A 144,179-nucleotide genomic window follows, 5' to 3' on the forward strand; every position below is an offset into this window, starting at 1 on the left:
ATTTAAACATAGGATGAATTCAATGTATTTATTCTTTGGAGTAGCGCTTGTATCAAGGGAATGCATGTTAGTTGCTCTTCTAGTTCAGGATTTTTGGTTGTAGGCCTATTCCCTGGTATAACAGCACTCAGACATTTTTACAACTAGTAAGTGGTGCAGCCTTGCTTACACTAACACCCGCTTATACCATTGTATGACATGCATGTATGACGCTCAGTGGAAACTGAGCGTGTGCCTCGGGTGTATGTTCTCTGAGACTGAGTGGGTTGTCTGCCTCAAAGTAATAATTGTGATCCCGATATGACCTTTAACTGAATAATGTCAATCAAGTACCCAAGACTCCTCCCTGTTTCTATGCAAACGTACTTCTGTATTTTGGTGACAAGCTTGAAAAGAGCCTCGGACGGCCAGAGGAGCAGTGTGAGGAGACAGCGAGGAAAACCATTGCCTTTCAAGCGAATCACAACATCAGCAGCAACAAACAGGATGCGCGGCACAGCTCCGGCCAAGCAGCTATGGACCGCTGTACCAAGAAGGTCGGCAACCGCTCTGTGTCGTGGTGCCGCCCCTCAGAAGGGCCAGGAGGTTGCCACCCTGGGCATCCATGTGACCTGCCTTCTATGCAATGAAATTCAGGGCGGTGTCCACTCCACTGTTCAATGGAACAACTCTCTAATGTGTGGGGGGCAGGGGAGCATCCACACTGCCATTCAAAATGGGCACTAAGAGTGACTCAGCTTTTTTAATTTTATTTATTTATGTGTTTGTTTGCTTATATGGCGCCAGGGCATCAGGCATCAGGGCGCACAAGAACACGATGGAACGAAAACTGAAGATAGGAGAAGAGAGAGAGAGAGGGGGAGAGAGAGATGGGGACAGGGGGAGGGAGGGAGAGAGAGAGGGAGAGAGAGAGAGAAACCAGTGGGCATCTTGTTCAGCCGCTTTAGCTAAAGAGAAGGTCTTTAGTGATATATGAAAGAATGCCAAGTTTACTTCCTTCGTAGTTGCACAGGTACAAAGTTCCAGGAACGAGCCACCATGATAGGAAAGGACCCGCCTAAGGCGTTTGTCCGTTCAATCTGGGGCAACAATCAAGGACAAAACTACCCTAGTGTAAGGTTCTTTTGGACTCATATATGACCAGTCGGGTTTTCAAGTAAGTTGGAGCTTTCCCGTCAAGGCATCTGTGAAGTATAGCAGTATTAAATTGGATGCGTGCTGCAACAGGGAGTCAGTGCATAGCTTGTCTCGTGGAGGAGATGCCTTTTATGATGCATATTGCATCGTTTTGCAGAACCCAAAGTTTATGGAGGCATCCTTTGTTTGCACCAATCAAGAGGGCATTAGAGTACTCTAATCTAGACAATATGATTGCATGCGCAATAGTTATGCAGTCTGCCTCGGAGATTAATGGTTTTATGTTTTTTTGTAATCTGAGGTAGTATTGGCAATTTGTGGCAATCATGTTCATGTGTGCTCCAGCACTGAGAGAGGATTCTAGGTAGGTACCTAAGGTATTAACAGTACAGGGATGTTTATTGTCCTTGGTGTTAAAACTAGAGTAACTGCCATCCAATTTAGCCCGGGCCTGTTTAGATCTAAAGATCAACAGTTCTGCCTTCCTGCCGTTAAGACACATCCAATTGGTAGTCATCCAGTGTTCGATCATGTTGCATACATGTAACAGGTTGGCTGTGTCAGTGTCATACTCTCCATTGATCTCAACGATTGGCTGAGTATTGTCATGTGAAGTAAACCCCATTTTCAGCCAGGAGATCGCAGAGTGGTCTGATATAAACGTTACAAAGGGACGAGATAGACAGGCTCCCTGGGGCACACCACAGGGGATGGGAGCAGTCTCTGAGGTGACGTTGCCCCAACACACAGTGGACTTACGGTGGGATAAGAATGACTGAACCCAATTGGCTGTTGTGAGCAGATTCGTAGATCGGCAAGAGTGTCAATTAGGCATTTGTAATCTAAAAGATCGAACCATGCAGGTGTTTTTCCCTTATAGAGGACCTCGAGCATGTGGGTCTGCAGGTCAAGTAGTGCCGTCTCTGTATTATGCTCCGACATGAAACCTGACTGCCTGGTATGTACTTTGAAAGTGGAGTCTAAGTAAGCTTGGAGTTATTAGGTGGCCGTTTTATCTATAATCTTCAGCAAGAAGTTGGAATTGGTGATGGGCCTTAGAATCTTAGCATCCTTGGGGTGCAGACCTGCTTTCTTAACTACAGGGGTGACAGTGGGGTTCCTTACAAGATTGGAGGTAGCCATGGCGCTATTAGTGCCGTGGCTACCCCCTTACCGCATACCGGGTCTGGGTTCCCTGAATGGGGAATTACCTGGCCATTCCAACCTTGGAGGACATGTTATTTCCCCATTCATAGAACCCATCCCCATTCCCATTCGAGCCCCCATAGGGCTCAATGGGAATGGGGACCATGCTAACAACGGGCCTGTTAATAACGGGCCCGTTGTTAGCATGCTGGTCCTTTAGCGGTTACCACTAAGGGAGCCTGGTAAAACCATCCGCCCTTAGCGGGACCCGCTAAAGGACCTCGTAATGCGGTGGTAAGGGGTTAACGGCACCGGCACCTTTACCAACGCCGTTAACCCCTTACCGTCAACCTCGTAATGACCCCCAGTGACTTCCTTAATGGTATCTGGCACATGATTGTGATAGAAAGACACGTTCACGAATCTGGCGACAAAAGGTGAGAACATTCCTTTATTGCCCAGGATAAACTTTGCAGGCATAATGTCTCCCAAACAGGAGGTGGGGTGCATCATGTGCAGAGTTTTGTACATGACCAGTATTGTGATGGGTTTAAAATTGAACCTTAAGTGGTTTTGTTTAGGTGGCAGCTCATTAGTAATGTTTGGTAAATTAGGCGCAGAAGTATTTGGTCCATATAGTTTATTGGCAACCGAGGCTTTTTTGATCTTGTCGGGGGCCATGGTAATTTTTTCAGCTTAGGCACAGTCCTGGTTAGTCAGGGAGATGGATAGTGCTTGCGCTTTAAGTTTTTCTAATAATTTTAAAAAGTTAAAGAGCTTTTTAGAATTGTTGTTTTCCCCATTAATTTTCTCATTGAAATAATTATTGTCTCGAGTATGGCTAGTCTATGAGTGTTCAAGTTTCTTCCAGGTTTCTTCATTGGTATCAGAGGGGTATTTCAGCCATTTTCACTCAGCAAGCCTCTATTCTTTTTTCTGAGTTGTGAGCTCAGATGTATGCCACTTGTCGGGCCTAGTGTTTTCTCTGACTGTTTTCTTTTTTAACGCTCCTACCTGGTCCAGCATGTATGTCATGGTGGAGTTGATCTGGTGGGTCGAGGCTGGAAGTGGAGGTCATGATCTCATTGATTCACTCCTGTAGGTTGAAGGTTTGTACCTTTTTATAGTTACAACTAGTGATTCTTTTTAGAGCATTTGTTTGTTTCCGCGGGATGTCTTGAAGCCGAATATTGAAGTCAATTATAAAAGGGTCAGGCCAAATACATGGCTCTTCATTCCAACCTTGCCAGTATCCTGGTGGTAAACCCGCCAGGATACCGGCAAAGGCTGTTACAGTTTCTGGCATCAGTCCGGCAGCACTGCCGCCGGATAACGAGTGCCGGAGGGACAGAGTTAATCCCCATTCGTGGAGTCCCATAGAACTCCATGAGGGGATTTGCCGTCATTACTGGCACTGGCATTGCCAGTGCCGGTATTGGCATTGGCATTGCCAGTGCCACTAATGAGGGCTTTCTTTGCAGGTAGGGTGCCTGGCTTACCTCCAGCTGGAGGTAACCCAGGTGCCCCACCGGCAAACCCATAGTCGGGCGGTCCGGTAAAGTGCCGGTATTCACAAATGCCAGCACTTTGTTACTGGACCGCCCGACTTGGATTGAGGCCCATGGATTCGTATTTTTGGCGTATACGTCCTGATTTCTGGAGGCTACCCAGTCTAGAATATTCCCTTTGTTAGAGGTAGGGTCGTTGCTGTGGGCATAATAATCAATGTTGTTAAGGCACCCTTCTAGTGAGATTGCATTGGTGATATCGTTGCGCTAGCGGTTTAGGTCTCCCAGGAACAGGGTGGCATAATTTGGTCCATTCAGTGATCTCAATAATTGTATAATTTCCTCGTTGAAATTTGGCATATCTTCAGGAAGTCGATATAGCAGGACAATGTTAATGCAACTGCAATGTGTGGAATTAGATTTCAAGTGAAGAATTTCACAATGGTTGCAATGGCAAGGGGATTCGAAGAACAGGAATTTTTTCTTAGCAAGAATGGCTACTCCTCCCCCATGGCCCAGGTGCTGGTTTTTACAGGAGATGGTGTATCCTTCAGGGGTGGCTAGATTAATCATAAGGCCGCTAGAGTCGGTAAACCAGTTTTCTGTTAGGCACAGAATAACAAGATCATTGTCGATGAAATAATCGTGTATATCAATTGCATGTTTGATAAGTGATCTGGTGTTTAGCAGTGCGACTTTAATATTTTTGCAATCTGTCATATTAGATAAGGGGGATTTAGTATCATGTGTATTCTTAAAGTAGAGAGGTGAGTCATTGTTTCTGTCTAATGTACTATGATGTTGAGTTATGGTCTGGGGTTTGGAATTTGACTGTCAATGTTGTCAGACTGTCTGATATCAATATTGTTGTCTCTGAATGGGGTAGTAATCAAGGTTATGTTTTTACTGGCTGATAGTCTTGTGATATATGAGTTCACATTCAGCCACTTCCTGTCATCCTGACTGTAGCTGTCAACAGATGGTCAAGTCTGTTAAGTTGGTGTCCAGGCACGAGGAGTCGAGTATTCTTAGTTGCCAGGGTAGGTATATGGCCATCATTAGAGGTGGTAGTTTCCAGTGCAGCTACATCAAAATTAGTATCAGGTATTATTGGTAAATTACCGGGTGGAACAAGTACAGGTTGGTCAACTCGGTCTAAAGGACCTTGTTGCATATGAGCATGCGTGTGTACAATGAGATGGGGTGGGGATGGGGAAGCGCAAACCAAATTCATCAGGAGGTATTTATTGGCAATAGCCATTCGAGTGTCTTCCTGGGCTGCCAACAGAAGGCTAAGTTCATTTGCGTAACCCATGAGTAAGGACTGGGAGGTTGCAGTAGCAAAGGATGTAAGAATACTCTAGGAGCCTGTGAAGCTTCAAAATGAACCCCTGTAGTCTATTTACTGAGCTTTCTGAAAGGCAGAACAACAACAGTCAAGGTAGAGGGAAAAAGTGTCGAGTAAGATCAGGTGGGACAGGAAATAGAACACATGGATATATAAAAACTCAGGTAGTATTCGCGCAATGGGTGGTACAAAGATGAGTGAGGGCAAACCGCTAGTAGAGAGCTTGAAGGGTCACTAGAGATGAATAAATAAGGCGTGCACCACTACGAAGATGTAGCGATAGCACACTTACGAGAGCTAGGAAGAGAGGATAGTGGCACGCCTGTGCGACGTGTCCGGCGTGGATCGGCGAAGACCGGCTTGTCTCAGAAGCACCAGCACTTTAGCACCTGATGTTTCTAGATATACCAGTGGAGTGCTGCGAAATGTAGTTTCTGGTTTAACCAGAAAACTACAGAATCAGCGAAAATGTAATACGCGGATTCCTGGGAGTGCTTTTCTCTCTGCTTATGTCAACAATTCTGGCTGCAGTTTGTACACAAATATATCCCTTAAACACAATTGTTAACACAATTTCACTATTCTTATTCCTTTTTCAAATTTCGCTGTCCTGAATAACGCAAAGCGGGGAATAGATCAAAAATGAAAGAGATTGCAAGTACTTGGCCGTATCAGACCAAGTGAAGGTGGAATCAACTTGAAAGGAGAGGTCAGCTGTTTTAAGACCGGTGAAGACCGGCTTGTCTCAGAAGCGAAGGCGCTGAAGTGCCTAGATATAGCCCTGGAGTGCTGGGAAATGTAGTTTCTGGTATGACCAGGAAACTGCAGAATTGGCAAAAATGTAACATGTGGATTCCTGAGAGGTCTTCTCTCTCTGCTTATGTCAACAATCTGGGCACAGTTGGCACACAAATATATCACTTAAACACAATTGTTAACACGATTTCACTATTCGGATTCCTTTTTCAAATTATTCTGTCCTGAATAACGCAAGGTGGGCAATAGATCAAAAATGAAAGAGTGCAAGTATGTGTAGGGACCGTTCAGAGAGAAGGAAACAAAAATGAAAGTATTGAGAAAGCCTTGTATTTAGGTCCTTCCTGAAGCATTGCAGTGTTAGATATTATCTTAGAATGGTTGGTTGACTCAGGTCCTGGTGGTTGTGGTAGGAAAGTCACTTTTGTCGGTTTTCACAGCAAAGGGTCTTTATACTATGATCAGGATCATGACTGGGGGAGTAGGTGATCTTATTGGCAGGGTAGGATGGTGTATTGTATGGGGGACGTTGAGGTTACTTAAGGCTTAATGGAAACTCCTCTGTGTATAATGCTTCTTTGGTCCATTGTCCACTTTCAGGTGGTCAGAAAAAGACCGGCTCTGAGAAGAATCGCGTCTTCCTGGGATTCAAGCAGGCCTTGCATGTTCTGCATAAAACCTGTAAACTATAATGTTAACTACCAAAAATTGTGGCTTATTGAAAGAATACACATATTTAAACTATGGCGGCTATATGAGAAACCAGCTGGAAACTATGCTGAGCAGTTGCACACACATCATTGTTAAATACCATTTTCCAGGCCCAGATAAAGCACACGAGTGCAATAAAGCACGGGCCTGGATGATGCACAGGTGTGCGAAACACGTGCTGACCTCACAATGGAACAAAGGGATGTCAACTTGTGATTCTGAGACTGCCCAACTTATTCCAATTAAAGTGATGCCGCCAATGCAGAGTGTTTTCCTTCTTCAACAAATTGGAAATATTGTGAATAATGAAGAAGGTTTCTGGTAGAAAAATGCCAATTTTTGGGCAGTTTCAGGGGCTGGCTGCTCTTTGTCAGCCTCACCATTTCCTGGGTGAAGTTGTTGGATATTATCTGGCACTGTACTGTTAACACAAATGTGAAAGTGGTAAATGTGCACTACCGAATTTTGGATGTAGTGCTAAAGTGTATTATGCATTTCATTATATGTATAAGGGAGCATGAAGGTGTAGGAGAATGGAGCAAGAGGATGGCAGGATGGAGAGCGAACGGACATCGATGGTCGCGCCATTAAAAGAAAAAAATGAACTAAAAGCGACAAACAAATTTAAGTCGTCCAAATTTACCACGTTCACATTTTAGTTGAATAAACTCTGGCACAGCATTTCAGTGAAGACTGGGCTCTTGCTGGTATAGATGAATGGTGGAAATCTTGAAAAGAACCTGTCTGGCATTTGGCAATTCCCTCATGTCAATCGGAAACCGCCCAAACCACCGGACAGAGGAAATCCACCTAGAATGGATTGAAAGACATGCAGAAGCCAGGTTTACAAAATGGCAGTGAGACAGAGGCAAAAGGGGCTTGAATAACTGAAGGCCCCGCCCCTGGGAATTTTAATGAACTATTTCTATATGTATGCTGTACCTCTGCCATGGTGCTTTGTGTGTAAATAGAAGTCATCAGCTAGTAGCTAACCCTTCTCTCGATGTGGAATGTGGATCTCCTCCACACTCCACTTGTAGCATCTACAGGGGAGTCCAGTGTTGTGGTTGTTTGTCGTATGCATGAGAACGTTGAGTTGAAGTGTATTTCATTGTGTTTGTGTGTGGTTTGATTGGTGTTTTATGGATTGTGTGCAGTGCTATGTTCCATCCGAGGGTAGGTCCAGAGTCTGTGAAGTGCTGAGTGCAAATGTTAATTAATGCTTGGTGTGGGTATGTGTATTATGGTTAGCCCATAGTCATGAATAGTAGTTGTGGAATTGTGTTGCGGGAGCATGAGTACGGTGGATTAGTTTATACCTTGGTTACACTCGACTGTACCTCCAAGTATGTCCTCAGTGCTCATCCTGTTGCCGCTCAGTGGTACCCTCCTAAACCTCTGGCTGAGGTCCGCTGGCCTTGATAAAATTCCTCAAAAGATGAATTTGACCAAAACTTTTCCCAATACTTTTAGGGCCTGATTTGCAAACATGTTTTCAATGGGACTTTCCCATGTTAAAACATGTTTGTAAATCAGGCCCATAGTGGTGAAATCACCCAATAGCTGGCCAGGTGGGGGCAGGGATATTTCCTCCTGGATTGGGATAACCTATCATATTTTCCTTAAAGAAGGGATCATTCCCAGTTGAATTATCCCATAAAAATAGTTTGTTAGAGATGGCCACCATACAGGGCTCGTACCTGGTAAAGTCTTCCCTTTATTACACTTGCGCTTATATTGCATACTTGAAAAAAATGAGTCACTCAAACGGCCGCAATAACTTTAGATCACCGGCCACAGATTCCTAACCACACCCATTACGTCCACGCCACTCTTTTACGTCATCTGCCTTCAGACTTACACCTTTACCGAAAATCTATTTTTTTTCCTTATAGCCCCTTAATGCCCATCTCCCTCCCATGTGGGTTATAAGGTAATTAAAGACCTTCTCTGTTCATAAATGGCTGAGAACTAACTCTGCCCTGCCACGTATGGAGCCCTAATTTGATTTTAGCCATGGCCTCTGCTCATGCCGCATGACTTCCTCTATATGTCTCGCATGGGTTAAGCTGGTTTCAACCTCACTCCATCACAGTGGGGGATTGAAGGGGCGGCTATCCACACAAAGACGATGATTACCATTCTGGGGTTAGTCCATGCTAATGTCACCCCTAGGATACGGTGGTCCCTGAACAGTTTTCCAGCCAATCATGTCGCGCATTGAGTTCCCTTTGCACCACTGTTAAGACATTTTAAAATCTTATATTCCCTAAGAGCCTTTCCTGGGCAGGTTTCAATGTAGCACGCTCAGCCTTAACCGGGGGTGTTTCTTTTTGTGATAGTTTCCGCCTTTCAATACACATTTTGATGTGGTCCCCTTCACCCCCTTCTTCCCTTATCCAGCCTTTCTAAAGTTTGCCCAATTTTGGTGTTAAGTTTCTTTATCAGGAAATCTTTGTTGTTGGTGGCAATATTCTCAGCAAGAAGAATAAAGGACCTTCAGGCCTTCTTGGCGGGGAGCCTTATGCCTTCATGCATAAAGACAACGCGGGTCTTCAAACCCACCCTTCTTTTATGCCGAAAATGGTCCCAGAGTTTCATATGAACAAAGCCATACCTTTGCCAGCTTTTTTCCTAACCACATCTTCTGAGGAGGCACAGACTCTACATGATTCTGTTGCCAGAAGCGCTCTCAAATTCCATAGGGATTTTAATGAGCCACCCAGATTCTCTGAAATAGCTGCTTGTGACTTATGGCAGACTTTATCAAGGGAGTCAGGCTTCCAGGGCTTCTTCTGCAAGCTGGACAGTAATATGGTAGCATGCCAGATTCAGAACTCCCCCTTTCTAGGGGATATTCATCCACGTGCAAGGCTCCAAATCTGCACTTGGAAGCACAATCCAATTATCACAACACTTTAGGGCCTGGCCTTCTATCACAAATCATGCCCCCTCCCTCATAGCATGCCTCCCTTCCTTCGTTCTGAGGCATCTAGTTCTCACTTTCCCGCCTGCTTATCTACCCTGTGCTCATTTTGTTTCCGCCAGCAGAGTAAGGGCTGGATACCGGGCTCTGGAGGTTATTTGGCCCAGTATAAAAGCCTTCAAACGTAACATAGCATACTGTAAGGGCATAGACAGCCGTACCGGGAATGGCGTGGCCATCTGTAAATGTTTTATTGTAAGTAATTTCTGATCGAAATTGACATCCCTGTTCTTCAAATAAATACAAATACCAACAATACAGTGTCTCCAGATGGGGTCTGCAGAGCCGCAGCCTGTGCTAGGTCATAAAAAGCAAACGTATTTCATTGACTGCAGCCCTAGGTCTAATCGTCTTTTTTTGCCTAGTATTGCTGTAGAATATTTTATGTTAAGCAGTTGTTTTGCCAGGGGTGGGTTGTCCCCCTGGGAAGTTTTCCCCAGGGGCACAGCAGCAGTGCTGGAGCCCAAGAGGAGAAAGTATGATGTGGACATGCCTTTGGGATCAGTGATATGGAGGCTTTCTTTAGCTGGTCCTTGTGAAGAAGCAAGGCACACTGAGGCCATCTAGTGGAAACCTGGAGGTGTTCAGAGTTTTCTGAACATACCACTTTCTGCTTTGTTCGTAAAGGTGCCTGCGAGAAACAGTAGTAGGGAAAAACGTTCCCAGGTCTGTACTATTTTGTCGGATGTTGATTTGTGAACACTTTGCTCAATTTGTGTTCATTTTCAAACATTATTGATTTATAAACCATTTTTACTGCTCATTTCTCATAATTTGCCTTCTGGCGTTAGTACCACCCCAGGGTACGATTATAATTGTTTATTTCTGAACGCGCTTAATACCGAAGAGGTTTCTAGGCGTGAACGGGGTTTCGAATCTGTGTTGCTCTGCGTCGTCTTGCTTCCAAAACGAGCGCGTTGCCACTGAGCTATATTACCAGTGTCAGGTTGTTTATGCAGGCTCTTTCTTCCTACCCACACATCACTGACGCAGATCAGTAATTGCCCCAAGCATGTAATAACCCTGCAAAACTCGTCTATATGGCTGTTTAAGGTTTACCACAGGCCTTTGGACCATACCCCCTTCCTCTCTACGGTGCAGAGAGGCTGCATAGCAGAGGAAAAACAAAAAGGCAAATGCAGGCCTCTGCTCAAACGTCAAAAGGGAGGCTAAACACGGGCTCAAACATTGTTCAATGCATCTGACATCTGTGAGCATGACTGTGTCGGTTCTAGCTGGGGCAGTGCTGCAGCAGTCTCCAAAAATTGCTCCTAGGCCGAGGCACCCCTCATTCCCTTATAACCTGTCGCACCCGACACGATTTCTCTTTTGCAGTCATCGCTCCAGCGATGGCTATGGCAGGCACTCTTGTCTATGGAACATGGTGCTCTGGGAGGGAAGGAAGGAAGCCACTTCTGGCTGTTTTTTTTTATTTATTTTTTTTATTTTCATTTAGTTTGAACAAACTTTTGAAAAAAGAACTTTTTGCTTAAAAAGATAGAAGAAACAAAAAACAAAGAGAGAAATACACATACTAAAAAAGAGAGACACAAAACGTATTGCCTTAACTTGCAATGTCTCTTTAACCTTATTTTGGTGTTAGACCTTGTTCATTGTCACTGGGTTGCAACTATTTTTCTTGGTTCCTCTGTATGTTGTTGCTTATGATTTCGTTGTGCAAATTTTTCTCCCTTGGTTTGTTGCTGAATCGAGCTTGCCTTTGGAAATGATAGGTCTCATTTCTAATTGATTCTGTAATATGTCTAGGAATCGCGTAAGCGTAATCAGCACTGAGTTACTTTTGGTCAGGTGTAATAGCCTCCACCACTCCTCAGTGGTCAGCGTCTGATAGTTTTCCATCACTTTACCTAAACAGTTTTCACGTTGCATATTCAGTTCGGAACATTTTAGGATAAGATGTTTTAAGTTTTCGTCTTCTTTCGCACAAAATCTACATAGTACATTTCCCTTTGGGATTAAGCGCCTGGTCCTCAGAATTTCTTTTGTTTCTATGATGTTCAGGCGAAACTTCAAATAGAGTCTTCGGACACGTTTGCATGGTGATAAAACCAGATATTTCTGGAGTGTGTTCCGTTTTTTTGCTTCTTTAGGCTGATTTCGAATGGATTTTTGTGATTCTCTTTTCTCACCAATTTTGATCCAGTCGAGATCTAGCAGTTTTTTTTTTACAGAATCCGGATTAGACCAGAGTGTGGTCTCATCCGTGCCCAATTGGTTAAGGATCTCTCTGCACTGTTGTTTCCAATCTCTTGGGGCTGATTTTTTTCCTATTTCATTTCCCATCAGGATTTTGAACGTTGGCAAGTTTGCTTCGTCATGAGTTTTCCTGAAGAGCAGTAGTTTGCTCTGTGTTGTTTACACCAGTTGTTATATTGGTTCTTCGCTCTTTTTATTGAGCCTTGAGTCATTTCTCCTTTTGTCGCAAGAATTTCTCTTAAGGTTTTCCTTAGTTCTCTCTTCTTTCTTGCTACTTCTGGGTCGTACGTGTGCCTTCTATAGTTTTGAGTCTTTTTACAAAACCTATTTTCAGTTTTGTAGATTTCTAGCAATTGCTGATATTCGATTCCAACAGTTGAACCTTTTACTTGGCATCTTTGCATTTGGTCAGATATCTCCTTAATGTCCATTTTTTTTAGCCTTAATCTGTTTCGCCCTGGTCCCACTGAGATGTCACAACACCACTGTTCCCTTTTCTTAAGTTTGATCCATTTCCATTCTGTCGATATGATGTTATGGTCACTTTTGTCTTTGGTGACTTTGAAAGAGATTATTTTGTGTAATATGTTTTCAGAGACAAAGATATAATCTAATATAGATATCTGGTTTCCTCTTTCCCATGTCGGCTTTGCCGGAATGTCTCCTCTTGTTGCTCCATTGAGCATTGAGAGATTTCGGAGTGACATTTCTTCTAGCCAACAATCATTTTTGTATCTTTCACTGTCAGTCTTTGTTGTTCTCTGTTGATCTACTTCAATTAACTTCATATTGAAGTCTCCACACAACAAAATTAGTGCTTTTGAATCAGTTGTCAGAATGGAATCGATGGCTTCAATGATGTCATCCTCAAGCTTTTGATTTGAATTTGGTGTTGAGTTCCAATAAATATTTATGTGCACTAGGCGGGAGTGCTTCTCTTTCAGCTCCACTTGCTCTAAACAGACTTCCTGCAGGAAAGGTGACCAGATGCGGGCCGATTTGATTTTTAGACCGCTTGTTCTCTTAATTAGTCAGTTGACCTGACATTGGCCGCCCTTTTTTTTGTTTTACAGCTGGATTTATTGCTACTTCAAATCCATCCACACATGGCATGGTGGTGATCCATGTCTCTTGTAAGCATATCAAGTCTGCCTTTTCTAAGATTACAGGAGGGGAACTTAGGAGATGTGAAAATCCTCTAGTATTCCACGAAGCTATCACTAGCTTCGTTATCTCCTCGTGGCATTAGCTCTTCTTTACATTGTTTAACGATTTTGCTAGCCAGGACCAATTTTTCGATTCTCCTTCCCCATCGTTTAGTTCTGAATCGCTGCTTCTTTCCTCGTTTGATTTGCCCTGATTTTCTATTGTTATTTTGATTTTCTTCTTTCTTATCTCGTCAGGTAAGCATGATTTTTCTGCATCGCTATCTTCATAGGTTAGCTTGGCGTTATAATCGCACTCCTGAGTTGCTCTATTTTCTATTGTTTTATTTGACTGCAACTCTTTTTCTTTTATTTTCAGTGCTTTTACATCTTTTGTTTTTTCATAACCTTTGTCCCCTAGTGTGTTGTCAACTTTATACACTTGATATCCCGTGTCTTTCGCTCATCATGAGTAGTTCTGTGTCTTTTTTGTCGTTGATGTGCAACAGCACAAATTTCTGGTTCATATCAGGGATAATTTCTACACGATTAATCCGTGGACTCTTTATTGCTCTTAGCAATGGTATTTTTTGGAATATCTGTAGAATGGTGTATCGGTTCAGAGGAATATCACTTTTTTTACATACTATCTTTTCGACTAATATTCTGTATTGATGGTTCGTTGCATTCTCCTCGACGTTTGTGATGTTTTTCCATGGCTTAGCTAGCTCTTCACCGATTTCCTTGTGCGCCAGTTCAGCTCTTGCTGGTTTCTTCATTTTCTCTATGGGATTCTAGTTCCATTTTGTTGTTCTCTCGCTCGTTTGTTGATGAATCTTGTGTTTCTTCCTTATTCATCAAGATGATTTTTGGGTTCAGCATACTCTTTCGTCCTTTTCTCTTCCAAAGTGAGGAAGATTAGAGGATCTTCAGCTTTTTTGTCAGCTTTCTTTGTTGTAGCTAAGGCTTTTTTGGGAGTTTCTGGCCACCAAATCACTCTTTTGCTTGTCATTTCTGTTTCTCTCTCGTTCTCGCACTCTTGGGCATGCGGTTTCGGTGTCGTTACCATAGATTCGGGGACGCCTTGCCCATTGGCTTTGTTAGTTACTTTGGCGTTCCCTTCTGTGGTCTCTTCTTTATTTTCGTCTCCATCGGATATGCTGTAAATTGAAATATTCAGCAATTCTTCATCATCACTGTCAGAGGCTAGCTCGGCTATGCTTTCCATCAGGGAGTTGACTTCCTCGTTCCGAATTTCTGATTGTGCCTTTCCATCCACGGGTACAATATCATCAGTCTTTTTTTCCCTTTCAGTGGCGGTTTCTCAGAGTTATTCACTGTTATATTTAGTGCTTTAATATTCCTAAAGAAATTTGCTGAGCTACGAGTATTCTTACTCTTTTGGGCTTGTTGATTCTTTGTTTTTCTTTTGCAATCTATTTGTTTTGTATTGTCTCTATTTGTCTTCATCCCATTGCTCACTCCCAATGGAGCTTTCGATTGCTCAAATATGTCGAACCACTCTCCATCCGTCTTTTTTGCTGTAATAGAGGTTGCATTGCTTGTTGCTGCCTTTCCATTTACATCATTGTAATTTTGGTTACTTCGTGGCTCTGGATCGGAGGAGACTAGTTCTTTGACGGCTTCTAGTTTCTTTTGGGAATTAGTCCTAGCCACCTCTTTTTCAGGCGCTGCCATTGCTGTAGTCGATTTAGATAACCTTTCTTTCGAGCTTATCTCCTTCTCTCGGGTTTCTTTCCTTCCGTGGTCACAATCTTCGGCACTTATTAATAGCACCTTATCGTAAATGCAATTTTGCATAGAACCCTTTTTCTCAGCCTCTCTCGTTTTCTCCAGAGGTTGTTTGTTTGTTTTAGGAATCTCACTTGTTTCCAATGTTTCCTGGATTTGTGCTCGTTTGATCTTTCTTAGGAGCTCGCTTTTCATTTTGATCACTCCTTCCTTCTCGTTCATTTTGGAGAAGCGTGAGGGCTTGTCTCGTCACTTCAGCCAAGAGTTTCTTGTCCTCAGAGTTGTTTCTTAACGATTCTTTCAACGCTGTTATCGAAATATCGTTCCCTCTTTTAGATGATAAAATCTCAGATGACATCTCCTTTAAGTCAGTCTCTAGTTTTATCATTTTAGAGTTCAATAGGGCAATCAGAGTCGTTTGGTCTCTACAGTTCTCATTCAGGTTCTCAAACAACCTCAGCAATGGGGCTACAGCTATCGTTGTAGCTGACATCAAAATGGGACTCAACTTTGAAATTGTTGCCTCAATGTAGGGCAGGATATCTTCTGGGTCATTTCTTTCCTTCGGAAGTAACTCATTAGATTTCCGTCGCATTAGATCTTTGCGGGTTATTGCCTCATCCTCACCCTCTAACTCTGAAATTAAGGAAGTGCACCATTTTGTCTTTTTCGGGGATGGCATCGCTTCTGGGTTTTTTTGTACACCTATGGTTCTTCCTTGGGTTCTGCATCGTTTATCCACATTTCCCTCATCACTCTCAGAGCTTTCTCTTCTTCGACTCCTCTTCTGAGATACCGTGATTTCTTCATTTCTGGATTCGAATTCTGGGGAGTTTGCTTCAAGGTTCATTACTTCGTGAATGCTCTTATGTTTAGGACATCGGATCTCCACGAGTCGTGGGCTACCCCCATTAGAGCTTAATTGTGAAGGTCTCCGTGACTGTATTAGGCTGGCATTCATCCTTGCCAAGTCTTTTAGTACTTGGTCTGCAATCCCTAGTGAATTTCTTCTTTCTCCTGGATTTGTATTAATTTTCGATCCTGTGTTTTGTGGTGCAGTTTTTTTCCTCCATTCATCTTGGGTTGACCATGTCTCAACAATTTCGTCCATTCTGTTAGAGGCATCAGGACCTTCATTTGCTTTTGATTTAACTAGAGGTGGTTTGTGCATCTCTGCCACCTTTAACCATGCCAATAGTTTTAGTGATGAACTCGAAATTCGTTGCTCATCCGAGTTCGAGGGTCTTTGATAATTCGTAATGTTTTTAATCGTGAGCTGTCGCATGGGGCCAGTATCTTGGGTCTGTTCGCCGTCCCTCGGCTTACAGGGAGTGGTACAGGGAGTGGTAGACTTGTCAGACTGCATATTCTCAACCTGATGAATCATTGCCGCGCATGTTTCAGTGTTCATATCACCGGTCTGCTTATCCTCCGACTTTCCATTCACATCCAGCGCGCTTTCTGCCTGGGCCCCCTCGCCTTTTCCTAGCGTCACGCAAGGTTTACTGTTCTGTATCGCTGGGGATCTTGGTTGCTGATCTCCATTATCTTGCCTCTCTCCGACAGTAGACCCTTCATTTTCTTTCTCTTCATCTTCATCTAGCTCACTTTCACTTTCGCTGTCACTTCTTACGTCTATGGTTTCATTCGCAATGTTAGGGCCTCTCTCTCATAACAGCTGAACCGCCACCACGTTCCCGCGGGACGACTCAGACTCGGGCAACTCGTCACCGAGTCGAGTCCGCTGAGATGAAGCAGCGCACATCATCCCAGATCCTCCCTCTCGGGGAGACACACCCTCCTCATCCGTGGCAGCAACATCAGGGGTGTGCATTGTAAATCTTATTTTTCCGGTGAAAATTTCGCTTGCACTTGACATACACACTGCGTTCAGCCCTCCCTTGGCTTGCGCTCGTGTGTTTGCTTTATTTGTGATGCCCCTCGTGGTCATTGACATTATTGGTGTTTAACGGTATTGAGTATGTCTGTGCTGGGCTCGGCACCGCGCTATGGAGGGCAGTCTACGCCTGATCGCGCGCTTACTCGCTTACCCTAGCTCTTACCGTGTTCTTGGGTAGCTGCAGAGGACGGGCGATCACAGTTCGATTCGCAAGCAGCTGCCTTTTCCTCGCGTACCTCTCGAGTCCCTCGAGGCTCCAGGGAGTGCCCAGGGAACACAGGCAACACACTCTCGCACACTCCGCTACGCTCCGCTCCGTAGCAGTGGGGGTTTTTAAAGTCTTGCTCCGCCTCCAGCTTCCAGCAGTTGTAATGGTAAACAGACTTGCCAGTCACAGGCAACACACTCTCGCGCACTCCGCTACGCTGGCTGTTTTTATGGGAAGGTGGTCCTGCAGTTCTGCTTGGAGAGCCTGTTGTTCAGGGACGAATGCTCAGAGATGAAGGCTGGGCCGCTTTTGTTCCGAAGCCTTTTGTTCAGAGATAGGAAGGACTCACAGCAGCTCTGCTTTTGGAGTCCCTTGCCCAAGGAGGCCAAGCTCGGTAGCCATGCACCTGGAGCTGTGCGGACACTTCCCAGGCCCTGGCCCGGGAGGGTTTAGGCCGTCCCAAATTCAGGCGGTTGCGGCAGAAGGCAGCACTCTGAGCACACTACCCGACACCTTGTCCAGGGGCGCGGTTAGGAAAAGGGTGCTACAGCAAGGGCAGGTCACATTTCTCACCTGGGAGGGAAAGGTATTTACGTTTCAAGAACCATGAACATGGCAGCAGCAGCAAACGTACAGTGGCAGAGGACCAAAGCCTGCACATGATATCAAAATAAGCACTTCGATGAAGTCAAAAACATAACTGATGGGTTTCAATTTTTAGATGGCTGAGGCCTCCAATAAATAGCATTTCTTAGTGACACTTAGGGGGTAATTCATAGAATTCAGTGCACAAGCAGCGCACGTGGGCAGCGCAGAGAGGGAGCATGCACCAGCCTGCGCCAGCTGTGTGCGCTAAACAGCATTCTGGCGCACTGCGTATTTATGGATTTCCCAAGCCAATTTGAGCCGTGGCGCAGCGAACATCCCGCAGCGCCAGTTACGCCCCCAAGAACGCCCCTTGCGCAAGGAAAAGCCATCGAAATCCCCAATATGGTGCAAAGGCCGCGCTAACCCTGGACCAGTTTACAGGCCCGCTACACTGTAATCACGAAAAAAACTACACATACCCTGCTCACAGCAGCCAAAACGCGTGAAAATGTACTTGCGCACCCCCTTGAATACGAGTACCCCGCTCACGGCAGTCAGAACGCATGAAAATCTCCCCGCGCACCTCCTTGGATACGCGTACCCGCTTGTTGCAGCAAAACATGTGGAAATCAACTCACGCACCCCCTTGAATACGCGTACTTTGCCTGCGCCAAGCAAATTGAGTGGAAAATGTCGCCACTGTGGTGTGTGCTGCCTGCAGGTCATGGTCAGGGATGATGGGCTGCCTGCAGGTCATGGTCTGGGGTGGATGGGCTGCCTGCGGGGCATGGCCAGGGGTGTAGGGTGGTCCCCCGTGGTGTGGGCTGCCTGCGGGTCTTGGTCAGGGGTGATGGGCTGCCTGCGGGTCATGGTCAGGGTGGATGGGCTGCCTGTGGGGCATGCCCAGGTGTGTAGGGTGGTCCCCCGTGGTGTGGGCTGCCTGTAGGTCATGGTCAGGGGTGATGGGCTGCCTGCGGGGCATGGTGGAGGGTGGATGAGCTGCCTGCGTGTATTCCGGGGGTGTGTGCGGATTACTACACACGATTGGCCTGGTGTGAGTGGGGTACGCGTATTCCGGGGGTGCGTGGGGAGTACTACACAAGATTGGCCTGGCGCGAGAGGTATACACGTATTCCGGGGGAGCGCAGGGAGTACTACACGCGACTGGCCTGGCACGGGCGGGGTACGTGTATTCCGGGGGTGCGCAGGGAGTACTACACGTGATTGGCCTGGCGCGATCGGGGTATGTGTATTCCGGGGGTGCACGGGGAGTACTACACGTGATTGGCCTGGCGCGAGTGGGGTACGCATATTCCAGGGGTGCACAGGGAGTTCTACACACGATTGATCTGGCACGAGAGGGCTACGCATATTCTGGGGGTGCGCGGGGAGTACTACACACGATTGGCCTGGCGCGAGCGGGGTATGCATATTCCGGGGGAGCCCGGGGAGTACTACACACGATTGGCCTGGCGCGAGCGGGGTACGTGTATTCTGGGGTGCATGGGGAGTTCTACACATGTTTGGCCTGGCGTGAGCGGGGTACGCGTATTCCGGGGGTGTGCAGGTGTTTCACACGTGATTGGCCTGGCGCGAGCGGGGTACGTGTATTCCGGGGGTGCTCAGGGAGTTTCACATGTGATTTGGCAGTGTGGGCCCTCCCGGGTGTGGCCCTCCCCCCCTCCCCATGCCCCGCAGGCTGTCCATCACCCCAGACCATGCCCCGCAGGCAGCACATCACCACAGACCATGCCCCTCAGGCAGCCCATCACACCCAGACCATGCCCCGCAGGCAGCCCATCACCCCAGACCATGACCCGCAAGCAGGCCACATGGCATCATGCACTTGGGAGCCCTGACACATGTCCCCACACCCCACCCACATTGACGGGCACCGGCCAAAGAGGTATTCGAAATGACGTGCATTGTCCAGACGATAACCTTGCACATCTTCCCGAATACCACGTTGGCGCAACGCCACCCCAGCTAGGACAGGCTCAATCCGGTCACGGATTGCAACGTCCACAGGGAAAGGAAGGCCAGTTGTTGTTTGCACATCCCCTCCCTGAAAATGGGTTTGGACGGACGTGTCCCTGCTGGTGCTGGATGATGCAGTCACAGGATCGGGGACAGGATTACACACAGGCACCACCGCGGTGGCCTGTGCTGCCTCCTGTCCCTGCCCCTGGGCTGCACCAGTAGCACCAGTGGAATCCCCCCTTCCAGGCCCCGTGCGTGGGGCTTCCATAGCCTCCTCCTCAAGCAAACCCCCCACCAACCTGGATGACTCTGTGCTTCTTCCTCCGCAGGCCCCTGTGGGGGCTCAGCTGCCCCTACTGCTGCCGAGGAGTCCACCTCAAAACTCTGCCTCTTGGACCTTCCCTCGGCAGCTGCGGCCATGGACACGGCACCAGACTCCTCACTCCCGGAAGATATCACTACCTGGGAGGGGACTCGGTCCTGTATCTCCGGCTGGCGGTGGGATCCCTGCAGCTGTGCTCCACAGCACCGTCTCCACCCTCTTCATCAGTCGATGCTGCAGATAGGGAGAGACAGAACACAGGCATCAGGGCACTGTACAATGGTCTGATACACACATGACAGTTGCACATGAGTGACAGTGTAAAACTTCACAGATGGCATCACACTCCCCAACACTCATCATTTGAACCCACACACATGCACAAATTAAAAGGAATCGTGCAGCAGGCAGCAGCATCCATACACGCACAACAGCATGAACATTCGAAGGTTGGCATGATGTCACAAACAACATGGGGAGTGCCAAACACATGCACACACGCCACCAGAAAGACATGCATCTGTACATCTCCACCACCTGTCACAGTGCAATCACTGGCAACTATGTCACATCTGCCATTCGGGTTCCTACATGTCTGTGTCACATGCATCCATGGTGTATCACAGTCGCACACATGTCAAACACACACACGCACATGTACACCATGCACGTACATGAAGGTGCAACCAGCATCCATGTGTCACACCCCAAACATGGCATAGTACATACACAGAAATGCTAACATGTGTGCGTCTCCACATACGTTGTGCATCATGCTTTGGAACACATACACCATTGATGTGCTTCAAACATGACTGGACTCACATGCAGCACGGTCATGTCCCTGCACATACACATCCATACATGGGCCTTTCCAGACATATGTCCAAGCTGGACACTCCTGGCACACCTCAACATGCACTGCGTCCAATGAGTACGCATGGACACTTACTGCTCGACTCCGGACGGGTCTGCCTCTCGAGGACCAGGAGGTGAAGCGCTGGGCGAATGCATTCCAGGACCCTCATCTGGTCGTTGGTAAGGAAGACCCGGCACCCCACTGCATCCGCTACGTTCAAGAGGCGCCGGGCCTTCCTGAGGGACCTGGACCTGAAGTCCTCCAAGCGCTTATGGACGTGTGGTAGGTCGAGGGTTGCGTAAGCCACTTAGGGTCCGCACCACCTCTCAAGAGGAAGAAGCGTGCTCTTGCAGAACAGGCTGGGACCCCAGACACAGCTCGCCACTCCGGCACGTCAAGGAAGCAGAGTTTCAATGATGTGGATCTAGACGCTCTTGTGGGCTACGTCTCGGCAAATGGCCTCGACATGCTGGATACTGCAGGGTGCAAAACTACAACTGCTCAGCATAGGGCCCACTGGCAGTGCATCGCGGACCAGATTAGTTCCCTTGGATTTGTGAAGCGCACAGCTGATGATTGCTCAAAGCGTTGGAATACCCTCAAAAGCAGAGCAAAAAACAAGGTGGCTTCCAATTATGCCTCTACTCTGGTGACTGGCAGTGGGTCTCCACCAGAGGAGGATGAACTCACAGAACATGAGGCAGTTGCTGGAGGGTTAATCACAGAGGAACAGATCCAAGGCGTGGGAGACCTACCAGATCTTGAGACAATGTCCAGTGAGTGCCCATGTGTGTGTGTCCAGACCAAGTGTATGTTGCTTGGGTGATGTGTTCTGATTGAGTGCCAGGTCAGGCTATGTAGTCATGACTGCTATATGTGACCCATGTGGTACCTCCAAGCCATCACCCGCCCTTGGGTTTGGGTATCACAGTATCCCTACTGACCACCGAAAACACTTTGCCCATTATGACTGTGCTTGCCCTTCAACTGGCATCATGCCACAACATTTTTAATACAGTTTTTCTCTTCATTCTGCCTGATTGATGAAATCATTTGCATGTTAATGCACATTTGTGTGCCGTTCGGCCCCAAAATCACCATACTTCAGACAGGGATTTCCCCCCACAAAGCCCCACATTTCTTTACTTTTTATGCAAATGATTTCATCAATAAGGCTGATTGACGGCTGTGCACCTACACATGTACGGCACCTGATTACTTCTGAGCCCTGTTTGCATGTTCAACATGCCAATTGACTTGTGTCATGTCCAAGTGACCTACCATTGTTATATCCATGTGCCTCCCATGACTGTATTTGAACACACTGGCATTGTTGCAGCGTGTGGCACATGTTTGTTTTGTCACACTCTTTTGCATGTTGTATTTGATGTGTGTCTCACATGGATGGGGGACAGTACTGATTTACCACCATCTGGGTGTCCCTGTCAGTTCTGCCATGGCTATGCTACGTGCCATCTGTGTGCTGGCATGTGTCATGTTTGTGGATTGTCCATGCCACTCACAGGCTAATGTGGGATGTGGTTGCTATGCACCATGCAGCACATGTGTTGCTTTTCGATTTTGGAGTCCTCAGTGTCTGCTTTCAGGGTCCCCTTCCACTTCATTGCTACTGCATGCATGCCAGAGTTTGTGTCATGTGTGACATGTCTCATTAATGTATTGGATGTGTAGATTGCGATGCCTACGTGTGTCAGCTATGCTGTTCATGCGTGTCTTCATTACTTTTTGTTTCTTTTTGTGCAGGTGATGAGGCACTAGATGCTGTGGAGGAGGAGGAGATGGTGCAGGGGCAGGAGTACTCAGAGCCCCAACCAGGCACCAGTGGAGGACGTGGGGTGGTTGTTAAGCGGCTTCACTTCAACACTACAGCTAAGTCAATGCCTAGTCTGGGATGCTGAGGGAAACCCTTATTGATATATTTTTAGGTCCAGTTCATGTACTCTGGATGACAACCCTTATATAACACCCCTCTCTTAGAATCCCCCTGACGCCACTGAGCCAAGAGGTAGGTCTGTTTTGCAAATTTAAACGGTTTATTTGAGAAATATAACAATATACATCTATCACACTTTCATAATAAATTAATATTGGATATCACACTTAAAATATGACAGTGATCAACAATGGATAATGTTCTACTGGTAAACTGATTTCGTTACTTAGAAGTAGTATAGAGGATGAGGTAGCTGAAATGCTTTATGGGTCAACGAAATGCAAGGTGGAATAAATGCAGTACAGAAAATAAACTGATATGGTTTCACAAGAGATAATATGTTCACTTTTCCCCTGGTAGCAATTCACGCCCCCCCCCCCATATGCAATGCAAGGAGATGGAAGTAACACACACAGTCTTCAGGAATACAATCAAATTCAATACGGAATTCAGTTCCCCCCCAGCAAGCTTAGACAACAGGTATGCTTTTTAAAACACAGGCAAGATTGCTTTGTAATGTGGTGGGAAGGAAGTGAAAAATGCTAAAATTGCTTTTAATTCCCTATAGGAGGTTCAGGGTGAGTGGTAGACACTTTAAATCAGTTCAGGTCAGCCCTAACAATGGTTCAGGGATGGTTATTAGGTTGCAAACGAATTTTAGCAGTTCAGGTAAAAGCGGCTATCTTTTTACAGATGACGAAATCAGGCCAAATCGCAAATGGCGGTACATTTTGCGAGTGCGTATATCGCGATTGCGGTAAAAGGACAAACGGTTCAAGAGATACAGATGATTTAATAAAGGTAGATTTTCGGATTTAAAGTAAACCTCAAATGACAGGTGACAGCTTGCAGCTTTAGAATGACAGATGACAGTTCTCAGTTTTAAAGATGACAGAATGACACGATTCTAGGAGGCAGTTCTAATAGGCTAAAATAGTTTGAATTAGATTATTTTAAACTAAGAGATTGGTTTTGGCACAGTGAGTACTCACACTATATTTCTGAAATAAGCCGTCAAGGTCTGGTCAGGTTGGACGGGACTTCTGGTGGTTCTGCTCACTGCGGTCTGGTCTCTGGTTCTGCTCTCAGAACTGCACAGTTCTGGTCTCTCTGGATCTCTGGTCTCTCTGGATCTCTGGTCTCTCTGGATCTCTGGTCTCTGGAGGTTGATGGATTTGAAGTCTGGAGTCTCCCAGCAAAGCGTCCCGCAAGAAAGTGGAAAGTGAATCCCCTACCTGGGTTTCAGTGGCCCTTTTTATGTGTTTTGAAAATGGGTGTGTGCCTGGGCCTAGCTAAGCCTGCCCCTCTCACTTATCATTGGCCAAGCTTTCCTCCCTCCCTTGATTGGGGGGAAGAAATGGATTGTCATCATGATGAGGTCTGTTTATGGGTCAGAGGATCCTCCCCTGGTCAATTTGCCCACAAATCTATATTTGATTCAAATACATATTTCCCCGATACACAATTTGTTGAAATTACATGTACACATTATATATTCCTTATGGTCCATGCTTGTCCGCCTCTGATCTTCCTGGGGGCTTGCATTCAAAAATGACAACATTTTGCGCTCTTTGGTCGGTTTACCAAAAATTACACAAATGTGCGCAAGGAGTATGGACATTAATTGATGAAGTGTCAGATTTGTAACATGCAGACATTTGGAGTAAGACCCTATTTTCCGCTAGCAACCCCCCAGAATACACCACAGGGTCCTAACACCTCTTAAAACGTGCACAGAAAAATCACAAGCATAATGATATTACTTATATAATTCTGACAAGTCCATACTATGAATTATCCATCTTTTTTTAAAATTATGCTCTGGCCCAGATGGGTGTGGTTTAGGTTCCAAAGCACATGGGGGAAGCTTCTGTCTGTCCCCGCCTCCAGCTCAGGTGGCTCCCAGAGGCACTTCTCCTCCCACTTCTCCCAAGAAGAAGCTATTTTATGACCCCCCCAATATAACATTTGCCTGAGCCCAGGACAGTGCATTGTTCTGTGTCTCTGCCCAAAGTTCTGTAGGTGCCCCTCCCCTAATCTAATCAGAGAGGTGTCATCTCCTTTTGGTGGGGAAGCAGGATGCAGCTAGGCCTGGGAAGAGTGGCTGAGCAGGTTTCTCCTGTCGGGGGTAGTTGTCAGGCAGAATTCAGCTAAATGTCACTTTAGTTCCCAGTTTAAATCAAACTTACAATTTGAGTACCAGTATTGCATCCATTTTTGGGATCTGTCTTTAATTACTGCATTTCAATAGAGTGGTTTTTTGCTTGATAGTATAGGACCCTTGCTTAACATTGTTTTGATGGCATCCTTACAGTAGAGTGGTGATGTGGAACCCCCCACAAGAAGGTTGTATCTTTGGAGTGGTCTTGTGCCAACTGCGCAGTTCTCCTGGATTCTGGAGTGAATGTGGGTGGTGATAGCTCATCCCCACATCCACCCAGTCTATTGATTTAGTTTGTTCTGGGATAGAATAATGGGCGGCGACAGCTCATCCCCACATCTACCCAGTCTATTGATTCAACATGGGTCAAAACCCTTGACAAAACCCCCAACTGACTGCGCTTTGATTCGAGTCGAGGGGAAGTCGGGTGCAAAGGAGGTTTTGAGCCCTTGCGCTGGTATGTCCGCATTATCTTCTTCCAATTCTGTAGATGGCACAGTTCAGCATATTTTCCTCCACCCAGTTGGATCGATCGGTTCTCCTCGCCAGTCCTGATGGGAATATTGGGCGGTACCCCGGGCCCCTCGGGTCTCTGCTCCCGGTCCACGGTCGTCCTCCTTGGTCAGTCTCCATGGCTTCCTCTCTCCTAGGTTGAGAAAGCAAAAGCGGCAATACCTATTCATAGACATTTTTCCACCACTATTAATGGTGTAGCGAACACATACATTTTATACATCCGGTTACATTTTTCAGTCTTGTTTTAAAAATCAAGATAGAACAGGAAGCATTTTTACAAGAATCATAATATTTCAGAGACTGCATGGGATAATTTAGGTTGGAACTGGATTAATCTGGAGCGGTCCCCTCTGGGATTCCAGAGGATTCCTCCAGTTGCTGCAGAGTGTGCCTGGGATGGCAACACTTTAGCTGATTTATATGTACCCACTTGTCGTCCTCTTTCACCAGACTACCTTTGGGGATGCAGATCTTGTACGCTGCAGGGGAGATCTTGTCTATAATTTCAAATGGTCCCTTCTATGTAGGCAAACATTTTCGCTGTTTGGCCTGGTTCCTTTGGAAATTGTATAGATAGACCCGGTCCCCCACAGTATATTCCTTCCTGGTGGTCTTCAGGTCATAGTGGGTTTTCATGCTATCAGCTGATCTTTCTAGATTCCGCTGAGCATAGGCAAAAGCATGCTGAAGGTGTTTCCTTAAATTCTCCACATACTCATGAGTTGTGGAGGCATTTATCAGTGTCTGTTCTTGGGTCCTGTAGTGCAGATGCTGGGGAAGCACCATCTTGCGTCCAGTCATCACCTCAAATGGTGACATTTTAGTCGTAGATGAAGGGGTAGATCTGATGGCCATTAGGACCAGAGGTAGTCGGATATCCCAACTTGGCCCAGAATCTGCCACAAACTTTTTTAATATGCTCACAATGGTTCTGTTGTATCTCTCCACTGCTCCAGAAGAAGCTGGTCTGTAAGCAATATGTAGCTTCCTTTTGACCCCCAGTATCTCCCACATCTTTGTCATTACTTCACTGGTAAAGTGGCTACCCCTGTCTGACTCAATCCTTTGAGGTAGACCAAAACGGGAAAAGATGTGGTTAATCATCAGGGCAGCTGCTGTTTCTGCCTAGCAATTTGGGGCTGGGAGACATTCCACCCACTTGGTAAACAAGCATGTAACGGTCAACATGTACTTGTTTCCTCTAGACGAGCGGATTACAGGGCCTACAAAGTCGATTTGCAAATCTGACCATGGCAGTGTCATCCCCCTCTTTTGGAGAGGCGCACGGTGTGTGAGGGATGATGGCTGAAACTGTGCACACACAAGACACCCCTTCAAGTATTGGTCGAGGTCCTGCCCAATGTGTGGCCAGTATGCAATCTCTCTTAAGATCTCAAGTGTTGTGTGAAACCCCCTATGACCGGCGGTGGCCGCATCATGGGCGTGACTTAACATCAGGCTTCGTAATGAGGTAGGGACCACCCACTGATCATGGCCAGCTTGGGATTTCCTTACCAACAAACCGTCTTGGATTCGGAACATTTTTGGACATTTCATCAACACTCTTAGGTCTTCCTTCCCAATGTAATCGGTATCCGTCAGGGGAAAGTTCTCAGGGTCCTCAATGTGTTGGTAAAACTTACCAATTATTGGATCCCCCTTCTGAGCTGTAATCAAATCAGCATCAGGGGTCTCCTTACTCCATTGTGCAGTTGAAAGATCATTGTGAGCATTTGTCTGGGACCTAGTGATAGCAGTGACCTGGAGTTCCCCCAACAGGGACTCTGTTTCTATTAGATCCCCTTGGATGGCCCCGGTTTTGGCCAGCTGATCAGCTAAGTCATTTCCAGTTTTGTCTGGTCCCTCTACTTTGGAATGACCCTTGATCTTTTTCCAATAGATGGTCATCCCATTCGAGGTGACCAGATCATCAATATTTTGGATTAACTTCCCATGTTTCAGGGGTTTGTTATTAGCACATAACATGCCTCTGGTTTTCCAATTAACCAGGTACTCCACGAACCCGTTCCGTACATAATCCGAATCTGTGATTATGACTAGTTCATGGAGTTGATGTTGGATGGCAGTGAGGATGGCCTGATGCACAGCCATCAACTCTGACACCTGACTACTTTGGGGACCAATTTTGTATCCAGCAGAGGGTTCTGGGGACTCATTCACCCATGCGTTCCCTACGCCGGCCACCAGTTCTTTCTCCCCGTTGTTGTCAACATGGTAAGAGCATCCATCCACATAGACAGTGGGCATTCCCTCACACTTGTTTCTTCAAAGACTTTGTGTGGGGAATTAAGGTATGCCTCCATGTTGTCCTTGATTTTTAGACTTTTCGTCCTTGAGACAGTTTTCTCTGGCAGAATCATGCAAGTCAGCCAGACCTTGCGCGAGGGGACTCTTCTTGTTTTGGCCATATCTGACCTCCACAGGAAAGCCTTGCATTGACAGAATCCAGGATGTAATTCGGGAATTACTCACATTTCTGGCCTGGATTCTGTCACTTTGGAGATATTGCAGAGGCTGGTGTAGAGTCTCCACTATGATGTGTTCCCCCTGGATAAACGGGCAGTAATTCTTCAATGCCCACACCGTTGCCAGGAGTGCCTTCTCATAATCGTTGAATTTTTCCTCCACAGAGGATAAAGTTTTGCTCGCATAGGAGATTACTTTATTGACCTTGTCATGCTTTTGGTATGATACTGCCGTCAAGCACGTATTAAAGAACCCTGTCTCCAGGAAGAACTCCTTGTTACTGACAGGGTAAGCTAGGCAAGGCGCTTGTGAGAGGCTTCTCTTGAGTTGTCTTACTGCCTCGGATTGTTCTGGACCCCATTCCCACTTCACCCCCCTCTTCAAGAGATGAATCAGGGGTCTAGTGATCTCTGCGTAGGCTTCAATGAACTTTCTGCTGTAATTAGTCAGTCCAAGGAGGCTCCTTAGTTCCCGCAGAGTTGTGGGGTCTTTCAGTTTCTGAAGTGCTTCCACTTTCTTTTCCTGGGGACAGAGACCCTGAGGAGTAATCTCATGCCCCAAGAAATTAACACGGGTTCTACACCACTGTGCTTTCTAAAAGGAAAGTTTTGCTCCGGCGGCCCTCAACTGCGTCAGAACATAACGGATCTCCGCTATGTGTTCCTCCAAAGATGAACTTTTGATGAGGACATCATCTACATAAGCCAGGTTACCCCTCGCACCCAGGTCGGGCATGGCCTTATGTAAGAAAATGTTGAATTCATTGCCGGAGTTGAGGTATCTGAAGGGAGTCCGGGTCCAGGTGTACTGCTGGCCCCCAAAGGTAAAAGCCAGTTTGTATTGGTCCTCCCTACTGACAGGCATGGTCCAGTATCCATTGGTCAGGTCTATTGCAGTGAATACTTGTGACCCCCTGAATCTGGGCCAGCCCTTGGTCAATGTAGGGCAGAGGCCATCGGGAAGTATGGACCCGTTTGTTGAGCTCCCTAAGGTCGGCGCAGAGTCTCCACTGGCCGTTTGGCTTCAATATTCCCAGCACCGGATTATTGAAGGTGCTGTGTACTGGACGGATTATTCCCCGGGACTCAAGGTTCTTAATTATTTCAGTAAGGCACTCCATGGATGCGAGAGGCAAGCGATATTGCTTCACAAACACTGGAGTCATTCCAGGGTCCGTGGGAATTGTTGTGGTGTGGATGTCGGTGCGACCACAGTCATATGAGTCTACCGCAAAGAGATCTTGGAAATCCAAGAAAACTTGTTTCAACTTTTGCTTCTGTTCCAGAGTCACGCAGGCATCAGCTAGGTTGACTCTCTCTTCCACCATCTGCCTGAAGCCTGGAAAGACTTCTGGTTTTGCTATCTCTGCGGCCTCCTCCAGCTGGGTGGAGAATTCCCTGGTCAGAGTGCTGATTTGGACCGGAGGCTTCAGGTGGGAAAGGCAGACCTCATGGACCTGGAAAATCACCTCATCCCTCCTGAAGTCACAAGTCACATCTTCCTTACCATAAGGGCAAGAAGTGTACACCAGGAAGTTCCCCCCATGCCGGGTGAAAATCCTGTCTGGTGTTGTATTGTCATCACTGTCACTGTCAAAACAGTCCTTGGGGATTGGTCCTAACAGTTCATTTCCTAAATCAATGGAGAAATGTCGGTCATCAACCGCCATTCCAATAATGGTGCCTGCGGCTAGAGTAATACTCTTTAAGTCGCTGTTATCCACCTCTATTGGAATGGTGTCATGTTCTATGTTGACTAATAGCGTTGGGTTTACCCCTAACCCTTGCTGTTGGAGAGAAGCATTTAGATGAATATAAGCATCAGGGTTTTTCAATTTTTGTCCTCTTTTAACTTTCACTTCCAGGGAGAATTGTCGGGTCCTTTCTGGGATGGTGACTTCCTCTTTAATCTGAATTTCAACGGCATAAGGTAGCAATTGAGCTGACCTAAATGCTTTTTCGGAATCATCAAAGCCCATGGGATTATCCGCTAATCGGGACCAAGCTTTGAAGTTTATTAGGTCCAAACTAATGGCAAAGCGATTGAGAATGTCACTGCCTAAGTAAAAGGCGGCAGTGACATCTCGCACGACCCAACAATTATGCACTATGCTCTTGTTGCCAATGGAGATTTTGAGCATACACCTGCTTGGCAGGAGATGTTTGGAATTAGGGGCTTCCAGGTCCATTTCCCATTTGTCTATCAGTTTGAATGTGGGAAAGGCTGGATCTTTTGGGAGTTGGCAGAACATGGCTTCGCTGATGAAGCTCTTACCATTGTTCCCACGCACTCGAGCGAGAACAGAGTCCTTCCCATCATTTAACTGAACAGGGATGAACAACTGCTCTCCAATTTGCTGAATATCAGCCAGGCTCTGAGCTGATTTTACATCTTTCTGGACTATAGGAGTAGGAATGTCTGATTGTGAATTAGTATAACATTTCAGAGTGTTTCCTTCCAGTGTGGAGTACCACTTTAAACTGGAAGGAAGGTTGATTTTCAGAAATAGAGAGGACCCCCCATCACCAGTCTGTTGTCCTACTGCTATTACTGTCACGTCTGGAATTTGGTTGTTCTGGAAGTGAAATTCTACTTGGTCAGATTTTTGTTTAACCATGTGGCAGGTGCTGTTTAAACTAACATGGTTGACACTCTGTTTTAATTTTATTGGTCGGCTAGTCTGGGTCCAGAGGACCTTGTTTACACAATCTATTAGGGGTGACAACCTTCTCACAAGGGGTGCCCTCTGGAGTCACTACTATGACCGGGTGTTTCACCTTGTGTCGCCCAATCTGCAGTCCCTTCGACAGGAATTTCCTTCCCGTCAAAGTTCTGCAGTTGTCCATGAAGAGAGGTGAGAGGAATACGATAATTCTCTCCCCTTCCTAAATTCAGTTAATCAAAGGCCCTTCTGGACAGAAGGGTAGCTTGAGATCCAGTGTCCACCAGCGCTGAAATTGTACCCTGCCCCTGTACTTGTACCGGGGCACAATATCTTCCCTCCTTCTCCTCAAGGGGGCACAGATAATGCACATTTCTGGACAACTGGTGGGCTAATTTTCTGGTTTTGGACATGGCGAGAGAAGAGATTTGGGCAGAATTCTGTGGAGAGTCTTGGGAATCTGAAAGAAAAAGTTGGCAACTGGAGATCAGAGCCATTGTTGGTTCCCCTGGTCCCGGTTCTGGGCTGCCCCCCCCCTTTTTGGAGGCAGTCACCAGGATGGGTTTGAACCAGGGGATTTCGGTATTGTGGGTTCTGGGATGAGATGATGGGCGGCGGTAGCTCAGTCTCCATATCTCCCCAGTCTGGATTGGAATCCCTTGGGACCCATTTTTCTTTGGGAGGAGTTCCCCCATCTCTAAAGGAGAAGATCCTTTTCCCAGGATCCTCTGAGGATTCCTCTCCCTCAAATTGGAAGATCTGTACCTACTCCCCAAAGTGGGTCTGTCTGGGTCCTTTGTTTCTCTTACCCCCCCTCTGCTCCTTGGGAGGCAGGCTTTCAGGGGCAGGAGATTTTGTTTCCGGTTCCTGGCTTTCCAGGGGCTGTTTACAAGTTGGGAAGGAAGCTTCCTCCAAGGCTTTACAGCCCCCTTCCCCTTGTGCCTCCTCCCTGGGAACCGGTGGGTTATCGGGGTGCTGCTCCCATCATTGATCTGGAGAACCAGGTCCAGAGTTTGGGGCATTCTGCGGTGGCATGCTCATCTGAGGGTTCTGTTGAGCCCTCAGTATGTGACCCAGATCTCGTGCCATATTTTGGACCTGGCGCTCAAGTTGTGAAACCCGCTCAGGCTGATACGGGGCTCTATTTTCTCCCCTGGGCTGATCCCGGGAAGGGTAGCTATCCCTTCTCTGATAATACCCCGGATTGGGAAGATTTGGGTACCCCTCCACCCTTGGCCTCCCCTCTCCCGGATTAGGTCGTCTGGGCTCAGGGAATTGGGGAAAGAAGGATGGATGATTTGGGGGCTGGAAATTGGGTGGATACCTTGGGAAAAAGTTCCGCCCAGGATTTGGTGAATTTCTGCCCTCCTGAGGGAAGTTGGGAGGGAAGTTCCCTGGGTCAGGTGCTCGGCTGGATCCCCCCCCCCTTGGGCTGGAGGAGTCCACACATCACCCAGGATTGGTCGGTTTCCCTTGTAGCGGGGACTTACATAGTCAGGGGAGCGGGGGACCCCATTTGTGGGACTACCTCCTCGACTCCCTGTCTGTGACTGGCCCAAGGGCCTTCTGGGCTGTGAATTATTTGGTGCAGGCAGGTTTTTAGGCCCTCCCATCTCCAAATCTAAAACGGGGGCAACCTTTACCTCCGCCACCTTGGCAGCAGCAGGGGTGCTGTTGGTTTTGGGGTTTTTCTGCGCATTACCTTTATTTTCTATGGGCTTCTGCACCTCATAGATCCGGGTAGCCTGTTCAATTACCCAGTCTAGTGACCTCTTCTCGTGAAAATCTCTCACTAGCTGGGTCATGATGTATTTGGGCAAGGCATGGAAAAAAGTATTGACAAATTCTCTGCTGTGCGTGCGCACCCTTCTGGTGGTCTGCGCAAAAGCACGCTTTAATTCTTGCACAAACTCTTATGGGGCCTGATCCTCCCCACATTGCAAAATGTAGGCTGCCTTGCGAACCTCTTGAGGATTTCTGTGCACAGAAAATGTTTCAAGATGGCCGCCCTATATGCGGACCATCTTGAATGGTTTTGGTCCTCCAGCCCTGCAAAGAAACTGGAGTATTCTGGGGAGAATGTCCATTTGACGTACTGGATGCAGCTACTGCTGTCCTTCAAATGGAAAGTCTTCATCATTTGCTCATAGAGCTCCAAGTGTTCCCAAACAGAATACTTGGCGTTCTTATGATAAGGAGTGATGACACTCCTTATTGCCTTTATTTGTTTCAATGGGTCCTTAAGCAAGGCCCTTTCTGCCTTATTGGTTCGGGTCAACCTGGTCCATTCATCCTCTGACTCCGAAGCACTGCTCCCAGAGGTGCCCATCTGATCTTCCAGGTTTTCCCGGATTCTGCGAGCCTGGGAATGGCTGACAGAATGTGGGGACCTGGTCTCCTGTGTCCTGTAATGCTCAGAGGAGTCTTCAGATCCCTCCTTGCTGCCAGGATTTGAGGGGTACCCCCACTGACCTAACTGGGCAGAGGTTTACAGGATGCCCTTAATGGGCCTACTCTCCTGGGGTTCCCCACTAAATTGCACATACTCAGAGGCCCGCCCATCCATTCCTGGGAGGTACTGGCCTATGAGCCCCATACTTCTCGCTGGATAGTAATCTGCCATCCCCGTAGCCCTGGGCTCATGGGCACGAGGGGACATGGGGGTGGCAGAGTCCAGGGACTAGGAGAGATGAAGGCCTCTGGTACTAGGGCTCCTGAGGTTATGCTCAGGAGTTTCTCTTTCCCAGCGAACCTCATCTCTATCCGCCCCTGCTCCCTGTTGCAATGCAAGAGCCTGCGCTTTCAGTTCCTCAGTTCAGTTCCTCAGTTAAGGCCTTACTAGACTCTATCAGTCTCTCCTGCATCGCTACCTGTTGCTGGAGCCTATCATTGTGCTGGCAGAGAACCTCATTCTCTCTCTGTGCCTCCTGATTGGTCCTGGAGTACTGGGCCAGTCTCTGCTGCAGGGGGGTTACCTCCTGAGTCACATCCTTACTGGCCTGCTCCTTTCTTGCCAGAGCCTCCTTCACCCTCCTGGTGTGCTCTAACAAGTTCTGGTGTTCTTTTTGGAGGTCACCCAGTCCCTGGAGGGCCAGGTGATTTTCTTCCATTTTCCTTTTTAAGTGGCAGACTTCCTGGCCTAAGGTATCCCTTCCCTGACTAAGAGCCTGCATCTGTGCCGCCAGGTCGTCCCTTTGCCTTTGGAAGGCACCAGCTTTCTGGCGCTCCTGGTCAAACTCTGCCTGGGTATCCAGGTCTTTCAAAATCAGTTTATTGCTTTCCTCTTTTTCCCTATCTAGGTGGCTTTGCAGGGTGACTACCTGCTCAGCACATGCCCTATTGAAATCTAATTGTTGCTCCAGCTTTTTCTGGCTCTGCAGTAGGGAGTCCAAACCTTCTTGGTACTCCCTCTGTAAGGCCAGAAATCTGGTATCCTGGTCAGCCTTTTCCTGTTGCAGCACATCCATATCCTCCTTTATTTTAGTGATGTACTGTCTGCTGTCATTTTCTGACTCCTGGCTCCTGAGCAGCCTCTACTCAGAAGAGTCCAGATCAGATTGGGCCTTCTCTAACGCCATCTGTTGCCTATTTGCCATATCTTGGCCTTCAGCACATTTATTCTGTATGGCTCCCATATATAGGTACAAATATGCCGCTATCCTGGCAATCTTATTATGTTCATCTTTGGCTTTAGGGGCCATATATAGTTCACTCAGGGCCACATGTAGGGGACCCTGATCTCTCCATGTATCTGAGCCTGTTTCAGTGACCTGTTGCGCGATTGCCTGCAGCCAGACCGTTTGGTCCTGATGAGTCCACTCACCTCTCACAACTAGCTTATGCAAGAAGTGCTCTTTGGCTATTTTGATGTCTACCAGATTCGTCATTCTGGAATTTGAGTTCCTTCCTGACTTACAGAAGTTTGTATTTTATTTTTGCAAAACAGACCGTTTCCTTAGAGCGTTCCTTTGAGGAGTGCTTTACAGCGTAACACAGCGTGGTGATCCGACCGGATGTATGTCTCCTGTCAGTTAGCACACTGTATTAATCTGCACAAGTGATAACTGTAACCCAGAATCTCCGTCTACGAGCCCCCACTTTGTTAAGCAGCTTCACTTCAACACTACAGCTAAATCAATGCCTAGTCTGGGATGCTGAGGGAAACCCTTATTGATATATTTTTAGGTCCAGTTCATGTACTCTGGATGACAACCCTTATATAACACCCCTCTCTTAGAATCCCCCTGACCCTACTGAGCCAAGAAGTAGGTCTGTTTTGCAAATTTAAAAGGTTTATTTGAGAAATATAACAATATATATCTATCACACTTTTATAATAAATTAATATTGGATATCACACTTAAAATATGACAGTGATCAACAATGGATAATGTTCTACTGGTAAACTGATTTGGTTACTTAGAAGTAGTATAGAGGATGAGGTAGCTGAAATGCTTTATGGTTTCAAGGAAATGCAAGGTGGAATAAATGCAGTACAGAAAATAAACTGATATGGTTTCACAAGAGATAATATGTTCACTTTTCCCCTGGTGGCAATTCACCCCCCTCCCCCCTATATGCAATGCAAGGAGATGGAAGTAACACACACAGTCTTCAGGAATACAATCAAATACAATACGGAATTCAGTTTCTCCCCCCCCCAGCAAGCTTAGACAACATGTATGCTTTTTAAAACACAGGCAAGAGTGCTTTGTAATGTGGTGGCAAGGAAGTGAAAAATGCTAAAATTGCTTTTAATTCCCTATAGGAGGTTCAGGGTGAGTGGTAGACACTTTAAATCAGTTCAGGTCAGCCCTAACAATGGTTCAGGGATGGTTATTAGGTTGCAAATGAATTTTAGCAGTTCAGGCCAAAGCGGCTATCTTTTTACAGATGACGAAATCAGGCCAAATCGCAAATCGCGGTAAATTTTGCGAGTGCGTAAAAGTATAAGGAGTAGGAAGTCGGTTCTAGGCTTGTTGGAAAGCTTAGATTCTGAGCTAAATCTCGTTCCTAGGACAAACGGTTCAAGAAATACGGATGATATAATAAAGGTAGATTTTCGGATTTAAAGTAAAACTCAAATGACAGGTGACAGCTTGCAGCTTTAGAATGACAGATGACAGTTCTCAGTTTTAAAGATGACAGAATGACACAATTCTAGGAGGCAGTTCTAAGAGGCTAAAATAGTTTGAATTAGATTATTTTAAACTAAGAGATTGGTTTTGGCACAGTGAGTACTCACACTATATTTTTGAAATAAGCTGTCAAGGTCTGGTCAGGTTGGACGGGACTTCTGGCGGTTCTGCTCACAGTGGTCTGGTCTCTGGTTCTGCTCTCAGCACTGCACAGTTCTGGTCTCTCTGGATCTCTGGTCTCTCTGGATCCCTGGTCTCTCTGGATCTCTGGTCTCTGGAGGTTGATGGATTTGAAGTCTGGAGTCTCCCGGCAAAGCGTCCCACAAGAAAGTGGAAAGTGAATCCCCTACCTGGGTTTCAGTGGCCCTTTTTATGTGTTTTGAAAATGGGTGTGTGCCTGGGCCTAGCTAAGCCTGCCCCTCTCACTTATCATTGGCCAAGCGTTCCTCTCTCCCTTGATTGGGGGGGAGAAATGGATTGTCATCATGATGAGGTCTGTTTATGGGTCAGAGGATCCTCCCCTGGTCAATTTGCCCACAAATCTATATTTGATTCAAATACATATTTCCCCGAGACACAATTTGTTGAAATTACATGTACACATTATATGTTCCTTATGGTCCATGCTTGTCCGCCTCTGATCTTCCTGGGGGCTTGCATTCAAAAATGACAACATTTTGCACTTTTTGGTCGGTTTACCAATATCGGACATTTACCAAAAATTACACAAATGTGCACAAGGAGTATGGACATTAATTGATGAAGTGTCAGATTTTTAACAAGCAGACATTTGGAGTAAGACCCTATTTTCCGCTAACAACCCCCCAGAATACACCACAGGGTCCTAACACCTCTTAAAAAATGCACAGAAAAATCACAAGAATAATGATATTACTTATATAATTCTGACAAGTCCGTACTATGAATTATCCATCTTTTTTTAAAATTATGTACTTGCCCAGATGGGTGTGGTTTAGGTTCCAAAGCACATGGGGGAAGCTTCTGTCTGTCCCCGCCTCCAGCTCAGGTGTCTCCCAGAGGCACTTCTCCTCCCACTTCTCCCAAGAGGAAGCTATTTTACGACCCCCCCCCCCAATAAAACATTTGCCTGAGCCCAGGACAGTGCATTGTTCTGTGTCCCTGCCCAAAGTTCTGTAGGTGCCCCTCACCTAATCTAATCAGAGAGGTGTCATCTCCTTTTGGTGGGGAAGCAGGATGCAGCTAGGCCTGGGAAGAGTGGCTGAGCAGGTTTCTCCTGTCGGGGGTAGTTGTCAGGCAGAATTCAGCTAAATGTCACTTTAGTTCCCAGTTTAAATCAAACTTACAATTTTTACATATACATTAAATAATTACTTCCTTGAAGTCATTTCAGAATATAGTTTTACATTGTATCCACCTCTTAGCAAGTCTTTCCTAGGCCTGGTTTGGGATCCTCTGTTCAGTTTTACACAAAAGTCTGGTGGTTTTAAAACGCCGGCTTTCTGATAGTGGTGAGTACCGGTATTGCATCCATTTTTGGGATCTGTCTTGAATTACTGCATTTCAATAGAGTGGTCTTTTGCTTGATAGTATAGGACCCTTGCTTAACATTGTTTTGATGGCATCCTTACAGTAGAGTGGTGATGTGGAACCCCCCACAAGAAGGTTGTATCTTTGGAGTGGTCTTGTGCCAACTGCGCAGTTCTCCTGGATTCTGGCATGAATGTTGGCGGAGATAGCTCATCCCCACATCCACCCAGTCTATTGATTTAGTTTGTTCTGGCATAGAATAATGGGCGGCGACAGCTCATCCCCACATCTACCCAGTCTATTGATTCAACATGGGTCAAAACCCTTGACATGGTGGTGCACAAAAATCCATTAGTCCTACAGACCATCCTGTCCAAGGGTGTCTCTGGGTACACCTCTGAAGACCTCTATGGCTCAGGTGCTGAATCTGACATTGAGATAAATGTCCCGTCGCAGGCGAGTGTTTCTGGCAGGGATGCTGTTCTGTCCAATGCACCTGCACTGGAGGTAGACCCCTCAATGACCCATTCAGTGTTGGAATGTCCGCCTATGGCGGTTACGGATGCAGGGTCACACTCCCCAATATTTGCTCCTGTTTCTGGGGCAGCAGATCAAAGGAGGAATGCAGTCCTGCAGCCTCAGGCAGTGCCAGCACAGCAAGGTGCACATCACCTTGAGGCAAACAGGTGTCGTGCCCGGCAACGCGGTGGCTGTGCGCCACCGGGCAATACTGTGTGGGAGAACTCCATTTATGCTACTGCAGCACAACAGGGAGCTTCGTGTGAGATGATGGCTCAGGCCGTGGATAGGGTGGCCACTTCCATTCTCCACCCAGAAAGGCAGGTGGAGCCCCAGCAGCAGGCAACAGAGTCCACGTGCCGCTCACACAGGGAGAACATGTTGGCTGCCAACAGAGACCGACGGGCTGAACTGGAGGCTCTGCACGCAGCCATATCTGCAGAGGGACAGGTCCACAGGGATGCCCTGAGGGTAGAAAACACCTCCCTCAGAGCTACTCTAAGTGCACTTGAGGTGTCCCAGAGTACAAGGTCAGAACAGCAGCTGGAACAGCTAAACCGCACAATCTCAGCTGAGCTCCAGGCAACCCGTGAGGAGATCCAGGCATCACGTGAGGCCTTGCAGGCAGAAGTCCGTGCTACCCATGAGGTGCTGCATGGGGATCTAGGGAACATCATCCTGCAGAACCAAACCTTTCAGACGTGCATGCTTGCTGCCATGGAGGAGCATGCCAGTGCTTTGCGTGGTCTGCCTCCCATACCACGCCCACCTTCTAATGTACCACCAGAGGGTGACGACAGCGACGGCAGTTCTCCCACTATCGGGTAGCCGTGCAGGCCATGAGTCCAAAAATGTTTTTTTTCTCAACATCCATGCATGTGGGTGTTGGGGTACACCCTGTACCTCCTCCCTCCTACGTGGTCCCCCCCAGTCGACCCATGGCCATTTTTGATTTTTCTTTTTCATTTTTCTTTTACATTTTTTTGATTTTTGATTTTTCTTGTTTTTTATTTTTATTTTTTCATTTGAATTTTTAAGTTTAATTTTTCATTTTCATTTTCTTTTCATATTTCATTTGAATTTTTCATATGAATTTTTCATTTTCATTTTTCCATTAGATTTTTTAAGTTTAATTTTTCTTTTTCATTTTATTTTCATTTTAATTTCTTTTTTTTCTCCCTTTTTTGTTGATAAATGTTTTTTTGGTATTGTACATTCATGGTACAGTGTGTTGCTTTGTGTGGCACCCGTGGCATCCCCTGTGTGTTCCAGCTGGGCCCATGCAGGCTTGTCCTGTGTTTGTGTTTGAAGGTTGGGGTCCGGACACATATGCCACTCCTGCTTCCCCTTTCCATTGGCTCGCAAAGGTGTCACCGTGTGACAGTAACTTACACAGAGGCATTGGGTTTCCATCAGTTGTGTGGCCAGTCTGTAGTCCAAACTGTGTATACGCCCCTAGTGGGGATTGCTGATGATTTCTCCATTGGATGTTTAATTTTTATATTGTATTCCATACTGGCCATCATGCATATTTGCATGTAGCTTCTTCATGTCTTAACTTGACTGTCTCCATTGCAGATGCAGTTCATGTGTATGCAATACCCTGCCACATTTACCTACCAGCAACACACTGGAGATGGAAGGGGTCGAGGTGCTGCCTTTGTCAGGTTGTGACACTTGCACTGTTGTGATTGGGCACTGTCATATGTTGGCACTGTTGGGTCCTGTATTAATGTATTGTCTTCCTGGTAAGTTTTTGTTCATGTGTGCTGTTTCTTTTTCATAGGTAAGAGGGAATTGTCTGTGGCCTGTTTCCATTTGTGACGGTGCACTTTGTGACACTTGTGTGATGTGTTGTGCATTCATTTGGTTGCTTTGACATTGCATGCCATGCCATGGTGTCTTGGGCAGCTGAGATGGGGTTTGGAAGGGTTTGGGTGACATACCACTATTTGGATGTGCTGTTTTGCAAGGGGGTAGTCCTTCATACAGCATGAATGTGTGACTTTTACTGACACAGCATTGGGTTTATTTAAGTAGCTAGGGATGCACACAATGTAGCACTTCCAGTAAAACAATCTCAGGGTGGTATGGTTGTGACAGTTGACTGTCCCTTTTGTCATCATCAATACTCAGCTGGTATGTGACAGGCCTGTGTGCACTCCACAGGGGTGGGATTTTAGGTGTAAAAAGTTGCCACAAGCTGGGTACGGGCTGCCTCACCATGTGCCCTTTCCCCTCCCATGCGCAGGAGCCGTGCATGTGGTTGGGGATGTGGGGGCACCACCATGTCCACCAGCACGCCCTACCGGGTTTCAACGTTGTGCAGGACACATGCTGCCACTATGATCCTGCACACTACTGGGGGCGCATATAGCAGCTGGCCACCAGAGCGGTCAAGGGAGCGGAAACGTGACTTCAGCACTCTGAATGTGCGCCCCACTTTGCCCCGGGTTGCAATATGGGCTGCGTGTATCTTACCTGGGGTGGTGTGGTGGGGTTCCGTATTGGCATCATCATGTAGGTGCTCAGAGGGTAGGCACTGTCCCCTGGGGAGGTGATAATGGTTGTCATTAGTTGGGTTTTGCCATTTGTCAGTGTCTGACATGCATGCATGTGCAGAGGCATTTGTACTCACCAATGAGCCATCTGTCGCCATGCCTCCCAGCTTCCAGGTCCCAGTTTAGGGGTGACATTCTGAATATAAAACTATCATGACTGGACCCCGGACAGTTGGCATATACAGAGGTGATGATTCCCTTGGCATCACATACAACCTGCACGTTGATGGAATTCCAGTGCTTGCGCTTTGGATAGATGTGTTCAGTGGCCCTTGGAGGACGTAGAGCCACATGGGTGCAATCAATGGCACCTGGCACTTTGGGGAAGTGTGCCACCCCATAAGAGTCCTGGACCACGGCCTACCTTTCTTCAGGTGTTCTGGGCATGTATATGTGCCTGCGGACTGAGGGGAGTGCAGTCATGATTGCAGTGCAGTCATGATTTTCAACACCTGGTGTAGGCAGCATGACTGCATGGCCTGTGAGACACCCCCAACTATGGCACTTGTCTGCTAAAATGACCCAGTAGCCAAGAAATGCAGTACATTCAAAACCTTTTCCAAGGAGGTCAGTGCTTGGGAGCACAGGGTGGGTGATGTGAGGTCATCCTCCCACTCAGCAACCAGTTCTAGGATGATAAAGGGTGGAAACCTGTACCTGCCATACACCTCGTCATCAGGCATCCCAAAAAGGCTGGTCCTGGGTAAGAAAATGCGGGGCCTGGCTATCCTCCTCCTCCTGCAGTGTCCCGCAACCACTGCTGCGAGGAACGGTCTATTCATCGTAGCATATGAGCTTGTTTGTTGTTTGCACGCACTTTTATGCTGCGCAGGGCCGCTTACGCCTGCTTCCGTCTAGCGTACGTGTTTCCGGATTAGCACCTCTTTTGTGGCGCGCGGGTTTCCCCTGTTGAATTCCATGAATACATGTTGTTAGCGCGCGTGTGGGTGTTGTGAGGATTTAGCAGCGGTACTTCCCCCATAACGCCCACATTTTCACGTGTTGTTCCCCATTCCGCGTGTTCCGCCCTCTTTTTAGGTGTGTGCACTGCCCTGTGTGCGCCTTCACTGGCCGTCTCGCACACAGCCTTCGGAATGTCGCAATGACGTGTGCGCCACACGCGGATTCAGCGCACATCTCAGGTAAGCCACGCACAGCGCATTCCATGAATCGACAAACAGCTGCGTGTGCTCCCCTTTTCAGCGCACATTAATTCCATGAATTACCGTATAAATATCCTCTGAATTGGGATAAAAGATCAATCTAATGGGTCGAGGGAAGGTGTAATGCTTTTCAGACTCATGGTCTCAGAGGAAGGGTGGGGTGGGGGGCAAGAGTTCAAAGGATTAATCCCCCCCATTCAAGGACAGATTTTGAAACTGTCAGCCAGGCCCTACAAGATGTTGAAGCTGGCTCCGCCCCTGCCACCCTGACAGATCCGGAAAACCTTAATGTAAAGATAGCATCCCATCAGATGCATTTAATGGTCCGCGTCTGGTACTCAACGAGAGCACAGATAACATGGCCAAAGCCCGGCTCATACTTGTCAGGAGGGCAGAGGTCTGCTGCCCATCATGATCCCGGTCAGCAAAGCCCAAAATGCTGTCTTCTGCTCCTGGTCTTCCTTAAACAGCCACTGGATAAAAAAAGGGACAAACGCCGAATTAGTGCGTTGAGAGAATAAACACAGATGACCTGCAGCTTGCATATAACACATCAGGCCTCATTCCAAGGTTGGTGCTAGTCATTAGCGCTATTAGCGCCATGACTACCACCAATATGACTAGCACCAATACCGGTACCGTGTCCGCCCTCGTTCATTGGGGACTTACCGGTCTAGTCCGACCTTTGTGGGACCGGTAAGTCCCCATTGAAAATGTCAATCCCCATTCCCATTTGAGCCCCCATAGGGCTCAATGGGAATGGGGAGGGTGGTAATAACAGTGCCGCAATTTGCGGTACCGTTATTAGCTCTGAAGTCCCTTTGCGGGTCCCGTCCATAACGCCTGGTCAGACCAGGCATTAAGGACGGGGCCGCAAAGGGACCTCGGAATAGGGCGCAAAGAGATTCCCGGCACCGGGGTCCTTACCTGTGCCGGTAATCCCTTTGCGCCCACCTCGGAATGAGGCCCATCCTCCTTATTTTCTCTCATGATCACACTGAGGCTAAAAATGAATTCCTTCCCCTATGTCACATCCTCTAGTCATCTTGTGTAATGTTTCTCCAACATAACAACATGGAAAGATTAGAATGCCCCAGGATGCCAGAGGGCTTTGCGCACTTCTATAAATTAATTAATAAATAAATAAATAGAACAAAGACATTACAACCTTCCCACCGCATGAATGGCATTTTCAATTATCCCGTTTCTTCAATCCATGAAACAGGCTTCTTTATTTCTCTGCAGGGTCTTCCTTCTAGTAGGTAGCTTATGGTATGGGCAGAAGGTGTTATTTCCTCTACTGTACACTCATCATCAGAGGGTTCTCTGTCTCCTGAATATTCCAGATCAGTGTCATTGATGTCTGACAAATGTGGAACGTCATTTAACTTCCTGCAGAAAGCTGGGTTTCTGGCAGTTATCATGGAGACGTGTGCTTTTGTTACAGTGAAAGCTTTGGGAATACGTTGAGTTTTTTTTGTGTGCCAATGATTGACTCACAAGTGCCATGTCGCCAGCTTTCAAGTGTGAATTGCTGGCTCACCTTCTCAAATCAGCATATTATTTCTTTTTTTTTGTTGGCAGAGGCATACAGCAAGCACAAACATTGGGGCAATCATTTACATTCGATATGTACATAGAATAACACAGTGACCGCAAGAATATCATTATACCAGATAAAAGGCCAATAAGAAGAGAAGTCATAATGCCCCACTTCACAGAAACACCACACTACGGCACCAGGGAAGAGCCACTCTCAGATGCGCTCTCCTCCTGGATGTTAAGATAACTGTTGAATGTAGTCTATATGTTCTTGGGGTGTGAGTGATTAGGGAGCATATCAAGGTACTCCTCCTCGCAGTTCCGGGACCAGGTAAGCAAGTTCAACCATTTCTGAAATTTGGGGGCAGAGGGATTCTTGGCCACCATACAACTTATATTTAGAAATTTAGACATGCACTTAGTATTTTTGGCTTTCCAAAACCCAAACAGCACACCCAGGCGGTCCGGGTCAATGACACTTTCAATGATCTCCGATAATGTCGCTAGTATTCTCTCCCAGAATTCCCCCAGTTTATGGCATGTCCAGAACATGTATAGGTGATCCTCTCTCTCCATATTACAGCGGTGGCAGGAATGTAAACCAGTATGAGCAAATTTGGAGATCCTGAGATGGGTGTAATACAGCCTATCCAACAGTTTAAATTGCATGGCCCGGTAGCGGAAGTTGAGGGAGACTCTGTTGGTGTGTGAGCACATTTTCCCCCATAGGTAGTCGGAGACCTCCAGGCCCAGCTCCTCCGCCCATTCGTCATGTGCCCTGGAGGGCTGAGCTGGGGCGCTCGCCAGTAATAACTTATATAATGAGGAGACAACGCCACGGGCACCTCCCGAGTTAGCGATGTATGCGATCCCTGGGGAGTCGGGGGGCTCATCGGGGAAGTCAGGCCATGCGGCGTGGAAGGCAGCGTGGAGCCTGCAGTATTGCAGCAATTCTAGCGCTGACCCGGAGTGGCCCGGCTTCCCTGTCTGTGGGGTTATAAACTGCCTGTCAGGGTAGAAGTCAGTTAGTGCCTGGTAACCCAGGGTACTCCAGTGTTGTGAGAGGGTTGCATCGTGCGTAGGCTCCAGCCCGGGGAACCCCGATACAGGGAGCCACTTGTAATAAGGGTGCTGATCTGCGGTCATTCCGAACAATCGGCCCCATGCATGTACGGTGGTGCCGACTGGATCTATGGGCGAGTCTGGTATATGCTGTTGGTGCAATATGAGTGTCATTACATTAACACAGGCTGCCACAAGGGCTTCCAGCTTGATGTGCGGGCAGGGGGGGCCAGGATACCAGTGGGAGGTGTATTGGGTCTCTTCCGCCAACCAATATAGTGTCAGGTCGGGGGCGGTAAATCCCCCTCTCTCATTTAGGAGGGTCATGGCTGTCCATTTCTTGCGTACCGCGCCAGAATGCCACTAGAGCTGCGCGCACATTTTGTGTAGTTTCGCAAAGTATGTCCCCACTGGCCAGATGGGTATGTTACAAAATGTGTACAAAAACTTGGGGAGAAGTACCATCTTGATGAGTGAAAGCTTCCCAGCGAGTGACAAAGGGAGAGAGCGCCAGCGTGCCATTTTGGTTTCGGCGAGCAGTGCCACTGCCAGATAGTTGTCAGCTAGCAGAATGTCTTTAGTGAGGGATACATGAACCCCCAGATATCTGATCCCAGTGGACGACCAGCAGAGTGGATATTCGGTGGCCGGTTGGTGGGTGGAGCTAGTGAGTGGGAAGATCTCAGATTTGGTATAGTTCATTGTGAATCCCGAGTGGGTGTCGATGCGAGTGATGTACCGTAGTATTGGATCCAGGTGGATGGAGAGATCCCTGACATATAATAATACATCGTCCGCATAGAGGGATATAATCTCAGGAGTGTCTTTAAGTATCAGCATATTATTTCAAGGTTGCATCAGCCGGCAGGTCCTTTTTCTTTGTTGGCATATCATGAGGAAGATGAGCGAGTGTATATCTTCAATGCAGGATCCTCATATCAACGCAAATGCAGATGAGTTTATCTGAACCTTTTTTTTTAGGGACAGGAACGATTGGGGAAACCCATACTGTACGTCCTGTAACCGTCTCCATGACATATTGTTCACATAAAGGGCATAGTTACATTTCTACTGTTGCTGTATGTTGAATGGCATACCCCTTTAGTGTTGTGCCATAGGTTTCATTGATGAGTAGTTTTATCTGATGGTTCTTTCATTTTCCTAGACCTTGAGATAGGAACAGGAAAAGTCTATACATTTTGGCTACTGTATTGAAGCAATGGTTTGTCAATAAGCAATGTAGTACGTGGACCAGTCAATTTGAAGAGCTGTTTTGAAGCTAGGTTGTGTCACTACCTGATGATGTGAAGTTGTATCCTTGCAGTACGATGTTTATAAGAACACTTGAAACAACCTCTTGTGCGACATAGCAATGGAGTTTTGGATGAATGGAGCATTGGGAAGGGTGATGATATGTTTGCATACTATATTTCTCCTATGATGTTAACCGTGGCCCCCGTACCAATGAAGAATTCAATTGGGTGCTTGTTGATATTGAGTAGTAATATAGGACTGTGTTCGATAGGCATCTTGTTTTCAAGGGTGAACTTGTATCCCTTTCTCCTGTCTCCACTGGATGAAGAACTTGAGACACTGTCAGATGGGGGCCTTTAAATGAGGTAAACTCATATTTGATGAGATTTACGCATGTGTTTGCAATCGGGCGAGTAATGGTGATGTTATTAAGTTTGTTTCTTCCAGTCCAGTGAGTGTCTTGTACCTTGTTCTCTTTGTGAAGATCATGTGGATTCTTTTGGGACACATTGTTCACTCACTGAGGAGGTATGTGCTCTCAAAGGCCTGGAGGTCTTATATCCTGACTTGCAATGGTTTTCTGATCCTCATGCGAAACAGGAGTGGCCTAGGACAGGGCACCAGCCCTCAAGTAGGAAATCATATCCACATCTGTAACAGATTCTTCTAAAGTCTTTGACTTGATTTGGAGTTGAGGGAGGCCATCTGATGGCAGAGTTACGGAGTGGATGATGTTAATTTGAGCTTGTCCATAGCTTCCATCTGTAGGCCAATGGCCATGGTGTTTCTAGCGATCTGTGGGTATGTGACTTTTGCAGTAGTCTATTGTGCAATATTGATAATTCACATCCTGAAATCAATTAAGATTGTAGGGTTTTGTCATAAGAATGTTTGTGAAAATCGCAATCACACATGTACGCAAATTCTGCTCGAAACTGTCAATTGTCTCACCTTTGTCTTGCATGATGGTGTGGAACAAATGACATTCCTAATCAACATTCTAATGTGAAGTGAAATAGTCATATTGTAATTCAGGCTCCTTTTGAGGTTATCAATTGTGGTAATTGTGTCATAGATCATATATGGATCTGACAGACCCACCAAGAGTGTCAATATGCTTTTTTGTGCTTGTCATCTTGTGAACCATGGCATTGATATATATATATTTAAAAATCGCACATCAATCTTATCCAGATAGGCCCTACATTGCTTTTTTTTACACTGTATCACAGTGTAAGGGTGCTTGAAAAGAAAGCTTGTCAATCAGCGTTTAATGATGTGGGCATGGCCAGTGTGTCGGGACTGGTGGAAGTTTCTTTTGTCTTCTGATATGGCGGTAAAGGGCAGGTAAAGATTATCTATCATTGTGGCAGATGAAGTTAGTGGTGGTGCACCACACACATGTTTCTGTTAGGTATGATGGAACATGTGTAGGAGCAGCAGAGTACTCTGAGAGAAACAATTGGTGGTGAGACGTACAGACAACTTTCCGCATATAATAGTGGGCTCCGAGGCACAAGAAATCCTTGTGGCAGTGAAGAGCACTCGTCTATGGCATAGAAATTAGGCGTGGCACCAGCACCACACACGGGTGGCAACACAGTCACCCATGAGCCGATGCACATGCCTCAGCAGAGGCATTGCTGAGGGGGGGCTGAGGGAGCTCTAGCCCCGGGTCTTTGGGTTGTAGCTCCGGATAGAAGCTCAGGAGCTACAACCAAAATGCTAGCTAGCCCTGAGTCCCGCCAGTCCCAACATTAGCTTAGCCCCATATCTTTTCCAGACCTAGCAACACCCCTATGCCTCACCACTCCCTAAATGATGGAAGAAAAATGGGGTGGGCGACGCCTGGGAGGGGGCACTTACACCAATGAGTTGGAACATGAATGGGGCGTGCAGGAGATTCGGCTAGCTCAAGCAGAACTAAATGGAGAAATGATGCCCTCACGAGCACAGAGTGGACATTGTAGGCAGTCTGCTCGTCGCCATTGTCCGGGTGTAGCTGTATAAATTAGACGAGTGAATAAACAAAAATGAACTGTATCTTCAATATAACATGTCCTCCTTATTTTCTCTTGTGAGGCTAAAACTAATTTCTTCCCCTATGCCATACCGTCTATTCATCTAGTGTCTCGTCCCTCCCACATAACAATGTGGAAAGACTGGATCCTAAGACAGTTCATAGTGTAACTACTATGTAAAGTTTGTGTACATGTGTCTCACTGCTGTATCTGGGTTTTTGTGTAATTTACCACTGATATTATTATTAGTATTAGTATGATTTGATTTGTATAGACATGTAGCTTTGTGGCTATTATTCAATTCACTATAGCGCTTTTCGTCAGCCTCTTAAGACAAAAAAAATGGAATACATCTCGGGGATTGAAAGGGTGAAACCAGTGGCATTTGGACACACCGCTGCAGTATTAAACACACTTGAGAGTGAACAGTGTGGCGGGTCAGAAGAATGAGCCGGACACACTGTGGACATTTCTATATTCTTTTAATTAAATTATAAAGAAAAGGCCTATCTCTCCCTATGGCTAAAGGGATTTCCTTGCCTAACTAAAGAAACTAAATGTGCTTGTCTATCGTCAGGAAGTTCAAAGTAAATGTCCTCAGTCCAAACCTTATTCTAACCTTATTCTAAGTGATCACTAATATGAATAATTAAAGTAGGCCAAGAGACTGTCTCTTGTCTTCTGGTCGGTTCCCTTTGTGCCGTTTCTCTTGCGGTTTTCTCTCAGGATCTATCTTGGTCCAGATATATCTTTTATTTACAAATGTCTCTCTTTTGAAATATATTTCTTATTTTTCACCTTGGTACCTTTGTTCGTCATGGGTAACCTTGCGGGGCTCGGCACTCGCTCTGTTAGTTCAAAAATATGAGGCTACTGCAAAGAAATGAAGAAACACCAGTCACAAGGAACAAATATATAAACAACAGTTTATTATCGCTTAAGCTGACTCAGGTTTGTCAATGCATGTACACAGGCATAGAGAAAATTAGCTAAGACATGGGGGAGTGAACACACTTTATACAATTTAGAATACCATGATGAATTTGTGCTAACCCATCACGTGATGATGGTTCATGACCTGCAGACCTACAGACGTGGGCATTTTACCATAGCAACATATGCTGGAACACTCAGCGTCATCTCGCAGACAATTTACTGTCTGTGGAGCAGAGCGGAGTGGGGTGTAGGAGTATATTGTGTTCCTAACACAAGGTAACATTCCTCGCCCTACTTTATCTATGCTGTTTCTAGACTAAAAGGTCCGTCTGTATTTCTACTCAGTAGCTCGGTCTTTCAGAACAACATATGCCTTGAATTGCGCTTCATTTAATAGTCCCAATGCACATTCACAATTAGCTGCGGAAATGGCAAGAGAGCACAGGAAGACAGGAAGGCACCTAAATTACACATATACTACATTTGTGCCAGTACTTCAAGGCTCTAAGGTTAAAGACAAACAATATGCTGAGCAGTTTCAGCATTCCTGTGCAGGGACATGTTTGAGGAGATTCCGAAGCGGATACTTTGTGAATATTAACCTCGTTCGGAATGAAAACCCAGAAAAAATTGGAGCTAAACAACCAAGATGGCGGTTGAAGGCCGCGATAGTGTGGTTCAATGTGTGCCTGCTTAAGTCAACATTATTATGCAAAATAGATATGTTTTTACAGCTCAGGTAACTTTCTTTGCTTTCTTGCTTCCAGGTCTCGAGCTTCGCATTTGTTCCGCTCACAGCGTCTCTGCAGAATGTTGTGGTCATTTATACTGGCAGGTGGGAGCTTTCAGCACTCTCCTCTGCACTGGTCTCGGCATTGTTAGACGGGCACCTACCCCACCACGGTACAGCCATGGTCATGCCACCATGTCGGATGTTTCTTCTTACCGCATACCCAAATGGTTTCTCTTTTGTCTGCCTTGCCGGGCCTCTGGTGTTTCAGACTGGTATTCTCAGACTTTCGAATTTCTGCAGGCTCCGTGACTTCTCACAGTTCCACCTCTTTGAGGCGTAATAACATTAGGGGGCTTCCCCTGCGCACCTTAACCTCTCTTCTGCACCTTAATCTCTCTTCTGATGTGATCAACATGTCCCACTTACATACAAATCTATCCTTAAAGAGGTATTCCCTTTTTCTGCAGATGGCGTGTTTGATCCAACATTGCCTGAAGCCAAATAGGAGGACGACACAATATTCTTTATAGAAGGCAGTCCGATATATGCAGATAAGGTGGTTGGCCTAGGGAGTTCCTTGTGGGAAAGAGAGTCCATGTCCTCTAAGGGGGAGTCACTCCCAGTGAGGTCAAACTTGCGCAGACTCTTAGGAAGGGTCTTACGGAGCAGGCTCACCTCCCTAGCCTCAAAGGGTTGGTTCCCCCTCATCACAATGGATGTAAAGGAGAAATGCAGGGAGCCTTTTTCTGCATTTTACTCTTGCAGATACTTTCAGGTGTTTGAGGGCTTTTGTGGAAATAAGTAAATTGAAGTAGATATTTTGCTTATGCACTTCATTCAGAGATTATGGGGGTCATTACAAGGTTGGAGGAGCCATGCCGCCATTTGCGGCATGGCTACCACCATACCGCATACTGGGTCCGGGTTCCCTGAATGGGGAAATACCGGGCCATTCCAACCTTGGAGGACCCAGTATTTCCCCATTCAGGGAAAACATCCCCATTCCCATTCGAGCCCCCATAGGGCTCAATGGGAATGGGGAGGGAGCTAACAACGGGCCTGTTATTAACGGGCCCGTTGTTAGCTCCCTGGTCTGCTAGCGGGAACCGCTAAGGGCACCTGGTTTTACCAGGTGCCCTTTGCAGGTCCTGCGAGCCGACTCGTAATAGGGTGGTAAGGGGTTAATGGCGCCGGCACCTTTACTGGTGCCGTTAACCCCTTACCGCCCAGCTCGTAATGATCCCCTATGTTCTTTATTTCTTACGTGTTATTCAACTTGAACTGATTAAATCTGCAACCCACAGCAGCTCTAGCAGAATGTAAGCCTTATTACTTTGCTCGTGTTACTCGCTGTGAATCAAAAGGGTGCTTCAAGGAGGCCCCCTTAGAAACAAGCGAGCAAGTTATTTCTCTCGTCACTCTCCCACACCAGGACTAGATTGTTGTTCCGAAGTTGAATTTCTGCATGTTTAACAGAAAGGTGTACATTTCAACTAAACAAGTAATACCATTACATATATTTGTTTATACTGCAGAGTGCCATGCTTACTGCGCCAGATATAGTATAACCGCATTCTAGAAGAGAGAAGTCCCCTGGAGGGTCCATTTCAAAATGAGCGAGCAGCAAACGAGCTGACTAAGTAGGTTAAAGCAAAACAAAAGGGGTGATGGTTGGAAGGTTTTGAATTGATCTGAATCAATGTCATTGCTCCGGACAAGCAACCACACCATCGCTCTTTGTCTGCCAAGCCAGTGCAAAAAGGGGAAAGACCATATGAGTATCAGGCTGCCAGGAGGCCAGGGAGGTTCAGGGGTGATTCGGGGAGACCCTGATAGAGGAGGACCATCAAGATGAGGAAGTGGGGGGCCAGAGTGATTTGATTCTCCAATTTAATTCAATGGGTGGTTGTATGAAGGTTAACAAGATTGAGCTATTTTAAGAGAGAGTTAACCACATCACTTAGAGCCTGGTCACGAGTTTAGCGGATGCAGCAAAAAAAGTTGGTGTTTGGAAATACTGCATCTTTTATCAATCCGGCAAACTACAAGTTCTGTCACCGAAACTCTTCAATTCAGTCTACCTTTGTGTGGCATTAGCTGCTGCTTCACAAAAAGAATAACTGCAAGCGATACACAATATGCCATAATCCCAGATGTGGTAACATGGCCTTGCACAGGAAGTCCGAATAGGGAATAACTGAAGGGTCTCTGACATAATGTACTCCAAACCGTATTGAAGATGGAGGACGGTTTTATTGAGATAAGGGTTAAGCCCACGGCTCTTCAACAGCACAATAGCAACTGCATGTTAGAGCATCTCTGCTATGCATCTTTCCTACAGCATTCCATGTTCTATGTTCCACTCTCCTCACAGGTTGATGAGAGGATGAAACATAGACCATAGAATGCTACAGTCTGCCTTACTCAGAATCATGCAGGCCTTTCAAGGTCCTGCAGGCTTACTTCATGCAGTAACAGTCATTCCTTTTGGCAGTATTTCTGCAGGAAATGCTGCCAACATTGTAACCAGGACCGAAGCATTTTGAAACGTACCTCCTAAATTGATACCACACTGGTACACAATATTTTTCTATGCTTAATGGACATCGAAACAGAACACATTTTAAGTAACTGTTTTTGTGGCGTTCTACCAGAAGCAACTGATCTCAAGCGAAGTATGCGTTCTCACGCAGGAGACTGGTATGTTAGCGCCAAGGTGCAGACCATGAACACTGGGGATAGCAGAAGGTTGTATATCCAGGGACATCCAGAGCCAGATTCTCAAGCAAAATGATGCCAATGAAAAAAAGCACAGACAAAGTGCTTTTTTTGTTTCTGAAATGTACAGGTCGCCTTACACACAAAAGTGACCTGTGCGTTTCAGAAGGGGCTGGACCGTGGCACAATGATGCAGGCTGGACAGTGGCGCAATGATGCACCGTGCAGCCCCTTTGCATACATTACTGTTGGGAGCATGACAAGCTCCCAGCAACCATGTCGTTTCTGGGAGCGCATTTCACCGAGACGGGCTGTTAAAATGGGCGGTCTCCGTGAAATGGTGGAGCAAAAAAGCATTTCCATCCCTGTTTGCTAGATGGAAATGCAAGGGTGACACCCGCGGCATAAACCGTGAGTGTCACACTTAACAGAAAAATCATGACAAGCTCAGGAATGACACTGCCATGATATGCGTCTATTTCAAATATTGTTGTTTTTGTAAATTGTAGTGTAAACATTCACTGTTGGTCTGGGCGATGTCCTTAATGTGAAAGGTTGATCGCATCGCTTTTATGAAGGGATTAACTCCTGTATTTGCCCAAGAGTATAAGTACATTTAAAATAGTTATCTCTTACAAATCAAAAGTGCCTGAGAACAGAAAGAATTTGAAAGACCCAATGAGTAAGCAAAAAGAAAAAAAATGTTTTGTTTTTATTCACAAAAGTTAACCACGGGAAGGTTTCAAATCTTGATTTGAGTATCTTTATGTAGGCTCATCTGTGAGCCTCTTGTCCTTAGTATTGTCCTCTTTATTTCCACTTCTTAATATTTCCTCTTTGAATTCTGTCCTCTAATATATCCTCATCTATCCTGGTTTCCTGAATCTCTTTTATATCCTCTACACGTGTTTGACCACCTCTATGGGGCTCTTCAGGAGGAAAAGCTCAATATTGTGATCGACAGCTATATGTGTGTCCAAGTGAAAAGTCCAATCTTTGAAGGAAAACATTTAGATTTCTCTCAATGCAGGCAGCAACGTTTTCCTTCCTGCTCAGTGGATTTGAGATTATCTATCAGCTCCAATTCAGAAGGAAGATTTAGGATACCGCCCTGAGTCTGGAGCCGGCTTCGATTGTATCGTCTCAGTAGAAAAGAGATTAATCGTCCAACAAGAAGGTGCCCTCAGCTACTATTTGAGCTCTCAAGTCATACATGCCCTCAGGTAGAACATGGTGTAACCTATTAGCAAAGTGCTATATGAGCCACCAGGGGGCATTGTTTCAGACATCTGTGCGCTGGTGGCTCAGGGGGTCCAGTGGGCAGATGGCCATTCTGTCTCAACCAGGATAAAGCACATCCTGGAGATAGAGAATGTGAGGGCAAACAAGCAGAGCATGTTCTTCACATCCCCTCTGGGACTTTCCCTACGCAAAGACATCTTAATGGGTTGTATACTAATTGACCTTTTCACAATTGACCGCGGGAGAATTGACCTCGGGAGAATTGACCTAATTTAAAAGGTCAATTAGGACATATATGCGGGGGGAAACCCCCTGCAACCTCCCACCCAATCCAAAAAACCCTGCAACCCCCCCACCCAATCCCCTTATATTATTTATAATCCAAAACCAACCCAATACATATATAAAATAACTAAAATAATATGAAGGTCAATTGTGCAGAAAGTCAATTAGGACCACTATAATTAGGTTAATTGTGCAAAAGGTCAATTGTAAAAGGTCAATTTGGGTAATACCATCTTAATGAAGAATTGCTAGAAGTTCATCATTCCTTGATTGGATCGGTTTTCATGTCACTAGAACACTTTTATGCCCAGGTTTGTTTTGTTACCAAGGGAAGTGAATGTTCTGGAAATGCTGTGGCCTGAGCATCTCCTGTTTGTTTTTGCCCAACACTCTCTTGTCCCCAGCCTTCTTAAATAGATCAGTAAAAAGCGGGAAATTAGTATTTGAGTGGCCACATTCTGGTCCACTATGGGATGGGTGACTTGGATCAAATTGTTCGCATATTCAGGTCTCCATCTCTGCCTCGTCAAACAGTGATTCGGCTACATCTTTTCAGCAGCCTTCAGAGTATAGGGCAGTGGAAACGTGTCTATAAGGGTGATCGTACACCATTACACCAGTCTGGAGCCAGTAACTGAACTTATGTACGTTGATTTTTGAAAGAAGTGCCTGTAAATCAGACTCTTCTGCTCATGTGTGCATTGGGCTACTTCAGGTGCACCCCACAAGACAAAACTAACTTGTCTCTATGGGGATCAATTTCAGTGCCCTCATGCAGGAGCAGCATCCCAACAAGTTAACCTAAGGTTTCTGGACTTCATGGGCACAACACGCCTGTAAGTAGCCCTGAAGACATGGAGCCACTGGGCATTGCTACACGAGCAACAGAGGAGTAAGGTGAGGCATGGGACTGGGGAAGTGATTGGAGAAAGAAAGAGAGAGAGAGAGAGAGAGAGAGAGAGAGCATGTGTGTGTGTGTGCTTGAGTGCATGTGTGCATGTGTGCGTGTGCGTGTGCGTGTGCGTGTGCGTGTGCGTGTGTGTGTGTGTGTGTGTGCTTGCATGAGTGCGTGTGTTTCACTGACTGGCATGTGGGGTGACTGTCTGCTTGCCAAGTAAACACCCACTTCTACATACCAGGTTGTATGCCTATAAAAAAGGGAAGAGCAATGGTCGGGCTACCGGGAATGGATCAGAAAACCAGGGCACCTGCACTGGCCAAATGGCAATTGTATGGAGGGAAAAGTAACTGGCCTGGTCATTATCTTAATGGGGTAATGTGAAACTGGCATGGCATTGTTCAAACTGGCATAATACATTTCTGGCAACATGTGAAACTTGCGAAGGACAAGGTTCTTGGACAATGTGAAACTGAAACACTCCATTACCCTTATTTTTGAAGGGTAATGGAGTGGCAATACAGTTGTTTAACAGGGGAAATGCGTAATTCTGGCATGATACTTTTATGAAGGCATTGTGAAAATGGTATGGGGAAATGAGTGAAATGTGGAATTGCTATAGTCATTTAGTCACTTTCTGGGGACAAAAATGAAGCATGATATTGTGCTTGAATGTGGCAATGTGATACTGCCGTGGCACATACAATCTGAAACTGTCATGGTTCAGTTCTTAAGGCAATGTAAAAGTGCCATGGTATATTTCTGAGGGCAGTGTGACCATGGAATTAACAGTTTCGGAATGCCATTGGGCATTGGAATAAACATGTTCTGGGTGCAATTCCACAGCTTGACACTGTTTTTGACAGGACAACATAAAACTTGCAGGGAACTGTTGAAATTGGCATGACAATTTTCCTGAGGCAACATGAAATCGGTATGAGCCAATATTCTTGGGGCAAAGTGACCCTGGCATCCAATTTTCTGGAATAATTTTGTGTATGATAAATTTGCCAGTATCCTGCTGGTAATTCTGGCGGGATACCGTCAAAACGGACCAGCCATTACTGGTGCTTAATATCACGGCATTACCAGGACATTGCAGGTGCCAGCAACAGCAGTAGTTCACCATTCCATGGAGTCCCATAGGACCCAATGGGGGGAATTGCCGGTATTACCGACACCAACTGTTTTTACTGGTGGGGGGCCCGATTTACCTCCAGCTCTTTGCTGGAGGTAAATCAGTCAACCCCCACCGGAAAACTTGCAGTTTGGCGGTGCAGGCAAAGTGGCGGTAACAAAATTACCACCACTTTTCCCGCACCACCAAATTTATAATGCGGCCCAAGCCTTCACAACGTGAACTTTTTGTGGCAGTTTCTGGAGGCAGTGTAAAGCTGTCCTGCATACATTTTCTGGGTGCAATTTCGTAAAGGTAATGTGAAACAACAATTGGCATGTTTTCTGGCGGAAATGTGGAACTGGAAAGGTGCTTTGATTTTCTGGATAGCAAGTGAAACTGCTATGAGAATGTTCTGGGGTCGTGGCATGCCATGATGTCAATGTGGTCAGGGTTGGATTGGTTCCTCGGCCTTTCAGCCCGTGGCCGGGCCGAAATCGTCCCTGTGAAGTTGGGGCCGGTTTCTGGCCATGCCTGGGCCGGTTTGGGAAAAAAATCATTTTTTTTTCAATTCTTTTTTTTTTCAAAAATCCTTTCATCCTTCTTAGGTCAATACATCAGTACCAACACAGGTTGGGTGAAATTGTATGCATATGTGTTCTATAAAAAAGAGCTTAAGCGTAAGTGCTATACAATAACATATTATCATTTGGCCTTGGACGTCTGCTTGGATTCACAGTAATTTGACAATATGGATCTATACACACAGATATTAATGATACAAATGGTGATCCATTCTTGTATGAAATGTATATCACATTATTTAAATCATGACCATATTTTTCGTAGTTTACTTAGGAACAATGCTATTTGATGCCACTTCCTGTTTTGTCAAGGGGTGAAAAGTCGGGTTTCATCGCTTCCCGGGATATCACTTTGTAGTGGGGTCAAATGACATCACTTCTGGTGATGTCATCAGAGGTCAAAAGTCGTGAGGCGAGGGGTGGGACACTTTTTTTGGGTGACCGGGCCTATTTCTTGCCCCAGTCCGACCCTGAATGTGGTTGAATGGGACAGTGTAGCACTGGCATGAAACTATTGAAACTTGCTTCAAAGCAACTTTCAATGTGCTACAACACTGCCGAAAATAAATAAATAACTGTAACCGCAATATTCTGGATGCTGTAAAACTGGAATTAAACGATGTACTCAGGCCTTTATGAAAATGTTAAGATAATTTTCTAATGGCAATATGAATCTTTTCGGAGGCAATAACGTGGCATGACAATTAGCTTAACTGTGGGAATGTAAAACTGGCATGGACATTTTCTGCGAACAATGCAAAATGCTGTGCTAGCAATGGGCTTGCTAACTTTCCGAGGGTCATGAATAAACTGGCAGGCAATGTGATTGTGAGGCAAAATTGGCATGGCTCTGTAAAAACTGGCAGGCTAATTTTGAGAAGGCTGTGTGAAACTGGAGTGGCAGGAGGGAAAGTGGCATGACAATTGTATGGCGGCAATGCGAAACTCGCATCATAGTTTCCCTGGGGCAATGGGAAATTGGCAGAATATTTCTCTGGAGGCACAGTAGAAACCTAGGTACTTAACATGGGCAACGTGAAACTGGTGTGTCCTTGAGGATTTTGGCAATACACTTTGGAAACAGACAGAATGGTGCATTACACTGAATTCTGCAATGCTGCGGCGCAACAATGAGTGTTTGATCATCAGCCACAGCAGGTGGCACATTCTGCATCATGTGATTAGAAATACCCTGGAATAATTGAGCAACACCCAGATGTTAATGACAGCATTATTTGGCCAATGTCCTGATATAATGTACTGTGTACGGTATTAGCGTAATTGACCTAAAAACAGTTGACCTAAAATATTTGATCGACTTTTGTTGACCTTTTTTTCAGTCGAATGTAATTAAATATATATATATATATATATATATATATATATATAAATATATATATATATATATATATATATGCGTGGGTAAGGGTATAGGTTAGGTTGAGGGGAAGTGAGGGGGGATTGTGGGGGTCTCCCCCGCATTTTAGACTGAAAAAAGGTCAAATAAATTTGATCAAATGTGATTAGCCTAAATGTTTTAGGTCAAATAGACCCACCCCCTTTGTAAGACACCTGCAATGGGGTAGCAGCATCCCTCCATATAACAGCAACACTGTCTATGTTTTATATTTTAGCAGATTAGATAATACTCAATTAAGTAGAAGAATAGCATGATGAAGATTATATCACTCAGTTAAAGATGGTGCAATCTTAGTACCTGACACAATGTTTAAAAATGATGCGATTTCTTTTGTTCAACTATAGTTGGCGGTTTCTAAGAGATGTAGTGGAGCACTGCACCGAGTGCTGTGTCAGTGAAGATTGTGACAGGCTGACAGGTTTCTGATGGGAACAGGCATCCTTTTCTGCTGTACAGGAAGGCTTCTATGAACTGTGCCAGAACTGGCCTATGGATTATTGGAAAAGCCCGTGTGTTCTCATCGAGTACACTCTGGGATTCCTGTGGGCTTTTATCTGTTTTCTTTGAACCCCTGTGCTGTAAAATGTACAATTTGACACCACTATTTTCAAACTATAATGAGGACAGTGGGCCACTGCCCCAAAGTTTGCTCGCATAGTCCAGTTTAAGAAGGGTATTAACAACACAATTGTTTGAAAGTTATCTAGCCCCCCTATACACCCTCCTCTTAGACCCTCATTATGAGTTTTGGGGATCCGCCCCCTCCGGAATTACTGCATTATTGTTACCATGGTATAGCGTTCTTTTATCGACAGGTGTAATTTCAATGTTTCCCCCCCCCCAAGTACTTTTTACTGAAAAAACTAATCGAAATATATAGGGGGGTTGGACAAGTATATATAAGGGGTGGGTGGGTCAGGAATAGGTAAAAAAAAACAAGAGGGGATGGGGCTTGCGGGGATCCCTGCAAAAATAAAAATAAATCAATTTCGATTCGTTTTTTCAGTAAAAAATACTTGGAAAAAAAAACATCGGAATTAGACCCGTCAATGAAATTACATAGACACGTTACCATATACGACAATTTTAGGAATCCATTTCATTACAAGAAACGCGACGGGCTGGAAACAATGCATGCCGTATTTCTCTGAATCTTAATATTTTAAAAGGAAATGTAAATACGATTTTGAGGATGAAAATGGGTTGTGTAACAGTAGTGGATAATACAACTACTGCACAGTGTCTGAAAACGCGCTGTCAACTGTTTTCCGTGTGTGCATTGCACTGGAAAGGGGACTAGAAGGTGGGTACTGTGTCTGTAATGCATGTCTCCTGCGAGGCTGCTGTTAATGCATCCTTCCTGTCATGATGACTTCTAGTGAATGAAATGTTAACAGGGTGATGTATACGGGTCCTGATAACCACCGTAATAATCGTTATAATCACATTAAAAAAAACACTCCTTTAGCACTGTAGCAGTTATGCCTTGAACAGTCACTTACTGCGACACTCGAATTGTTTTCAACCCACTTTCAACTTTGAACAGATCCTCCACAAATTGACAATCCTTACACACTGCTCGACTTTGTATAGAATGTACACATTGGGTGGTCCTGTCCAGGGGAGTTGCTAGGTCTGGAAAAGACCCGGGGCTATGCTGATGTCCGAACTGTTGGGACTCGGGGCTAGCTAGTCTTTTGGCTGTAGCTCCTGAGATTCTATCCGGGGCTACAACCAAAAGATCAGGGGCTATAGCCCCCTTAGCCCCCCCCTAGCAACGCCCCTGGTCCTGTCCCCCCTGAGTTCTGTATGCTGCGCACAATTTGAGGCAGCAAATGATTCAACCTTCCTAGGAACCCCATGCAGAGGTGCAGGGATCCCGAGCATGGGATGAGAAAACAACCATTAACAATGTTTGGTTTTTTAAAGGTAGCCTTATTTTTATTTCTTAAATGGCTTTTTCTTGGAACTTTTTGTAAAAACAAACATTCAATTAGAATCAAAGATATAGAAAAAGAGTAAAGCATGGAAAGCACAGTCAAGCACCAGGGTTTTAACGTCACATAATTTCAATCAAAAACTGGTAAGGAACTGTGTTGTAGCAACAAAGAAGGAGTTTAACAGTTTTCTAAGTCAACTTATCACAGGTCTGCGTAGCTAATATGCAGAAACTCCTTATGTTTAGCAAGAGCATGGAATAGAGGTATATGTCATATTACTTCATATTGAAACATAACCTTTTAGTTACAATGCTGTCCAGTATTATATTTTGCAATTCAATTCTTTTGCATATAGTAGCCTGGATGGGTTATTGTCATTTCTATGTAGAAATAGTTTTAATGATAGTGGCCAGCCAAGGCTGGTCCAAGACCGAGAGAGACTGGTCTTGGACTGAAGAATTGAATTGCAAAATATAATACTGGACAGCATTGTAACTAAAAGGTTATGTTTCAATATGAAGTAATATGACATATACCTCTATTCCATGCTGGAATGTGCACAGATTATTCGTCTTCGACAAGCATCAACGGTAAATATACCTTGATATTTTAGAATTATTATTGGTAGTTCAGCCAATTATATCATCCAGGGTTGCTTAGTCACCGCACCGCACTTATTTTCTTATCATGTTGTTTTGTCATCCCTCTTATTGGTTTCGGAACCGGGTGGATGTCTTTTGGAAACGGTAATTTATTAACACATTTTTATTTTCTCTTTATCATTTATGGTTATCCAATCATATTGATTATGTAACACTGTAATGATTTAAACAATGCTGTTATGTATCACACATTCATGGTTTTGGCCAAATCCCCCTTTTCAACCCCTATGTGTTTGCCCAATTGGTATGATGCGTATACAATGGTGAACATGTTAATGGTTTTAAATTGTAATTTGATGCACAGCCTTTGAACAAGAGCTCTGCTCGAAACACGTGTCAGGCTGTGGAATGGAATTAAAAATATAACTCAACTGTTTGATATATTATTTGCAAATTGGCACAGTTCACTGATTATATTCACCTTGTTTCTTACTGAGGGCACTTGGTCTAGGTACCCTCAAAAATTTCATGTTGAACGCTGCCTTTTATATTTATAACTATTGGCATTAGCGCTGGTCGTTCTTAGTGGCTTTCTGGACCACCTTGTTCTACTGTACAAAGTACTTTATTTGATACAGAATTCAATTACAAAAACAGTGCAAAGTCAGATAGCTTTCGGCCCTCAGTACAACACAACGAACTCCAACGTGGTTCAGTGTGTTCAGTGAGAGACGCTGTACATTAGAATGCATTCGCTTTTTATACATTTTGTGGGCGCGATGCCCAGCCCCACGTCGGGTTAATATTCCTTTTAATATAGCACCGATCTAGGGTTTGTGCTAAGTCTCAAATAACCGCATATAACTGGTTTGCCTTTAATACATGTATCAACAAGCGTATGCAATAACTGTGTATTCTAAAGTGTTCCATGCAGGCCTTCTTAAACATTAATAAAATGTAGTTAAACAGATGTTCTTCGTTCAGTATTTGAATACATTGTCTCAACATATGCTCGTGGATTAGTTTTCATTGTACGAGTAATCCTTCTACACATAGGTCAGTGAAGGACAAGGTCTCAGTTCATGACCTCAACAAGTGGCCTGCAGGCAAATTACACATTAGCTATGTACAGAGGTCAAGACGGCCATGTTGTCTTCTGCAATGACATTGTCCACCATTTTAGCTCACAGGGTGACTTTTACACAACGAATCCTAAAATGGCGGTTTGACCTAAAATGGCGGCCTACATGGATTTAAGGTCAGGTCCTTGCAACACAGATTTCCTTCGCAAGTGACTTTTGACCAGCTTGGCGTAGGCCAATATTAAATATATTTATTACAATAGGAGGCACGATATACTTTCTATTTCGACAACAAGATCTCAAGGAGAGACCCCCTCCAAGAGCACACCACATGTGCATCCATGGAACTCATCACTTGCCACATCCCACCCACCCATGCTCAGATGGCTACCGTGCACCTAATCTACCAACCACCCCAAACCAACAAAGTCTTTCGACCAAATCACAGACCTTATCACAACAGCATCTGTCAACAACATAGCTAATATCATCCATTGAAGGATGGTTATCCAATCATATTGATTGTGTAACACTGTAATGATTTAAACAATGCTGTTATGTATCACACATTCATGGTTTTGGCCAATTCCCCCTTTTCAGCCCCTATGTGTTTGCCCAATTGGTAGGATGCGTATACAATGGTGAACATGCTAATGGTTTTAAATTGTAATTTGATGCACAGCCTTTGAAGAAGAGCTCTGCTCGAAACACGTGTCAGGCTGGGGAGTGGAATTAAAAATATAACTCAACTGTTTGATGTATTATTTGCGAATTGGCGCAGTTCACTGATTATATTCACCTAAAATACTTTGTATGTTCCTTTGTAACCCGTGTTCAATGTATTTCCTTTTGGGGTACTCAGCCTTGATATTCTTTTTCTGTTTTCACAGTTGGCGCCCGAATAGGGACCCTCAAGATTGATGCCGGATTGTTGAAGGTTGACACACGCTATCGGACCGGCATCGGACGGTGTGACATAAAGGGGCCACTGGATGAGACGCGACACCTCAGCAGCGCTGCACGACCCGATCCCTGGACGATTAGCTTGTGGTCTGAGACGGCATCTTGACGAGGGTCCAATTATTGAGGCAGGCAGATTTGCCGAAATCACCATACACGAGGTAAGATTAGTTAGGTAAGATTCTTAGAAGTACCGATCGGTCCTCCTTAGGTTTGGTCAGGTGAGTCATGACCCGATTCTTAATTTAACCCTGACAATTTGAATTTTGGCACATTGTATCTGCAGACACAATTATTGACCAGGTAACACCAAGAATTTGAGATATGCCTGGGAAATTGTCTATCTGCTTTAGGGCATTATTCCGCAGTGATAGACACTCTTTGGGATTTAGCCGTCCCGCACCACAGGAGGGGTCGCCGGCATGTACTATGTACTGTAAGTACGGCATTGGAAGTATAGTATTTAATGATATTTGGCACAGACAAACCAGACATGCCTCCGAACTTCAGTGGCCAATCAATGGTAGTTTTGAGATCCCTCGCATTGAATATTTGGAGTCAGTCTTGTTAAAGAAAAAGGCTAGACCTGCAGCATTTGATGTTTTGCAGAATTGGAAAAAAGAAGCGTTGCAACAACTTAAAGGTAGAGAGAAACATGCCCTTCGTCATAAAACGAACGCTGAAAAAACATTGTTATCTGACCAAAACAAACAGTCTGAGGCGACTAAAAATATGGATAGGGCGTTCTCACTTGGAGTTCAGAAAATCTATCCTTCTAAAGATCCTCATATTTCTGATGAGTTTATTGAGAAAATCTTTAGTATTCCTATACACAAAAATAGTAGATATTTGTTCACGTTCACCTTAGGGGGACGCTCGTTTACATTTACTCGTGCACCTCAAGGGTACACAGAGAGTCCTAGTATTTATAGTAGGGCTTTGAAAGAACAACTTGATACCCTTGACTAGCCCTCTACCTGTACTTTGCTTCAGGACGTTGACGATTTGCTTCTAGCTGCTGACTCTGATAGTGCCTCTAAGGAGGGCACTGTGTTATTTCTTATTCATCTAGCTAAGCATGGTCACAAAGCTTTGCTTAAAAAAATTCAATATTGTTGTCAGGAGGTTGCCTATTTAGGCTATCTCCTGTCAAAGGAGGGAAGAAGATTGACACCTGAAAGAATAAAACACATTTCTGGCATGTCTGTCCCAAATGCACAGAAGGAAGTTAGGGCCTTGATAGGTATGGCTTCTTACTGTAGGTTGTGGATCCCGAATTTCTCACTAGTGATCAAACCGATGGTGGCTTTGACAAAGAAGGGCATTTCTTCGCCATTGCCATGGAACGCGGTACACCAGCAGTCGTTTGACTTGCTTAAAACTGCATTATGCTCTGCACCAGTTTTGGGCACACCAAACTATGAAAAGGCCTTTGTGTTGTTTGTGCATGAATGTGATGGATGCGCTTTGGCTGTATTAACACAGGAACATGGAGGGAAGAATAGGACGTGCGGTTACTATTCTTCCGCCCTTGATCCTGTAGCATGCGCTTTGCCGCGTCTGTAAAACAGAGTGAGGGAATGGTCTTAGACCATGATCTAACCCTGATGGTGCCTCACTTTGTAGATGTCATATTGAACCGAACTCAAACACAACACCTCACTTCTGCACGGTTGACAAGATATGAATTGATCTTGTTTGCTCCTCACATTCAAATTAAGAGGTGTTGTGTCCTTAATCCGGCTGAACTCCTACATTTTCCGCAAGATACTACTTGCAGCGATGAAGAGTCACATGATTGTTTGTATACGACCAAACAAGAAACGAAGGGCAGAATTGATTTGAAAGATACTCCTTTGGATAATCCGCAAGGAGAGTTGTTTTGTGACGGCTCCTGCTTTAAACTTCCGGATGGTACATCCACAGCCGCTTATGCAATCACTACATTGAGCACGGTTGTGGAAACTAAGAGAATTACGCATAATTCTGCGCAGGCTGCAGAGATTATAGCATTGACCCGAGCTTGTGAACTCTCCGAAGGGCTTGCAGTAAATATATATACTGATAGTCAGTATGCCTTTGGGGTGGTTCACAACTTTGGGAGACTTTGGTCAGAAAGAGGGTTCCTAACCTCGCATGGCACCAAGATTCAACATGGCTCCCTTATAGTGCAACTACTCTCAGCGCTTGTGCTCCCTACTCAGTTAGCAGTTATGAAATGCGCAGCACATCGAAAGATTGTGGATGATATTGGAAAAGGGAACGCTTCTGCTGATCAGATAGCTAGACAAACTGCCACAGATCTTTTCACAGAGATTTATGTTTCAAGGGAGACTGTAGATGCCTATGTAATGGATGAGGGTGTTGGGTCTGTATGGGATATCCAAGCTGATGCCACGATGGAGGAGTCTAAGAGGTGGGCTGAAGGCTTGGGAAAACTTGATGATGATGATTGGTGTTGGGTGGACATGGTCGAAGGAAAATGGCTGTTACCCAACACCTATGGCATGATGATGGTTGTAATGGCACACAGCCCTACACATGTTTGGGCCCAGCAGGTTACGAAAATGTTTGAAAAAGTTTGGGCAAATGACAAGATTTCGAAAATTGCCCAGCACTACGTCCAGAACTGCATGATTTGCCTACAACATAATGTAGGAAAGGGGACATCAACTCCAAGGGGAAGTTTTGGCCCACCTTCTGTCCTCTTCGAAGTTATTCACTTTGATTTCATTGAAATGGAACGATGCAACAATTTAAAGTATGTCCTTGTGGTCATTTGTGCCTTTAGTAAATGGGTTGAGGCTTTCCCTGTTAAAGATACTACAGCCATGACCACTGCGAAAACCATGTTAAAGGAGTACTTCCCCCGGTTCGGTTTGCCGAGAGTTATCTGGTCAGACAATGGTCCACATTTTGTCACCGCTATAATCCTACAGATATGTACAGCGTTACGAATTGACAAACGGTTCCATTCGGCCAGACATCCTCAGAGCGCCGGACTAGTAGAAAGACACAACGGTATCATCAAGAACAAGCTCGCTAAGACGTGTGCCGGCACCAAACTAAAATGGCCGGACGCCTTACCGATCGTGTTACTAGCCATGCGTTCAACCCCTCAAACTAAGACTGGACTCTCTCCATTTGAGGTGGTAATGGGGAGACCTGCCAATATCTGGAATCTTCCAAAATGCCGAAATTTAAAGAATGTTGAAAATGTACTACTTTCAGATGATTGTAGCCAATTGACTAAAAACCTGTATTTGATTTACCACCAGGTACGAGAAGCTTTACCTGTACGATACGAGGGCCCGGGCCACGGCATAAGACCTGGGAGTTGGGTGCTCGTCAAATCATTTGAGCGCACCTCCTGCCTCGCGCCTCGCTGGCATGGGCCATTCCAGGTCCTGTTGGTCACCCAGACAGCGGTGCGGGTAGCTGGACGAAATAACCAGATCCACGCGTCACACATCAAGAAACTTCCTCACCCTGTGCCACACGCTACAGAAGAAACAGAACTCCTTGCTGATACTGCAACCAATGATCCCAAAGCAGTAAGCAGCACTGAGAGTGTGTCAGAGAATATCTCTGAGCCCAGGACTCTTGGGGAAGCTGCCATTTTTTCTCCACACTCTCTGCAAATTTTGCACCCGGAAACGGCTGTTTCAAATTCAGCCTCTTCACTTGCCTCCGACACGTTGCTTCCAGCAGGAAGTGATGACATATTGTTTCCGGATCAATCAGTACCCGGAAAAGTATGATACAACTTGCTACCACGTAGATAGACTTACGGCACGGTTCAGCTGTGCATTCGGAGAAGGAAAAGAGTCATCGAGGGCTTGCTTTTGCCCAAATTTGAGAAAGGGGATTCTGTTGGCTAGGGTTGTGGAAGGACTAAGAAATCGCGCGACCGGGGGGTCGCCAGCAACCAACATTGGGGTTTCCATCCGAAGACTACAATGCCTGCTGCCGCTCGTATTGGACTTCTAAATAAGGGGGTGACCAACTGGGACAATGGACAAAATGCCTGGGCCCCAAAAACGTATTTTTGTATTCATGTAATGATATTTGGGTATTTTTTTTAGTCGCTGCCCTAGGATTATGGTACCTAGAGGAAACTCATTCTTTAGAACTTTTGTTGCCTACTGAAAGTGTACCCATTGTTCCTACTCCCTTTCTACATTTGCACACTTTATCCCCTCGGGATTCCCAGAAAAGACAAAGGTACCATAATAACACTCTACTACTTATCATGAATGCTACACATGCCATTTTTAATAAATCCAACTGCTGGGTCTGCTCACATTTACCACAACACAGGGATAAGGGGCTAGGTTGGTATATACTTCCCTTACCGTTGACAACTGCCTGCTATGCTTCTCTTAGAGCACTGTTCTTTGGCCGATGGAATGATAGCATCTCAGGGAACTTTGATGGCACCAATTTGAATAGTTTTGAGAAACGTGTTTTGACTCCCCTGGGATGCTCACTTTTTGCAAATAGGAGTAAACCGAATGTTGCTTCTATTAGGCCTTCTGACAAACTGTCTTGTCCTTTTCAATCTTTGATTTCTTTTAAAATGGCTCTGATAGGCAATAAGGATGCCATGCCCCCTTCTTACACTGTTAACCATAGCCCCGATTCAGTTTCTTTTTGCATACAGAGGAATGGAACTCAGTCAATGGGAAAATGTTTAGGGTCTGCCAACGTTGCAAATTTGACTGGAGAGAACAGACCTTTGTATGTAAGCGAACCTATCTACTTTGTCTGCGGTAATGTAGCATTCCCATGGTTGCCCAGGAATTGGCAGGGAACCTGTTATTTAGGGATCCTGTTATCTGGGGTGTTTATAGCTAGTACAAAAGAAGTTTCGAAGGCTCGTCCACGGCGGGATGAGAATGGTGACACCCCGGCACAAGTATTGGGAGATATAGCAAAATCAGTTGTGCCATTTTGGGGGCAGATAGCGAATTCAGAAGATATCAGAAAACTAGCGAGAGCACTGGAGAGAACCATCAACCGGACCACGGACATACTCTATAATATGACGTTAGAACAAAAGGCGATAAGATTAGTAGCACTTCAAAATCGAATGGCATTAGATGTCATTCTAGCTGAGCCTGGTGGAGTATGCAAATTAGTGGTGTCCGCTTGCTGTGTTTTCGTACCAGATTCCTCCCCAACTATCTTCAAGGCAATACAAAATCTGCACGTCCTTAGTTCTGAAGTGCATGTTCCCGAGGGAAACCGGGATCTAAGCGCTTGGTTCTGGGACTTCTTGCGGTCTTGGGGTTGGAAGGTGCTTTCGGTCTTATTGATTATTTTGGGAATACTGTTGTTTCTTTGTTGTTGTATTCAGTGTCTGCCTGGTATGTGTTCGATACTAGGGGGATGTTGCGCACAAGCAATAGGTTCGATAGGACATAAAGTATATGCCCCAGATAAGACTGCCAAAGAATACGTATTGAAGGATATTTTAGCAAAAGACCTAATGGCAATAGATATTTCTGAAAGTGATTCAGGGTGCATGGACAATGATGCATGGAGTTATTTGCAAGGAGATCGAAAGTAGTTTTTAGCACTTGGCATAGGCCAAAAGGAGGGTTTGTCGAAATAGAAAGTATATCGTGCCTCCTATTGTAATAAATATATTTAATATTGGCCTACGCCAAGCTGCTCAAAGGTCGCTTGCGAAAGAAATCTGTGTTGCAAAGTCCTGACCTTAAATCCATGTAGGCCGCCATTTTAGGTCAAACCGCCATTTTAGGATTCGTTGTGTAAAAGTCACCCTGTGAGCTAAAATGGTGGACGATGTCATTGCAGAATACAACATGGCCGTCTTGACCTCTGTACATAGCTAATGTGTAATTTGCCTGCAGGCCACTTGTTGAGGTCATGAACTGAGACCTTGTCCTTCACTGACCTATGTGTAGAAGGATTACTCGTACAATGAAAACTAATCCACAAGCATATGTTGAGACAATGTATTCAAATACTGAACAAAGAACATCTGTTTAACTACATTTTATTAATGTTTAAGAAGGCCTGCATGGAAAACTTTAGAATACACAGTTATTGCATACGTTTGTTGATACATGTATTAAAGGCAAACCAGTTATATGTGGTTATTTGAGACTTGGCATGAACCCTAGATCGGTGATATATTAAAAGGAATATTAACCCGAAGTGGGGCTGGGCATGGCGCCCACAAAATGTATAAAAAGCGAATGCATTCTAATGTACAGCGTCTCTCACTGAACACACTGAACCACGCTGGAGTTCATTGTGTTGTACTGAGGGCCGACAGCTATCTAACTTTGCACTGTTTTTGTAATTGAATTCAGTATAGAATAAAGTACTTTGTATGTTCCTTTGTAACCCGTGTTCGGTGTATTTCCTTTTGGGGTACTCAGCCTCGATATTCTTTTTCTGTTTTCACATTGTGAACTATGTCAAGCCCTCAGCCAGACTTGCCTTGATGTTCCTTGTGTAGGATTTTGTTGCCTATGGGGGTAAGGACATCCAGGATGTGTGTGGACGTGGGGTAAGCCATGAGTCTGTAAAAAAGTGCTTCTCGGTAGTGAGTGGTGGTGAAGTTAACAGTGTTTACTGCATGTAGTACTGTGTAGTGAGCATTGATGAGCATGAGGTCATGTGTGTTTTTCTGGAGGTGGAGTGTGGGTAGTGAAACGGTTGGTCACTCTGAAAGTGATCCAGCATGCAAAAGTGGATGATGATCTGTGGGTTGGAGGTAGTTGGAAGCGGGACACGGACAGGATGGTTGCATGTGTGAATCAGGGCAGGGATGGGAAGGGGTTAATGAGGTGTGATGCACATGCTGCTAGCTTACTTGGGCAGCATGGAGGACGAGTTCTGGCCCTTTGCACATCCTAACAGGACCAAACCAGAATTGTCCTTGTTCTCATCTGCTCTATGCTTTGGACAATCGGGCAGGATACCTTAGAATCTAAGAGTTAAAAAGGGGGAAAAACAGGCAGGCAGACAAAAGGAGAACCATAAAGAAAACCAAAAATATTTGCAGTGATTGGCAGGTGGATCCACTTGCACCTGCAGACCAAATGCAAAGGAAAACAGTCTGAGAGGGAGGAGGAAACAAAAAGAGTGCCAAAAACATTAGATTAGCAGGTGGGCAAGGCTGAGGTCACATGATCAAGATCCACTTGCAACAGCTAAGTAATTACAAAAGAAAAGACTCTCCAAAACAGCTTACGAAGGGGAAGAAAGGAGCGTGGTAGAGAAAAAGTGCACCAAAGGATTAGCAGTGATTAGCAGATGGGTGGTCCAGAGGTCACGTGTACTAGATCTACCTGCCCCAGCTAACCAACTACAGAAGAATAGAGGCCAGGAGACAGCTTAGGAGGTGAGAGGAATGAACCGGACAAACAAAATTCGAAATTCCACTTTAGTCCTTTTGTTTTTGTCCGCTTTTCTGGCTCCAATATATTAACCCCGCCTTGCCCCACACCTTGTCCGTGACAGGGTGCCCCAGTTGATTGATACTATGAGTAAGGGTGATACGGCAACAAAGGGTTGTGAGGGTTGCAAACATGCCTTTACATTTTTGGAGCTCATGTGGGAAGAAAATGCAGAGCTCAAGTGCGATATATGCAGGCTGACTAAATTGCTGAAGGGCTTGATGTTACGGGTTCCCAATCCCTTGGGGGCGCCCAAGGGGATGGGGCTAGACAGGGGGGACATGAGGGGGAGGGTGGAGCAGGAGGAGGGGAGATGAGATGTTAATTGCCTAAGTGCACCGCCCACACCTCCTGTACCGACAGTGAAAGAAGTTGTCTTTTCTTCCACAAACATAGTTTCTCCCAATTGCCAGGGTGGTAGAGGGGAGGGTGGGGGAATTCAGGCCCTGCTCACAAGGTCTCTGGCCCTGTGAAGCAGGAATGGTTCTACCTTACAAATTTTCCGAAAAGCCAGACCGCCAGGCAGGAACAGGGTGACAGCCTGCTGAAAAAAGTCAGTCACTGGTTAAGGCATAGGAGGGGGTGTCTTTCATTGATTCACAGTGACCTAGTATCCTGTGAGAGACTAGTAGGCCCACAGGTGGTGGATGCCATTAAGGGTTGGGTGAAGGATTCCCGTTTTGTTAAGGGTGTCCTAGAAATGGAGCAACGGGCCCTTCCGCTTACTCATTTACAGATTTCTATCAGAATCTTTCCGCCCGAGTAGTCATTGTGTTCTCTGCCAGGTGGGCTGATGCGCAACCCAGGTGGTTCGAATGGACCTTATCGCATGTTAGGCCCATAGTCCCATTTCAGGCAGGGACCCACCACACGGCCTTATGATGGGAGCCTGCACTGACCCCATCATATGCTCGGATTCCAGCATCAGTTACGTAAGTCATCTACCATGTGGCCACATACTGGGAGCCGCTCTGGGGGAATGGAAAGCTGGAGAAGGCCACCTAGCGCAATCCGCCTGAATAATATAGGGATACAGCAGCGTCTTTTTTGCCTCAGTGTAAACCCGGGTGGGGTCATAGCATTTGAAGTGTTGGGCACCCAGAGCAAGGTTGGAGTTGTATTCCTTCGGCTCTCACCCGGGAATTGGACGACAGGGTGCTGCAAGCAATTCCCAACCCTATGTGTGGTAGAGTCCCCACCAAATATATTGCCCGGGGTGTAGGTCCTATCCTGGAATATAGCTGGGGCTGGGAAACATCTTATTGATTGAAGACTGGCGTTTGTTCATTAGGGGCTTCGAGGTGGTTTCGCTGCAGGAAACTTGGGCCCTAAAATCAATAGATCTGGATGGGTATGTAACCTTTTTTGCACCTGCGCTCAAAGGACCAAGGGGACGCCCCTCTGGGGGACTGGTGACCTGGGTCAAGGAATCCCTATGTAACGCAGTCCCTATGTAACGCAGTCACGGTGCTGGATATGCACTCTCCCAATGTATTGGTGCTGGATTTGGAACTGAAGGGACAACACTTCTGTCCTTATTGTTAACTTTTACAACAGGTGCATGCCTAGCGGTGGTGTGTCATTTGTAGAGCAGATCACAAATGAAGTTATGGCGTGGAGGGGGGACCTTAATGTCCAGATTGAGACGGTGCCCCTAGGAGGCAATATGGGGAAGTGGATGAGATGGCAGTCTTGTTAGCCTCGCTTAATCTTAGGACGTGTAATGATCGTTTTGTGGGTGACCGCCCTGCGGCGCATACTTTTGACAATGGTCGGTCGTCTCGCAAAATAGACTACATGTTTGTTAACTTGTAGGCCTGGAGATTTATCAGGGCATTTGAAGTCACTAGGAGGGTGGAGAGTGATCACCACTCCCTATGTATGATGGTGAGCAAGGATTTCTGGGGGGACATAGGAGGGAGAAATGTCGCACAAGATGACATAACACTTGTCCCTGATTCACTTGACCAAGTGAGAAAGAACGTGAGGTGGGGTCATTTGGAGCTGGAAGGAGTTCTCCCGCAGGCGTATGCTGCAATCAGTTCTTTCCATGAGACCTTTGCAAGGTCGGATTCCAAAGATGATGCAGCCTTGATTAATTTCCATGAGGAAATCATGGGGACAGTAGGAGTCTATTGTTCTAAACCTGTGACGAATACACATAAACCTAGGGAGAAAGCAACACCCTGGTATGAAAGGGAGTGTCGGGAAGCCAAGGGGCAGCTTCTAGCTGCTTCTAAGTGCAAAGGGCCCCTGAGATGTGTTGTGGTCAGACAGGCACGATCTGATTACCGTACGATGTTGATCGAGAAGAAAAGGACTTGGCACGAGGAGTTATAGGGGGATCCCCTGGAAGCAATCACCCGTGGGGATTCCAGGGGATTTTGGTCCAAGATTGGGGGTGCACACCAGGGGAGTCAAACCCAGTTGCATGGTTTAATTTCGGAAACAGTATGGGCAGATTTGTACGGTGCCCTTTACCGCAAGGACAATGGGACTTCGAATGAGTTGTGCACTGATGGCGATTGCTCTGTACTGGCTCCGGTTGAGCCCCTATCCCCCCCTGATGCTCACAGAGGCCCAGGTGGAGCATGCGCTGGTGCGCCAGAAGCTGGGCAAGGCGCCGGGCCCAGACAGAGTTCTGATAGACTTTTACAGGAATGAGTCTTCAATATGGGTAGCCTATTTGACCAAGTTATTTAATGCTGTGTTAGCCAGTACCATGGTCCAGGGTCTTGTAACGGCCTGAAATTGTCCCATTACATAAAAAGGGCACGTGCAATGGCCCTGCTAACTTCAGACCCATTTCTTTGCTGGATGCTGGGGGGAAGATGTTTGCCAGGGCACTTTTATTCCACCTGGACAAGTGGGTACTTAGCACTGGAGGAATAGATCATCGCCAGGTGGTGTTTTGTGAGGGTCTGAGTTCGATAGACTAAAGCCTCTGACTGTGTTTCATCTGTGAAAAATACTCTGTGCTGAGAAAGGTTAACGTCTATGCTGTCTTTGTGGATCTTCGCACAGCCTTCGACACGGTCCCACAGCCACGCTTGTGGAAGGTTCTGAAGGAGCGGGGCATCCCTGTGGCTCTGCTTTCAGCAATCCAGAGCCTTTATACAGAGAACTTGGTGGTGGCCCGCTGAAGTCCAGAGGGAACACTTCTCGAAGCATTGATATACAGAAGGGAGTGCGGCAGGGATGTGTGTTGGTGCCTAGGTTGTTCTGCAATTTCCTTAATGAAGTTCTGAAGAGGCTTTTGGCCGCTCAGACTGACGCTCCTTCGTTAGCAGGCAACAAGTTTCACGCATTGTTGTTTGCAGACTATGCTGTGCTCCTCTCTCTCACACCGTCTGGTGTGCACAAAGAATTGGAGATTTTTGTGTCTTTTTCAAAGAGGAATGTGCTCTCTTTGAATATCAGAAAAGCCAAAGCTATGATCTTCAATGTTAACCCTAAGAAGAAGCTGAAGCCCCTATCTCTCTTTGTAGAGGGGGGTGCAATTGAGCAGGTTCAGTCCTATGATTATTTAGGTTGGAGAGTCATGTCATCATGCAGTTGGAAAATTCAGGTTGAGAAAGCCAATCTCATCTTCGTCAGATACAGTGAGGCCATCACTAGATTCCCAAATGAACATGGGAATGGGGCAGTGAGGGTCTCGCTGGAGGCCTATAGAGCACAAGCACGCCAGGCAGCATTGTATGGGGTGAAAATTTGGGAGCATGGTGAGACCAAGTCCCTTGCAATGGTTGAGACAACATTTTTGAAGAGTATCCTTGTGTTGCCCACTGCTGCCCCGAATATCCCACTGCTTTTGGAAACTGGGTAAGAGGGGTTTGAGATGATCTGTAAATTACGTCTGGTTCTTTACTGGGCTCGCCTCTGGTCTAATCCTCAACTTTGTAAATACAAAGAGTCAATTGCAGATGTTTTGTCCAAGCAGGGGAGCGAGTCCTTAAAGTGGGCTGCTCATGTGAAAAGATATCTGGACTTGCTGGGTTTGGAGGATTATTTTTCAAATCCCTCAATGATCACATCGGTTTCAAAGGAAGCGTTCAAGAGGGCAGCCGGGGCTAAGGCTCGGGAGGACTTCCTCAGAAGATCCAGTGCTTCTGAGCAGCTGGCCAGATACCTTCTTATAAAGACACGGACGGGCTGTGAAGAATACCTGGATTATGTCTCACCCAGGTGGGAAAGAGCTCTATATTTAAAGTTCTGCATTGGAATTTTGCCAACTGCTGTATTTCTGCATGGATGGAACAATGTTGTTTCCGCGTCATGCATTCTCTGTGGTGCGCCTGAGGAGACGGTACAACATAATTTGTTACTCTGTCCGGCCACCATGCCTTTGAGGAAGCGATTTCTGAAGCCTATGATACTAAGCCGTGGTTGCAGGTCCCTAGCTGTTGATATGGCAATTTGCCCAGATACCACGGATGCATAGGTTGTGCATGCCACTACAAGTTATTTCAGTTGGGCTAGAAAAATGTGAAAAAAAACTTTGTTAAAGGGACGTTATGGTTAAGTTGCTCTACTAAAAACTTATGAAATTCACTGAAAAAACTTTGTTAAAGGGACGTTATGGTTCCAAGTAAAACCGAAAAACCCTTGAAATTCGCCAGTTATGGTAAGCGAAGCAACCATAACTCGCGCCACCACCGTGCACTGCTAAGACTAACACCCACGACATCAAAGATGACATCACAAATGTCATTGATGACATCACTGATGACATCACATGTGTATTTACTTTTCATGAAATATGTGTACAAGGGATTCTTATTATAATGTTGAGAAAAAAGTGTCAACGATCAATGCAATAAATATCATAACCTAATTAGTGCATTGAACGATGCATTGATATAAATAGCATTCTATTATTGGGTTCTATCTAGTATACTAAGCTACTCATGCAGAAACATAGCATTGTGTGCAGCGTACAAGATGAAGGTATAATATTCGTAATGTTAATGAATAATGAAATGATAATTGTTTTCTTAATAGATTTTTGTGTACTGTGAAATATGTAATAAGTAAGTAATAAAACCCATGTATTACATAATTGCATTACTATAGACAAAACACAAAGAGACAAGAACACATACCAATATGGGTATATACAGGGAAAGTGAAGTTAGCAAAAAAGCACAAGTAGTAGCAGAAACAATTCATAACCTAACTGATTATTTTCATGCAAATAAATTATTGCTCTGTTTCAAAGCTGTTATTTACCCTGTATATATGTATCACTTGATGTGATTGGACCCTTAGGAAAGTAGTGTGAGTACAATGTATACAAATATGACCATATACAGGTGAAGTACAGCCATAAAAAAAACAACAGAACTATCAGAAAGTGCTGATATGTCTATTGATTATCTTTATGCACAAAAAGGATTGCTGTCTTTCAAGCTTGTGTCTTCCCCTATGTATATGTTTAATATGATGTGACTGGACTCGGGAATTACTGTAAGAACCTACTTGAAGGATACGTCTACAAATAAAATAAAATGTTTAGTTTCTGACTGTTACTGAAGAAAACCATGTGGCCTAAATATGTCAGCAAAAGAAAAAAGAGTGAGCCAGACATGTGATGTCATCAGTGATCAATGACATTTGTGATGTCATCTTTGATGTCGTGGGTGTTAGTCTTAGCAGTGCACGGTGGTGGCACGAGTTATGGTTGCTTCGCTTACCATAACTGGCGAATTTCAAGGGTTTTCCGGTTTTACTTCGAACCATAACGTCCCTTTAACAACGTTTTTTCACTGAATTTCATAGGTTTTTAGTAGCGCAACTTAACCATAACGTCCCTTTAACAAAGTTTTTTCACTGAATTTCATAGGTTTTTAGTAGCGCAACTTAACCATAACGTCCCTTTAACAAAGTTTTTTCACTGAATTTCATAGGTTTTTAGTAGCGCAACCTATCCTTAAAGTCCCTTTAACAAAGTTTTTTCATTGAATTTCATAGGTTTTTATTAGTGCAACTTAACCATAACGTCCCTGTAACACTTTTTTTTTTTTAATGAATTTTATAGGTTTTTATTAGTGCAACGTCACCATAACATCCTTTTCAATAGATGAAGACCACTAGCATCTTAGGTCCTCAAAGTGGGAACCCGGGGTGGTAAAAAAAAGATTTTTCTTCCCAAACGGGGACACCTGCGGCATACCGGTGTAGGAAAGAAAATCTTTTACCAAGATGGCCACCATGGAAAGAGAAGGCGCGGTGTATAAAGAGAACACAACTGGGCATCAGCAGGGGGTGGAGGGGAAAAGGAGGGAGACACGGGGCATGAGCGGGGGGTGGGGGGAACAGGGGAGACAAAGGGCATGAGTGGGGTGGGGGGAAAGGAGGAAAGGAGGGAGACACGGGGCATCGGGGCATGAGCGGGGGGTGGGAGGAACAGTAGGGAGACATGGGGCATGAGCGGGGGTGGGAGGGAACAGGGCACACACGGGGCATGTGCAGGGGGTGGGGGAAAAGGAGGTAGACACAGGGCATGAGCAGGGGGTGAGGGAACATGAGAGAGACACGGGCCATGAGCAGGGAGTGGGGGGAACAGGAGGGAGACACAGGGCCATGGGCATGAGCAGGGGTGGGGGGGAACAGGGGAGATACGTGGGCATGTGCGGCGGGTGAGGGGGAAATGGAGGGGGACACGTGGGCATGAGCAGGGGTGGGGTGGAACAGGGGAGACACGGGGCATGAGCGGGGGTTGGAGGGGAAAAGGAGGGAGACACGGGGCATGAGCAGGGGGTGGGGAGAACACGAGGAAGACACGGGGCATGAGCGGGGGGTGGCTGGAACACGAGGGAGACACGGGGCATGAGTGGGGGGTGGGGGGTACAGGAGGGAGACACTGGGCATGAGCGGGGGGTGGTGGGGTACAGGAGGGGGACACGTGGGCATGAGCAGGGGTGGAGTGGAACAGGGGAGACACGGGGCATGAGCGGGGGTTAGAGGGGAAAAGGAGGGAGACATGGGGCATGAGCAGGGGTGGGGGAACAGGGGAGACACGTGGGCATGAGTGGGGGTGGGAGGGAACAGGGCACACACGGGGCATGGGTGGGGGGAACGGGAGGGAGACATGGGGCATGAGCGGGGGGTGGGGGGGAACAGGGCACACACGGTACATGAGCGGGGGTCGGGGGAACAGGGCACACATGGGGCATGAGCGGGGGGTGGGGGGAACAGGGCACACACGGGGCATGAGTGGGGGGTGGGGGAACAGGGCACACACAGGGCATGAGCAGGGGGTGGGGGGAACAGGGGAGACACGGAGCATGAGCGGGGGGTGGGGGGAAAGGAGGGAGACACGGGGCATGAGCGGGGGGTGGGAGGGAACAGCGGAGACATGGGGCATGAGCGGGGGTGGGGGGTACAGGAGGGAGACACGGGGCATGAGGACATGAGCGGGGGTTGGGGTGGAACGGAAGGGAGACACGAAGCATGAGCGGGGGTGGGGGGGCAAGGGAGACACGGCGCATGAGCGGGGGGCTGGGTGGGGCACGAGGGAGACATGGGGCATGAGCGGGGGGTGGGGGGAACAGGAGGGAGACATGGGGCATGAGAGGGGGTGGGGGGGAACAGGAGGGAGACATGGGGCATGAGCGGGGGTGGGGGGAACAGGGCACACACGGGGCATGAGCGGGGGGTGGGGGTACAGGAGGGAGACATGGGGCATGAGAGGGGGTGGGGGTAACAGGAGGGAGACATGGGGCATGAGCGGGGGGGGAACAGGGCACACACGGGGCATGAGCGGGGGGTGGGGGTACAGGAGGGAGACACTGGGCATGAGCAGGGGGTGGGGGGTAACACGAGGGAAACACGGGGCATGAGCGGGGGTGGGGGGAACACGAGGGATACACGGGGCATGAGCGGGGGCAACAGGAGACACACGGGGCATGAGCGGGGAGTGGGGGGTAACACGGGGGAAACACGGGGCATGAGCGGGGGATGGGGGTAACACGAGGGAAACACGGGGCACGAGCGGGGGGTGGGGGGAACATGAGGGACACACGGGGCATGAGCAGGGGGCAACAGGAGACACACGGGGCATGAGCGGGGGTGGGGGGAACACGAGGGAGACACGGGCATGAGCGGGGGTGGGGGCAACAGGAGACACACGGGGCATGAGCAGGGGGTGGGGAGAACACGAGGAAAACATGGGGCATGAGCGGGGAGTGGGGGGAACACGAGGGAGACACAGGGCATGAGCGGGGGGTGGGGGGTACAGGAGGGAGACACTGGGCATGAGCAGGGGGTGGTGGGGTACAGGAGGGAGACACGGGGCATGAGCGGGGGGTGGGGGGAACACGAGGGAGACACGGGGCATGAGCGGGGGGTGGCGGAACACGAGGGAGACACGGGGCATGAGCGGGGGTGGGGGGAACACGAGGGAGACACGGGGCATGAGCAGGGGGGTGGGGGGTAACAAGAGGGAAACACGGGGCATGAGCGGGGGTGGGGGGAACACGAGGGAGACACAGGGCATGAGCAGGGGGTGGGGGCAACAGGAGACACACGGGGCATGAGCAGGGAGTGGGGGTAACACGAGGGAAACACGGGGCATGAGCGGGGGAAGGGCGTAACACGGGGCATGAGCGGTGGGTGGGGGGAACATGAGGGACACACGGGACATGAACAGGGGGGGCAACAGGAGACACACGGGGCATGAGCAGGGGTGGGGGAACACGAGGGAGACACGGGGCATAAGCGGGGGGTGGGGGCAACAGGAGACACACGGGACATCAGCAGGGGGTGGGGAGACCACGAGGAAGACACGGGGCATGAGCAGGGGGTGGGGGGAACACGAGGGAGACACCGGGCATGAGCGGGGGATGGGGGGTACAGGAGGGAGACACTGAGCATGAGTGGGGGGTGGTGGGGTACAGGAGGGAGACACGGGGCATGAGCAGGGGGTGGGGGGAACATGAGGGAGACACGGGGCATGAGCAGGGGGCGGGTGGGTAACACGAGGGAGACACTGGGCATGAGCGGGGGGTGGGGTGGAACAGGGGAAACACAGGGCATGAGCGGGGGTGGGGAGTAACACAAGGGAGACACGGGGCATGTGTGGGGGGTGGGGGGAATAGGGGAAACACAGGGCATGAGCGGGGGTGGGGGGTAACACAAGGGATAGAAGTACAGAGTTTCGGCGGGCACTACTGGGAATTTTTCTCTCATAATGTCGATATATTACTTGTTCTGTAATATTTATAAATATTTTTTAATAAAATATTTTAACCTGGAGCTTCTAGTCCGAAAAAGATCCTGTGGCATACGGATCTTAATAGGCAATAAAGAAGAAAAGTAAGGTAATATTTCCTTACTAAAGACTAGAGCTCTCAGTTGACCCTTGGCAGGGTTGCAATATCCTATTGAGTATACAATCCAGTATTCTATGTCGATTCCAAAATCTCAAATAATTGTAGTAAATTCTTCAGCAAGAAATGTTTTATTCACATTCCTTAATTAAGTATCACCAGTTAAATTTTCTTGTAGTGAGGCAACTTTGAAAAGCATAAGTTTGTTTTATCAATAAGCACATATGCCAATGCATTTCGGTCTACGACCTTCGTCAGGGCCATGCTTTAGTGAATATACCATCAACTAATCTTTCATAAAACCATATAGCATTTCAACACAAAACATATAGTGATTAAAGGATAATTCAAAAACAGATAAAGCACGTACCCCCAAATGGATCTGTGCGATTGAAAAAGGGAAGGAAACAAAAGGGAAGAAAACAAAACAAAAAGCATGTCAATATCGTTGAACAACTGTACGTTTCCAGTGTATAACTATTCCCAAATTACGGCAGTCTATACCTGCTTTAAATTGGTTGTCCTCTCGTATCAGTGTTTTCAATAGTTGTCTCCAACATTCCTGTTAATTAATGATAAGAGAGTCTAAGAACTTCGATCTATACATTTGTGTATACCTAATACCTCTATACTAAAGGATATCTTACCTTTCTGCGTAGAGCTCCCACGTAGAACCGATCGCGTTGAAAGCGAAAGTGTAATGCGCGCGAACTCAGACGCTATCAAAGATCGCCATGGGAACATGGGCGGGGCGACGCAGAGCAACGCGAGCGATGCTGTACGTACGCCTCGGGTCCCACCCCTCTACATGGCTGCAGGTGGGCGGGATTGTTGCCACGGCGATCTGTGTCATAGAACTTTGAAAAAAGTAGATTGTACTGTGCGTAAATCTTAATGTATATATAATCATTTCATTCTTCAATCTTAGATCGAAAATCTAATAATAAAAAGACATACATACCAGATAAGTAGAAAAATAAAGACGAAACAAATTAAAATAAAAAAGTAGATACTTAAACGATATATAAATGTAACAGGAACATCTCAATTAAGGAAAAAACATGTAGCCATTTCAGGAATACACCATCTGTTCGTTATCATAATTTCCTTATGATATATATGGAACAAAATCCCTTTGTCAAAAATTACAAAAAATTACGTCCACATTATTCTCAATATTTGTAAGCTGAATAAAGGAAACCACATGTAAATGATACTAATTACAAAAATGTCCATCCCAAAATATTCGTCAGGTTATGTTCATCACAGAAAGCACATATAATTGATGTCTTCATTAATTCCTTTTGGGGAGAGAGAACTTAATCTATCGATCCAAAATGTCTCACGTTGATCTAGTCTTTTCTGTAAATCTTCATATTTCTCTCTTTTTTGGATCCTCTCTAAGATCACAAATTTTATCTGTGCCAAATTATGTTGTTTATTCTGCCAATGTCTTACCTTACTTTTCTTCTTTATTGCCTATTGAGATCCGTATGCCACAGGATCTTTTTCGGACTAGAAGCTCCAGGTTAAAATATTTTATTAAAAAATATTTATAAATATTACAGAACAAGTAATATATCGACATTATGAGAGAAAAATTCCCAGTAGTGCCCGCCGAAACTCTGTACTTCTTGAATCTGGTCTAGGCATAACTCAAGGTGGAGGCACACACATTCTAAATCATAAATAAATATTGTTATTATAAATAATGTCATTCACTGACATAGAAAGTTTGACGACGAATAAAGCCGACACACTAGGCTTTACAACAGAGGAGGCAAATGAAATTTTGAGTCTTATCAATGATAGTGGTTTTGGTGGAACAGGTAACAAAAGACAAGATCCAACTAATCAAATAAAACAATTGGAACATCTTATAAGGAAAGAGATTAACCGTAAACTACATGCAATCACATTGGGGAGATACCATAAAAGTCAAAGAATTCCTAGAGGTCTACGGCTACAGCTACGACCAACTTTATGCAAGGAAAGTAAAGCCTTTGTAAAGAAATGGGAAGCGATATTGAATAAATGTTCCTTGGACCTTATTTTGCTAACCATACAAGAATTAGCAAAAGAATTAAAGAACATAGGAGAAGAAATACAAGAGATTGAAAGAACATTAGTGGCGACACTTAACCGAGAAGAGGTAAATACGATTTTGGAAGATATCAACAACAAATTATCTGGATACAAGTCAGAATTAGAGGCTAAGAAAATTCATAAATTTAAACGTGATACTTATGATTATTTAAAGGATGAAGTTTATACTTGGATGGAGAAATATGGTCCACAGGTGAGAAAACCGAAACAAAATCACACTAGTGAAACTTCCAGCTCTGGTACCGACACAGAGAGAGAAACATCCAACCAGGGGGAAGAAGTTGTTTCCGGAACTTCAAGTACAACAGGTACAACAGAGATACTGGACAGAGATAGAGTGCCTTTTTTAGGAGAAGGAAGAAGAGAACATGAAGGGGCAAGAGAAAAACAAAAAGGAAAACCAAATACAAGACTGCAACAGAGGAAAACATAGTGATTAATCTATCCTCTAGAATTTTGGCCCAAAGGGAGATCACAACGCTACAAAAAGGACTAAGCTTTGTTCCTACTTATGATAGTACTCTGTTTGATTCAAAAGTTGAATTATACAAATTAGTCCGAAAGATGAAATTGAAGGTATTTTTCAGTGAATTGGAAGAAAGCAATCCAAGACAGATAGTGGACTCAGATCTTAAAGAATTTAGAGGAAAGAGCAATTTTATACCTCCGATATCTGTACCTTCCATGGGCATTTTTCAAAAACAGGTCATAAGAGACCTAGAGAAGGTGAAATTTAAGCAATCAAGAAATCGGAATATGAAACCCCATGAACTGAAGCTTATCAAGAATTTATATGGAGATGAAAAAATCACAATAAGGTCCGCTGATAAAGGAGGAGCTCTAGTATTACTGAATACAAGGGACTATGATGAAGAGTGCCTTAGACAACTTAATGACAGTAATACCTACGCCATACTTGAATCAGATCCTACAGAAGAAATCCGTTGCAATTTGGAAAAATTCCTTGATAATGCTGAAGAACTGGAATGGATCAATCATAACACAAAGAAATTTTTGATGAACACACATCCTAAGATTCCACACTTCTACACTCTCCCAAAGATCCATAAAGATATGCAAAAACCTCCAGGAAGACCCATAGTAGCAGGGATCAACAGTATCCTGGAACCACTCGGTAAATATATTGATTATTTTTTACAACCATTAATTCAGAAAACGAGTCCTTACATCAAAGACTCTACACATTTTCTACAGTATTTACGGAGCATCACATTTGACAAGAACAACATCTGCTTCACGGTGGATGTGAAAAGCCTATATACTTCAATTCCTCATGACCTTGGTAGAGAAGCAGTGGAATGGACACTTCTGAAAGAGGGAGATATAGCTGCACAAAAAGAATTAATTATGGGCCTGCTTGAATTCATCAGTAATAACTCATATTTTCAATACAAGAATTCATACTATCTACAAGTTGCAGGTACGGCCATGGGAGCAACCATGGCCCCCTCATATGCGAACTCATTTATGCACAAATTTGAAACAGAATATGTCTTATCAAATCACCTATGGAATCAAGATCTTATAATCTGGATCAGATATATTGACGACATTTTTGGCATTTGGAAGAACACAGAAATACGCTTATTAGAATTTTTCGAATACATTAACAGCATAGACCCTCGGATACAGTTTACCTATGAATATTCACAGAAATCCATCCACTTTTTAGATGTAGAGATTAACATTACAGAAACTGAATATCAAACAACAATACACCGGAAGAGTACAGACAGGAATAGTCTGTTATATCGGTTGAGCTTTCACCAACCAAGTTTGATTAAAAATCTACCTTATAGTCAAATGCTTAGGGTCAAAAGAATAGTCAGCTACCCAAGCGAATATGAAGCAGCAGTTAAGGCGATGGGCAATACATTTCTTGAACGAGGTTACTCACAGGAAGAAATTGCATTGGCAGAAGCACGAACAATGACACATAATCGAGAAGATCTACTTAAACCAAGAGAAACTAAAAAAGATATTTCATCTCCACTAGTTTTTGTTTCTAAATATTCACGACAAAGTAATCGCATTAAGGCAATTATAAAGAAAAATTGGAACACTGTTACATGCGATGAAAGAGTTGAACATCTATTTAAAGAAGTTCCCACGTTTGCCTACCAAAGAAGTTCCAACCTCAAAGATAGATTAGTTCACACGAGGCCACCACAGAAGAAGAAGAACACAGACCGAATAGGTACTTTCCCATGTTAAAACTGCAGCAATTGCAGCTATATTATGAAAGGAGAAACAATCAATCATCCATATACTGGAGAGAAGATAAGATTAAAAAGCTATGCAACATGTGACACTCCAGGTATTATATATGGGATCAAATGCCCATGCGGATTGTATTACGTTGGACAAACGCAACGTACAGCTAAAATAAGGTGGAACGAACACAGATCGTGTATCAGGAACAACATTGCAAGTTCGGCGGTGGCAAGACATTGGCAGAATAAACAACATAATTTGGCACAGATAAAATTTGTGATCTTAGAGAGGATCCAAAAAAGAGAGAAATATGAAGATTTACAGAAAAGACTAGATCAACGTGAGACATTTTGGATCGATAGATTAAGTTCTCTCTCCCCAAAAGGAATTAATGAAGACATCAATTATATGTGCTTTCTGTGATGAACATAACCTGACGAATATTTTGGGATGGACATTTTTGTAATTAGTATCATTTACATGTGGTTTCCTTTATTCAGCTTACAAATATTGAGAATAATGTGGACGTAATTTTTTGTAATTTTTGACAAAGGGATTTTGTTCCATATATATCATAAGGAAATTATGATAACGAACAGATGGTGTATTCCCGAAATGGCTACATGTTTTTTCCTTAATTGAGATGTTCCTGTTACATTTATATATCGTTTAAGTATCTACTTTTTTATTTTAATTTGTTTCGTCTTTATTTTTCTACTTATCTGGTATGTATGTCTTTTTATTATTAGATTTTCGATCTAAGATTGAAGAATGAAATGATTATATATACATTAAGATTTACGCACAGTACAATCTACTTTTTTCAAAGTTCTATGACACAGATCGCCGTGGCAACAATCCCGCCCACCTGCAGCCATGTAGAGGGGTGGGACCCGAGGCGTACGTACAGCATCGCTCGCGTTGCTCTGCGTCGCCCCGCCCACGTTCCCATGGCGATCTTTGATTGCGTCTGAGTACGCGCGCATTACACTTTCGCTTTCAACGCGATCGGTTCTACGTGGGAGCTCTACGCAGAAAGGTAAGATATCCTTTATTATAGAGGTATTAGGTATACACAAATGTATAGATCGAAGTTCTTAGACTCTCTTATCATTAATTAACAGGAATGTTGGAGACAACTATTGAAAACACTGATACGAGAGGACAACCAATTTAAAGCAGGTATAGACTGCCGTAATTTGGGAATAGTTATACACTGGAAACGCACAGTTGTTCAACGATATTGACATGCTTTTTGTTTTGTTTTCTTCCCTTTTGTTTCCTTCCCTTTTTCAATCGCACGGATCCATTTGGGGGTACGTGCTTTATCTGTTTTTGAATTATCCTTTAATCACTATATGTTTTGTGTTGAAATGCTATATGGTTTTATGAAAGATTAGTTGATGGTATATTCACTAAAGCATGGCCCTGACGAAGGTCGTAGACCGAAATGCATTGGCATATGTGCTTATTGATAAAACAAACTTATGCTTTTCAAAGTTGCCTCACTACAAGAAAATTTAACTGGTGATACTTAATTAAGGAATGTGAATAAAACATTTCTTGCTGAAGAATTTACTACAATTATTTGAGATTTTGGAATCGACATAGAATACTGGATTGTATACTCAATAGGATATTGCAACCCTGCCAAGGGTAAACTGAGAGCTCTAGTCTTTAGTAAGGAAATATTACCTTACTTTTCTTCTTTATTGGGTAACACAAGGGTGACAAGGGACATGGGTGGGGGGAACAGGGCAGATACTGGACATGAGCGCGGGTGGGGGGAAACACGAGGGAGACACGGGGCATGAGCGGGGTTGGGGGGGCAACAGGAGACACACAGAGCATGAGCGGGGGGTGGGGGTACACGAGGAAGACACGGGGCATGAACAGGGAGTGGGGGGCAACAGGAGACACACGTGGCATGAGCGGGGGTGGGGGGAACATGAGGGAGACACAGGGCATGAGCAGGGGGTGGGGGGTAACACGAGGGAAACACAGGGCATGAGCGGGGTGGGGGGAACACGAGGGATACACGGGGCATGAGCGGGGGGCAACAGGAGACACACGGGGCATGAGCGGGGAGTGGGGGGTAACACGGGGAAACACGGGGCATGAGCGGGGGATGGGGGTAACACGAGGGAAACACGGGGCACGAGCGGGAGGTGGGGGGAACATGAGGGACACATGGGGCATGAGCAGGGGGGCAACAGGAGACACACGGGGCATGAGCGGGGGTGGGGGGAACACGAGGGAGACACAGGCATGAGCGGGGGTGGGGGCAACAGGAGGCACATGGGGCATGAGCAGGGGGTGGGGAGAACACGAGGAAGACATGGGGCATGAGCAGGGGGTGGGGGGAACACGAGGGAGACACAGGGCATGAGCGGGGGTGGGGGGTACAGGAGGGAGACACTAGGCATGAGCAGGGGGTGGTGGGGTACAGGAGGGAGACACGGGGCATGAGCAGGGGGTGGGGGGAACACGAGGGAGACACGGGGCATGAGCGGGGGTGGCGGAACACGAGGGAGACACGGGACATGAGCGGGGGTGGGGGGAACACGAGGGAGACACGGGGCATGAGCGGGGGTGGGGGGAACACGAGGGAGACACAGGCATGAGCGGGGGTGGGGGCAACAGGAGGCACATGGGGCATGAGCAGGGGGTGGGGAGAACACGAGGAAGACATGGGGCATGAGCAGGGGGTGGGGGGAACACGAGGGAGACACAGGGCATGAGCGGGGGGTGGGGGGTACAGGAGGGAGACACTAGGCATGAGCAGGGGGTGGTGGGGTACAGGAGGGAGACACGGGGCATGAGCGGGGGGTGGGGGGAACACGAGGGAGACACGGGGCATGAGCGGGGGGTGGCGGAGCACGAGGGAGACACGGGGCATGAGCGGGGGTGGGGGGAACACGAGGGAGACACGGGGCATGAGCAGGGGTGGGGGGACCAAGAGGAAGACACGGGGCATGAGCAGGGGATGGGGGTACAGGAGGGAGACACTGGGCATGAGTGGGGGGTGGTGGGGTACTGGAGGGAGACACGGGGCATGAGCAGGGGGTGGGGGGAACACGAGGGAGACACAGGGCATGAGCAGGGAGTGGGGGGTAACACGAGGGAGACACTGGGCATGAGCGGGGGGTGGGGTGGAACAGGGGAGACACGGGGCATGAGCGGGGGGGTGGGGGGAACAGGGGAAACACAGGGCATGAGCGGGGGTGAGGGGTAACACAAGGGAGACAAGGGGCATGTGTGGGGGGTGGGGGGAACAGAGGAAACACAGGGCATGAGCGGGGGTGGGGGGTAACACAATGGAGACACGGGACATGGGTGGGGGGAACAGGGCAGATACTGGACATGAGCGGGGGGTGGGGGGAAACACGAGGGAGACACGGGGCATGAGCGGCGGTTGGGGGGGCAACAGGAGACACACAGAGCATGAGCGGGGGGTGGGGGGTGCACGAGGAAGACAGGGGGCATGAGCGGGGAGTGGGGGGGCAACAGGAGACACACGTGGCATGAGCGGGGGGTGGGGTGAACATGAGGGAGACACAGGGCATGAGCAGGGGGTGGGGGGTAACACGAGGGAAACACGGGGCATGAGCGGGGGTGGAGGGAACACGAGGGATACACGGGGCATGAGCGGGGGCAACAGGAGACACACGGGGCATGAGCGGGGGGTGGGGGGAACATGAGGGAGACACAGGACATGAGCAGGGGGTGGGGGGTAACACGAGGGAAACACGGGGCATGAGCGGGGGATGGGGGTAACACGAGGGAAACACGGGGCAAGAGCGGGGGGTGGGGGGAACATGAGGGACACACGGGGCATGAGCAGGGGGGCAACAGGAGACACACGGGGCATGAGCTGGGGTGGGGGGAACACGAGGGAGACACAGGCATGAGCGGGGGTGGGGGCAACAGGAGACACATGGGGCATGAGCAGGGGGTGGGGAGAACACGAGGAAGACATGGGGCATGAGCGGGGGGTGGGGGGAACACGAGGGAGACACAGGGCATGAGCGGGGGGTGGGGGGTACAGGAGGGAGACACTAGGCATGAGCAGGGGGTGGTGGGGTACAGGAGGGTACAGGAGGGAGACACGGGGCATGAGCGGGGGGTGGGGGGAACACGAGGGAGACACGGGCCATGAGCGGGGGGTGGCAGAACACGAGGGAGACACGGGGCATGAGCGGGGTGGGGGGAACACGAGGGAGACACGGGGCATGAGCAGGGGTGGGGGGAACACGAGGGAGACACGGGGCATAAGCGGGGGGTGGAGGCAACAGGAGACACACGGGGCATCAGCAGGGGGTTGGGAGACCATGAGGAAGACACGGGGCATGAGCAGGGGGTGGGGGGAACACGAGGGAGACACCGAGCATGAGCGGGGGATGGGGGGTACAGGAGGGAGACACTGGGCATGAGTGGGGGGTGGTGGGGTACAGGAGGGAGACACGGGGCATGAGCAGGGGGTGGGGGGAACACGAGGGAGACACGGGGCATGAGCAGGGGGTGGGGGTAACAGGAGACACACGGGGCATAAGCAGGGGGTGGGGAGACCACGAGGAAGACACGGGGCATGAGCAGGGGGTGGGGGGAACACGAGGGAGACATGGGGCATGAGCGGGGCATGGGGGGTACAGGAGGGAGACACTGGGCATGAGTGGGGGGTGGTGGGGTACAGGAGGGAGACACGGGGCATGAGCAGGGGGTGGGGGGAACACGAGGGAGACACGGGGCATGAGCGGGGGGTGGGGGGAACACGAGGGAGACACAGGGCATGAGCAGGGGGTGCGGGGGTAACACGAGGGAGACACTGGGCATGAGCGGGGGGTGGGGTGGAACAGGGGAGACACGGGGCATGAGCGGGGGGTGGGGGGAACAGGGGAAACACAGGGCATGAGCGGGGGTGGGGGGTAACACAAGGGAGGCACGGGGCATGGGTGAGGGTGGGGGGAACAGAGGAAACACAGGGCATGAGCGGGGGTGGGGGTAACACAAGGGAGACACGGGATATGGGTGGGGGGAACAGGGCAGATACTGGACATGAGCGGGGGGTGGGAGGTACGGGAGGGAGACACGGGGCATGAGCGGGGGGTGGGGGGCAACAGGAGACACACGGGGCATGAGCGGGGGTGGGGGGAAGAGGAGGGAGACACGGGGCATGAGCGGGGGGTGGGGGGTACAGGAGAAAGACACGGGGCATGACCGGGGGGTGGGGGGTACAGGAGGGAGACACGGGGCATGAGCGGGGGGGTGGGGGGAACAAGAGAGAGACACAGGGCATGAGTGGGAGGAACAGGAGGGAGACACAGGGCATGAGCGGGGGGTGGGGGGTAACACAAGGGAAACACGAGGCATGATCGGGGGTGGGGGGGAAACACGAGGGAGACACAGGGCATGAGCAGGGGTGGGGGGTACACGAGGAAGACACGGGGCATGAGCGGGGGGTGGGGGATAACACAAGGGAAACACGAGGCATGATCGGGGGTGGGGGGGAAACACGAGGGAGACACAGGGCATGAGCGAGGGGTGGGGGCAACAGGAGACACACAGGACATGAGCGGGGGTGGGGGTAACACAAGGGAAACACAGGGCATGAGCGGGGGGTGGGGGGTAACACGGGGCATGAGCGGGGGGTGGGGGGAACACGAGGGAGACACAGGGCATGAGCGAGGGGTGGGGGGCCACTGGAGACACACAGGGCATGAGCGGGGGGTGGGGGGAACGGCAGAGAGACACGAGGCATGAGCAAGGGGTGGGGGGAACAGGGGAGACACAGGCATGAGCGGGGGGTGGAGGGGAACGGGAGGGAGACACGAGGCATGAGCGGGGGGTGGGGGGAAACAGGGGAGACACGGGCCGTGAGCGGGGGTAGGGGGAACGGGAGAGAGACACGGAGCATGAGCGGGGGTGGGGGGAACGGGAGGGAGACACGGAGCATAACCGGGGGGTGGGGGGAACGGGAGGGAGACACGGGGCATGAGCGGGGGTGGGGGGAATGGGAGGGAGACACGGGGCTTCAGCGGGGGATGGGGGGAACGGGAGGAACACACGGAACTTACTGTGAAACGCTTCATGAACCGACGAACAAAGATGGCGGGCGTCTCTCACAATAGACGCACTGCACACTTCACGGCAGCCAATCAGAGTGCACGTCAGATGTCCGCGGACATCACGCAAGCGCATGCCCAATCCCCGTCCTGTCCGCGGAGCGAACAGGGAAGTGTGTCCGCGAAGCGGACACAGATAGCACTAATTTTTTGCACTTACATTTTTGTCATTTTTTAAAAAACTACTGGACGGATTTACACCAAATTAAAAAAAAGCACGCTTTCAGGACCAAGCTGCCGCGCCCGCCGCAAATTTGGTGTAAATCCGTCCAGCGGTTTGGGCTGTAGGTGTGGGCAAAGTTTTTTCCCATTATGTCTATGGGAAAAAAGAAGTTTTGGGACCCCCCCTATAACTTTGCCCCTCGGACCAAACCTCATCAAACTTTGCCAAAAAATTCAGAGTGGGCCATATATTTTTTTTGCAAAGTTTGGTGAGGATTCGTCCAGGGGGAGCGAAGTTATAAGCCGCCCAAAAAGTGCTCTTCCTATGGAAACAGCAACTTTACCATAACTATGGCAACATGTAATGAGGAAGACCAAGCTGCTGAACAGTGCTATGGGGTAAAAATACCTTTTTGTAGGAGTTGTTATTGTTTGTATAATGCTGGCTCTGTTTTTATTTGTTCTTCATGTCTCGGGAGGATAGCTCAGCGGCAACATGCTTGCCCTGGAAGCAAAATGACACAGAGCAACATGGGTTCGGGAGCAACATGGGTTCGATCCCCGGGTCCGCGCTTAGAAACCTCTGGGTATTAAGGACGTTATAAATTACCTATCATATATCATGGTAAGGTGATCATTGTGTAATTTTAGTGGAATTGATTCATGAGCTAAGTGACTGTGATGCTGTAACTGATGTGGTTTTATTTGTTATTTGGGAACTGCTTTTATTACTATTTTTCGAAATAAAGCAATAAATGTAAAGTAAATATATATATATTACATGTCTCACTCTGCAATTTCTCTTTCTCTTGATCTCCCTGGCCCTCTGTCATGTTCTCTTGCTCTGAAACGTTGCACGCCTTTTGGCAGGTGTTTGCAATAGTTCAGGCCTGGCTCCGAGGAGCAGCCTGGTTTATAGAGGCCATTTTGTTATTGCTGCAGCATCTTGAACATCAGAACGTATTTATATGGGGCTCTGTAGAGTTGACAGTATGGTCAGGTTGACACTTGATTACGGGAATCAGTAGGTGATGGAAGAAGTGGTGTAGGATGCTATTTGGACACTACTAGATAGTACAATCTACATGTGTTGACATATTTAAAGGTTGAGGCCCAGAGCTATAAAGGGGTTTGCCCAGGATCACACAATCGATTTGTATTCTCTCTATATCTCTCTCTCTTTCTCTTGTTTCGCTATCTCATCTTCTCTTTATCCTCGTATCCCCCACTCTATCTTTATCTGCCTCGTTTCTTTACATCCCAACCCCTCTCGCATGCTATCTTTCTCTCTCTGCCTCCCTTTCTCTCTTTCTGCTTTTCTCTCGTTTTAGTTTCTGACCCTCCTCCCCGTCTTTCTCTTTCATTTTTGGTTCCTTTTCCCTCTCCTCCTCCCTCCTCATATCTCAGCTTCTTTCTCTGCCTGCCCATTCCTCTGTCCCCATCTCTCCCCCTCACTTTCTCTATCTCTTTCCCGTTGCCTGCTCTCTATACCGTCCTTTTCGTCTGTCTCCTTTTTGCATCTTCTTATAAATCACTCTTACTCTCCTCTCTCTTTCTTTTTCCAGAAAGAACATCGAGTGATCCCTGCAAGGAACTATTTACACCAGAAGACAGGTCCCTGGAAAGGCGTACCGTGTATGGGACCTGCTGAGTGTCTTGCGCCGTGGAGAGTCATGTGACCAGGCCACGCCACAAGGCGCTGGGAGAGAGCACGCTTTGATTCCACCCTTTTCAACCTTAACAACCGATCAAGAATAAAGATGTTTGACAGACTCCGCGTTGCTGGGCTGCTCAGGATCCTGAGCTCAGGCGGCCTATGATTTCTGGCATGAGGCGGCTGGATTCTAGTATTTACAGTTTAATTTCAAGTAACCGTCTCCGCGTGTTCCTCCTTTCCTGTTGGGAGCCCCTCTCAGGGATGGTGGGGGGGAGAGTGAGGGAAGGTTTCATTCCTTCCTTCTGGGAAAGTCTGTTTCATGTGCCAGCCTCGGGACAGGAATGTAGCTGGGTGGGGAACCTTCAATGTAAACTGCGCGCATGAGGAGGCATTGGAAGCAGCTCTCCATCCTTTTCAAAGACATGCGAAGGGATATTTAGGGCCCAAATGTGACCTCTTTAACTGAGAGTTCTCAAATCCCTTTGGGCTCTATAGAATCAGCCCAGCACAGAGACGCATACTTGCCAACCCTACAGATTTAGGCAGTAGGCTACTGCTTTTTAAGCATTCCTACCGCCTACAGATTTGGGTGACAGATCCTACTGCTTTTTACAGTGGCAGGTCATTTATGTGACTCTAAGGCAGGCTGCAGGACAAAGCATGCAACACATTAATTAGTCTGTCTGTACAGTGGGCTGGTAGGTGATTACTTTGATTGGGCTCAGACCAATCCACTGACTCTGTCCTGCACTCTTGCCGGGTCAACCCTTAGGTGAACCACCAGTGAAGGCAAGTGGCAGAGCGCACCACCATCTCACAGCATCTGCCTATCAGACTGAGGGGGGTATCAGTCTCCAGGTCATTCATTGTGTTCAACTTGCACTACAGAAATACCTATGTATTGCCCAGGCTGCTGCTACGGAGCAGTGGCAAATGTTGCTTACCAGCTCTTTGTGATTATCGTCTGTGTAATTGAATTTGGTGTTAATTTACCATTCAGAATTATACATTTTTAACATTTTAACATCTTTCCATGTTGTGCTGTTTGATGGGTTGTGTATTTTAGAATGCTTCAGTGGTGCCAACAATGTATTTTTTGTATTTTTCCGTGATGTCAATGTTATGCAAATTATTATTTTTGAAACTTGAAAAATCCTACATCTTTTTGGTCACAGAATGTTGGCAAGTATGGAGATGTGTGAAAACAACGGAAATAAAGTCAGGACTGTGCTTTAAAAAGACTGTTTTTAGTGAGACTTTCCCATTGACAAACACTTGTAAATCAGGCCTTGATGGTGCAAATCTACACAAGCACAGAGAAAGGAGGATGGCGAGTTGCAGAGATTGGGTGGCGCAGGAAAATTGAAAATCAGCAGCTGCACTCGCCCCTCAAAGGGGGCGATAGAGGGGCAGCTGGTATGGTGGCCTGCCCCTCAGGCCTTGGAAGTTCCTTTCAGCCTCCATTCCTAGCGAGGGGAGGCCTGAAGCGGAAGGGGCAGAACTAAGAAGCTGAGAGAAGGTTCCGGCACCAAGGGCCTTTACATTTTCCGACTGCACAAAAGTACACCTATTCTTTTGGCAGCTGGGACCGATCACTCGCCCACCCACACCAGATAAGTTGGAAGGTAGAAGGGTTGGTAGGTATACTAGGTGTACTAACGATTTTTCTCTTATAGGTCACAAATGCAGTGTTACTGGGCATTCCTAGCTGAAGTGGAATCACACTGCGGATGCTAGCCATGAGCATTACACCCTGGCTGCAGGAGCCAGGGCTGGCGCAACAGGCACTTTTACTCTTGAGTACTCTTGGAGGATAGCACAGGGGCAACATGCTAGTTTTGGGAGCAAGACCACGCAGAGCAACAAAGGTTTGAATCCTGGATCTGTGCTTAGAAACCGAACTAAGGTACGGTATTAGGTGTGTTATAAATAAACAATTAAATTGGACTCCTCAACAAACGTACAGTGCCCTGAGCGTAAAGGGGTATGGGAGTTAACATACTTTTTCTGGTAGTCAGAGGTGGACTGGTCGATAAGGAACTCTGGAGATTTCCAGTTAGGCCTCTGCACCCTGGGCCTCTTTTGTTTGGTAGCCTATTTTATTTCCAAATTGTCTCATAGGAAAACGGTTTGGCTTGCTGAAAATCTGCAATATGGACCTACTTGATTATTATTTCAAGGGCCTCTTTTGGTACCCCGTCCACCAGGCTGACAGTGGATCTATGTGATTATTGTGATGGCCGAAAATGCCAACTTTTTTTTAAAACCCCTTTACACCACATACATATGCGGGGGGAGACCCCCCGCAGTCCTCCCATATTAATATTATATTCTATACCCCCCCCCACATATATATGTGGTGTAAGGGGGGATCCAAAATACAAAAGTCACCATTTTCAGCTGTCGTAATTGTGAGGGCGACATTTTGGTACGATTCCCTGACAGTAAGGCTACCAGAAATGATATTTTGACCCAGAATTACTTAACCAGAAGGGACATAGTCCACCCTGAAGGAATGGTAAGCCGAAGTGATGGGCTCACCGGTTGGGAGCCCGGGAATGGTGTAAGGCCATCCGGGGATTATGTTTAGGGCCAGGTCTAATGGCCTGGGCATTGCTACAATCGCCCGTAAATTGACTCTTTAATAAAGGTGGCCTGTTTTTATTCCAACTAAACAAACGTCTGTGTATAAGTTATTCATGTAAACTATACAGAATTAGGGGGAGGGCCATAGTGGGGACCAGCCTCGCTATGCAGGCAGACCGATGACTGAGAATGCCGGTCTTTCTGGGCCGGATAGTGAAGTGTCTGACTGTGCTGTACTTGATGTATTGTGGTGACCAGAATGTGTTTGAATCAAGAATGTATGGTTCCCTGAGAACTAGATTAGAGGCTCATAAAAAACGATAGCCTAGCATTTTAAGGTTCAGGGGTGTTGCTAGGTCTGGAAAAGACCCGGGGCTATGCTGATGTTGGAACTGTCGGGACTCGGGGCTAGCTAGCCTTTTGGCTGTAGCTCCTGAGATTCTATCCGGGGCTACAACCAAAAGACCAGAGGCTATAGCCCCCTTAGCCACCCCCTAGCAACGCCTATGTTAAGGTTCATTAGCATCGAGCGCAAAGCCTGCAAAATACATCACAGTCGGTGAGAGGGCAAAAGGTGGAAGAATTGCTGCAGGTTGGTTGGTGGCGTGGTCTGTGAAGCAGTGACAGTGGACAGACAGGCTGTAGCCACATTGTGAGGATTCACTCTGATTCCAACAATCCATATAATCCCGGTTAAAGCAGTTACTGAGAAGCAGGGGGAGTCCTCAACCTCAATAAATTCTTGACTCACCCAACTTTATGATTTCGCTCAAACAAGCGCAACCTGAAAAGATCAAAGGTTCGTGTTCTTACATTTAGTTTTCACACCAGAATATGGGGGCAGGAACGAAATATGTGGGGGAGAATTCCCCAAATGATGGCGGATGTGTAAGTGAAAGGTCAATTAGCAGAATCGAAAAGTAAAATAGCATGGGGGCACCAGAAAGCAGATGAGGATGGTTTTGAAACAGAGTCAATGCTGGGCAGAGGGAAATCTAGGGTTAATGAGGCAGGGAAAATGGGCATTTTTTTATTTTATTTTTTATTGTAAAATACGGTTTATTACAAAACTTTTTTTACATCTCACTCCATCCCATACTTTCATCTTATCACAGAAAATCACAATAAAACCACCGATTAGGCATTCAAACAGTCAATTTGGCAATTGAAGAAGATTAAAATGTCGGCAAGCAAAGAAAGTTGAAAAAGACAAAAATAGAGACAAAAGTAAACATTTGACAATAAATACAGAAAATAAACCAACCAATTGTGGAATCCACTGCAAAGTAAAACTAGAAATCGCCAATCGTCTGATTTGACCTATCATGCCAGTCTTGCGTTATCAATGGCTGAAATCTCAGTGTGATGAGACGCAAGCAGTGGCATTCATGTCGCTCAAATCTATGTATGTACAGAATTTTTAGAGCGCAGCAAAGACCCGAAGGCATCAAGGCGCTAGAGGTGGCGAGCCAGCAGAGAAGTAGGTAAGAGCATCCAGAATCCGAACAAATGGGTTTTTAGCTGCTTACGAAACAAAGATGGGGCCTGAATGCTCCTGACGTGAGAGGGGGGAGCATTCCACAAAGAGGGGTCCTACACAGAAAAAGATCTGCCACCAGGGTGATGGATGCAGTACCAACAAATGGGGTAGTTCTAAGTAAAAAAAAATAATAATCACAGCACCTCAGTATTCCACAGGGAGGTCAGGCATGCTGAGCTACATCTATTCAAAGGAAGGGATAAAGAGTGGGAGCAGCAGGGATAGCTTGGCTTTTTCCTTCACCCTATCTGGATACCGTCAGCGAGTTTCGGCTTTTTTCTTTTTGTAGTAAGGTATTTTGAAAAAAGTGGAAGGCTGGAAGCGTAGGCACCCTGCCTGTTTGGTGCCGCTCAACCAATGGTATTAACACACAGAGGGCTTAATTGATGGAGCGTTTAGCAGGGTGAACCGGGCCTTTAGGCACATTTAGCGTGGTGCAAAGAGTACTTTTGTAGTGCAAAGTGACTTTGCTGTGCAAAAATACACAGAAACAAGGGTTTTGATATGGATGCCGTTGAATGGAATCAGAATAGTAATGAGCATGGGATGCAATTTACTGTCCGGAGATTCCGTGAAGAGGAATAAAAGTGGGGCTTCAGCTGCGGGGCAAATGGTGCAGAAGTGAAAGCGTGCATGCAGTGCATGTAAGGAACCTGAGTAACTGGAAAAGGGTGACCTGGATCCCAGTTGTGCCACAGAATATGAGGTTTGGACACCTAGAAAACACAATTGTAATTGAACCAGGCTCCCGCGATTGCTGCAGCTAGTTTTCTGTAGCATCACTAGTAATAATATTTATGAGGCTTTGCTGGTTATAACCCAGACAGTGGTCTGCAACCTGCGGTTCGCCAGATGTTGTGCACAAAATCTCGAGATTTTGTGCAACACGCGATTAAACGCTGCATCGGTACGAGAGGGATCTAACCCGTTTATTGTGGAGGACTAATTCCAAATGTAATAGGGGCACTAGAAGAATTCAAGACTAATAGCCCTGATTTGAAAAAGGTCTCAGGGAGACCGAAAACCGTGTCATCATTCAAAGGGCACTTCAAAATAAAGAAACCTTTTTGATAATTGGGTGCAGTCTCCTTCCGGGTTATTCATACTTTTACTTATGTTCAAGGGGGGTTTTTCTTGGCTAAACCCACAATCCGGTGAGACGCGACCATTTGCATTAAACTAGTCATGTTTGAAAAACACCTAATCTCAAGAAAGCTGATGTTGCCATGTTAGACCAAACCGCTGCAGCCAAGAGTTTCTGAGAAAATAGTGTTGATGGGAGTTGTAGTCCAAACATCTGGAGAGCCAAAGGTTGCTGCCCTCCATCCTAGAATGCCCCAGTTTTAGGTCGTCATGAAGACTGCTTAACTTTTATTCAAAGACATTGGGCCTCATTATAAGTGTGCCGGTGCGGAAAGAACAGTGCCGGTAAGCTTACCGGCACCATTGTTTCCAGACTGGCACACTCCGGGTTTGCCTGCCGGAGCCGCTGTACCCAACAGGTCTGACCCTGCCGGGCACAGCGGCCATGGTAGGCAAGCCGTCATGGAGGCACCGGCACCATTAACAATGGTTCCAGTGCTTCCGTGGTCCCAATTCCCATAGAGTCACATAGGACTCTATGGGAATGGGGACTTAGTATTTGCTGGCGCCTGACTTCCCGAACCGCTGGGGTTGTAATCCCCCGGTGTGACTGGGAAGTCAGGCACCAGTAAATCATTATGGGTCCGGTGACAACCTTCCGGTAGGACCGGCACGGTTACCGCCAGACCCGTAATGAGACCCATTGTGTTACTGCTCTTCAAAAGGTGTAGTTACTTAAGCGACATATGACAAGGTTGGGGGCTTTACCACTGTTAACAGCCCCTGTGCCCAGGTTAGAGGCCTGAGTGAAGCCACTGCCTTAACATGGGCCCTGGGTCGTTGCCAGCAGTAAGGTCACCCAACGCAATTGAGGTACAAATAGCTATAAGCAGCCCAGGTATTTGGGCCAGGGTGCTAACGGCTTTTTTTGAGAGAATTTTGATCTGCGGGTCTTGAATTTGCTGAATTCACTTTACAATGCTATGAAATAATATGGCCATCATAGATACAGAAACAGTGCCTCTTATCCATGTCTGTGGTGGCTGGAGTAGTGCATGACAGCTGTTGAGAGACGAGAACATGAGCAAAGTGAGGATGGGGTGGGGGCAGTAGGGTCCGGGACTAAGGAGAAGTATGAGGGGCACTTGGGGCAGTCCCGGAGCCGGAATGGGTAAAAGAAAATAGCGGCCTGGAGAAGAGGTACCTGTGACCTGTATGGTACTTGGGCGTTGCCACATAGTAAAGCCTATGTTCTGCGCTACTGGATTGGCTAGGGCCTCAATGAGGTGCTAATTGAGGAAAAACTAATAATTGGTTTCCAATTGGCTGGGGAGCCAACAATAAAGGTTTGCTCATGTCCATTCCGAAGGGGTGTTAATAATTGGTATCAGAAATGATTTAAAGTATGGAGAGGATAAGGACTTAACCATGGCATAATAAATTATTGGCCTGCCAAATAGTCACAAATAATAAGGGAGTGGACTTGGAAGGGTCTGGAGTGATGAATTTGTGTGACAACCCCACCACCCCCTCGAGAAAAGGCACTCACTTGCAATCTTGACCAAATCCAAATTCAATTTCTTTGTTGTGAGTCACTATTAAAACAGAATAGCATTAAACAGCACATAAAATGGCTATTACAATGACACAGTAAAATGTGTCAAAGGTATACCTCTTTAGGAAAAGATGCGTTGAGTGATTATACATAGAATGTAAATAATGAGAGACCTAACTTCAAAGCCCACTCGCAGCACCTCTGCGTACCTATCACAGCAGGCCCGGCCTTAGCCACAACCGCAAAAACCCCAACAGGATCCACTGTGGATGTAACTCGCTTCTAGCTTCTCTAAAATGATTGCCCCAGCTACATAAATAAATTCTGCAGTTGTTACAGAGGAGAAGAGCGCAGTCCCTTTAAGAGGGAGGAACTGAAAAGGGGGAGCCAGGGCAATAGGGTTGGGGAGGGGACAAGGGAGGGACAAGTTTAGTTTCTGTAGGATGAATAAAGCAGTAAGAAGTCAAGAGCTGTTGTCTGTGTCCTCCTTTAATATATGCGTCATTGAGATACAACAACTAGTGATGAGGTGCCCCGACCCACGTTGCCCCGGGCTGCAGTTCTGAGGAGACTGCGGGCCAGCAAGGGCACTGCTGCAGCCAGAGAAGGTGGCCAGCGCATAAGCAGAGGAAGCAGGTGACCGGAGGGGGAGGCCGTCGCCCGCAGCACAGTCCAGGAGAGGACCGTGTGCAGCAGAGGAGGTGCTGCAGCCAGAGGAGGAGACCGGCAGCGGAAGAGAGGAAACGGTGTGGCCAGCAGAGGAGGCTGCCGCATGAACAGCCTGCCACAGGAGACCTGGCAGGACGCCGCGAAGAAGCGACTCAGAATCTGAAGACACCCAGCGGTACGCAACTGCTATGGCATGCGAGCAGAGACACGCCGAAGACAGCAGGAACCGTCAGTCTTCGCACATAGCCCACTTCACTGGTAAGGAGGACCCCCCGCCATCACAAGTAACCTCTTTGCCGACAGAAGCAAGATAGGCCCCACCATTCAAGTGGCAATCCAGCTGACAAATACCAACAGGTGGCGCCACTTGACGACGGAATACTTTGCGACCAGAGAGGTGGACAGGAGAGACCTGCAGAGAATGGCAAAGATCCACAAGGAACTCAGTCGTAGACACTTCTGTGAGGAAATTGCCTGGTGGATCCCAAGAGGCTAAGGAAAGCCCTGGTAATCATCACACACAAATGCCTCAGGGGGGTCACCAACACAAAAAAGATACTGCGAAACCAAGTGTGGTTCCCCTATATGGACACGATAGTAGCGGATACGCTAAGGCACTGTACACCATGCCAAGTAACGGCAGCAAACAGCCCCCTCCCATCTTGCAGATGCTGAGGAGCTATAGGAATACGCTGCACGAGACAACAGGACAGACACCCACAGAGCTTGTGATAAAGTACAAGCCGAGGACTCGGCTACCACAGCTTGAAGACTACACCTCAGCAGAAGATGCAGAGATCAGAAAACGAGATGCCAAGAAAAGGAGGAAAGCCAAAGAGAGGACAGATCGAAAAAAAGGCGTAAGAACATCAACTGCCAGTCAGCGAGGTCGTACTCGTTAGGCAGAAGCAACAAAGAAAGACTGATGCAAGATACGGCTATGAGCCGCTTCTGGTCACCAACGTCAAAGGACCAATGGTCACGGACATGGGAGAAGATGGGGAGATCACCCGAAATGCCTCCTTCTTCCGCAAGCTGTTCCAAGAGGACTCTGACGGGGATCCCCACATGACAGAAGAAGACAAAAAACAAGAACCCAGAATAGAAGGGACTGAGGCTCTCCCACCAACAACATTGGAAGGAGAGACACGCAAATCACCCAGCCACCTGCAGCGGACCATATGGAGCCCCCTCCTCCTCATTGAGCAGATGTAGGCCACAAACCTCCCTGATAAGCAAAGGGGGGGGGGGGTGTTACAGAGGAGAAGAGCACAGCCCCTTTAAGAGGGAGGAACTGAAACAGGAATGGGACAGCCAGGGGAGGAGTGGAAGGGGAGGGACAAGTTTAGTTTCTGTAGGATGAATAAAGGAGTAAGACGTCAGGAGCTGTTGTCCGTGTCCGCATTTAATATATGCGTCATTGAGATACAACAGCAGTCAATCTACTCAGTGCTTAATTTGTAAGAAAATAAGTGCAAGGGGCCAAATAATTTCTCACACGATTGTGACACTGCAGGCAGTTCCCCACCATTTCTGCCACCACCCACAGCTGCTCCCCACAGTGTCAACACATTTGGGGTTAAACTACAGTTCACACCTGCTCATTGGGGTTGATGGATTCTCTGGCTAGCATTACTTCACAATCAGTCTGAGACAATAAGTGCCGGCACTCAGAAATAAGTGCCGGCACTAAGAAATAAGTGCCGGGGCTGAGGCCTGGCAAACACCCCCACAAATTAAGCACTGAATCTACTCTTAGCCTATATGTAAAGGTGATGAAAAGAAAAAAAGAAGATCAAAAGTGGTCGAGCTGTCTCTTCACACTGATAAAGGCAATAGGTAACATCTCAGCCCATCCACTTGCCAACTCCCACAGTCAAAGGTAATTGGCCCAGGCGCAATCTAATGTAGAGCTTCCTTGTTGCAGGTGTGCCCCATCGCATACAAATAGTCCTCGCAACTGTTAAGATGTCTGTTCTCGAAATATACAATGGCCTGTGAGCTCCTGGCGACACTCCAAACCCAGTGCACTGTCCACCTATCACAATGCCTGACTCTAATCTCTTCGGTCAGGCATAGTAATGCCACCTGGGGGTATCTCAAACTCTCGCAACGCTAATGTCTTATAGGCCATATTTCACATTAGAAAGCCAAAGGAGGTTGCCCATCCCCTCCATAGCTACAACATCAGCCAGGGCTCTTGTGTACATGTCGGCGTGAGGGTTTAACCATAGTCTTGACCAAAATAAAAAAGTCGTAACCACCGGCTGTTGCTGAAAGGTCCTTCCATGATCTCGGTTTCTGTCCTGTGAGCAATTGTTGTGCTGCCATGAAGCCATCCAGCAACCTGTGCAGAAACCTATTTTTTACCACCCGTCCCAGAACACCTTGGTTAAACTGCAGCCACATAGTTCTTCTCCTTAGGCTGCTGCCCAAAGAGCCTTCTCTGGATATACTTAGGGTATATCCAAAGATAGCTCTTAGGGCGGCAGCCTACGAAGAAGAACTATGGGACTTTAGTTACTTCATCCCCCAAAACGTTGGTTATAAAGGATAGAAACTCTCCCCCCTCCACACATAAGCAGCCTGGTCCAAGATTACTCGACATTTCTCCACCTGACAAGCCCACAAAATCTCACCACCAAACAATCGAAAAAGGCACACTGTCAAGGGGGGAGCCTGCCTCAAAGAACTTACTGCTTGGTTTTTCCTTTTCCCTACCAGCAAGTTCCTATTCTCAGCGAGGTTAATAACCTATATCCTGGCCAGGCAATATTTTTCGCAAGCACCCAAGACATTTCTCATACTCAAGGATGTTCTAGAAAGCAGCTGCACCCCGCCCAGCCTTAGCACGTCCTTTGCTCACTCTGTGGTACATTAACACGCTTATTGAGATACATATCGAATAGAAGGGGCACAAATACAAACCCCTGACAAACCCGTTTTCAACTGGAACTTGATCTGTCAAGTCTCCATCTCTCGCATACTGTACCCTTGCAAAATTGGCACTGTACATGGTGCAAACAGCGCATGCACGATTGTTGTCAAGCACCATCCAGTTAAGATTCTCCCATAGCAGCCTCCTATCAACTTAATCGAACGCCTACTGTCCGATCTACATAAACCATGTAGAGCAGAGGCCCTTTGAAGCCAACACACCTAGCTCAGACAAGATCCAGGAGAAAGCATTACCCTACCAAGCCTGTACCCTCTCCTTGGCCAACCTTCACCTCTGAAAAATGATTCTTCTCCGTAACCCAATCCTGCAGTCTTGTCAGGAGCACTCTGTGGTCCTGTGCATCCAGAAAAGACATTGCACGGCAGTAGGCGGTGTTGGCTTTCACTCCCATCATGAAAATAGGCACAGTGCTACCAAGACAGATTCACTCCAGTCAGTCGCATTGCATTAAGGACCCTGCATAGAACCTGTACCCATTGAGCGGCGAACACATTCAACAGGTCTCCCACAACCACATCGGGACCCAACGCCTTCCCAGGTCTCTTGGAAGGCGATGCTTCACCAAGCGAAGCTCGGGTGAACTGGTCCAGCTGCCGATTAGATAAAAACACAGTTATTGAGATAACCATCTCAATAAAAGTCATAGTTGGCTTCTTGGACTCCATGGAATACAACTTGCTAAACCCGTTTCTTCATCGGCAGATGACATTTTAAAATGTTAGAGATCTAGAATCTGGAGGTTCCTGTATCCTCAATAGACTCCAGACTCCAAACTCCAGACTCCAGACATAAACTCAGCTATGCTTCATGGCAATTGAAGACTTCAATGTAACCCATGACTTCTGCAGGCACTCCTTTCCTCCCTCAAACCAGATCCAATTATACAGCACTAGCCAGGCACACACCTCCAGCAGGGAGTAAACCTCCCTCTACCCCTTATCACATGCTGAGCCAATCTAACGACGACTTGAAATGCGCTGGGCAGGTTTAACTGGACCAGTAAGGTGGGAATGTGCAAACTCAGTCAGGGCCACACAGGTATTCAATGTTATGCTCACTGACTGTCCCTCACTTAATACTATTAAGCACTGGCCCTCTGGCACTCTTTCTATATCTTCGAGAACCCTCTCTTGCTCAAGAAACATCCTTCTAAGCAGTTTCCTCAGTCCAGCCACCTACAAGCTTGTGTTGCTCCCCAGTGTGACTTTAAACAGTTAAAGTCCCTTCCACCTCAGTGTGAAGAATAGTGGATTGTGGTCTGACTCCAGCCTGCATATAACCACACATCCACTAGAAGCAGCCATTATTATTATTATTATTATTATAGTATTATTGAGCACAGGCCTAGCTTCGAGAAGCAATGGAGCGCTTTACAGAGGTATACACCAATACAGATACATAACAGAGCACTTTACAGAGATGTACAACATTACAGATGCATAACAAAGCGCTTTTCAGTGGTAACAACAGAACAGATATACAGCGGAGGTAGGATACAGAGAGGCACAGAGGAGAGGTGGAGCTGTACCGGGTGACGGGGAGGAGAGGAGCAGGCGGTGTCTACCGAGTCAGGTGGTGTGAGAGGGGACGCCATCAGGGGGCAAATAGAAACAAATAATCTATCAATGAGATGTGCAAACCAGGTACAAATGTGTCATTACCTGGGATATCTGCTGGTGTCTTTCCACTGACAATATGTAGCCCAGTTTCTAGCATCAAATTTGATCACTTACATGTTCCTTTACCCTGAAGTGGTTTCAGTATTATGTGTAATGGAACACTATACTCTAAATACTCCTGGGTATCCCATTCTGGGCAGCGAGGGGATGGCAGCACCCAATTTTGTGTTAACGTATCCAGCCAACCATAAAATGAGATTGTCAGCCATGACCTAGATGTCTCATTTATCTCTAAAATGACAAGCTGTCCCTGCCCAAGAACAGCAATGAATTCTCTCCACTTCATCCTGCCCTCTTCCTGTGTTACCCTCATCTAAAACAGTGGGCCTCATTACAACTCTGGCGTTAAAGGGTTAACGGCACCGTAAAAGGCTTCGGCGCCGTTAAACCCTTAACGCCCGATTCACACTTTAACGCCTGCTTTTTGCAGGTGTTAAAGTCCAACCTGCTAAGGGACCTTGGTGCTAATTACGGCACCGTAATTTACGGTGCCGTAATTAGCACCTTCCCCATTCCCATCGAGCCCTATGGGCCAAAAATGGGAATGGGGAAGGGGCCATGGTGAATGGGGATTTACCGCCCGCCAACCTTGGAATGGGGCGGTAAATCCGCCATCCACCATGGCGGAATCTGGCATGGACCATGGTGCTAATAGCACCATGGTCCAACGCCAGGGTTGTAATGAGGCCCAGTGACTTGAATAATTGAGTTTCCATTGACTCCTTCTGACCTGATGAAAATACTGGTACTCAAATGGAGAAAGCATTGTACAGTTTGATCACCACTGACATGAAAAGAAATCCAGGCATTCATACAGCATGCAGGGAACTACACAGAGACACCTGGTGAGCCCTCCAGCTCTGATTACCCAATTTAGTGTCAGGGGTGTGGGTTCCCATGTGAATCCCTTGTGTCACAAGCATGCCAACACGCAGACAGCCTGATCAAACTGCCTCTCTCGTCTGGAGGATCATTCATAAAACCCATGGCCCAGCCCTGACAAGGCCCAATAAGGTTGGAAGGCTCGGCAAAACTGTGGGTGAGGAGCGAGCAGCGACCTTTGTAAAGTTTTTAAGGTTGTCCAAGAGGATGTTGACAGCTGTGATGAGAGTGGCGATTGATCCTATCAGAGGCATCAGAACCTCAGCACGTGAATCTGAGAGGTACCTGCGGTGGTTGTCAATAATCGGGAGTGTGTCTCCGGCCAGAAAACATATTTTTGAACCCTCCAGTCTCTCAGGATAGGACGCACAAGGAGCTGCCATGCGATCAAGGCAGCCTTTTACCCATGTCACAAGCTCTTCATACCTTGCTTCTGAGAGCAAATTTTGGGGGTTCAGCGTCTCCTGATCAGCAGTCATTAGCTAAACATATGCACACATGGGGAATTAAAGTTGTATATGATAACAAAAAGGAAATTAAAAAAATGGCTTGTGTTGCCTAATGATTTTGGGGAAATCTTTATTACCAGCAAGCTCATCAATTCAACCTTCTTCCTCCCAGGGGCTACATCTGCTTGGCAGTGGCAGAACAATGGAACCAATATTACTGGCCATTACCTAGATCCTCTGAGCATGGGAAAACATTGCTTGTCAGTTTAGTAAAGAAAGAGCCGATAATAGGCTGATTGAAATCCATGTATGCGTTAAGTATACTACTAATAGCACCATTTAACTCTTGCATCCCTTCCGGTGGCCTCCTTTAACCCGAGAATGAGCTCTTACTCAAAATATATTCCACAGTCTCCTCTTTTTGGTTTTGCGACCATGGACTTCTGCTAAGGCAAAATAGTTAGTGAGTTAAGAGGCGTTAACTGGAGGCTTATCAGAAGGGGTCCATTGTGTCTTTCGATGCAGGCCTGGACCCAGAATGTGCCCACCTAAAGTCCACTAAAATCTTGGCTCTTTGTACTAACTCCCCCTAATGCCTGACATCCCACCTAGTGCAGATATGAATTCTACAAGTCTCTAATAGTTAACGCAAACTTCTGCCGCCCAACCCCTACCTGCCGTAATCCCCTTACAGAGCAAACAGGCTCCACGGCTCAGTTGGCTGATGGGCTAGGCGGGAAAATGGGAAATGGCGCAGGAAGAGGGACATGGGGTGTCCTAATGCAGCACCACTGGTGTGGGTGGTGACACATGCGACAGGAGATACACCAAGAGGTTCCATTCTGAACCTTTGGAGCAGGTTTGACGATGCCTGGCTGTTCCTTGTAATTTTAGATTCTGACCTTCCAAGGATAATCCATCTTTTTTCTTATTTCGGGATATTGAAAATGTTTCTGTTTTCTTGGAGAGGAGTGTGGTTCCATTTCAAGATTTGAATGCCACGGCTTTACTTTATGGAAATGTCGGAATCGATCTTTCCCACCTTTGGCAAGGTCTCCTCAGTACAGAGCAAATGGAGAATCACTGTAATGTGCCTCTGTTACTGTACTAAGATAAGTCATGCGAGTTGCCTTTGTCTATCGGGGCTAAATTCTTTCCGGGGCTACAACCAAAAGACCTGGGGCTATAGCCCCTTAATCCGCCCCCACCCTCCCTGCAGCACCTCTGAGTCGAGCAATACTTATGAAGAGGAATTAGGATACTGTTCTTTCATGAGTTTGGCACAGTCAATTGCTCCCCAAATTTATATTTTTTATATAAAATATTCATTTCCATTTTATATATAAGCTTCCCTGAAAATTTTGATACAACGAACCTGAACAACTGCATTGTCTTCTATAAAAAAGAAATAATACATACTAAACAAGAAACCTATAATGAAAGAATTCACAAAGCCAGCGCAAGTTCAAAGGAACTCTTTAGTATCGTAAGAGAACTGGAAGCTTGTCACGCTTTCTCCTGCACACCCTCTCCCTGCTCCCTCCGCACGCCAGGTCTCTGCCAAAATCCATCAGGGGATCCCGTTTATGCACTCTGGCACTCGGAGACTGCATCATCTTACCTGCCATACCAGGACACTGTTTGGAACAGGGGTTTACCGGCCATCCCAGCGCTGGAAAGCACAATGGAGACTCCCACTGGCAGCCCGTAACAATCCACATCGTTTGCAACCACCCTCGCGTCACATGAGAGGGCCAACACGATCACGCATCACGTGAGGGGGCGAGCACTACCAGGAGTCACGTGGCGACAACGCTTCCGCATCACGTGACACGCATCACGTGATTTCTCTCAAGGATTCAAATGCGGCCAGGAACACGGAAGCGTTGCTTCACAGCTGAACTCTTTCAGTACTGTACGGCTCTTGTTCCTTGTTTTGAACCTTGCTCCTACGATCTGTCACGACCTCGGATTTTGTCTACTGGATTGCTTTTGTCTAACCCCTGGCATTTGTGAACTTTGGCTTGAACTCTGTCACGACCTCGGATTTGTCTACTGGATTGATTTGTCTACTCCTCTGGCACCTTAGAACTTTGGCTTTGCATATCTTTACGACCTCGGACTTGGATTTGGATTGCCTCACGGATTTCATTGTGTTTTGGTATTCTTGGCCACCGGCCTCTGCAAGGCGTTCGCCTGGCTGCATAACCTGGATTGCCTCAAACCTCGGTGTGCGCCCATCCACAGAGTCTCGCACACCAAGCCCCGTCCAGGGCCCCACTGTCCATCTGGGTGTCATTTCCTATACACTAGGTAAGCGGTGCTCTTTTCCTGGCTGGGTATTATTGTACAACACGCACATTGTTTTGATAGTCACTTATTGCCTTGCAGTGCTCCAGGGGTCCTTCTGGCTGTTCCCGGTTCCAGACCTGACGGCTCACAAAAAATCCTGTGGCCTCAAAGACTGCACAGACACTGAATATCTCGTTGTCTGTGTGGTACTTGGGGACGGAGGCTTACTAATCTACACGACCATCAAGACCAAGTCCGTAACAGACTGTGAAGCCTGCTTGGTCGTGCGGATTATGGATACCTCCGCCGGGGACCCTGTGACCGCTCTAATGCAGGCTGTCGCGGCCCTTAGGACCGACATGGCCGCCGCAACCACTGCCATTCACCATCGTCTCGACGCCTTACAAAGCGCACGCCAACCATTGCCTATTGACGCTGAGTTCGGGGATCCCGACCCTCCACTCCAGCCTGCCCCTACTCTGCCTCCTACTCCCATGCCTGTTTTACTCCCAACCCCTCTTCCCCTGGCAGCTCCAGAACGCTACCAAGGCGATCCCCGCAAATACCGCACATTCATCAACCAATGCAAACTACATTTTTTGTGCAGACCCCAGGCCTTCCCCGACTCCGTTACCAAGGCCGCCTTTCTTCTGTCCCACTTATCCGGTGTAGCCGCTACTTGGGCGAATCCGTTACTAGAGAACGACCATCCAGCCTTGTATGATTTCGAGCTACTAGTGTCCGAGATGGCGAAGGTGTTCGATACCCGATATAAGGCCCAATCACGAGACCTGGAACTCCTTGATCTATCACAGGGCAAGCTATCTCTGATTGAGTACATCACTCGTTTCAACCAGCTTGCAGCCGAAACGTCCTGGCCGGAGCAGAAAAAGGCGATTGTCTACTATCGAGGGTTATGCAACCCCATGAAAGACGCCCTCGCGATGGTTCCGTCCCTTCCTTCTGTTTTCTCTGATCTTGTTGATCTCACTCTCCAGGTGGACGCTCGCAGAACCGAGCGTAAAGCAGAGACGTTTATTTCTGGTCAGCTCTCTCCCGCTCAAACTGCCACTGGTGGTGTACCTATGCAAATTGGTGGCATCCGTAGTCCTATAACCTCAGTTGAGCGGGAACGCAGGAGAACCAGTAATGCCTGTTTTTACTGTGGGACTACTGGGCATTATGTAAGAGAATGTCCCCGTCGACCAAAAAACAAAACTCTGGGTTTTCCGAAGGCTCGCCCTTGAGATCGGGGGTACCGGCGAGCCCTTCACTGACCCCCACTGGACCCGTATTTGGCCCTATTAGACCCATAGTCGTACAGGCACTGCTAAAACCCTCTAGGGAGGTCATGCATGCCGTATGCATCGTGATTGACTCAGGGGCCACTGGCTGTTTTCTTGACATCACTTTAGCCCAGCATCTCAATCTGCCCCTAATTCAGAAACAACATCCTGAGCCTGTACAAGCGGTTGACGGCACCCCCCTTTCGTCTGGTCCAATCCAACAGCAGACTGCCCCTCTAGAAGTGGTGATTCAGGACACCCATAAAGAAACCATGTCTTTCGACCTTATCACCACGCCCCAGTTTGGTATCATACTGGGCATACCCTGGTTAAGACAACACAACCCCTTGATCAATTGGGGCACTGGGCAGGTAACGTTTGAATCAGATGTATGTCAGCATTTCTGCTTAACAGAACCCGAGAGATTCACCTCTCCCGCCGCTATTCTTGGCGCCATGGCCTCTTCTCGAATTGAGGATGTTGATCCAACCACACCTACACATACCGTGGGGGCTGTTACAGCTGGTATTCCTGCTGACTACCACGATTATCTGCCGGTTTTTGATAAAGCCACGGCAGAGGGTCTCCCTCCGCATAGGCCTTATGACTGCCCCATTGACTTGATTCCCGAAGCGCCAATACCAAAGGGTAGGATTTACTCATTATCCCTTTCCGAAGAAACCTTTTTGAAGGACTATATACAACAAGCCCTACGGTTAGGCCACATTCGTCCCTCTTCTTCCCCAGCCGCCAGCCCTATCTTTTTTGTGCCCAAAAAGGAGGGTGACCTACGACCATGCATAGACTATAGACGGTTGAATGCCATCACTATAAAGAACAGGTATCCCATCCCGCTTATCTCCACCTTGCTTGATAGACTGACACGTGCATCCATCTTCACTAAGCTGGATCTAAGGGGGGCATACAACTTGATCCGAATGCGCCATGGAGACGAATGGAAGACGGCGTTCTGCTCCCGACAAGGGTTATATGAGTATACAGTAATGCCTTTCGGGCTGTGTAACGCCCCTGCCACCTTCCAGCGTTTCGTCAATGAAGTCTTCTCTGACATTCTTGATGTCTATGTTGTTGTCTATCTGGATGACATACTAATATTTTCGTCCTCCTTGGAAGAACATGTCATGCATGTCAGAGAAGTCCTATCCCGTCTCAAGAACAATGCTTTATTCGCTAAACCTGAGAAGTGCTTGTTTCACTCGAAGGAGGTGGATTTCCTGGGTTTTCACATCACCCCCGGGGGTCTCTCCATGAATTCGTCGAAAGTTCGAGCCATCATGGAATGGCCTGCCCCGGTCAATGTTAAACAACTCCAGTCTTTCCTTGGCTTCGCCAATTTTTACCGACGCTTTATCGCCGGTTTCTCAGCTATTGTTTCTCCCCTCACAGCCTTGACCAGCCCTCTTGTTCCGTTTAATTGGACTCCCGAACACCAAAAGGCATTTGAGGCACTGAAATCTAGGTTTGCCTCGGCTCCGGTCTTACAACACCCAGACCCAGAACTCCCGTTCATCCTAGAAGCAGACGCCTCCTCTTTCGCATTAGGGGCAGTTCTTTCCCAGTCTTGTCCTACTACAGGCCGTCTCCATCCGGTAGCCTATCATTCCCGGAAATTCACTCCTGCCGAATCCCACTATACAGTTACCGAAAAGGAACTGTTAGCCATCAAGGAAGCCCTCCAGACATGGCGACACCACCTCATCGGGGCAAAACACCAGACGGTGGTATATTCTGATCATAAGAATCTGCAAGACCTAGCTACGCTGAAGTGTACAAACAGCAGGCATGTCCGCTGGCATCTCTTTCTTGCAGCCTTTGATTTTGTGGTGAAACATAGGCCGGGTCTCTCCCACGGCAAGGCGGATGCACTTTCCCGGTCTCCTGGGGGGGATCCGTTACCTCTATTTCCCGACACATTGCTAAAAAAGGGCCACGTCATCTGTGTCTGTACCCCATCCCCTCCTATGCTTACCACCATCAGACACTGGGTTTCCCAACACCCACATGCCTTAAATGAGTGGGATGTTCAACTACAGGAGGGGTTGCCTTTTATCCAAGGGAAACTATTTCTCCCAACCAGCGATGCACGCAATCAGGCACTCGCTTGGTCTCATGATGCTGCAGTCAACGGGCACCCGGGGCAAAAACGCACTCTAGAACTCCTACAGCGGTGGTGCTGGTGGCCTTCAATGAGGAGAGACATAGAGAACTACGTCAACACATGTTCGATATGCGCTCAGTGCAAGTCATCTAGGGGGCGGCCTCTGGGACTGCTCCAACCACTACCAGGCCCGCCCAGGCCCTGGCACACGGTCTCTATGGACCTTATCACTGACCTACCCCGCAGACGAGGCTACGACACGATCTGGGTTATCGTTGACTCCTACACAAAGATGGCCCGCTTCATACCTTGTACGGGAATACCCTCAGCACCCACATTGGCCCGTTTGTTCTTTCAGTCCGTTTTCTGTCTGTTTGGTCTCCCGCAGGTCATTGTTTCGGACCGAGGGTCCCAGTTCACGTCTTGTTTCTGGCGTGCTCTCACTGGCCTTTTGGGTATCGATTCACGCTTCTCCTCTGCATATCATCCAGAAAGTGATGGGCAGACCGAGAGAGTGAACCAGGCCCTGGAACAGTATCTGCGCTGTCTTACCCTCCAGTACCAGGATTCCTGGTTTAACCTGCTCCACCTAGCTGAGTTTGCCTATAACAATTCCTGGCACTCGTCTACTGGTTTCTCCCCTTTCTATTCCTTGTACGGCCAGCATCCTCGTGCCCTTCCTCTTCCTGATTTCCCCTCCGCCACTCCTGTTGCTGATGCCTGCGCTCGTGACCTGGTCGCGATCCATGCCCAAACACTTACCCACCTGCGCGAGGCCCAGGCGGTGATGAAAACCAAGGCAGATAGGAGGCGGCTGGCGGCTCCTAAATATTGTGTGGGTGACCGGGTTTGGCTCTCGACCCGCCATTTGCATATACCTGGCTGTCGCAAGCTGCTGCCTCGTTTTGTTGGTCCCTACAAAATTACTAAAGTCCTGAATCCTGTGGCCTTGCGCCTTTCGGTTCCACCTACCTGGCGGATTCACCCTGTTTTCCACACCTCCCTCCTCAAACCCTGTCTTGCTCCTACCCGTCTTAATGCCCCTCCTGCTCCTGTTTCTGTGTCCTCTCCTGACGAGTACGAGGTCAGTGCCATTTTGGGTTCTCGCTTCCTCAGAGGTCGTCTTCAGTATCTTGTGGATTGGGTGGGTTATGGCCCTGAGGACCGCTCCTGGGTCCCTTCCCGAGACGTGCACGCCCCGACCCTGGTTGCCCGTTTTCATAGGGACTACCCATCTAGCCCACGGGGTCGTGGGCCTTTGAGGGGGGGCTCTGTCACGCTTTCTCCTGCACACCCTCTCCCTGCTCCCTCCGCACGCCAGGTCTCTGCCAAAATCCATCAGGGGATCCCGTTTATGCACTCTGGCACTCGGAGACTGCATCATCTTACCTGCCATACCAGGACACTGTTTGGAACAGGGGTTTACCGGCCATCCCAGCGCTGGAAAGCACAATGGAGACTCCCACTGGCAGCCCGTAACAATCCACATCGTTTGCAACGACCCTCGCGTCACGTGAGAGGGCCAACACGATCACGCATCACGTGAGGGGGCGAGCACTACCAGGAGTCACGTGGCGACAACGCTTCCGCATCACGTGACACGCATCACGTGATTTCTCTCAAGGATTCAAATGCGGCCAGGAACACGGAAGCGTTGCTTCACAGCTGAACTCTTTCAGTACTGTACGGCTCTTGTTCCTTGTTTTGAACCTTGCTCCTACGATCTGTCACTACCTCGGATTTTGTCTACTGGATTGCTTTTGTCTAACCCCTGGCATTTGTGATCTTTGGCTTGAACTCTGTCACGACCTCGGATTTGTCTACTGGATTGATTTGTCTACTCCTCTGGCACCTTAGAACTTTGGCTTTGCATATCTTTACGACCTCGGACTTGGATTTGGATTGCCTCACGGATTTCGTTGTGTTTTGGTATTCTTGGCCACCGGCCTCTGCAAGGCGTTCGCCTGGCTGCATAACCTGGATTGCCTCAAACCTCGGTGTGCGCCCATCCACAGAGTCTCGCACACCAAGCCCCGTCCAGGGCCCCACTGTCCATCTGGGTGTCATTTCCTATACACTAGGTAAGCGGTGCTCTTTTCCTGGCTGGGTATTATTGTACAACACGCACATTGTTTTGATAGTCACTTATTGCCTTGCAGTGCTCCAGGGGTCCTTCTGGCTGTTCCCGGTTCCAGACCTGACGGCTCACAAAAAATCCTGTGGCCTCAAAGACTGCACAGACACTGAATATCTCGTTGTCTGTGTGGTACTTGGGGACGGAGGCTTAGTAATCTACACGACCATCAAGACCAAGTCCGTAACAAAGCTCCTATACCACAGACAGATGACTGCTTAAAAGACAAACTATGGTGTACTAACATCCAGAATGCCCTAACAAACAAAATCTTCTTTCTCCAGAAAAAGATTGCGGACAAGAAAGTGACTATACCTCGTATAGTTAATCATGCCACCATACCAGATCCATCTACCAAACCTTCTCAAAGATTTAGATTCTAACAAGTCTCCATCCATGAGGTCAAAAAAATTATTTCCTCCCTCAAACCATCATGGTGTCAGGGAGATAGTTGCCCTGCTCAGATTATTCAAGATGCTGCCAGGGACTTAGCACCTTTTATCTCCAAACCTGTTAATGCATCATTCTCATCAGGGATTGTCCCCAGCAACCTAAAGGAGACCTGGTTCTTACCCCTCCTAAAAAAACCATCCCTGGACCCTTCCATTCCCACTAATTACAGGCCGATTACCAGGCCTATATCCAGGTACAGGAGTACCTAGAAACTAACCAGCTACTAGGAGTCCGCCAATCTGGCTTTAGGCCACAACATGGCACGGAAACAGCCTTATTAGATCTAAAGACTCAGATCGACGGATTTAAGGATAACGGGAAAATGGCCCTGCTACTCCTCGTTGATCTTTCAGCCGCCTTCGATTTGATGGACCATAAAGTATCATGCCTACACCTCGCATCAGCCGCACATTTTTCACAGGAAGCCATTACGTGGATCAAATCCTTTTTAAACAACAGGACCATGAGAATCTTCTCTACTACAGACGCCACCGACCCTATCCCTATTACATGCGGTGTGCCACAAGGTTCTTGTGTCTCACCAACAAAGTACAATATTTTCACAAAGCCTTTGTTTGACAACTTGGACGCTCTGGTGTTACCTACACTAATTAAGCAGATGACACCCAGATCCTCATACCGCTGATGGGTGATCACGTCAAGGACAAGGCCTTAGTGAACAAAATGCACTTAATCATTCAGCATGGATCGAAGCCCACGGCCTCTGCCTGAATGACGATAAAACAGAGCTCCTAATACTTGGCTCAGTAGCCAATCTGAGCAAACTAAACTCAAAATACTCGTCTTTCAATATCGACGGGAATATTATCAAAGTGGTAAAAGAGGTAAAAACTCTAGGTTTCTACCTCAACTCAACTCTCACACCAAATAAACAAGTGAATGCCATGGCATCCTCCACTCCACAGCATACACATGCAAATTGATCACGGCATGCAAACCCTTTCTTTCCAAAGAAAGTTGTATGATCCAAGCCAGAGCCCTCATATTATCCAAGTTGGATTACTGTAATGGGGTATACTTAGGTGCAAGCAAATACATCATCACGAAAATCCAAATTCTCCAAAACACTGCACTATCTTTTGTATTACCATGTAAATATTATCTGTTCATTTTATGTATAATTCACTTGTAACTATTGTAACTCTCATTTGTAATGCCTGTAACTTAAGCCTAATGTATTCTTGTAATCCTGTGCAAATGCGCCCAGATACCTTTTGGTTTGGCGCGCAATACAAATCAATAAACAAACAAACAAACAAACAAAAATGTATATCAATTTTGATATAGAAATGTATACCAATCTTATATAAAAATGGCTTTGGTACACAATGTAAATAATGAAAAGCAGTTTACTTTATAAGTAAAGTGTGCTTCCCAGAGCCAGTACAAAAGTCAAACTATTGTTTATAAGGGGTCTACAGCATCATGTGCGCGGCATACATGTGTCCCTCTGCACCCACCAAAGAGCTGTGAATCAACACTGCAAGGGAGTTTTATATCTACGACAAGGCCTGGGGAATCCTAGGAATGTACTGACACAGAGAGCGGTATTCTATCCACCTCAGCAGAAAGAACAGATGGCCTTTATATTTAACTCACCAGAATACAGGGTGTTTGTGCCAGCAGAATAAACAAAACCACCCATATAAAAACATGTTTACCAACTAAAACCAATGGTAGTTAGAACGTCTATTTTTAACTAATGACTGAAAGCCGGTACAGGAAGCAGCAGCAGGCTGAACTTAATTTTAGATGTTACTATAAGGATACAGGAAGTTAACTATTCACAATCTAGGGGGGACACTCGCTAATTATTGACAAGTTTGCAGCAAATAGAATGCTGGGCTTCTGTTAATGAAAAATGGCACTGGCCCCAGGAAACAGACTTGACACAGGAATCAGCTAAAATTAGATTTGTCACAAAACCCATAAATGAGTTCAGGAAATCTGTGTGTGTTGCTAAGAATAATGGCACTGCCCCCCAGGAAACCGCCTGGACACCAGAAATAGCTAAAATGAGATTTGTTACATGACTCAGACAGTAAAAGGTCTGTGCTTTCACCCCTTTAAAAGGACCCTTCTGACTCCAGCATGGGGTACTGTTGACCACAGTGTCAGAGCCCTGGATTGATGCACCCCTACCGACCCCGGCTAATTGACCTGGGTCACTTGATTGCAACTGTGCGGGGTACTGTGCTTCTCAGCTGGATTTGATCATGGGCCTGTGGACACTGGGAGAACCCCTGCAAAGCCTTTTAATTGCAAGCTGGGCCTACTTTTTTTCAGAGTTGTATTTCAACAACAACAAAAAGGTGAGTATGGGGGGAATTTCAATAATTTAATGTATTGTTTTTGTATTTTTCTAACCTTTCTGACTCATGCCATGAGATAAGCCCTTTCTTAAACAGGCTGTGCATTTGTTACTTAACAGCAGTTTGTTTTTAATGATGTGTTTGAAAATGTATAGTTTACTTGGAATGCTCTGTGGTTATGCATGTCAGCTAGGATAGCACATAGATGTCAGTAGCATTGGATTATATTTCTTTGTGTGTGTTTTGTTTTTGAGATTTTGACTACAACACTTTGGAAGATGTTGAAAATGTCTATAGGGTGTTTTAAGTGTTTAGTGTTTATAGCGCTGCTACACAATCAATCAGACACTCACACAATCAATCAGACACTCACAAACTCAATCAGACACTCACACAATCAATCAGACACTCATACAATCAATCAGACACTCAGACAGTCAGTCAGATATTTCAATATTAAAGCTTGGACCCCACCCTTATAGCCATTCCAAACATTAAATTAAACATTAAATAAACCCTGAATGCACTTTTGGGGCATTACTCTTTTTGTGATGAAGCACATTTGCACATGTACAATGCAGTGTTTTAGCTTCAAAGCACCGATAAAGTTGCTGAAATATTCTTAGAAAGCAATGTGATGATAGTATTTGAGTATTTGTGTTTTTCACCAAAGATCACACATGTTGCGCAAACGGTAAACCCCTGATTTATTGGGACAAAATACTAGAGTTAATGACATTTTCAAGGGTTGCGAGTGCCAGGGTGTTATACCAGGCTCGTGATTTTTGGGGATATGTAAAAGCTGGCTTCTGTGCCAGTGCATGTTTTAGATTGTGCCAGATTCGTTTTGTACTTCAAAGTGTGAGCTACATGTTATTTTAATCTGCATGCAGAGTGGCAGAAAACAAAATGTGTCTATGCTCTGTCTGCCAGGAGAGCGCAGACTGCTCCCCCACATCTTTACATCTTTTAAAGCAGCGCTTTGTTGATTGTGTGCTAGCAATTTAAAATACGGTTCTAACTTTGGAAGTGTTTTATGCAATCTTGAGAATGCGTGCAATGTGAAGTTAGTATCCGAGTATGTGCCAGAGATCACACATGTTGTGCAAGTGGTATAGCAGAGATTTATTTTGTACAAACTGCCGGCATGACAGATTGTTTTTAAGGGGACGTGCGTTGAGATGTTACACCAGGCTTCAGATGTTTAAGGGTTGTGCCACATACTGATGGATGACTGTTTTTCTATTTATAACTGCCATGTGTTCCAACAACTGCATGGCGCAGCCGGTAGCTTCTGAAAAAATGACCTATGGCAACCAGCAAGTGTCACCCATTGGATTCATGGAAATTTGTCTGATTGATGCACAACCCCCCGGGAGTTCTGGGGATCCAAGAATGGGGGAGCAAGTTTTTACAGGATCAGCAATGGTGATGGATTGCAGTCTTTTGCAAGGCCTTTTGAATTGGCGGGGTCAACACAGCAAAGTTTTTCTTCATACGCCTGAATGGGTATGGCTGGATTGGGGGCCCCAATGAGTGGCAGAAGGGTATCTGAGACCCAGGCAGGGTATTATGGTTTCTGCGCTGCACCCGCATTGGGCCTTGACAGCCAATATCTTGTAAATGGCCTGGCAAATGGACACCTAACAGGGGTTCTGCCAGGACAAGGGAGGGCCAACAGGGGTAGCACATTTAACACGTCGTCAACCATGACATCCTAAGCACGCAACTAAAAAGCGAAGCCCACTTCTCACCACAAGCCATCTCCTGGGTCACATCCTTCCTCGAAGGTTGACTCATGAAAGTCTTCTCTGACTCAGCCTGCACCACCCTGACCACCATCCACTGTGGAGTCCCACAAGGCTCATGCACAGCCCCTACACTATACAATATTTTCACCCTCCCACTCTTCAATGACTTGGATCGTCGGGACATAGCTTACACCAACTATGCCGACGATACCCAAGTCCTACTCCCCCTCACAGGCATCTATGAACAAGATGCTGTGCCACTAACGAAGATCTACACAGCCATCCAAACCTGGATGGCAGCCAACGGCCTCTGCCTAAACGGAGATAAAACAGAGATCCTCATAGTTGGCACCAAAGAAACGCTAAACAAACTCCCAGCCCAATACAAAACCTTTATCATAGACAACTCCACCATTCCAGTCTCAGCTGCAGTAAAAACTCTAGGAGTTTACCTTGACTCCAGGATGTCTATGTCACGGAAGGTCAATGCCATAGCATCCTCCGCTGCACTGACCACCAAAATAATCAATGCTGTGAAACCATTTCTCTCCACGAAAAACTGCTTGTCAATAGCCAAAGCCACAGTAGGCACCAAATTGGATTATTGTAATGTCCTCTTCCTAGGCACCTCTACAAAAAACCACTTAGCGCCTTACTACGAGGTCCCTTTGCGGGACCCGAACTGAACGGCTGGTCTGGACCAGCCGTTAAAGTAGGGACCCGCAAAGGGACCTCGCAGGCAATTACGGTACCGCAATTTGCGGTACCGTAATTGCCGCCTTCCCCATTCCCATTGAGCCCTATGGGGCAAAAATGGGAATGGGGAAGGGCCATGGTGAAATGGGGAAATACCGCCCACCAACCTTGGAATGGGGCGGTATTTCCCCATTTCACCATGGCGGACTCGTTACAACACTGGCACCAACCATGGTGCTAATAGCGCCATGGTTTAGCGCTGGTGTTGTAATGAGGGCCATTGTGTAGTTTGTATCCACGGGCCCCAAAAAATATACCTATCGCACATCTCTAGGGACCGTCAGTATGAAGGTGAAAGGTATAACGCTGAATGTTAGCAACACTGTCACTATACATTTTGACAGTTTGAAAGATCTGCTGCAATCCTTTGTATAGGAAGCCGCTTGAGACAACCCGCATTGTTACACACCCGGGTATAGTGCGCAATAAAAAAAAAGTGGGAAATTAGCACTGTCAATCTACAAAAGACGCTCAGTGTTGTGTTTAATAAACGAACGCTGGCACCAGGTGGATTGACGCACGCCTATGGCTATTAAATATGTTTGTGTAAATCTCTTACCCACCACGTAACTATTCCACAGCACCGCTGCCATTTCTCAACCTCTAAATCATCTATGTCCCACTGACCCATCCTAGCTGAATGTCTGAGAGTTGGGTGTTTGATTATGCATGTTTATTTTTCCTCTGCCTTAAAACGTTTCCACTCTGCAATGACCTGATTGTGAACAATCTTTTTTCCTTTCTGTATTAAATTAAATATGTCTTTTTATATCAATAAAATATGTGTATACTTTGTAAATGGTCTGGTTCTTTATTATGTGGTCCTGTTTCTTATGTATAATAATACCCATCGCTTTTTTCTTTTTTTTTAATTTTATTTTATACTGAAAGATAAGGCAGGATTGTGACAAGGTCAACAATTTTTAGAGAAACAGTTTCTATGTTTTTAATCACATGTTGAAAGTTAAGACACAAGGCCTCATTACAAGGTAGGAGGTAACCATGCTGCTATTAGCGGCATGGCTACCCCCTTACCGGGTACCGGGTCTGAGTTCCTTGAATGAGGGATTACCGGGCCATTCCGACCTTGGAGGGCCCGGTAATTCCTCATTCAAGGAACCCAGACCCAGTACATCGCCATTCCCATTTCAGCCCCCATAGGGCTCAATGGGAATGGGCATGATGCGAACAACCGGCCCCGTTAATAACGGGCCCATTGTTAGCATCCTCGTTTGCTAGCGGGACCCGCTAAGGGCGCCTGGCTTTACCAGGCGCCCTTAGCGGGTCCCGCTAGCAGACTCGTAATGGGGCGGTAAGGGATTGATGACTCTGGCACCTTTACCGGTGCCGTTAACCCCTTACCGCCAACCTCGGAATGAGGCCCACAGAGTAGAACTCTGTGGTTGTTCCAGATGCTGGTTTTTTTATTATCACAGATGATTCTACAAGCTCATGTCTTCCATTTGTCTTAATATATTTCCAACAACTTCATTCATGCAACTTCGGGCATGTTCGGCCCATAACAGCTGAAAATAAAAACACAAACTAGGTGTTATAAACAACACATTTTTATTAACATTTAAAACAACCATTTTTATTCAGATTTTATTCACAATAGTTTGGGTTATCAGATGTGTACGACGATCCGGTGGGCTACAAATTCCGATGTATCAGCAATTACTTCATAGACACACTGTCTTTCACTGCGTCAATAAACAAACATACATAATAGAAAAACGGTTGACAAAAATTCATATAGTTCCCTGTCAAACAGCCACTGTCCTTTAACGCAGCAGAAACTCTGTTGCAGGTTGGCTGCCTTCAATGGTGCTTTTGCAAGTAGTTGACCATTAGCGGGTGGCTGGTGTTGACACATATGGTTGTGATACATAAAAGATTGTTACATTCCCTTCTGTATATCTCTGTTGGTGTTTCCAGATAATACAACAGCCATGTACATATAGTACTCAGATGCTCTCTAAGTAAATCCATCAATAATCATTGTACACATCCAACAGCTGGGTTCACATTAAACTGATTGCTTTCCAATAAGTGTTAATTTTGTATTTCCTGGAAATAAGTGTGAATACATATGAAAACATCTACAGTCTCATTCCTCGTAGGTCAGTTTATGGGGCCCCATGCATGTTGATCGTCCATACTGTCTTTGATATAATTTATTCCCCACACTTGTGAACTGCTTTCTCAACAATACTTATAACACACATCGGATACCCCCCGTATAAACTGCTTCATTTTTGGAAGGGGGTTATTTGCTGATTGTATAGCCTACAATGTTTAAGATACGCTTCTTTCAGTCCCTATGCCAACCCTTAGCTGTGTTAATGGCTGCATCACTGGCATCATTTCTACAAGGTGTTTAGAGCTGAACATGTGATATATTCTGCGTAGCAAATTATCTGTGTAAGATATTTCCAAACACCCGTGAGCATCCTGACGGTGATGGTCAATTTTATGCTCTGTGCACATCTGTGAAAGTGTTGTTGTAAACACGTTTTCACCACAATGGCCGTAAAACCCTGCATGGCCTTGATATCATTCCAGGTCACAGCCGAAGTGACCGTATCATCTTTAATGCTGCCGGTCTCCATTAGCGAAACACAGGCCTTGCACAGGCTATTATTGCAGTCGCCCAGGTTTTAAATTTGGTTTGAGCAGCAAACACAATAAATATTGATAGTTTCTGTTACAGCTTGGTTCTCTTCAGAATCCACATCGGCTGTGGGTGGTACCCCCGCCTTCTCGAGAACCACATTATTGCCATTCCAGGTGACAATTTCGAAATTAGCAACTGTTACAGGCATATGCTCCCGAATATTTTGAATGCAATCTCCAACATACTGCCCCATAACCGTAACAGTGAGCAGCAGATCACTGCCGACAGAGAGTGGAGACATGCACTTACAGAGCTCCCCAGCCTCGCGTTACGCCATCAAGTCCTGTGCATCTTCCAGCTCATCACCCACCGCTTAGACAATAATGAGTATAACTGTCCTCAGAGCCCCCATGGCTTTCAAGTGGTATTTTCCTCTCGTTGTAACTGAAGTTGTTCGCAATTGCCGTTTCCTGAATAGCCCCAGGAAAGCTGAACGAGCACCCGTGTTTCCCAGTCCTACCACACAAGCTATATGTAAGGGTTGTAAGCTCCTCCCCATGCCATCACAGCCTTAGGGCCATCCCTTTAGATCAAAATGTATAACAAACACTCTTGGTATTCTTAAAATGTATAGAATGTATATACAAAATATTGGGGTTCAATAAAATTGCTATCAAAAACTTTGGGGGGAAATTTAATATAAAATGTAAATCTGCTTCGTATCACCCCGGGGTGAAACCCCTCTGTGACGTCAGCAATGCGTCCCTCTGCAAAACTCTAGATTCACAGTTCCCGTCTTCAGAGCTCACTTCGCTCAGGGCGCTCGTCCGAGCAACATCGTCGCTCGAATATCGTCTTATATTCACTTATATCAAAACTAACATAAATTAGAAAACACTTCCTCCAAAAAAATACATTTGATACAAAATCGATATAGCATATTTTTTATATCATTTTTAGATCAAATGTATATTACGTTTATATCAAAGCACATCTAAAGGGGGCGGGACTAAGAATGGAAATAGAGGGCATGTCTACCTGTGAAAATTTAAAATGAGACAAAAGGGGGCTCCTTTGACTTCTCTGCCCCTTCAATTCTGTTCCTTTTCCTTATCCCCTATTACTCCTCTATATGTTTCTCTCTTTTTTCTAACTATATTCACCTTTCTCTACCAACTGTATACATTTGTGCTCGTACGAGAAATCATCCGACCTGGGGTATGGACTGGTAACTTCTCTACATGTATGGCGGGAGGTTAGGAGGGCTCCTGCCATTTCCATTCCCCCCAAGTATCATACTAAGTCCCTAGACTTAAAGGAAAATACAAATTTAAAAAAAAGATTGTTAGGTATTCCATATTATGCTATATCCATACAGACAAAAATGGAGCTAGGCTAGTGGGGTATACCATCTGAGGTAAAACTAAAGTCCCTTTTGTACTGGGCAAAGATCTGCAACAGCAATCATTTTAGGGATTATCGTGAGATACTGAGTGAACCCACACTGGGGGCAGATATGCCTTGGTTCAAGTATGTCAAAATTATGCTTTCAAAATTAAGCCTGTCTGAATTATGGATCAATTATTAAAGCTTCCTACAATGATTGGTGTTACCACGACATGGTGACAGTGGGAAGAGGGTGAGCTTGTTTACACAGAATCAAAAATGCTACCAGGTTTTGAATCCTAATTGAATGCATTAGAACCTAAGGAACGTTCTTTGGTGTAGAAACTTAAGTTTGGGTATGGGTATACGTTCAAGCGTTCACCTCTAACTGGGATACCAATATTAAAGCAAGATGCTATCTTGAATTTCTAGGATGAAACAGTTGAGCATATTTTGTTCTTTTGACCGGTATATGCCTCTCCACCGCCCCTAGCGGATTAGAGAATAAGGCACGTTGAAGAAGCTCTATGTGCAGGCAAGTCTACTACCGAGATGATACAGGTCATATGATTCCTTCCTTTCTTACAGCAGCATGGCAAAAAGAACGGACCAACAAAAGGCGTGAAGGCAGGCCTAGCTCTATGTTCCTACTTGGTGCATTCCACTACATCAGCACTTGATAAGCCATGGAACTAAATGCTGGTTACTATTTGCTGCTATTTTCTTTATATTATTTGTATTTGTGAGAGGATAGCTCAGTGGCAAAGTGCATGCCTTGCAAGCAAGACAACAACACAGGTTCGATCCCTTCACGCAACTTAAAAACAAACAATTCCTGTAACAGCCATTCGATGCCTGCGGGCTGTGTGAGCGCTTTAAAAATGTAAACTAAATAAATAAATATGCAATCAATTTTTTGAAAATCTGTATTGTGATCCTATTTGCATAAATCATGTGATTATTTTATGATTATAAATCGAATAACTCCATTGATTGATTGATGTCCAATGTGCCATGCACGGCTGGGATCTTTTGCTTCCCCTGTCTTGAGTGGCCCCATTGGCCGCACTGGCTGGAGCACTGTACCCTGCAGAATGTGAAGAGGGCACTCTTCACTGCCAAGCAGAATAGTAGGGCTTGGGGCTTGAGTTGCTGCCGCTCGGTGCCCAGTGCAGGAACCAGGTCTCATGGAGTGGTGATTGACTGACAACTCTCTCTCCTTCTCGGTTCCTTCCGGAAGGGTGCATTGGGCGAGTCTTCTAGAGCAGCTGACATGGTGAGCGGGAGTGCAAAGCTGAGATGACGAGCACTGTGGGTAAGAAAATATCATGTTTGAAATACATTTGCTTTGTCTATGTATGAGTGCATGAATGCCAAGTGTTGAATGTGTTTGCGAATATGTATGGAGGTGTAAAGTATGCGTGAGGTTGTGACTGAAGTGAATATATACATCTGAGAGTATGTCTAGAGTCTATGCAGGGTGGGGAGGGTGGGCCGATAAATGCATGAGTAAATGAATGGGGGTGAATGTGCGAGAGTCAGTGAACGCGACTGAATGAATGAGGGTGAATGTGCAAGTGAATGGAGTGATTGTGAGAGTGCATGAACACAGGCATTGGTGTAGCCAGCATGAACATGTTTTCTTAAAGTGGAAAATCATTTTTACTGGCAATGCTGGCAAAGCCAAAATGGTGAGTGTTCTTGCATGGGTAGGACCTACACTGCTGCAGCCAGCATGAATGTTTACTAGCATTATGGTCAAATACAACATGGTGAGTGTTCTTGCATGGGTAGGACCTACACTGCTGCGGCCAGCACGAATGTTTACTAGCATTATGGTCAAATACAACATGGTGAGTGTTCTTGCATGGGTAGGACCTACACTGCTGCAGCCAGCATGAATGTTTACTAGCATTATGGTCAAATACAACATGATGAGTGTTCTTACATGGGGAGGACCTAAATTGGTGCAGATATTGTGGACATGTTTTCTTGCCGTGGCATGACCTTTTACCGGCTATCATATGCAATGACAACATTAAGGGCCTAATTCACAGAAGTGTTTTTCAATGGCAAAACCCCATTCGAAAACGTTATGTGAATAAGGCCCTTAGAGTGTTCTTACATTGGGCTACTGACTTACATTGGTGCAACCAGTATGGACATGTTTTATTACAGCAGCATAGTATTTTTATGGTTATTTGGGCAAAGCAAATACGAGTGCTCTTACATGGGGATAGGGGCCTATTGGCCTAGCCTGCATGGACATGTGTTCATTTAGTTGCATTATTGTGTTGGTGAAAAGAGATGTAGGATCTCGGATGTGGTTAGTTCAGTATTTTGTATAGCGGCACTGAATCAGACAGCACGCAAGCCCCACAGCCTTAGACTTTCATAACACACACTCTATTCACAAGTTGTGTAGGTTTCCAGCACATTAACTTCAATACAATGGGGCTCATTATAACTTTGCCAGTCCGAAAAAATGCTGGTAATTTCAAGGACCAGCATTTTTCCGGACCAGCAAAGTACATGTCTGCCGGTAGTGTCCGGTGGTCTCCACGGATCTCGCGGCAGGCCTGACCTACCAGCAGATCAGGCCCCCTGGCTGATAAATGACTGAATCACTGGCACCTGTAATGCCAGTGCTGGTAATTCAGCAGTTCCCATCCATGGGAATAGGAAATTACTGTTACTCCACTACCCATAATATCCCGGTAAAACCGGGATATCGGGCTGCGGAGACCGTAATGCAGCTTTCCCGGTATCCCACCCGAATTAACAGCGGGATACAAGGAAAGGAAATCAGTGTACTTCTTCCACTTATAGTTAGATTCCCTTACAGTTGCATTTCCCATCAATATTCATTGGGAGTTTCATTTGCATACATCTGGTAAATCTGCATTGTTCTTCCACAATCGACAAAGCAAACATGTGTATGGTGTATTCCACAGGTGACTCTCTAGTCTTTGGAGTGAAATCCCTTTACCTACAATGGCTGCAGGTCACCTTCCCAGCTCCAAGCTCAGCTTGCGACCACAGCTCCAGTCCCAAGGTTGCTGAGCATGTGTATCGTCCTCAGTGGGTGGAACAGCACAAAAAGCATTGAGTGGACCACATGCAGACAACACCCATCTCCCCTCACTTGGCTTACCTCCTAGTGATACAGTCAAATAGAGTGATTTTATCACTTATGGCTTTAACCTTGAGAAGCAATGACTCCATTGATCATCTATCCTAATGGTCCTCATAAGGCCCACAATCCATTGCCATGCAGCTGGTTATGACTTTATCATTTTGAAGGGAACCCCTAATGTCCAATATTTAAGCTATCACCTTAGCTTTCGGAGGCAGACATAGGCAGTAAACACCCGTAAACCCACGCCTACGGTAGGCCCAAGCAAAGCTAGCTCAGGGCCACTAGAGAATCTGTCTGCCACAGAGCAAAAGGGTGATAGCTTTTAGCACCCCGGCTCCCTATGGGTTAAGGGAAAAAGGGCCACAACTTAGGTGTGTGCCCAATTGCCTGTCAAAAATTGTACAAACTAAGACAGTAGGCAGCAGAAATAGTAAAGGGAGCTAGTCCCTTTATGGTTTCTAATGCTGGGGTAGAGGTGGGTGTGGGGGGTTGGGAGGGACGGGACAGAGGTGGTGGGTGGGGAAGTGGGGTTAAGTGGTACCACAGACAACAGCACTGAAAAGAAATGGCAGCTGTGGGGGAGGGGTGCTGGCGGCCAGGAGAAAATGTAGGTGTTCACTGACAGATTCCACCGTGTTTCCAGGCCTCCTGATTGGTCGGCGTTTCTCCCCAAGTTTCTAATTGCCAGACTCTCCTCTGCTCCGAATTTTGTGAAACAGGACACCTTCTCAAATTTGGTTTCTGTCATTGCGGGTAAAATAAATGAACAGCTTTTAATATTACCCTTATGACACCATATTCTCTTGCATCTCAACAGGATGTTGGCTACATTTGGCTTACTTTGTACCTCTTGATGTGGTAACGGGAAGACTGATACGCCAACCTTCAAACGCAAGTAATGGCATATTTTGCCACTTTTAAATCTTGGAAAATGTGTTTGTGTTTTTTAATTTGCCTTTCATTTAGAGCAAATTTATCTAGGAAGCATGGGATGTTGCATTATATACACACATACCCCTCTGAGCCCCCCCTCGACCATCCCCTCCAAGCCCCCTCCTCACCCTCCCACCCCCCCCGCCCCACCCATCGAAATGGGATGTGGTGAGGTGGCAGCTTGGTATTGACTGAAGGTTAAGGTCATGATGTCTTTCCTGAACTGCCAGAGCACTGGCGCGGCCTGGATTGCCACCAGGATGGTTTTGCAGTAAGCAGGGTGCAGCTCTAGAAATCCTGTTTTCAGGGTTATTTCCTTGTGTTCCAGTTGTGTCTCCAAACCTGCGAAGGCATGGCTCCTGAAGGAGCCTGACTCACCTGAAATTAATAGTGGAGTCATGGAGATGTGCATTCGCTAGCACCTGTTCAATTCCAAACATACTGCATTTGTTGAAGGCCCCAGAAGTCTTCAGACGGCCCTGAAACTTTGCTAAAGGGTAGCGTGGAGGCGGGGTCGGACTGGGGCACCAATGAAAGAGTGGCTCACAGTTGCAAATGGCAATTCATTCCTTTTGAGACGGACTCTTTCAACAGTATCCGGGTGCGGGGGGAGGCGAGGTTGATAAAATGTGATGCACATTGTGTACTTTTAACATATATATTCAGCAACACTAGTGAAAAGTTGCCCACTTTCAACCAAAAAACGGCCCCACACCCGCATTTTGCGTTTTTGGTTCGTGCATTGCCCGGTTGCTGTATAGGCCAGTCCAAGCCTACGTGGAGGACGCGGGTAAGGTGCCACTAACCGTGCTGTGCACAGACCGAGTGCGAGGAAGCCTTCAGTCTGCACTGCTCAGAGTCAAGCACCTGTCACCAACTTCAGAACAGACAACAAGGGCTGACCAGGACAATCTTGCAGGCCTCGCACGCTCCAACGGAAGCCATGTTTTTGCTCCTACGCTTGCCCTCCTGTTCCATTAATAAAGACTGTTTGTAGTGCAGTTTCTAGCAGGCGCTTGGCAGGCCTTCAGATGCGATCGGGGAATGCGTGCACTAACACAGACATCACGCTCTTTCTCCTATCTCTCCTTCTTTTTCTTGGACCAGCGCTTTGTTTCCAGGTCTCGGCGAAGGGAGGGAATCTGGTCTCCTTATGTGATGCATTCAGATGAATCCAAATAGATGATCTCAGGCAGGCTGGAAAGCTCCATAGTGGCTCTCCTGGGACCAGAAGAGAGACGTTCACGTTGCTGCAGTGGAGGCCAATTGGTCAGCTCATCGGGTCTCACTGGAATCCATACAAAGCAAGCATTAGGCTGAGTAGTGTGGGTTCACTTTGCTTCTCTTACCAGATCCCTACCTAAGTAATAAATCACAGACAACTTTTGTGTATGGAAAAGTTGTAGGCTGTAGGCATTTTATTTTCTTACAGAAAATACAACACAACAAAATAATTACACTGCCATATGCTATTGGGCACATTGTGTCCAGTCCCGAAGTTGCCCAAGGCTCCTCCTGAGTCCTTGTTATCCCTGGGCCTTCGTTCCTGGGCACATGCCGCCTACGACGTGTCTTGGACCGTGTAGCGAAAGAGTACTCGGCGTTCCTTCTTCTGCCTGCTCCTTCTTTTCTTTTTTCTTGGACCGTGTACCGAAAGAGTACTCAGCGTTCCTTCTTCTGTCTGCTCCTTCTTTTCTTTTTTTTTGGACCATGTACCGAGAGAGTACTCGGTGTACTGGCTCCTGCCTGCACCCCTCTTCTTCCGTTATTATTGTAGGGTGGGTTGGGTGGCAAACGTTTTTCCTTCCCCTTATCCAGGCACTAAGAGCCTAACCGAGAGAGGTGAGCTCTTACCTGGTTTGTGCTGCCTCTCCTTTTCCAGGCTTACTTATACCCCCCCGGCCTTTTGTTCCTTCTTGGGGGCGGCTGAGTTACCCCCCTGACCCCTTGCTGTTACATCTTGCACCTTCCCAGGTGCTGTTTCCTACCCTTCCTGGGCTTTTGTTTCTTGTGGCGCCGTTCGGACGCCCCTCCCTACGCTTTCGTGCCGTTTTCCCCCACCCCGCGCCTAAACTCCCAGACCCTCTATCGTCCCGCATTTCATGCGGCCCGGGGCCTGGGTCATAGGCTGAGTAGTGTGGGTTCACTTTGCTTCTCTTACCAGATCCCTACCTAAGTAATAACTCACAGACAACTTATGTGTATGGAAAGGGTATAGGCCGTAGTCATTTTATTTTCTTACAGAAAATACAACACAACAAAATAAATACACTGCCATATGCTTTTGGGCACCTTGTGTCCAGTCCCGAAGTTGCCCAACACTCCTCCTGAGTCCTTGTTATCCCTGGGCCTTCGTTCCTGGGCACATGCCGCCACACCTGAGCGGGTGTTCTTTACGCCCGCTCAGGTCCCGCCCAAAAGCACCCTACCTACAACCTCGTTCTTGGAGTGCCCTAAAAATGTTGTCGGAAAAAAAACCCATCCCTTTCCTTGATAGGTGTACCCCATCCTGGTGAAACATGTCTGGATTGCTCCGGTGTAAGCCATGTCTTATGGAGTGCAGACCTGTCCTCCTGCAGTACTTTTCTACTGATTTATTTAGTTTCTTTCCGGCTATTTCGATTGTGTGCCTCTTCTGTGCCCCATACCAGACCCTTCTTGGTATTATTTCTGACATAAAAATCTTGGTTTTCCACCAGCAGCGGGCTATGCTATGCAGCGACTCGCAAATGTTCCTTTGTAATTTACCCCTATTTGTGCTCACCAGGTCGTTCCCTCCGAGATGTATAACTAGGTACTCGGGGGGGTCCCTGAAACCTAACAGGTCCGACAGCCTGTCGTGGATGTCCTCCCAGTGCATCCCCGGGAGGCCCCACCAGGATGTAATTGTGTTCCTGAAATGTAGTCCTTGCTTCTCCTCTTCCAGCCACCTGCCTGCCTGGGTCACGAAAGAGTGCCCCACTATCCATGCCGATTTGTAGGGTCCGTCCTCTATGGAAACAGGGGAGATAAGTGTTATATCAGTTCCTCCCTTATGTATTTTTTAAAACATTGTGACTTCCATCCCCCAATTCTTCTCACCCCCTTCACTCCCAGGCCCCCCGCCCACGCAGAGGTCGCTGCTCCTATCCTGAAAAAGTGTGTCCCAAATTCGGCTGGATCCCATCCTGCTTTTGCCACCGCCTGTTTCAATACTGCCTGAAACTGGTACCTGCTGAGTGAGCTGCCGTCCCTATGTATTAATAACTGTCCGTCGACCTCTGGTCGCAGATCTAGGAATTCTTGGGTGATGCATCTGGGACAGTGGTCCTTCTCTCTGATGCAATTGAGATCTATCGCTCTCCCCTTCCCCGTTTGGTCTGTTTTAGATTTCTTTAGCATTATAGACATCCCCTTGTTTCCCATACTAATATCTTTCCTTGCCAGGCCGTCTCCTGCCACCGTATTCCTGGCCACCAGTTCCCCTACTCTGAAAGCCCCATAGTATGCTAGCGCAAATGCTGCCCTGAACAGCGCGGTTTCGTACGTGCTGCTGCATGTGTCTCGCAGCACTTTTAACATAATTATCAACTTCCCAAAATTTACAGGCCTTCTGTTATCTGGTTTCTTCCCCTCTAATTTTGCCCATCCTCTCATAGCGTATTTTATTTTAGCGCTGTCGGTCGGGTCCGGTATGCCCGCCACTTTTGTGGTATATGCCACCGCCGCTAGGTGCGCTGCTGCCCAGCTTTTCTTTTTCGCTTTGGCAAATGCCCCTTCAAGAAATTGGGCCTCATTACGACCCTTGCGGAAATGGAAAAATGATGGCGGAAATGCAATACCGCCATCGAACACCGCTCGTTGCGATCATGACCCGTCACCGTAAAGTACGATGCCATTAGCGACACCGCAGTGAACGGCAACGCTAACTGCACCAAGTACGCGCACGCGCGCCTTGCAAAACCGGAATCACCGCCATGGCGCAACGGTACGCGAATTCTGACCCTAGCGGACATGTACTGAACGCCATCAAGCACGTCGTAAAGTACCATTCCGCCATGGCGAGAAATACGGCAACGCGAACCAACCGTAAATGGCCCACTGAGTGCCTGTACTCCACTCCCTGGCCTCATTGCACAACTCCTGGCAGGCGCAATGTACACACACTATGCAACCAGTGAAATCCACTATTCACCCATGCATGCCAACGTAGAAAAGCATGCAGGGGCTCAAAGCGCCCCGTGAGTGGGCATCCATGTACGGCATGTCACCATAGCCGTACTGACGCAGCACAGGCATGTGAAGGTACAACACATCAAAATGAAAATCAAGAACACATGACACAAAACAACAGTAGTCCCCCATCGCTTGCCACCAGCGCAAGGCAACATCCACAACAGCATCCTGAGGGGGATTGCACCAGCCCTGTACTCATGCCAGTAAACAAACCAACCATCAGCAGAAGCATGTACCACACAAGTCGGCAGAGTGACTGAGCAGCCAGGCCCATCCCAAGAGGGGCCGATGGGAGCTGCAGGGCACAGATGGCATCAATACAGAAGCTATTCCAATGGACATGACCCCAGTCCCCCTCCAACAAACGCACGCAAACACAGTCACCTGTGACCAGCCACATTCTGAACAACCCATCATTCCACCAATCGACCTGGCTGACAGGCACCAGTCGGCCAAAAGCCAATCCCCCGCCCCTGAACAGCACATCATGTAAACAGACACAATGGCAGCCTCTATCCGTGACCATACTGTGCTACGTAGGCAAACGCGGCCAGTACTGTACCACACAACTCAACTCAGAAGGCGGAACACAAAGCAGATCATCATGCAATACATACCGCCACAAAGCGAAAATCGCCACATCACCTGCAAAGAACAACGCAACACGACAAATATCGGAATACAATTTAAATGCACATCCAAATGACAAAGGCCCCACATCAATTTGCAAAATCCCACCAAAACAACCATCATCACCGAGGGCTGCATCTGCAATAATTGACCGGCTTCCACTTGTGTGACGCCCTGTACCATCATGGCACACAGGGCTTACATCAACGTTCCAAAAGGCAACATGGAAGCGGCAAGAACCGCAGGTCCGTCCCATGAGGCAGGCACTAGTCGAGCTGAAAGGCCGAAATGTTGCACCTAGCCACCAGTACAGCGTAAGGGCATGTGGCCCATTGGCGATCGTCCCATATGATCGAAATGGTGCTCCACTGATTCACCCGAAGCTGCAGGAGTCGAGAGTAAAAACCATCTGGAGGAGTGGCGTAGAGATGGCATCTGCAATAGGGCAGGAGATACCTGTCACCCAAAAGAAACACAAATCAACCGATTGCATTACGGGACTCATGATGCATTACAATCTTCATTCAACACACCAAATCCACACCCATATGCATGCTAGCCCACTCCAAAGGAATATACACACCCCTAATCCAGTATCGAATCACAACGAAACCAATCGAGCTAAATACACCATTGGCAACGTCGGTTACTGTGCATGCGTCCGTCAAGATAGAACCCATGACATGGGATTAGTAACGTGCCTAGACACAAGTGTATGAAGGCGCGTCGAGACAGGGAGGATCCGACAAGGGCAGAGAGACGTATGTCCCACTATGGCAGCCTTGCATCACATAACGCAGGGGAAGGGGAGTGAACCAAGAAACCCATGTACATGGCAGACCCTGAACGGATTCATCAGTCCATGCATCCACACATCATTCCCTCATCCCGCAATGAAAACGCATGAATATTCACTCACATAATATGTGAAACTTCCATCGCGTCTGTGCGTAATGCAGTCCGCAAAAACCACTGTGCCCCTGGCCGGATCTGTAGTGTTGTGAAGCAAGATGGATTTGGGAACGTCCTGCCTTATCGTCCACTACGCTATTGCGCATCCCATTCAATTCATATCATTCATTGCCTGCTCGTTATGGGCCATGTCCCAAGGACATTCTACAATAGAACGTTACATTTCCAGCCAGACCTGTGGGCGTATCCTCGCCGCTACTTCAAAACCAAAAATGCTGGCCTTCGAATTCCTCACTTGCAACATTACGTCGAAAAGGCTTCTGTGAACGCTTGCATTCACAATTACATCAATGTAGTGCGGCTGTGTGTCATGATGCTAACTGGCTGCAATCACAAATGGGACGCCACGCCCGTCGGTGAATTACGTTACTGTGCTGCATGAGGGTCGGCCATCGATCGAGCCCTACATACCACTGACTCTTCACAGGTATGTAAGCGGCTGCAATCATAGCATGTGTAACAATGGGAGCATAGCATGAAAATCAGTCAAAGTACATCACACTGCCATCAGGATTTGATACATGATTCCAATCCCAAGATGCCATGCGGCCAAATGCAGCCTTACGTGCGGGCCGTGCTCGACCAGAAGGGATTGCATCTGCCACAGATTCATTCAATCAGCACAGGTGGAGGCCATACAGGCCGACAGCACATATATTGCAGACCCAAACCCCTCCCACAACCACTCCCACTCCAAAATGCTACCGGCAGGACTAGCGATGTTGGGCCTGGGGTACCAGATAGCACTGCAAGTGCTACAACTACAAGAAGACGACGAACAACAACAGGTACAACAACCGGGCGCACAGGGGAGACGGAGGAGGAGGAGGAGGAGGAGGGCAAGGCAGGGTCAGCAAGGCCCACAAGCACTGCCACCACCACCACGCAGGCGGCCCGCAATCCCACGCCTCCGAGCCGATCCGTTCAACCTCACTGCTGAGCAGATCCACACCCTCTACCGTTTGGACCGGGACACCATAATCGCCATTGTGGACATGACACATGCTGACCTCGTGAGCATGATAGATAGCCCAACCGCCATCCCACCCCTACTGAAGGTGGTGTCTGCACTCCACTTCCTGGCCACAGGCACCTACCAGCACACAGTGGGACAGTTGCATGGCATTTCACAGCCACTGTTCTCACGGACACTCTTCCAAGTGCACGATGCCCTCCTGAAGCACGCCGACGACCACATCACACTACCACGCACGTACCAGGAGATTACCAACGCTAAAGTGGGATTCCATGCACTTGGCGGCATCCCGGGTTGCATTGGTGCCATCGACTGCACCCATGTTGAATTGGTTGTCCCACATGCCATGGAGGTCCAGTACCGCAACCGGAAACAATTTCATTCAATCAATGTGCAAATGGTGTGTGACTCCAACAAGATATTTACGCATTGTTGTGCCAGATTTCCAGGATCTACCCATGATTCTATGGTCCTGAGGAACACAAGAATACCACGCTACATGGAGCGACACGCAGGGCACAGATCCTGGCTACTCGGTGAGTCTCATTTCATGCATGACATCGTGGCCCATTTGATGCGTCAATGACCTTGCAGGGGGGGGGGGGGGGCTACTTAGCACTATCATTCCACTGACACCCTTTATTCGTCTCATACAGGTGATGCCGGGTATCCACTGAAGAGATGGCTCCTTACACCAATCCGGAACCCACAGAACGAGCATGAGGAGGACTACAACCATGCCCACTCACGTACCCGTGTGGTCATTGAACAGGCATTCGGCCTACTGAAGGCTCGTTTCCGCAGCCTCAGCAGGTCTGGCGGGGCACTCATATACAGCCATGAGAAGGTTTCTAAGATGGTCATGGCATGTGTCATGCTGCACAACATGTGCATACGTAGGAATGTGCCCATGCCCCCTGACGCTGTACTGCATGCACCTGAAGATGATGATGATGATGAGGGTGGGGATGTGGAGGCACCTCAAGGAGTCCATGAGGCACAGGATGCACGTGCAATCCGACAGAGCATCATAGATGCATGCTTCTAGCAACCACGCATGGTGCCTATTACACGGAAAGGGGACCTGTGGCACTGTGTGTGTGTAGTACAGGCACATTGTGGACTGTACGCCTATGAAGGCCTCGTACGCAAATATCAATGTCCACACATGTCATTGGATGATAATGAGGTGCTGTATTGTTAATGTGATTTGATTTATACACCCTATGGACCCGCCACCCAGTGAAGCCCAACACACCCCCTCCACCCTACTACCTCCCCCCCCCAACACCAGTGTCCAAATATGCATGCTGTCCGTGGGTAGACGCTATTGCAAGCCCCCTCTACGGGTATCAGGGGCACCCCTGCCCGTGGAGCGCAGGTTCCTGCCAGATCTGCGTTGGGGGCTGCCCTGGACGGAACTTGCCACGGATGAGGTCTCTGCCTGCTCGCGTCCATGCATGTCTCTGAGGGTTTGTGAGAGCTCCGAGAGCACACGGCGCACAGCAGCAAGTTCAGCACAGACGTCTTTGGACGTCGCATGCAGTTCCCCCCTCAGGCTCTCGGTGCTTTTCTCCATTTGTGCTCTCAGGCTCTCGGTGCTTCTCTCCATTTCTCCCCTGAGGCTCTCACTACTTTTCTCTATTTGTGCCCTGAGTGTCTCGGTGGATGTTTCCATGGCTGCCCTGGAACCCCCGCATTCATTTGCATGGTCCTTGAGTAGCGTGGACGCTTCCTGCTGTTGCTCGATCAGCAGGTCGAGGGACTGTTGCCTCTGCTGGGCCATGGACATTTGCGGTGGTGTGACAGGGGGGCTGCTCAACACATGTTGCCTTGGCACAGGACTTGTGGGGGTTGGCCAGTCGTCGTCTTCAGGGTGCCCCTGCGTGGTTTCGTCATGGTGTAGGGGATGGGACATTCAGGGGGATTGGGAAAGGTCATGGATGGTACCTACGTCGCCAGCACTGTTTTCCGTGTCGGAGCATGCTGGCATGACAGCTGTGTCCCCTATGGTGCTGCTACCACCAGAGGCGGTGCCATCAGATACGTTCTTTGGGGGGACCTGTGGTGCTGGGGTTGTGGACTTGCTGGCTGCTGGGGTGCCTGTTGCAGTCCCCTCCAGTGTGCTGCCACTTGATTCCTGCTGCTGCCGTGTCTTGATCCTTGCACCTGAGGTGGAGGCTCTTGGGACGTTGGTCCTGGCCCTCTTTGCAGGCGTGCTGGTAGGGGTGTCCTGCAGCTCGTCGTTGGTATCGGACCCTGTGGTGGAGTAAAGAGGGGCGAGCGTTAGTTATGGGTCTGTCGGATTTGGAATGGCAACGTATCAAATGCATTGGGGTGGTACATGAGGCTGATTTGGGACTGGGCCTTGGAGGTGGTCTCATTTCCGTGTGGATTGAGGATGCATTCATTTGGCTGCCTGCAGTTAGGGGGTGCATGCTGCACATGTAGGGGTTGTTTATGGCTTCTTGATTGATTTGTTTGTTCATTCTGACTTTTAGAGGGCGCTGTCAGGGCTAAGTATGTATTGCACTATGGGGTCACATGGTACTGCACATGTTCGTGGTTTGTGGATTTCGCATTGTTTCTCTTGGCCAACCTACCTGATTCTCCGGATGTCGGCACTCCTTTCTCCATCCCTCCGACTCCCTCTATGCTCTCCATTCCTATGGTGGAGGCGCAGATTTCCTCCCAGGGGGTCAACTTGATGGGCGACTCTGAACCCCCCCCGGTAGCTGTGGCGATGTTCCTGTTCGCAGAAAGTATGCTGCGTACGCGGATCCGCAGGTCGTCCCACCGCTTGCGACATTGCTGTGGCGTGCGGGGTGTTGTCCCCACCGCACTTACGCGCTGTGCCACCAGGACCCATATGGCCTTCTTGTTGGCAAGGGCCGTCCTGGTCATTTGACTTGAGAAGACGACGGCGGAATTTTCCTGTAGGGTCTCGGTGAGCACGGTCAGTTCCTCTCGGGAGAAGTGTACCTGCCGCTTGCGGTCACACGCTTTCTTGGCTACCTTTCCCATATTTATTTTTTTAACTGGGGTTGCTAACGGGTTGGGATGTGTGTCAGGGTCGGATTTTTTATGGTTGTGTTGGGATTCGGATTTTATAGTTGTGCGGCGTGCTGTTTCCCGTTCCGGCCACATGCTTTTACTTCCGTTTCCGTATATTTACGGTGGCCGTAATTTGCGGTGCACGCTCGTTACGGTGACCGCTCATTACGGTGACCGCTAAGATGGGTGGCGGTATTGCACCTGGTGCAGCGTACGGCGGCGGTAAGGGCCGTTTTGGGGTCATTTCCGCCATCGCAGCCTTTCGGATTCCGCCATGGCGTAATGCTCGTGCCCGATGGGTCGTGATTGGCCGCACTTTGCTCCTTCGTGCAATGGCGGAAACGCTATTTACGCTGTTGCGGTCCGGTCAGTCAATTTCCGCAAGGGTCGTAATGAGGGCCATTGACACATTTTTTCAGTTGACATTTTTTCCACCTCTTTTACACCTGTTTCCACCAACACATCTTTTACATGCTTTTCGTACTGCTTCACCGTTTTGTACGTTAGGGCGTTCCTGGTCAGCTTGTCGATGACCCTTTCCTTTCTCCGTTCTTCTCCCACTTCTTTTGAGTCGACCTTGTGGCCAACCGTGCTTTCCTTTCTAGTGCCTCCAGCGGGACCCATGCCTTTTGCGGCGTGGGCGTTCTTTCCTTGTCGGCGTCCAGTCTCAGCTCCCTGAATTTCTCCCACTGAAAGCGAGAGATTGCATCAGCCACCACATTTTCTTCCCCAGCGATATGCCTCGCCTTTATGCATGTATTCATTTTTAGGCTTTCCAGAGTGATTGCCTTCATTAATTCCAACACTATCACGCATGACGCACTTCCTTTGTTTAACACGTGCACTACCGCCATGTTATCTGACCATACTGCCAACTCCTTGTTTCCTAGCTCTTCCCCTCATGCGCATAACGCGACCCATATCGGGAAGAGCTCCAGCAGCATTATGTTTTTTGTCCATTCCACCACTTGCCATGTTTTTTGGCCACTTGCCTGATCACCATTCTTTCCCCAGTATTGCGCCAAAACCAAGGCCACCTGCTGCATCGGTGAACAACACCCTTTTACCTTCCTCGTTCACCGGTGAGCGCCATATCACCGACCCATTGAAATATTTCAGAAATTCTGCCCACACTTCCAGATCTCTCTTGATTCCTCCCCCTAGCCTGACTCTGTGGTGCCCTTGGTAGCACCTCTTGTTTTCAGCTCAATACTTCTCTGGAACACCCGCCCCTATGGTATGACTCTTCCTGCGAAGTTCAGCTTTCCTGCCAGCGCTTGCAATTCTCTCACTGTTGCTTTGTTTTTTCCTTGTAGTTCCTTTATTGTCTTCAGCAGATCCGTCACCTTGTCCTCCGGGATCCGACACCTACCTTTGTTTGAGTCAATTTCTATACCTAGGAATTGGATAATCTGCGTTGGGCCCATCGTTTTCTCCTCCGCCAGAGTTAAACCCCACTCGCTTGTCATTGCCACAAATTTGTCCAGGGTTGCCCTGCATAGCTCCGAACATTTGGGCCCGACGAATAAAAAATCGTCCAGGTAATGTACCATCATGGACTCCCTCATCTCTTGTGATACTGCCCATTGCAAAAATGAACTTACCCTCTCAAAATATGCGCATGAGATGGCACACCCCATCGGGAGGCATTTGTCAACAAAGTATTCCCCCTCCCAATGCATACATAACCATCTTTGTGATCCGCTGTTGACTGGCAACAGGCGGAATGCCGATTTAATGTCTGCTTTCGCCATCCATGCCCCTTTTCCTGCTTTCCTGACCAGTTCTACTGCCTCCTCGAAGTCTGAATATGATACTGTTGCATCGCTCTGGGCAATGCCGTCGTTCACCAAGGCCCCCGGGGGGTAGGATAGGTGGTGTATCAGCCTGTATTCCCCTTCGTCTTTTTTCGGCACCAGCCCCAGTGGAGAGCATATCTATTCTTCAAATGGTAAGGCCGTAAAGGGTCCCTCCACCCTCCCCAGTTCTACTTCTTTCCTGATCTTACTGGTCACTATATCTCTGTTTTCGGTTGCCGACTTAAGATTCCTAGGAATGTCTCGCGCTCCCTGCCCGGTAAACGGGATGTTAAAACCTTCTCTAAAGCCTTGTCTGATCTGTTCTGCCGTTTCTTGGTCTGGGTATTTCTGGAGCCACCTTTCCATCCTCTCGATTTTTACGGGCGTGGCCCCTTTCCCGCCCCCAGTTCTTATTGCCGCATCTCATCGCTTCTGCCGCTTGGAGCTGCGGCCCTTGTACACTTGAAGCTGCTGTGGTCACCCTTACATCTCTCGCACTTGTGGCTGAACTTGCACTTCCAACCCCAGCTACAGGGTACCCCCTTTTCAAAACTCCTACATTGTCCTGGTTCTGCTCGTGTTGTCCCCGTGCTCCCACTGCCCTCCCCTGTGTTGTCGGGGGCAGGCTGCTCTGCCACCCTCTCTGTGACCCATAATTTCTGCTCCGAAAACTCTGGTCTCTATTTCTGTCATAGCTGGATTCGTACTTTCTGCTATTATATCTATAATCCGCTTTGTAATCATTCTGCCAATACTGCCTTCTCTGCTGTCCCCCTGTGCTCCGCTCCTTAGAATCCCATTTCTCCTTTAGCACATTAAATATGTACAGATTAAAGTTTTCTTCAACCCAGCCCATATCCAGAAAGCAGTCCATCTCCTTTTTGAACTTGTGGTTATACTCCAACCATGCGTCACCTCCAAACGCTGCGTGTACCTTCAACACCCTCTGCTGATACGCCACTAATGCTACCCCGTCTTCCGGGACATTTTGTAATATAATTGTAGACATTATGGTGAAGGCCGACATCCAGTTGTCAAAACTCCTTACTACTGGCCCCTTTTTTAGTAAACCTTTCTCGTCCTCCTTCATGTCCTCTAGGTCCACATTCATCTCCCTCTGTTGACAATCTAACAAGGTAAAGATATTGATCAATTCCTTCCTCCATATTTTTTCCTTTACTTTGTCAATTATGTACCAAGTCATCGCTTTCATTGACCTGCCTTGTGCGTCTTTACCCATGGTTGGCCTGCCATATTTCGTCATGAGTGGCCCCCCATTTTCTGCCGCTGCCACCGTCGGTGCTGCCCCCGGTGGTGTGTCCCCTGCCACTACGTTTGGCCCTGCCGGTGCACCTTACGGTGCCGGGATTATTGGTGCCCCTTGTGGTGCCGGGACCGGGGTTTCCCTGGGTTCTACTGGTGCCCCTTGTGGTGCGGGGACCGGGGTTTCCCTGGGTTCTGCCCCTGCCCCCCTGCCCCTCTCTGTTTTTCCCTGCTCACCACTCCTCTCCATTTTATCCAAGCCCTTAGATGATCCCTTTCTTTGTCATCACTGCTTGCTTCAGTTGAGGAACTCCCCTGCTGCTCCTCCCTGGAAACCTTACCCTGTCTGCTCTTCTTGTCATTGGTTCTGGGTGACTTACCCGAAACCGTGACGCAATTTTTTAACATTTTTATGATTTTATTCCCCACATTATTTTTCACAGTACCTTTCTTTTTATCCTTCTTCTTTCTCTTGGTCGGTGCCTCTGTCTGTTCCTCTGATCTCTTCGACTCCGCTCTTCCCCTTTTCTGACCTTGCGGTACCTCGTCTTCTCCTTCGCTGCTGCTGTGCTCTATGAACAGCAGAGGTGACGTTGCCTTCGCCCTTTCTTCTTTCTGCATTATCTCCAGCACCCATTGTGCCCCATATTCCTTCTCTGCCTTTCTCACCCATTCTGAGAATTCTTGGGCCCTTTTTGCTCTTCCTTCCGCCATCCTTCTTGTCTGAGTTCTGTCAGCCACGCTTCTCGCTTGACCACGGCGAAAGTCCTTTGTCCGTTCACAGCTAGTACCTCTGGGTCGCTCCTGCTCCGTCATCGTTTGGGCGACTCGTAGCCACTGCGTTTAGAACGAAATCAGCGAGGTAGGAAAATGCGTGAGCCCGCAAGAGCAAACGTTTTTCCTTCCCCTTATCCAGGCAATAAGAGCCTACCCGAGAGAGGTGAGCTCTTACCTGGTTTGTGCCGCCTCTCCTTTTCCAGGCTTACTTATACCCCCCCGGCCTTTTGTTCCTTCTTGGGGGCGGCCGGGTTACCCCCTGACCCCTTGCTGTTACATTTCGCACCTTCAAAGGTGCTGTTTCCTGCCCTTCCTGGGCTTTTGTTTCTTGTGGCGCCGTTCGGACGCCCCTCCCTACGCTTTTGCGCCGTTTTCCCCCACCCTGCGCCTAAACTCCCAGACCCTCTATCGTCCGGCATTTCATGCGGCCCGAGGCCTGGGTCACGGGAAAGCCAACCACTGTGTAGGCATGGGATATGCATTTGCCATAATGGTACTACTGGCAAATTGTGGGAGTACCTAAACATAGGATGGTGGTGCCCGGCTAACACCTATCAAATTGCCAAAACTGTTGGCTTTGCCAATGCTTGTTTTTAACAGGAATTCAATGCAGGGAACAGATACAAGGGCACACATTGCTAACAAGTCTAGTGGCTGAAGGCATGCTTGGTTAAGGCATTTTATTACACAGAAGCTGATTTATAGCCACAATTAAGCCATCAGCTGTCAAATTAGAAGTAGCCATGTCAACCCCATAAAAGCCCATAGTTTGAAATTACTGTGTCATAGAGCTACCTCAAAGAGATTTCAGTAGGGTGTGTTTTGGGTGGGAGTGTTGGGTAGTGGTTGGGGAAGAGATTAGCATGGCCATGAGCGATGGGTGTGTAAAAAGCAAATCATGTCCACTGGCTGTGTCTCTCCTCAATTCCCTTCTCACTCCTAGCCAGAGGCGTCGCCAGGAATCAAATTTAGGAGGGTCACAGAGGGGGGTAAAGTAGGGGGGCACAGACAAATGTAGGGGGAGAACATGGTCACTGCTTGTCTTAGGTAGGGGAGCACAAGGGGGGGCACAGGGTTTCACAGGGGGGGCCCCGCCCTCCCCCACACCCCCCCTAGCGACGCCACTGCTCCTAGTTGTGCTACAATGCTAAATGTTGTGGCTTAAGGTGACACTCAGGCCCCAACTAATAGCAAAACAAAAAAAAGACTTGTGGTGGCGGGTGGCTCGGATGGGGAGGTATTTGGTTGGCTCACAGCCTGCTCTTTCCCAACTATGCACCTGTACTGCATACTCAGAGCTCCACTGTGAAGTGGGTTGCTGGTTGGTAGACACAAGTGTGATTCTATGAGCATGGTGTGAAAAGTGAGAAAAAGTTCCAAAAAATAAGAAACTATTACTGATCATTGGAAGTATGAGGTTATGTGGACGCGTGTGGGAAATGCAGGGGTGCCAACTCATTTTACTATTATAAGAAAACCCTCTTTTGATTGAAGTACTCATAGTTTCGGTGGCAGGAGGAGGTGGGGCCATGGATGATAATGGGCGATGTCCCCCATTATATTGATAGCATGTAACACATGGCTACAGGGTGGGGAACATGAATAAGAGGACAGGAAGGAAGATGGGGCAGAGGATGTCAGGAGGGCAGCAGAAGGAAAATCCCTTTAAACATAACGGAAAGAATGGAATACAGAATCTAAAACGTACTTTAAACGTAAGCCCTTTAATCAGCAACACTATTGGTTTACTGAGTCACCACTGTGACATCCCAGTTTATGGTAGCGCGCATGCGCATGCGCCGTAGGAATAAACTGCGTCCGTGCGGCAGTTGCCGCCGAGACGCGCAGCGAGCAACATCGCGTCCCATGTCCTCATTGCATGAATGCGTGTGCGTGTGCCTGCAAGGGCCGTGGGGCCACACACAACAACTGGCGACGAGGCGGGTTTGCTGCCATAGAGTTCGCCCAACACACGTGGGCGTACAATCCACATCATTACGCAATGGCACGACGCGGACCTAGCGTGAATGTTCTTTTCTCCCCAGAGCAATAGCGGCCTGAAAAGGTGCTCGTGCGCTGCTACCCAGAGAAGAGAAAATCAATTTTTGGAACATTTGACTGTCCCCAACAACCTCGGGACAATCTGGAAAAACAGACACAAAGGGAGGAGGCGACAGACAACAGCCGGAGGTACATTTAGCCCTACACCAGCCAGGTTTACGGCCTGTAACACACCCAGAGGTGCCTGTGTGACCTGTGAAGATGGCCAGTAGCGACGAAGAAACAGAAGTAGCGACAAGAGCGGTGAGGACACAACAGGGGTCGCTGTTACCAATGCAGGAGTTCGACACGTCGGGACCCCCGTCCAAACTAGGCCCCAGGTGGCTACTATGGGTAAAGAAGCTCAAGATGTACTTCACAGCGACCGGAACCACCAACGATGATGCAAAAAGGGCCACCCTTCTGTATTCGGCCGGGCTGGACGTAATGCACATCTACGAATCACTCACCCTGCCAGTGGTCACTTACACCACTGTCAAGACTGCGCTAGAAACCCACTTCATTCCACAGTCGAATGTCGACTATGAAAGATTTTTGTTCTGCAGAGAGAAGCAAAGGGAGGACGAATCCCTCGATCAATTCTGTGCCAGACTGAGGCTAATGGCCAGCACATGTCCCTGGGACAACGAGGAGTTGATGATAAGAAACCAGGTCCTCCAGGGCTGCAGCTCAGGTAAATTGCGGCGATAAGTGCTGAGAGAGCCAGGCTGCACACTACAGCAGATACAAGATAGTGGCCGGACATACGAGCTGGCAGAATCCAGAGGAGCGAGCATGGACGCAGCGGTTAGGCCAAGCGCGCGGGAAGAAGCTTTTGCCATGAACAAACGGACCAAGCTGAAGGATAAGTGGGTCCCGAAGACAACTGACAATCGACATCTTGCAGCACCCGGATCACTCTGCCAAGACTGCGGATATGACCTGCCACATGTAGAGGAATGTCCTGCTAAAACAAGATCCTGTGGACGGTGCAATGGACTGGGGCACTGTGCCCGCATGTGCCGCGCCCCCGCTCCTGTGCCTACACAGAGAGGCCCCGCGAGAGCACGGGGCAGCGGTTCCAGAAGGCAGCGCAGCATCGCAGCTCTCGAACAAGAGATACAGAGGTTGCAGCTTGCAGAGGAAGAGGAAGAGGAGGAGGAGGACGAAGAAGAAGTATTTTTCATTTCAAACATTGCCTCAGGAAGCAAACGGGAGAGACAACCCAAGTGTGTGGTGAACATATAGGGCGTGCCGACGCAGATCCTCATCGACACCAGAGCATCTGTAAGCGTGCTGGCGGAGGAACATTATCAAAGACTCCCAGGCCCCCCAGCATTGGACAAATCCATGGCGAAGATATTCACTTTTGGAGGAGACACCCCGTTGCCACTCAAGGGAGTGTTCGTGTCGCCGGTATCGAGAGGGGAAAACACCATCAAGGCAAGGTTCTTTGTCACGGACGTTAGCCCTCACTCGCTACTCAGCTGCGCTGCATCGGAGGCCCTCAATTTGGTTCATTTTGCATATGGAGTCTACCAGATTGACATCGAAATGCTGCTGGACAAGTTCTCAGGCATCTTCGAGGGAATAGGGAAGCTTAAAGCACCCCCAGTGCGCCTACATATCGATGAGTCCATCAGACCGACAGCCCTTAAGCACCGTAGGATACCATTCCACCTCAGGGAGAAGGTGGAGGAAGAACTCCGATCACTCGTTAACATGGACATTATTGAGAGAGTGGAGGGGCCAACACCCTGGGTGTCACCGATTGTGGTGGCTCCCAAGCCGAAACAGCCCGGTGCGGTGAGAATTTGCGTAGACATGCGCCCTCCAAACGCCGCAATCAAGAGGGAGAGGCACATTACTCCAACTCTAGATGACATCATCGGAGAGCTACAAGGGGCAAGAGTATTTTCAAAACTGGACCTACGGGCGGGCTACCACCAGCTTGAGCTGCACCCGGACTCCAGATTCATAACGACCTTCACGATGCATGACGGCCTATACCAATTTAAACGCCTGAGCTTCGGAGTTTCGTCGGCTGCCGGAGTATTTCAGAACACCATCAGGGGGGCGTTGGCAGGCCTAAAAGGTGTATTGAACATGAGCGACGACATCTTAGTATTCGCGGATTCGGAAAGGGAGCACATGAAGAGACTGGAGAGCACGCTCCAGAGACTGAAGAACTTAGGGCTCACCCTACATCGACAAAAGTGCAAATTCTTCAAAGACCGCATTGGTTTCTTCGGCTTCATCTTTCACGTTGCCGGTGTGTCACCTGACCCGGCCAAAGTCATGGACATTAAGGAAGCCGCCCCCCCACAGTCCCCCACGGAAGTAAGGAGTTTCCTGGGGATGGTACCCTACTGCGGGCGTTTCATCAAAGGTCTGGCGTCGCTGGCAGAACCCAGCAGCGGGCCTTTACTTGTCCCTAGTTAACAGGCAGAAAATGTGACCCATTTGGCAGGAAAGGGGCCACACACAATGTTACTTTGTCTAGAGCAGCGAACACCGACCACTGGTCTTCTTTGGGGTACCAGTTGGGCCCTCTGCAATGTTCTTCCGATCATGTGTGTGATCAGCTGACATGGGAGGGCACCGGAAGGCACTGGGAGTGGGGTGGGCAGAAGGGGAGGAGGGAAGTTCAGTGGCAAGTTGGATATGCAGGAATAAAGAGGTGTAAAACCCTGCCTGGATTCTGCAGCGTCTGGAGGCTTATTGTTTGGGGGGCTGCTCCGGATCACCGGGCAGCCCCAGGCACACGTCGGGGCACCCAACAGGGTTTCAGTGGGCGGCAATCACGCACGGATAATGCAGTGGGGATCACCCCACTGCGCTTCAGGTCACTGTAGCCCACGCTTAGCTGGGGGCACCCAGCACACGACGGCCCCGGCTCTTGGGGCACCCAGGCCGGGGTCGCCACAACAGCCATGCTCACATGGCTCCCCACACTTCTTGGGACGGCGTTGCCCAGCAGGGGCACCGTCCTTGTGCTGGGCCCCGTCCGCGGTATGGCGCCAGGATGGCGTGGCACAGGAACGACACCGGAGTCAGTTTCAGTCTTGACTGACGAGCCGGAAGCAACTCGTCTATTTTATTAACTTGGTCACATGGGGATCCATGTGACCACACCACACACTGGGAGATACCATGCCCCCTTCACAGGGATGCCA

Source organism: Ambystoma mexicanum, chromosome 2q, assembly GCF_040938575.1.
Source record: "Ambystoma mexicanum isolate Mex_15411 chromosome 2q, UKY_AmexF1_1, whole genome shotgun sequence".
NCBI lineage: Eukaryota > Metazoa > Chordata > Amphibia > Caudata > Ambystomatidae > Ambystoma > Ambystoma mexicanum.